Source organism: Phragmites australis, chromosome 2, assembly GCF_958298935.1.
Source record: "Phragmites australis chromosome 2, lpPhrAust1.1, whole genome shotgun sequence".
NCBI lineage: Eukaryota > Viridiplantae > Streptophyta > Magnoliopsida > Poales > Poaceae > Phragmites > Phragmites australis.
The window spans coordinates 43972917-44079374 of record NC_084922.1 but is presented as its reverse complement, the minus strand read 5'-3'; the positions used below and the strand labels follow the sequence as shown (position 1 = coordinate 44079374).

The 106458-nt window shown below is 47.5% G+C and overlaps 12 protein-coding genes, 1 long non-coding RNA gene, 1 other non-coding gene and 1 pseudogene across 19 annotated transcripts; 7 read left to right on the top strand and 8 right to left on the bottom strand.

The window, feature by feature from the left end:
- Positions 1 to 4091: 4091 nt before the first annotated feature.
- Positions 4092 to 6410, top strand: LOC133909120 (uncharacterized). The gene is made up of 2 exons (XM_062351409.1): positions 4092 to 4232; positions 4332 to 6410. Exon 2 carries the CDS (start codon positions 4573 to 4575, stop codon positions 6103 to 6105), a length of 1533 nt encoding a protein of 510 aa, XP_062207393.1. The 5' UTR covers positions 4092 to 4232; positions 4332 to 4572; the 3' UTR covers positions 6106 to 6410.
- A 919-nt stretch (positions 6411 to 7329) lies between these two features.
- Positions 7330 to 10322, bottom strand: LOC133909119 (heat shock 70 kDa protein). The gene is made up of 2 exons (XM_062351408.1): positions 9978 to 10322; positions 7330 to 9292 (listed from the first exon to the last, which is right to left on the bottom strand). Exons 1-2 carry the CDS (start codon positions 10186 to 10188, stop codon positions 7557 to 7559), a joined length of 1947 nt encoding a protein of 648 aa, XP_062207392.1. The 5' UTR covers positions 10189 to 10322; the 3' UTR covers positions 7330 to 7556.
- A 4354-nt stretch (positions 10323 to 14676) lies between these two features.
- LOC133909118 (osmotin-like protein) lies at positions 14677 to 15755 on the top strand. Its single transcript, XM_062351407.1, has one exon. It carries the CDS (start codon positions 14742 to 14744, stop codon positions 15483 to 15485), a length of 744 nt encoding a protein of 247 aa, XP_062207391.1. The 5' UTR covers positions 14677 to 14741; the 3' UTR covers positions 15486 to 15755.
- Positions 15756 to 29341: 13586 nt separating this feature from the next.
- LOC133909116 (ubiquitin-conjugating enzyme E2 7-like) lies at positions 29342 to 33259 on the top strand. The gene is made up of 5 exons (XM_062351406.1): positions 29342 to 29644; positions 29760 to 29862; positions 32044 to 32141; positions 32231 to 32331; positions 33102 to 33259. The coding sequence occupies exons 1-5, from the start codon at positions 29593 to 29595 to the stop codon at positions 33210 to 33212; spliced, it is 465 nt and encodes a 154-aa protein (XP_062207390.1). The 5' UTR covers positions 29342 to 29592; the 3' UTR covers positions 33213 to 33259.
- A 710-nt stretch (positions 33260 to 33969) lies between these two features.
- Positions 33970 to 38519, top strand: LOC133909115 (ubiquitin-conjugating enzyme E2 7). Its single transcript, XM_062351405.1, has 6 exons — positions 33970 to 34246; positions 34362 to 34464; positions 36646 to 36743; positions 36833 to 36933; positions 37704 to 37781; positions 38160 to 38519. The coding sequence occupies exons 1-6, from the start codon at positions 34195 to 34197 to the stop codon at positions 38235 to 38237; spliced, it is 510 nt and encodes a 169-aa protein (XP_062207389.1). The 5' UTR covers positions 33970 to 34194; the 3' UTR covers positions 38238 to 38519.
- A 334-nt stretch (positions 38520 to 38853) lies between these two features.
- Positions 38854 to 40929, bottom strand: LOC133909117 (uncharacterized). Of its 2 annotated transcripts, none has more exons than XR_009908301.1 (3): positions 40672 to 40929; positions 39319 to 39471; positions 38854 to 39229 (listed from the first exon to the last, which is right to left on the bottom strand). It is a non-coding gene; the product is annotated as an uncharacterized LOC133909117 (long non-coding RNA). The 2 variants fall into 2 exon arrangements; XR_009908300.1 differs by having other exon boundaries at positions 39319 to 39475; positions 40672 to 40927.
- TRNAR-CCG (transfer RNA arginine (anticodon CCG)) lies at positions 39516 to 39588 on the bottom strand. The gene has a single exon. It is a non-coding gene; the product is annotated as a tRNA-Arg (tRNA).
- Positions 40930 to 49830: 8901 nt separating the features above from the next.
- Positions 49831 to 50490, top strand: LOC133909114 (histone H2B.11). The gene has a single exon (XM_062351403.1). The coding sequence runs from the start codon at positions 49892 to 49894 to the stop codon at positions 50309 to 50311; it is 420 nt and encodes a 139-aa protein (XP_062207387.1). The 5' UTR covers positions 49831 to 49891; the 3' UTR covers positions 50312 to 50490.
- A 322-nt stretch (positions 50491 to 50812) lies between these two features.
- LOC133910156 (pentatricopeptide repeat-containing protein At5g42450, mitochondrial-like) lies at positions 50813 to 53134 on the bottom strand. Its single transcript, XM_062352672.1, has 2 exons — positions 51249 to 53134; positions 50813 to 51160 (listed from the first exon to the last, which is right to left on the bottom strand). The coding sequence occupies exon 1, from the start codon at positions 52660 to 52662 to the stop codon at positions 51283 to 51285; it is 1380 nt and encodes a 459-aa protein (XP_062208656.1). The 5' UTR covers positions 52663 to 53134; the 3' UTR covers positions 50813 to 51160; positions 51249 to 51282.
- Positions 53135 to 53240: 106 nt separating this feature from the next.
- Positions 53241 to 56195, bottom strand: LOC133909113 (uncharacterized; annotated as a pseudogene).
- Positions 56196 to 59047: 2852 nt separating this feature from the next.
- Positions 59048 to 61839, top strand: LOC133909112 (protein SOSEKI 4-like). Its single transcript, XM_062351402.1, has 4 exons — positions 59048 to 59671; positions 59789 to 59858; positions 59958 to 60737; positions 61493 to 61839. Exons 1-4 carry the CDS (start codon positions 59449 to 59451, stop codon positions 61635 to 61637), a joined length of 1218 nt encoding a protein of 405 aa, XP_062207386.1. The 5' UTR covers positions 59048 to 59448; the 3' UTR covers positions 61638 to 61839.
- A 12794-nt stretch (positions 61840 to 74633) lies between these two features.
- On the bottom strand, positions 74634 to 75553 carry LOC133910155 (zinc finger protein 1-like). Its single transcript, XM_062352671.1, has one exon. It carries the CDS (start codon positions 75424 to 75426, stop codon positions 74902 to 74904), a length of 525 nt encoding a protein of 174 aa, XP_062208655.1. The 5' UTR covers positions 75427 to 75553; the 3' UTR covers positions 74634 to 74901.
- A 4807-nt stretch (positions 75554 to 80360) lies between these two features.
- Positions 80361 to 84003, bottom strand: LOC133909110 (uncharacterized). Of its 5 annotated transcripts, none has more exons than XM_062351397.1 (4): positions 83841 to 84003; positions 81921 to 82059; positions 81506 to 81832; positions 80361 to 81297 (listed from the first exon to the last, which is right to left on the bottom strand). In XM_062351397.1, exons 2-4 carry the CDS (start codon positions 82056 to 82058, stop codon positions 80656 to 80658), a joined length of 1107 nt encoding a protein of 368 aa, XP_062207381.1. In that variant the 5' UTR covers position 82059; positions 83841 to 84003; the 3' UTR covers positions 80361 to 80655. The 5 variants fall into 5 exon arrangements, with proteins under 5 accessions (XP_062207381.1, XP_062207383.1, XP_062207384.1 ...); XM_062351399.1 differs by having other exon boundaries at positions 80361 to 81294; XM_062351400.1 differs by having other exon boundaries at positions 81927 to 82059.
- A 4772-nt stretch (positions 84004 to 88775) lies between these two features.
- Positions 88776 to 92958, top strand: LOC133909108 (protein ALP1-like). The gene is made up of 2 exons (XM_062351394.1): positions 88776 to 89481; positions 91589 to 92958. Exons 1-2 carry the CDS (start codon positions 89352 to 89354, stop codon positions 92644 to 92646), a joined length of 1188 nt encoding a protein of 395 aa, XP_062207378.1. The 5' UTR covers positions 88776 to 89351; the 3' UTR covers positions 92647 to 92958.
- A 20-nt stretch (positions 92959 to 92978) lies between these two features.
- On the bottom strand, positions 92979 to 95789 carry LOC133909109 (coatomer subunit zeta-3-like). Its single transcript, XM_062351395.1, has 6 exons — positions 95605 to 95789; positions 95216 to 95375; positions 94226 to 94373; positions 94036 to 94113; positions 93338 to 93422; positions 92979 to 93260 (listed from the first exon to the last, which is right to left on the bottom strand). Exons 1-6 carry the CDS (start codon positions 95605 to 95607, stop codon positions 93201 to 93203), a joined length of 534 nt encoding a protein of 177 aa, XP_062207379.1. The 5' UTR covers positions 95608 to 95789; the 3' UTR covers positions 92979 to 93200.
- Positions 95790 to 106458: the final 10669 nt, after the last annotated feature.

The window sequence follows — 106458 nt, the reverse complement described above, 5'->3', positions numbered from 1 at the left end:
AATGATAAAAAAATGTGCAAATGATGCATGCTTGAAGTATAATAGAATGTCGTGTTTCGAAAGCATTTGCAAATGATCGCTAAGTGATTAGGTTTTCGAAGTTGGAAACTCCGGACAAGGTAACATAAGTATACCCAACCTTAACAGGCTAACAGTCAGACTGACGTGTGGGTGACGGTTTGACCGACGACCAGCAGAGAGTTTTGGCCTCTAGCGGTCTGACCGTAGGCATGGTGGCGGTCAGACTGCCCACCAACGGTCAGATCAGCCCTAGTGGCGGTCAGACTCCTGTATCAGTTTTCAACTCGGATTCTTCGGTTCCAACTGACAGTCAAACCGGCCCTAGTGGTAGTTAGAGTGTCAGATCGCCAGACCTTGCTGGCAGCGCCTTTGCAGGATCACTGACGAGGACTCCGGTAAAACCTTTGACAACGAAGGGTACCAAAATGCTCTATAGGACTAGTGAAGTGTTCCTAAAGTGATTCGAACATCATCCACTTAGCTAAATTCAAAATACCCTATGTATTGGTTCTAGGCTAGGTTGAGCTTGAGTCTAAACCACACGAGGGTCGAATCTAGCTCGAAAAAAGAAAAATAGGAAAGCGGTAGGGGATATCTCATCTCAGCTTATGGAAGCTTTCTATTAGCTTGGAATGCTTCGAGGAGGCTCTGATTCGCGGATCGGCACCCGGAGTGGTGTGAAGCTCACAGAGGAGGAAATACCTGAGGAACGCTTTCCGGTGAGGAAAAGAGGTGGGAAACTTAGGGAAACCCTCCGAGAAGCTCATGGGAGTTCCCACCTCGAATCTCCGACCTTCAAACGCGACAAATGGACCTCTCTTTCTCTCTCTAGGGTCGAGTGAAGAGACGAAGAGTGAGAGTAAAGTGAGAGAGAGTAAAAGAAAGTGATCGATCTATTTAACCCGAGTCTTTGTGTGCTTGCGGTCAGACCGCGATAGGGTTCTTTTGTTGAAATTTTCTTAAGGCTCCCATCATCATCCTTCTTCTATTCTTTTCTTTGTCTAAAGTATTTAGAGATTTTTCAAAGTGCTCTAATCTATTCCTAAGGTATTTGAAACATGTTTAACTAGTTTTTGATAGACAAATACGTGTAAGCGCATGCGATGACAATCATGTATGCATAATTACGTAATTAGTATTTTTGAGATGTGACATTTTTTCCTTAAAAAATATGTATACTATTTCTGAACGTAGGGAGTAACAGTGAGAATGATTCTAATCGCCATCCAGGAAGGGTCCACACGAGAAAGGAACAAACAACTGCAGAGAAGATAAGGTGATATTATCTATTATCTTAATATTTAAGAGAAAAAAATGAGACATCATGTTTACTCTTAAAGCCATAAAATTACCATATTAATTTAAAAAAGAAAAAAAAATTAGATCACTCATTGTTATTAACATCTAACGGTCTAGATTTAACTAAAGAGTCTACATTAAATACGATTAGTAATTAGATAAATTCAGAACTAAAAGATATGAAAAATTATCGGTTCAATTTCTATACAGTGGAAGCAAAATATCTAAATAAAAATCCAAATAAAATAAAATTAATAATAATTGAAATTAGGATTAAAATAGAAAAAAAAAGATACATATCAAATATAATCTTAGAAAAAAGTATTATAAAAATCAAATACCTAAATAAAGAGTCTACATAAGATACAATTAATCAATAGCTAAAATTCATAATAAAATTAATAAAACAAATTCAAAATTCTTACTGAGATAATAGATAAAGCACTGTGTAACTTAAGGTCATCACATCAAACAGGCAACAGATAAGTTGATTAAATCGTACGCAAATCAAACCAATACATATATACGATCTGAATATAAGTTTAGAGTATAAATAATTTTCTCTTTCACTAACATAAATTTTATCTCTTTTTCTGATTTTATATGTTTTGTAACTAAATTACGCTAATCTCTTTAAAAAATTAAAGAGACTAATTTTTAATCTTTAATCAAATGTTATCATAATAAAATACTATAATAAAACTAATTACGTTATTAATGTGAATCACCTTGCTACTTCGCTAGAAAACCCCGAGAAGATTTCAAGTGATCTCGTCACTTTCGTACAGTTGTACTGACTTGGAAATCGAACACATCGCCATCCTAAGTGACATGCTTGAATGGGGCCATGTCCAAGTTAATCCACCATTAGTTCATTGAGATAAACAAACGGCGTTAATTGTTTTGGTGGCTTCGTCAAGGCCCACCATGCATTATTCTACCAACCACCATGATAAGAGAGGAGGAGAGAGGCGATAGGTTCCTTTAGTTTTTCTCTACTTGATAAACAAACGAGTAACTGCAACTTTCGCTAAAGTGATAAGAGGACCCTCCATGTCAAAGATGAACGCTTCTTTGGGTCATGCTATTTTCAAACTTCGGCATGAGTGTATGACCAAGAGATATTCGCCATAACCGACCAATGCATTTGTTTTTCTTCTTTGGAGATGGTTTATGTTTATAGTTGCGTGACTGTGTGGAACACGACTCCGAAAAATAGTTAGGAGCTCGAATCCATGGGCTTCGCACATAGGTTACCACAGAAACCTGGCCAGTGGCCACTGATCGCATGAAACAATGAGCTTATCATGGACTAAGTAATGGCACTTATATAGTATTACGACAAGTAGCAACGACTTGTTTGACAACAATTGTAAAGCAAACTATAGTTTGAAGGAGTTAGTATTTGGCTGGGACTTCCTTTTTTAAGCCCCGATCTACTGTTTGTAAGTGAGAAGAGAATCTGTAAGAAACTTTTTTGTTGCGAATCGGAAAACATCTTGATTTAAGTCATGTCGAAGGGATGAGCTATTTCTCTCCAATCAACAATTTTACTTCAAATTTTATCCCCTCAATGGATATGATATTCCAGGGAAAGCACGTGCCTGATGCATAAACAGTCCCAGAAGATAATTGTAGGTAGGTTCAGAGTATTTCATTGTCCATTTAAGAGAAATGTTCTTTTTTTGGGGGGTGCGAGCAGTCAAGAGAAACGCTCATAGCAAACCATACGGAAACATGCCCCAATCAATCGAGAAGGATATTTCTACTAACCCAGTTGCCAACGAGCGTAGGCAAAACGCCGAACAATCACTTGGGATCCAGAAAAAATGGTCGAGCGCCACGCTGAATCGACATGAACTTGGGTCGTCGCCACAAACAAATCGGGATCGGCCACAGCAAATACGCAGCTTGGCCACCCACGGCAATCTAGAAAGTGACAAGTCGCAACTGGAAGAGCAAAGCGATGCGAGGGGAGGGGACATGTATCGCGCGCCTGGCCCACGAAATAGAAGCTGCGGGATAGTGGCGGTGCGAGGGCCACTCGCATCGTGCCGTTCCATAAAAGGCACCGGAGCGGCGACGCAAAGCTTCGCTTCCGTGGGTCGCGGGTTCCGGCTGGCAGGCAGGCAGGCACTGCCAGGTTTGGTGAGGCCGTCCAGCTTGCTTCGGTTAAGGCTCGAAAACGCCAGAAGCAGCAGGATGATGCTACTCTTTCACGAATGGCAAAACCCAGCTCCCACTAATAATTCGTCGATGGAACAAGATGCGATTTTCCCGACCATTGATGGACGTTGAATCATTTGCCCCTCTCGCTCATGTGTTCCGCCGGAAGAATCAGTGGACAATGCGAGGCAGTTTGATATACCAGCACCATGCTTGGGAGTTGACTCCGACGAAAAGCTTGAGCTGGGATAACTATCTTGCCAAAAAAAAATGATAACTAGCTGACGAGATCAAGTCATTCGGAGTCATTGACATTGCTATGAGTTTATTAGCACTTTAGAATAATACAATATATCTAGTACTTACCGAATATAATCATGTTCGATTTGCGATTCGCTTTTTTTACGGGTGTGATTCGCTGATTTTCCACGAAGAAATTTCTTTTTGCCGAACCGGTGAGACGGCATGGCGTCGCCCTAACGCGGTGGCGAACGTGTGCCCTAACGCCGTGGCCGTGAAAAGGGACGGCGCCAGCGGTGCCGGCCGTATGCGGTGGAGGGCTCTTCCGAGCCCTAGGCCATTAAAAGCGGGCGCCCCCGACGACGATCCCTTCCCCTTTCCAAACCTCCCATCCCATCCCACCCCCACCCCTCAATGTCGTCGCCTTCCTCCCCGCGCTCGTGCTCCCGCATCTTCCCACTCCCCACGCCCTCGCACTAAATGGCGAAGGCTGTTCTCTAATGGAGGTAACAATCGGCTAACCCACCGCCCGTCGTTCCTTGTCTTCTGCGCATCTTCTAGTTTAGAAGAGTTTTGCTTCCCTTTCTTGATTCGTACCAGTGCAGCATTATCTGGGTCGTGGATTTGGTTGGGGGAGGAGGCTGGTTTAAGATTTGTGGTGAAATCTGTGGGGGAATTGATGGTGGGGGTTATGGAATGGGCGCATGATTGGTTGCTGTGGGACGCGTTCTTGGAGTGCGGAGGGATCAGGAGGCCACCGATTAGATAGCGGCTGGGGAGAGGAGGGAGGAGAGGAGGCGGAGGCCGCCATTTGCACCCACCACCCCGAGGCGCGAGTCACCAGCCATGGGGGAAGACCTCGTCACCACCCTGTCCATGGAGAACGGACCGTGCACGTTCCTCTCCATGGACCCGTCCGGCCACCTCACCGCGCCGGACGACCGCGCCGTCGGCGTCATGGTGCAGGCCCTCATCGGAGGGGGCCTCGGCGCGCGCGCCCACGCCGTGTCCCCCTGCGTTGCGCCTCCGCCCGACATCAATCAGCCGTGGCAGACGGACCTCTGCGACATGCTGGACGTCGGGCTCGAGCCGCATGTGTACAACGCCGAGGCCGTGCTGAGCTGTGCTCCCAAGGCCGGGAACCGGAAGGCCGCCAAGCGCGGGGACAGCATCTGGGGCGCCTGGTTCTTCTTCACGTTCTATTTCAAGCCCCTGCTGTCGGACAAGTGCAAGGACAAGGTCGTCCGGGACACCAACGGCTTGTCGGGGTTCGACAAGTCGGACCTCCGGCTCGACATGTTCCTGGTGCAGCACGACATGGAGAACATGTACATGTGGGTGTTCAAGGAGCGACCGGAGAATTCCCTTGGGAAGATGCAGCTGAGGAGCTACATGAATGGGCACTCACGGCCCAGTGAGCCGCAGTTCCCGTTCAGTGTCGACAGGGGATTTGTCCGGTCGCATCGGATGCAGCGTAAGCATTACCGGGGGCTCTCAAACCCACAATGTATTCATGGAATTGAGGTGGTGAGATCACCAAATCTTGCAGGGCTCACTGAGGGTGACCTGAGGAGGTGGGCAGAGCTTACAGGGAGGGAGGTCAATTTTGTAATCCCACAGGAGGCCAGTGATTTTGGGACATGGAGGACCATGCCAAACTCAGAGCTTGAGCTTGAGAGGCCACACCCTGTCATGAAGAGCAGTGGTAACCAAAACCCAAAGAAGCTGCTAAATGGATCAGGCTTGAATTTGTCATCACCGTCCAATCATTCAGGAGAAGACGGTATGGATCTCTCTCCAGTTAGTAGCAAGCGCAGGAAGGAGGGGTTCCCACACGCCATGGATGAAGAAGCCTTCTTGCCAATGAATTCTTGCACTGAGAAGACTCAAGATGTGGATATGCATTCAGTCGTGCAGCCTTCATGGCTCCACGAATTCACTGGGGTAATGAGAAAGGCTTACGGGCCAGTGACTGCTGGCAAGTCTATCTACGAGGATGACCAGGGCTACTTAATCATGGTCAGCTTGCCATTTGTTGATCAGCAGAAGGTGAAGGTTTCGTGGAGGAACAGTCTTACTCATGGCATTGTGAAGATCGTTTGTGTTAGTACTGCGAGGATGCCACACATAAGAAGACATGGTAGGGTTTTCAAGCTTGCTGATCCATTGCCGGAGCACTGCCCTCCTGGGGACTTCATCCGTGAAATACCTCTATCTACTCGTATCCCTGAAGATGCTAAGCTGGAGGCATACTTTGATGAGGCTGCTTCAGTGCTTGAGATCATGGTCCCGAAACAAGGAAATGAGCCTGAAGAACATGAAGTTAGGGTCTCACTGCGACCTCCACACTTCGGAGCTAATGATCTACTATTGACCTAACTTAAGCAAGGTCTTCACCATGCTGCTCTCGTTTGTGACCCCAGATTAATGCCGAAATGAGCTGAGAACCAACGTTTCAGTATGCTTGTTGTGTGGCTAGTCTTTTTAGTGCCTGTGCTGTACTAAAGTCTCTTCAGCAACAATGACTTGGCTGATGACTAGTTTGGTCTAGCTTTTGTTTAATGGGTGTCTTTTTAGTTTTTAACCCTCATGTTCTACATTTATGGTTGGGTTGCTGGTTCTAGATTTTGTACCAAGTTCAATTAACAAAATAAAATTCTAAAGGTATTACTTGTTTGCTTGTATCTTTGATTGTGATTTTCTGCTAACACCAGTTTCTTCCATCCAAAATTTGCAATGCTATTTACCGTAAATAAACTAAAGATTTCATTGCGTAACTTTCATTTAGCTCTTCACTCCCAAGTGAGGTAGCTGAATCCAAGTATTTTGCTGAATTCACTTCAGTTATGAAGCAGAAAACAACACAGCGAGTAAAGATTTGATAAAACATCTTAGAAACGGCACACCTCTAAAACAGAGAGAAAAGAGTCGTACATTTTGTCTTTCAACCAAGCATCCAATTTTACACGAGATGCCTGGTGAAGCATTACTTTCCATGACAGTAGACATGGGAGAAATCTGTAGCAGCTTTCCTTCATATGTAGTAGAGGAGAAAGAAATAACTGTGCTAATATTATTCTTCTAAGCGATCTCTTTTTTAATCTGTACGTAGGACTGACAGCATCTCAAACTTGGAAGCAGCCAAATGTTGTAATTCTACCTTAAGCTCATAAAGTTCATGCGATCGCCCTAAAGAAAAGAACCTATATTAATCTGTATGCAGCTAACGCTGAGCCTGCCAACTACAACTACAACCCAATAAGAAGTTTTGTGCAACAAGATGTATGCACAAAAAAGAAAGAGCATGCATTTTGTGCGACATGAATATATGCAGCATTAGCTGCCTTAAACAAGATAATATATGGAGCTAATGCTGAGCCTGCAACTACAGCCAAAGGTTCGCGCAGTCTCGTCTGTTGTTATGTTGATTCCAGAATGAAAGCATAGGAAGAAGTCAGCTGTCCTATGTGACATGCTGCCCTTGAACATTTCTCGGATCCAACAGTGGTTTGTATACTATCAGCACAAATCCTCATTCTTATACTCCAAGAGCTCGCTGCCCAGACAGAATCATATGTTGCATTGGACAGTTGAATTCAGCGCTTGTGATCTTAAGAGCAAAGGATTGCACATTCAAAAGGTAATTACACAGCTAGAGCGATTGCTCATTCAAAAGTTTCTCCACCTCATGACTTCCACAACTAGAAAGCTAAGACACGACACCGAAATCCACGATTCAGAGTTCAGAGACCCTGAACACCAAAACAACCTTCCCCAGAGTTTAGACTTCATTTCCCTCACCACCAGATTAGCCTTAGACCACCGACAGCTTAATCGACCTCCTCAATCTTGGGACCAGCACCGCTCCCACCGGCCGGCACGTCCTCATCCATGCCGTCTGCGCCGCCCATGCCCGCGCCAGCGCCCTGGTACATCTTCGCTATGATGGGGTTGCAGATACCCTCCAGCTCCTTCATCTTGTCCTCGAACTCTTCCACCTCGGCAAGCTGGTTGCTGTCCAGCCAGCTGATAGCTCCATCGACGGCGTCCTCAATCTTCTTCTTGTCCTCCGCGGGGAGCTTGGAGGCTATCTTGTCGTCCTTGATGGTGTTCCTCATGTTGTAGGCGTAGTTCTCGAGCGCGTTCTTGGCGTCCACCTTCTTCTTGACCTCCTCGTCCTCCGCCTTGTACTTCTCAGCATCCTGCACCATCTTCTCAATCTCCTCCTTGCTCAGCCGGCCCTTGTCGTTGGTGATCGTGATCTTGTTCTTCTGCCCCGTAGTCTTGTCCTCAGCAGAGACGTTGAGGATGCCGTTGGCGTCGATGTCAAAGGTGACAGTGATCTGGGGCACGCCGCGGGGAGCAGGAGGGATGCCGGAGAGCTCGAACTTGCCGAGGAGGTTGTTATCCTTGGTCCTGGCGCGCTCACCCTCGTACACCTGGATCAGCACGCCCGGCTGGTTGTCAGAGTAGGTGGAGAAGACCTGTTCCTTCTTGGTCGGGACGGTGGTGTTCCTCGGGATGAGCACAGTCATGACACCACCAGCAGTTTCGAGACCGAGGGACAACGGCGTGACGTCGAGCAAGAGCAGGTCCTGCACCTTCTCGTTGCCCTCGCCGCTGAGGATGGCGGCCTGGACCGCGGCGCCGTACGCCACGGCCTCGTCGGGGTTGATGCTCTTGCACAGCTCCTTGCCGTTGAAGAAGTCCTGCAGCAGCTGCTGCACCTTGGGAATGCGGGTCGAGCCGCCGACGAGCACCACGTCGTGCACGGTGCTCTTGTCCATCTTGGCGTCGCGCAGGCACTTCTCCACGGGCTCCATGCACTTGCGGAACAGATCCATGTTGAGCTCCTCGAAGCGAGCCCGGGTGATCGTCGAGTAGAAGTCGATGCCCTCGAAGAGAGAGTCGATCTCGATGGTGGTCTGGGCAGTCGACGACAGCGTGCGCTTGGCGCGCTCGCAGGCCGTGCGTAGCCGGCGCAGCGCACGCGGGTTGCCGCTGATGTCTTTCTTGTGCTTGCGCTTGAATTCTTGGACGAAGTGGTTCACCATGCGGTTGTCGAAGTCCTCTCCGCCAAGGTGAGTGTCACCGGCAGTGGCCTTCACCTCGAAGATGCCCTCCTCAATGGTGAGCAGCGACACATCGAACGTGCCGCCACCAAGGTCGAAGATGAGCACGTTCTTCTCGCCGGAGCTGCTAGCCTTCTTGTCAAGACCGTAGGCAATGGCGGCAGCGGTGGGCTCATTGATGATGCGCATCACATTGAGGCCGGAAATGACACCGGCGTCCTTGGTGGCCTGCCGCTGCGAGTCGTTGAAGTAGGCCGGCACTGTCACCACTGCGTTCTTGATCGTGGAGCCGAGGTAGGCTTCGGCAATCTCCTTCATCTTGATGAGCACCATGGAAGAGATCTCTTCGGCGGCGAACTGCTTCTCCTCGCCCTTGTAATTGACGACAATCATCGGCTTGTCGCCAGGGCCAGGGATGACCTTGAACGGCCACAGCTTCTTGTCACTCTGCACGGACGGGTCAGAGAAACGCCTCCCAATCAACCGCTTAGCATCTGCATTACAAGAAAGGACAAGGTCATAAGTTACACTACCCTCTAAAATTTGGGGGAGAAGACACAAGATCTCCCCCATTCGTTCAACCTATAGTATTAACAGAGAGCAGAGAAAGCAAAAATGCCATAGCAAGCATCACAATATGTTGTCATCAGTTAATCTGATTTCCACAGGCAATATCTGTACACAAGTAGAGCAACAAGATAGAGCTCAAGGAAATGCTTAATTTTGTCACAAAACAGTTCCAACTATCTATAGAACTGAACAGACCAACCAACATCCACAAGCAAACTATAAACTAGAATAGTATATGATTATAAGATGCGGAACATAGCGCTAACTTCCCAGTTTCATATGATTTTAAGAGTATATGCACGTCAAATTCCATGATCCGTTACAGATTAAATTACTACTACCGGATTACTCCACTATTAATTTTGTGCAGAGTCTTATCGTTAATTTCTGCTAGCATGTTCCTCTGTTTGTTGCTTCGAAGCACGGAAAATTAAACACAGATAATTAAAAGCAGGTACTTGAAAAAATAGTAGTATACATGTAATACAAATGCATCAACTTCACTGCTTGATCCAGATCCAAACTAACCACTCGCACATATATGACGCCCTAAGCATTCAGCGAAAGGTATTAAGTACTTGCAAAGAGGGAAAGGAGTGGAGCACGTACCGAAGACGGTGTTGGTGGGGTTCATGGCGACTTGGTTCTTGGCGGCGTCGCCGATGAGCCGCTCGGTGTCGGTGAATGCGACATACGACGGAGTGGTGCGGTTCCCCTGGTCGTTGGCGATGATCTCCACGCGGTCGTGCTGCCACACGCCGACGCACGAGTAGGTCGTGCCGAGGTCGATCCCGATCGCCGGACCCTCCCCCTTCGCCATTGCTCCCTGAATCACTTGCTCAAACGGAGGAAGGAATCGAAACTAGAAGAACTCGAGATCTAGGAAAAAATCGCCGCGAATTCGATCGCTTGCTTCGCTTTGCTTTTTGCAACAAGTGCTGGGGAAAGGAGGAGCTGGTCGTTATTTTTATGGGACGGGACGGGTTTCGAGAAAGTTCTGGCGCGGGAGAAACCGACCGTTGGATTGGGATCGGAGGGCCGTTCGAGAAGGCTCTCGATGGTGCGGTTTAGGAACTGAGCCAATAGGGACGTGACAAGTGGGCACGTCGGCATATGGCTTGGGCGGTTGGGGAGACTCCGGTCTTCGGTCGCGTGATGAATCGGCAAGTCTGGTACCTTCTACATTTCGCGACTGTGTCCTAGTCGTTTCCTAGTATTGACGTCTGTTTTATGGGAATTTTTGCTGTTTCATGGGAATTTTTGCTGTCTACCGGCTGCTCCACACACCTATTACATCTATTAAAGCATCAAGATTTTAAGCGATTCGTCAAGTTAATGTAGGTATTGTTTATATAGGTCTTATATATATTTACGTGTGTGTATATATATATATAGATTCAACGTAAGTGTTTATACATATGTGGATACATATATGTATGTATATATATACATGCACATAACTTACACGTATACAATAGCTACAGTAGGGTTTAGTTTTTTTAACAAATTTCAGAAAAATAGCGAAAAGAATAATAGTTATATTGATAAATCGGCTGAAATAATCTAAAATGCATAGAAAAGTATCTAAAACTCAAAAAAAAAAATATGAAACAAATTTAGTTAGGTCCATATTACTAGCGTCTACATATTAAAATTATGTACATGCATGAAAGTATAACTGTTTTCTCATAATTACATGAATGTATTAAATATTAATAAATTCATAAATAAATATTAAGATGCTTAAAATTAGTAAACTCAATTTTTTAGTCTTCTTTATCATGCTCTTGTAAAAAAAACAAGTATGGTATAGACACGCCAATCCACCTAATTAATCTTTTTACATAGCCAAATGCGATAGAAAGCAAGACAGAGGCAATATGGGCCAACGAAAAAGAAATCAATTTTCACGTGTAATTTTTCTTCTAGTAAATGCAATCAAGTATGTTTACACTGTATTTTCCACGGCCTTATACTCTTGTAGCATCTTTGGCATGTTCTAGCAAAGTTTTCAACAAAATTAATTCTCGCTAGTACATACAGCCTCCTCATAGCTGAGCTGAGCTGAAATATCGGTTGGGTTGGGCATACACAGGTTAAGAACACGTTGGGCCAGGGCCTCCATAGCCCAAGGAACTGAGTTTGGCTAAGCATAGCCTCTACGGCCCAGCCCATGGAGGAAAACAAGTTGCCGCCAGCCTGCCACCATCCCATAGTGCCCATGTCACTCGCGATCGCTGCGGTGCCCTCCTCTTCTCGGCCCGGCCGAATCAAGCATGCACGATGGAGCTTGCCGAGCCCGGTGCAAACGCGAAACGTCACGCCACGGCCTTCTTCGATCGAGTGGTTTGAGGGCACGCGGAGCAGCGGCAGGACGGCGTTCCTCTCGTGCGGAAATACAACTTCGCATTTCCCTACGTATGCAAGACTTATTTCGATGTCCGTTTGTTCACTCCATACTCATATATCTATAAATTCTTTCATTTATTTTATAATTTTTTATCTATTTTTCTAACATTAATTTTAATATAAATAAACAGCTGTGATAAACTAAGCCTCCTGGATCAACGGCCTTGTGAGTTGTGACCAAGGCAGCCATGCACCAGTGGCTTGTGGACGTTGGCGCAACTGAGTTGGACTCGATTCCGATGCATCCGCGACTGAATCGCTGGTGCGATTGTTCAAGCTGTCTCGAAGAGGAAGATACAGCGCACTCCATAGAGTTGTATCCTTGTATGCCATTCCCGCTGTGGGCAGACCTAATCGATCCTGTTCGCCTCTCTCAACCTTTAATTTGGCACCAACTGAAGTTCATGTAATAAATGTTAGGCACAGTCTTGGTCATGTTTGCGTGCTGATCAGTGGGGGAATCGTGGAGGACCGTGGTCCGTGGTGAGATTGTTTTGTTACTGCTGGCCCATCTTCGTTGCTTGTACATCGTCATTCCCCGCTCTTCGTCTCTTCGACATGTGGGGCGGACGGCTCCACTGCGTAGTGCGAAAACTGAAAAGTTGGAGTGAAAAGCGAACAAAGCGAAAGCATTCGCATTTCAGTCTCATGTCACGACTCATGATAGCACCCACGAAGCTACACGAGGCTCTTGGCAGGATTCGCCTGCACGCTGCAGGGAACGGCAGCGACGGCCGCCGGGGCCAGGCTTTCAGCGATCCACCGATGCTAAAGCTTAAAGCCGCTGCTGCACCAGAGGAACCGTGCGCCCTTTCCCAAGAAATTGGCACGCCTCCTCTTCCTCTTCCTCTTCTAGCCCTCCAATGCCCTGCGCCTCCTTTGTTTCGCTCGTGCTATGTCTCACTGCATGTGCTTATCCACAGGCCACAGGGTATGCAGTGCACACAGGCTTTGCACAAGGGAAAAAGGGCTGGCAAAGAGAAGACAATGACAATGGCATGGGGAACCTGGAATGCATGGCCAAGAAAGCATCGTGTGCGTCTCAAAAGAAAAAGAAAAAAAGGAAAGAAGAAAGCATCGTGTAAAAAAGCATTGTAGCCGGCCACTAGCCCAGTACCATCGGTATTCGAGAGATTACCATTTACAAACCTAGTAGCTAGCAGGATTCAGTCTAGGGAAATGACATATCAGTTCTATACATAAATCCTAAAGCGGAACTATAAAATGGTCTGTGCAACTTTGGATGCCATTTTGCTTATTTTCTAAAGCTGCTTTGAGAAAGTAGGTTCAAGGATCGGCAGCTTCAAGGTGGTGGTAACTGTTTAAACGGACATGGCGCCGTGTTTAGCCGCTCATGGTAACAAGGCCGAGAAGATAAACGCAAGGCATCGACACATATGTCCTGTATGATTGTAGATGCTATCATGACAAACTAGTGTCGTTCTAGACATTACCATAATCTTTGAAACACAACTTTGATAATCAGTCTCTAATACTCCTTTTTTCCAAAAAAAGGTCATCGGTCTCTAATGCATTGTACTTTTAAAACCTTATGAAATGCAGCGTCATAAAAATATATTTAAAACAAGTGAGCACGTATGATCTTATAGCAAATCTATACAGTGATAAAATACAACAGCATTGGCATCAAACTTAAAATAGTTCTGAATGAACCAAACGTGGTGACATCTTTTTTGAGGCGAGCTTAACAACTCACGTTGCCGCCGCCTAGCTCTTGTGACACCCTAGCCCAAGGGTTCCACCATTGCCGCCAATCGGCCCCCCTCTTTCTCCTCCTCCAGTGTCCTCAGTGGCGGCGAGAAGGAGAGGGGAGCCCTCCCCTTTAGATCATCTAGCAGCACTAGGTTTAGTCCAAAATAAATCCCTAAGTTTTGCTCTAAGTGGTGGTATGTTGAATATTAGGTCAACGCTCCAATTGACTATAGTCTTTCTCGTCGTTGTTGCCATCCTCAGTGGTCCTCCAAGCGGCGACAACCTCTGCATTAGGTGAGGCATGATCACCATTGGAGTTCATCATGGCATGGCCTCCCCGCATGTCGTGGTTTCTTGCGACGGCATTGCCATCAGATTCTTTTGGCAATCTTTAGCGAGTTATAATAAATTCTCTTTGATCTATGGGAGGTTTGACATGCTCCTCCTATTTGTGAATGGAGGAGAGCTGCTTGTCATCCATGTTGGTGGTTTTGGATTCGGGTCGTTGGCCCTACTTCTGGCGCTGCCGAATGATGTTACTGGACCTCCCAAATTGGTCGTTCCAAGGAAGGAGGTGTTGGTTCTGAGCTTCCTATGTTGTAACCGGCGAGGCAACTTCTGATGTTCCACTATGGAGTTAGATGTGCTTCGGGTCGGTTCTTGTGCGTTGCGTATCCAAAGTTTGGGGTTGGTTGACGGTTCTGATACGAGGATTGTTGTGTGATTGTGACATTCTGCATTGTCCTATCCAACAGACAGATGTTATCAGAGATGAGAAGAAAGCGTTAAGGGTCTCGAAGCTTTCAATGTAATTTATTTATTTATTAGGTTATTCATGTAATCAGGGGATGTGCTGTACTTCATCTTTAATATAATCCCTTCCTAAAAAAATGCAACTCCAGCTAGAAGCATGAGAAGAATCCGGAGAGATAATTATTTATGTGTACTGCATTTACATGGTACACCAAATATTCGTGTACGTATTATTGCAGTGAGACAAGTGCAGCGCTGATTCATTGATAGAGGATGTGGATGGAAGCTAAACTGAGCTCTGTCGTTGTTAGTACTCGGCAAAGGCAGACGATACATCGGACATGGACACAAACACCAGTTCACCAATCACCACGGCCCAAGCCAAAACCCCCCCACGACGCCCACTCGACCACCACGTCCTATAAAACCACCTTAAACCCCGGCCCTCACTCGTCACCACCACAAATCACAACCCGCTCAAGAACTCAGCCCACCACCATGGCTTCTCCCAAGATGATCCTCGTGCTCGCCACCTCCCTCCTTAGCTGCGGCCTCCTGGTCGCTGACTACGCCCCCATGACCCTGACCGTCGTGAACAACTGCCCCTTCCCCGTGTGGCCGGGCATCCAGGCCAACTCCGGCCACGACGTCCTCGAGGGTGGCGGCTTCTTCCTCCCGGCCCTCTCCCACAAGTCCTTCCCAGCGCCCACCCAAACCTGGTCCGGCCGCATCTGGGCGCGCACGGGCTGCACCGGAGCCGGCGCTCAGCTCCACTGCGCAACCGGCGACTGCGGCGGCCGGCTCCAGTGCGGCGGCCTCGGCGGCGCGGCGCCCGCCACGCTGGCGCAGGTCAACCTCCACCACGGCAACGACCAGACCTCGTACGGCGTCAGCGTGGTGGACGGCTTCAACGTGGGCCTGTCCGTGACCCCGCACGAGGGGCGCGGCAACTGCCCCGTCCTCGCCTGCCGCAAGGACCTCACCCAGACCTGCCCCAGCGAGCTGCAGCTGCGCTCGCCGGCCGGGAGCGTCCTCGCGTGCAAAAGCGGCTGCGAGGCCTTCCACACCGACGAGCTGTGCTGCCGCAACATGTACAACAGCCCGCGCACCTGCCGCGCGTCCAAGTACTCGGAGTTCTTCAAGCGCGAGTGCCCGCAGGCCTTCACCTACGCCCACGACAGCCCCTCGCTCACCCACGAGTGCGCCGCGCCGCGCGAGCTCAAGGTCATCTTCTGCCACTAGAGCGCGGATCGGAGCTCGGAGGGGTGGGCGCGAGCGCGTGCGCCGTCACCGTCAACCAGTGTCGCTAGGATTTGCGGTGTGCTTCCGTGCGTGATTAGTTTGTCGTTTGACTCGTGTTCTGTTGGTACAACCCGTCGTGGGATGGGTGCGTTCTGGCTGTAAGAATGTTGCTGCTGCTCAGTTTCCAGTCTGAAATAACTTGTTTAGATGAGTAATGAACTTTGTCGCATGTTCGGATGTAGTAACAATCATCAAGAAGTGTTAAGTGCACTTTCAGTTCTGCCTTTTCTTTTGTCGCATATCCATGGCAAATATGTTGCCCAGCGGTCAGCAGTCAGAACTGAGCGGTGAAGCCACTGTTTTTCTTTGATGGCATTGCCAGGATGCTACACTCGAGGTGGCACATTGACAGCTACTCATGCACGAGTCATGAATTGAGACTGAACTCTGCACACGGGTTAACTTGGGTGCCCCATGACCCGTGTCTCTCGCCCCTTCCCCGGTTCGGCTCGATGCGTCCAGTAGTCCAGTCTCTGCTTCTGGTAACTGGTATCGTCTTGTCACTTTCCTTCTCCATTTTCCGCAGCTTTGGCTCATGGGATTGGGTTGTTTCGCTGCATCTTGGCGCTTGCTTGCTGGGCCGTGTCTACACCGCAAACATATGTCTTAGGCTCTTACCATATGAGCAGTGAGATTAGCATCTTGTCATCTGTTTTAGGCTTGTTTACTGCTTGAACGCCGGACCATCATCAGCAGAACGTTTGGTTCTGTTCAAGAGTTTCAGCTATCTGAACATTGTTTTTCTTTGAGTAGTAGATAGACTCCAGGAAAAAGTCTTCAAACGTCTAGTGTGGTTTTAGGAGTTTTCTGTATGGAGAAGCGTGGTCACCTGATCGATCAAGCCGATGGATAAGCTTGGTCCATCACTCCATCCTCTCTGTGATTCTGTGGATGATGTCGTGATGGTATAGGCCAAACTTTAAGGGAAGCATCAAGAGGCAGCATCGGAAGCGGTGAAAGGTCGGAGTGGCGTGACAGCACGCAGAACTTGCTATAGGTAGTGCCGTAGTGCCGCTATAGGTGAAAGTGAAAGTGAGAGGTCCCTACTGAAGAAGATAAGAACTTGAGCACCACTGCACCAGTAGCAAACTAATACCGTCAATGGTGGCGAGGAGCGCCTTTACTGGGACTGTTAGGGTTAGGATCTAGGCATTTAGCTAACAAACAAGGCTAATACTACAAAGTACTGGCACCCCCTCCCCAAACTTTACATTTCCTTCGCCTCATTCTCGACTTGCACTCTTGCGGATGCAAGCAAGCGTCTATTGTTGGGTACGAGATCACCAAAAGGAGAAGTTTCAAAATACGGGGTATAAGTGGCCTGTTTTTTATTTTATGGGCCAAATGGATTGTCTATGAGTGGGCTAAACAAATTGAAGACGGTGGACTTTTAGAGTTTCGTGAACTGACGAGAAGCCCGCGTCCCCAAAGATTTTGGTATTGGACTTATTTCAACCAGGAAATAGTCTATTTTGACTCATTTAACTATCATCTATCATCTCTGTCCGATTTCCTCCATGAACTCGAAAACTAGATATGGAAGCTCATGCAAGAATTGAAACCGTTTGTCTTTACTCCCTGAGCGGTTAGGACGATGGTTTTATCCGACGTGGGTCACACGTGGTAGTGGGCCCCGTGTCATATGACATCTCATTTTTTCTTCTTCCCTCCTTTCTCTCTATCCAAAAAAACAGAGCCACCCGCTCCACTCCCATCCTCTCCCCACCGCTACCGCCATTGCCGACACGATGGCGCTGACCTTCTTCTTGTTCCTGGACGAGACGATGGAGCTAGACGCTGAAAACAACCTCTACCTGTTCCATCACCCCCTACGCCGACGACACCGTCTTCAACCCATACATCCGTACCTCGCTCCGGCGCCTACCCACCGTCCCTAGCGGCATGCCAAGGAAATACCCGTCGTTTGTATCCTCCGTCCTCTTCCCACTCCAGCCGGATGTGCCAGTGCACACCGAGGTGTTGGTCTGCGCCAGCGCACCACGAGGTGCGTACCACTCGTGCTGCGCAACAACACGTTCGTCCCCGCCGACCAGACTTGCGCCCGCATCACACCAACGGATCTGGACACCAACGGATCTGGACCCAATGTGGGCGATCAAGGAAATGCCATTGGCAAGGGTAATGGGCAACATGGTGTTGCTCCCCACCAGTGACATGCTGATCGTGAACGGCACAGCTGGGCATCGGGGTGTACGAGGCTGAGGTCGCCGCACCGCAAACACTAGGGGTGGCGCCACTAGGGTACTACCTGTGGTTCGGGATCAATGCTTGCTGGGGTTCAGCTCGCAGTGACGCGCGGTCGGCAGGGGAGGTGGTGACATGGCGCTGACGTAGCTCGATGAATGAGGGTGTAAATTGTAGATGCGGTAAGCTAGATAGAGCCTAGGAGATGGTGGAGAATAGGGGAATTGGATGGAGCCCTTACCGACCAGAAGAAATCAGGCTCAGCGGTGGCCTGATTTGGGCATCTCAGCTTCGGCCAAAATTAGGCTCGGGGAAGGGCAAAAATGAGACTGGTGAGTTACCAGGAGCATGGTGGTGTGCTCGGTTGGGGCAATGGAGCATCGGGGAGGGAATCGCAATGGTGGCTGGAGGTGGAGAAGAAGAAGCAGGGGCGGGGGTTGTGGCAGATGGCGGTGAGCTTGGCAACGACGGAGGCATCGAGTGAGCTCGCGAGGTGTGCGTCGCCTGGCTGAGGGAGGGGAAGTTGAGGCAGACAAAGGCGTACGATGAGGAGGAGGGCGGCAGAGGCGAGCTGTGAGGAGGTGGCGGTGGCTCTGTGGATCCATGCCACCTCTACCCTTTGACTGTCATTCCGATTTCAGGCCGCACTGCCGCTATCAAGTCACCCCAGAGCTTCGTCATCACCGGCTGACCGCTCCAGTGCCCTCGCTCCCTAGTTGTCGGAGCGTCACCATCATTTAAGTCCTGAGGTCGTCGCCACCCTCAATCATCAACAGCTGTTTTGCCCCCTCTCCGACCTCCCTGTTGCTCTAGGTGATATCCCCGTCTGGCCTTGATGCTCCCTTGCCACTAGTTGTCGAATTTCAAGGCCAGCGGCGTGGTCTCAGCCCAACTTCGGCAACGCCACCACTGTGCCCGAGCCCCTTCGTCATCTTAGTGGTCACCGTAGGTCGCCATCAATTCGAGCCAATAGATCAAAAACCGATGGCCAAAATTAGATATAAAACCACAACATCCAGCCTTAGCAAACTAATTAGGAGCCACCATGTGTCCTTCATAATCCTAGTTAGTTGGTTGCCTAGTCAGTAGCCACCTTGATCCCACGTGGCTACCACCTCAGCTTCAGAACCCAATCAACATTACACAGTTGTCGCCACGTAGGATGAAACCACCATCAAAACCAGTTAAAGAGGTAAATTACATCAATTTGAATAGTTGGGGGAGGTGGGATATCTAGTTTTGCGGTTCGGGGGAGGGGGAGGGGGACAAATAGACTCGAGTAATAGTTGAGGGAGGTAATATGTGTTAGGAAACCTGGAGTTTTACAACATAATGTGGGCCCGTCTTGATCTCTTAGAGTTTGGTCTTTTTGGAATAGGTCTTTATCTCTTGAAGATTGAGTCTATCTCTTAGGAGTTTTTGCACTATAAATATGAGGTAAAGTATTCATTGTTGAACACATATGAAATAAAGACAAAGTTTTTCCCTAATATTCTGTCTCCTATTTGTGTGATTGTTTATTGCTAGAATATCTGGATTACACCTGTTAGCAGCGGTTCCTCAACACGTTATCAGCACGAAGCTCTGTCGGAGACCAAGCTAGGAAATTGGATCGTCTCGTTCGCAAGGATTGAAAGGTATAATTGATTTGGTATGTTTCCTAGCTACTACTATTTTTGCCTCGGATATGTACATCTACGTGAATAGCATGAACAGTAGCAATAGTGTGAATAGCATAGCACCATAGCATGAATAATGCACAGCATAGCAGTACTAGTGGGGCCCACAGCTGCCACCACGTCGCTGGCCTAACACCGGCGTTTGTCCCCCTGCACAAGGACACGGTGACTTGAAGGCCATCGCCACAGAAAAAAGGGGGTGCTTGGCTCACCGCCGGCATGGAAGTCGAGGGGTCTTCCCACCGGTGCTTGCAGCAATCCACCACCTCCTTTGACCAAATCGGCTCTGCGCTGCCCGAAGTGGTGTTGCCGCGTGCCACCACCCGATGCTGAGCCACCGGTCCGCCACAGGTCCCACGCCGTTGATGATCGTCGTTGTGGTTGGGCTGCGCCGAACGCACACCCTACCCATGCGACCGCCAACCGTTGGCCGCGTCAAAAGCGCATCCGTGCCAGGACATCGTGTGCCAGCCCATGGACGCCACACCGCCTCCGGCTCTGGCAGTTGAGGCCCTAGACGCCCCCGTTTTATTGGAAGTGCGCGGGTCGGATGGGACGGCCCATATGTTAGCAGGTCGTCCCAATAAAAGATGAATCCGGTGGAAAATAAAGAAAAAACCTGAAATTTTACTTTTAGCCCCTGGATTTTCTTTTATTTGAGCGTAGTCCTGGTCCTCCTGCATGTAGGCCCCTAGTTGTTCTAAAAATTATCCAAAGACTCCATTTTTTTGCATAGAAATACCTCTAGAATTTGAATTTTGCATCTATTTTAGGAATTATGCAGTATTTAATTATGTTATTATTATTTTAATTGTTTAAATTGCAAGTTATGCGTTTAAATTCAGTAAAATTCATTTAATTGCATAGAAAATGTCAAAAAAATTTGCAGTATTTAGCAACATGATGCAACTTTACTAGTAGCAATACTTGCATAATTTAAATATGTAGATGGCTAGTGTAAGACCTTAATTTTCTGAGATCCTCTATACCTCTCATATCAGACCCTAGATCAAATAGCTGATACGCGTACTATAACAGTCATGGCATCACAGTCAAACTTTGTAAATAAGTATTAAGGTTCAGAGTAGAAAATGGTATAAACCATATTGTATTACAAATCTGGTCGAACAACCAACAAAAACACAGCGGAAAGCAACAAACCAAAGACACAAGCAGCTAGGATGCGAATGCAACTTCTAACTCTACTCTTCATTCTCGCATTCATCTCCAGTGAAATCAGCTTCGGTTTCCTCATCTGAATGACAGCGAGAGTGAGTACAGAAGATACTCAACAAATCCTACACTATTTCAAGGTGTTGATAGATGCATAAAGGGTAATTCAAGGATAAATCTTTATTGTTTAGTTTTAGCGTAAAATAGTGTTATGCATGTATTCAGTTGTATCCTCTACTGTTGACTTTAAAATAGTTTGAACAATAAAACCGAGAAGCAAGTATATCTAGGGGGTTTCGGTCCTGGGAGGGGCTACACCTCACTCCACAGCCCTAATCATCATATCTAGTGTACCTCTAGTACGGCACAACTTCTGATGGATTGATCCAGCAACCTCGTCATACGGATATTTAGTCCACACACTCACTCATCAAGACATAGGCACCCCTGAGTCTAATCAAGACGATTACTACTTTCGCATGTTCATTACCGTGGAGACGACTATTCGAATAGGTTTTCACTCTGCAGAGGGTGTACACTGTACTCACGCGATATGCTCAGCCTCCAACTGTTGCAAGTGGAGGAGCGAATCCTATCGAGACACTTCAAACACTTTCCTTGCAAGGGTTTTCTATGTGATGCATCAAGTGCTTTAGGTCTCGTATAGAGGGCGGACCCCAGAGATCAGCTGGGGCGGAAATTCCTTCGTAACAACCTAAAGACACTTGGCTCAACGTTGCCTCTCAAGCCTCCTAGTATGATACCTAACTCGGCCCGGTGAAAGAAAAGTCAAGTTCTGCCCATACAAGTACACATGGTTGCACGAGGGTTTCTTAGCATGACGGCATAATGACTTGGTCCTTAAACAACTAGAGTAGTCATCTTCAACATTGGCAATGAGTATCACCTCAAGTCTCCAACGTCTGAGATAGTCTCCACCTTTCTGAGGATTATCCCGCTTGCCACCGCCAAAACAGTTTTCACTCATTTCACTCATATTCCGTTATTATTTCACATGACATCAAGGATTTTACAACTATCACGGAATTCACAACCATCAAGGATTCGTGGTATATATGAGTTTAACATTGATAATAATAAATCATTATCTCCTAAGAGATATATTTTTAAAAGCGACGTCTCCGAGGAGACGTATTCAATCCTAAACATGCTAGGTATCAATGCGTCGTCCAACGTTAATATAGATAAGACAGGTAAATCCTAGGGTGATATGTATTCTGGATGAAACATTTAAGGCATGACATGTGTCAGAGGGTGAACTCCTCAAGCAGAGATCCATAGGGACCCCCTTTGAGATTAGGCCGGGGGGATGATTCTGAACCCGCCTCGTACGTGAAATAAATGGGAGTAAATGAGATGCAGGTGGAGTGGATGATCGGATGCCGGAGGAAGTAAATGCTCAGGGGATTTTTAGACAGGTTCGGATCGCACTGAGCGTAATACCCTACTACTATGTGTATGCTATAAATGCTCTGAGGATGTCTTTCTGAGGATCTGCTGTGTTACAAGAATGTTTGTCTAAGTCTAGAGCTTCGTGCTTCTTCCGTCGTCGTTGTCCGGAGTTCGTCGGATGTGCCCTGACCGATCTCCGTCTGATGTGTTCTTCAGCTCGGTGTGTTCTCTTCTCCGGGGAGCCCGCCCCTCTTTTATACCCGGCGGGGCGGGTGGTGTGCCCAGAAAGGATTGATGTAAGTTTCAAGGCGCCATAAATGGAAAGCAACCATCATGGGCTGTAACTTGAGGTGACGGGGAGAGTTGAAAAATGCGCCCCCGTCCGGTCTTCGTCGTCATCATTCCGCTTTTCAGCGGGTGCAGCGGGGAGGGCCCGCCGGGCAGCCACCGAGCAGCCCCGCGTGCCCGCCTGGTCAGAGCGAGTCTGACACAGTAGAGCGGCAGGCGTTATACCTTGAGCCCTGCGACGTTATCCCGAGGCGCGCCGGATGACGCGCGATGGAACCCGCGTATTAAATGTCCCTACGCCTCCCTGCCAGACCGTGGCAGGGACTGACAGCAAACGTGGGGGAGTGGTTGGAAGTGACAGGCCACGCGCCCTCTTAAATGCAGCATCGGGCCTCTCAGCAATTGACACCTCACCACTGAGCCCTTGTGGGGACCACCGACGAAGGATTTCTCAGACTCTCGGGGAACTATGAGTGCTCCGGGACTACTGTTTGTAGCCCTGAGCACTCCCTCTCGGATATGCCATCTCTTGGTCCTCGGGGAACTCGGGTGCTCGGGGGCCACTGTTCACGGCCCCGAGAATCCTCTCCCAGAACTTGACTGTTCGGGTTCTCAGGGAACTTGGGTGCTCGAGAACCACTGTTCATGGCCCCGAGCACCCTCTCCCGAGACTTGGCCTTCTCGGGTCATCAGGGAACTCGGGTACTCGGGGACTACTGTGCATGGCCCCGAGCACCCTCTCCAGGCACTTAGCCTTCTCGGGTCATCGGAGAACTCGGGTACTCGGGGACCACTATGCATAGCGCCGAGCACCCTCTCCCGGGACTTGATCTTCTCGGACCTCGAGGAGATAACCCCCGATGGAGGGCGCCACGTGGCATTCTGCTGTCCTGACCTCGGGACTCGGGGACCCTTGGTTCCCATGTCACCGACAACATGTGTTTGATAGGATTAACTGCCTTAAGTAGTTTGTAAAAGCGTAATACATAGCACATGTGATAATAAGTAAAGTTTTAGTTGATCATGTAGATTATCTGAAAACATGGGTTCAATACGATCAAGAAAATAGGACTTGCCTTTTCTGAAGTTTTCATCTAACCTTAGTCGTAATTAGGGTCCTTCTCACTCCGGATACTGTCGGTGTATTTAGAACCAGGGGTCCCTAAGTCCCGAGGCCAGACCGGCCGTCCACCACATATCACCACCCTGCAAGATAGGTAGAAGCAGAGTCCCGGGAGAGAGCGCTCGGGGCTGCACGTGGCAGCCCCCGAGGACTCGGTACCCCGAAGGTCCCGCTGAAGTACTCGGGAGAGAGTGCTCAGGGCTGCACGTGGCAGCCCCCGAGGACTCGGTACCCCGAAGGTCCCGCTGAAGTACTCGGGAGAGAGTGCTCGGGGCTGCACGTGGCAGCCCTCGAGGACTCGGTACCCTGGCAGGAGAACAAGACAGGGTGGGCGCACCGGGCACCTCTGAGGCTGTCCGGTGGGCCCTTTTCAGAGCACCCCGAAGCTTCCGCAGCGGCTGGTGGTCGAATGCACGCCGCCTTCCTCCACCGCCCCTGTCACTTCGCCAAAATGAAATGATTACGCCTTTCTCCGTGGCACCCGGGCATTCGCGTCCCCTCTTTCCCATTCAGGATATGTCGAGGTCGGCGCATCTATAAAAGGAAAGGATGGAGGACACAAAGAAAAAAAGGAGAGAGTCAGTCGAAGAACAAGAAAACAACAGCCCCCGATCGCAAGACGATCAAGAGACCAGCTAGCTAGAACATAAGAGCCTCCAGCTCTTTGTAAACAGCTCTCCTTTGAGAACCAGATATATCCTTGAAGGATCCCCTTCAAGGATAGATATAACACTCATACAGGAGTAGGGTGTTACGCCCCCGCGCGGCCCGAACCTGTCCAAAAACCCGGTGTACCCGCAAGCCATCGCATTTACTTCCGTTCCCGCTCGTTTCCCGTACAAGCTTTTCTAGGATCATCCCCCCGGCCGAATCTCTAAAGAGGGGTCTCTCGGGATCCCTGCGACAGGAGTTCACTCTCCGACAGATACTTCTCGCGCAACACTCACAAAACTCAACAGGGTCTGCAAACACGACTACGATCAATAATAAACTATACTACAGAAGAATTAAATAATACTAAATAGAAAATAAATGATCTCTAATGGATATCACATTATGATAGATAGATAGATCTCGAATTTAGATGAATATTGGCTAAAGAATCATCGAAATCGTAGCTAGAACGGAGAAGTTATGACTCATGGATGATTTATCGGGAAAATATGAAATTCACTATTCACATGTGGAACCCATATGAACAGTAGCCCCAGGTCAGCATGAGCGCCTGGATTGGGTCGAAATGAGCTTGGATTGGGTCCAACTTGAGCTTGGACCGCACAGTAGTGGATTACACAATACTCGGCCCACTTGATCGGGCCAGCTGGTTTTAGCGGGCTGCTGAGTTGGGTTGGCCCACTGGGGCACGACATTTAGGTGGCTAGGTCGGCCGGCTACCGAGCCGAGTCACGACCCAACTTGGCAACTAGTGCGCTAATGTATCTGGCTAATTGCATTATGTTAGACATAACGTTTGCAGTTAACCTACTTGCAGCATACAATGCAGAGCCCACTAAAAAGCATTGAAAGGGTGTGAAAGATATTCTGCATTACTTGCAAGGTAGCAAAGGTCTGGGTTTGTACTACAGAAAGAATCAGGATCTAAGTCTGGTTAGATACGTAGATACTGGATATCTATTAGACCCATATACAGCAAAATCATAGACTGGCTATGTTTTCCCATGTGGTGGAACTACAATATTCTGGAAATCATCAAAGCAAAATCTTATATCTATTTCGACGAACCACTAAAAAATAATAGCTTTATATGAAGCCGCACGAGAATACGTTTGGCTTAGAAAAGTGGTCAATCACATCCAACAGTTATGCGGTTTGAACACTACTAATACTCCACCATTATATACGAAGATAATATTATATGTACTGCATAAGTGCAATCGGGATACGTGAAAAGTAACTTAACGAAACATATGAACTCCAAGTTCTTTTATACTCATAAATTGTATAAAATGAATTAAATAAATATAATACATATCAAATCATGTGAAAATCTTGTAGATTTATTCACTAAGTTTTTTCCTATATCTAGTTTTGAAAGATGTGTCCGTGGTATTTGATGATGAGACTAAGAGAGTTGTACATTTCAGGAGAAAATTTTCGCATAATACCGATACGAAGAATTAAACCTTAGTCAAGAGGATTAAGTACCAAAGCTAATCATGAATATTATGTGAAGTATTTGAGTGGATTGTACTTTTGTTCTTAAATGAGTTTTTTTGGAGTTTCTTATGATAAGGTTTTAATGAGGCAATTTATGTGACCATATTGCGAGCTATGTACTCTTTCTTCTAATTTTTTTCACTGAATTTTTGAGTAGTTTTGATGAGACATATATATTTTGCGAGAAGTGTCTAAAAAGGAGTATTATAAAACATGAAGTTTTACAACAGAATATGAGCTCGTCTCAATCTATTAGAGTTTAGTCTTATCGGAATAGATCTTTATCTCTTGGAGATTGAGTATATCTATCAGAGGTTTTGCACTATAACAGGGTGAAATCCTCGTTGTTAAACACAGATGCAATAAAGAAATATTTTCTATTGCATCGTGTCTTATATTTATATAATTATTTATTTTTGAAATATCTAGACTATATTTGATAGGAGAGGTTTCTCAATAACATGGACTTCTTCCTTTCAACCACCTCTTGCGTAAGCTTTGGGCGGGCTTTCTTTACGTAACCCCTTGAGTGATCGGGAATCCTATACATCGAGCGGCCCTTTTCAGCTTTGGTATTTATCTTACGAATTTGCATACGTTGGAACTCAGTCAAGAACAAATGCACCTAGAATTTACTGCCAGTAATCGGAGTTATGATCTGTTGTTACTACTAGTTGATGATGGTCCACCGCCAATGTAGATTACCAGGAGCTATTCTGATTGTTACGGCTGATCGTATATTCGTGTGGACTTCTTTGCGAAGTGAGCCATCGGCATCGGTCTTGTGATTATAGCTAGGCATATAAGTTTTGTATTTTTTATTAATTTAAAACTAAAAAATAAACAAAAATTACTCCCATCTAACTAAGTTATGAAAAAAAAAGTAATGATCTAGAACATTTACTCCTATCTAACTAAATTATGGAAAAAAAACTAAGTAATGATCTAGAACTTATCAATTACATACCAACTTGCATCTCTAATTATCACCGTGTAGACGTCAAGCGTCTTTTTTTTATTGAAGACGTCCTAAATTAAATCGTTCTTTGTCCATCCTTCCCTGTTACCTGACCTGTATCCGTGCCTCAAGTAATGTATGCTACTTGCACGACTCAGAAAATCGAGCCGATGCAAGATTGTGTCAGAGGCTGCTGCTGATTAAAGAACACTGAAAGATATGACGGCTTTTACCGGACGCCCGGCTAGATTCGTGCAGCTGAACTGTGCCCTCAAGTAGCAAAGTTCACTGAAAAGAGTGGCTGGGGCAGCAGAGGATCTCTGCCTCTGCCTGTGCGGTGTTGCAGGCTCTGGTCCACCGGCGTGGTAGACCGCACCATTGCTCGTACGATCAGGCCAAATCCACAGGTTCCGATCAGGCCAAAGACACAGGTTCCGATCGTTATCTAGTATTATTTCTGTTTTCATTTACTTATTACCAATTTTTTTACTGTGTTAATTTTGATATGACGTCTTTTTCTATGAAAAAATTATAAATATCTAAAAATTTCGTATCAATAGATTTATCATGAAATATACTTTATTAGTATTATATATTTTTAAGTATATATAAATTTTTCGTAGAAAAGAATGTAAAATTAAATTGTTAAAAAAACTAGTGATAAGTAAAAAAACATATAGCCGTCCTGTCCTATCGTCTCTCGGCAGGGAAAGTGGCCGCCGAAAATGTAAGTTTTTGGTACGACCAGTGGGCAGTGGTTTTGGGGGTGCGAGAGTGGCGTCCTTTTTGCGCTAGAGTATTGTTCCCTCTGCACCTAGGTTAGATCCCGCCTAAAACGTATACCGAACACATGGTGGTAAGTGGTAACTGATTCGTTTCTTTATCTGGACGGGAGGTACTGCTTACTTGGATGACTGGAGCGCGTTTCTGCAGATATGCAGCGTGAAAAGCGAAAAGGCTCAGCATTACTACTACAACATGTGGAGAGGAGTAACGCGATGTATGTCCCTGTGAAGGGAGGCTAAGTGACTTGCTGTATCATCTCGTGTAGTACCTTCGATTTTAAATATATTTTAAAAACTATTGAAGGTAAAAAAATTTAAAATTGATCAGATTTTGATCAAATTGTCGTATATTTAAAATTGGAGGGAATATAACATCCTTCCACGTTTTGGGCGCTTGCTGATCAGCAGCGCACCGCTCGGTCGCCGAAGTATAACGGGAGCATTTCTAACCCATTCGCGGCGCATGAAAGGGCTGGGCATGGCCGCATGGTGTCGTCCTTCCGGGCGAGCAAGTTGCCGACTCCAACCCAGCCTAGTACGTTCTGTTCCCTGTACGCATCTGCCGCGAAGGGGGAACACACGGCATGGCAGTCGGCGTCTCATCATTTCGCGCGGGGGAAAGCAGCGGATGGGGAGGCGCGCGCGGCGGGCCAACGCAACGGCAACGCGACCCTTGTCGGCCCATTTGCACCAAACGTCGCGTTGCCGAGTTGCCGTCATCCAGCGCGAACGAACGAGGAGGCACCGCAAGCTCGGTGGCCCGGCCGTGCAGCCCGCCTGGCCATGATGCCCTGCGCAACGGCTGGCCGTGAACGGCAGTGTCCAGGTGAGGCTCCTCCGCCTCGTGATTTAAAAACAAGTCGTCGGTGGCCGGGGACGGCCGCAGCATACAGGTTCAATGCTCGGATACGTTAGTCGACCGGGTCCCTTTCTTCGGAATGCGTTTCCGAGACAGAAACAGCATGCGGCCATTCCGCGGAGGCGGCTGCAGGGCGGTGATTCCGAGCTTCCAATGGGTCAGCCCTTCTCCAGGAAGCATTACAATTTACGAATCCGCCTTTGTTAGACTGAAACTTTGTATTCTTGCCTGTCAAACATCGACTATTCCCCGTAGATTGCCACATCTTGTGATTGTTCCATAGTAGTGATCTGACTTGGAGATTGTTAGATGCAAATTTTGATTTAGCTTGGCCATTGCCATGTCAGTGCTGATGTGGGCAAGCATATATGTCATCATGGGCCTGTTTTGAGATTGTGACACTGCGTTGCTCTTGTTCAAAAAAGAGACCCTGCGTTGCACCGCGCAAAGAGTTCTACCAAAAGTCGTGTGCTTCGCTAGGACTCTAGTGAACCAAATGAAAATACTCGTGGCAATAAGGGCATGAACAACGCGAGCCAACAACATCAACGGTGGTTTTATAAAAAAGGTTTGCTCCACATCGGCACAAATAATTTGAAGCTACTCTTTATTCAACGCAAGAGCTCGCATTTCTTTCTCCACCTTCTGTGGTTCCGTCCTCGCCTACACTCACTTTCCTCACCTCCCGTCACTCCTTTCCTCCCCTTCACTTCACTGCCTTCCTTTCCTCTTTACTTCGGACCACACTCTCACTCCTAAGCACCTACTATATGCATAAGAACTACTGCCACCCTCCAAGCCACCATTTTAGGTCCAACATGGCATTTGAACCTAGCTAGAATATTTAGGCTACCCGCTAAGTCATTTTGTTAGGTGTGCCCTACGAAAAAAAAATATAAATAAGACGAACACTTATCTTTCGGCCTGATATCAAGAGGTCTTGTTCTCACCACCCAACCCGAATCGGAACTTAGCTAAGAAATACTTGTTTTTTCCTCTTTAGTGAAGAGCTTTTGACAACCTTTGTTTAAGCAATAGCTCACTTTAATGCTTCTCATCTTGAAAACGGAAGAATTTGTATTTAAAACAAAATATATCACGATCTAGGTCCAAATTAAATGTTCACTGGAAATAGAAATCAGTTCACACCTATTAGTAGCAGACTAGCAGCGAACAGACAGTGCAGCCACCGTACAGTCAACCACCTCTTCGTTCTCTCCCACCTCTCTCCACCTCGCCTCCCCTCCCGTGTCCCGATTCCCATCTTCTCCGAGCTCCCTCCCTCCTCACGTCTTATAAATAAGGCGCCCGCGGCGCCCATCACACCGCCTCCCGATCGCGCGAATTATTCCGCGCGCCGCGAAACCCTAGCCGCCGATCTCTCTCATGGCGGCCACCACCAGCCAGGCGAGCCTCCTCCTCCAGAAACAGCTCAAAGGTGCGGATCCCAGCGGCTCGCCTGAGTCTCTGCGTGTCATGTTGTTTCACTCGGTTTTTGCCTCCGGATTGATTGATTGATTTGGGGTTGGTTTGTGGCCTGATGATTGGCGCAGATCTCGCGAAGCACCCGGTGGATGGGTTCTCGGCTGGGCTGGTCGACGACAGCAACATGTTCGAGTGGCAGGTCACCATCATCGGTCCACCCGACACCCTATAGTGAGTCGGATTCCCTCGATTGCGCACACGCTTCCATGCCTTATCGTGATGTTTTGCTTGTTTTCTGTGTTGGTGCCATGCCAAATAACGGTGTTTAGTGTTTACCTGTGGACCTGAAGCAGTGACGGGAATCTGATTCCGGAACTCGTTGCTAGCTGATGTTGTTGTGCGGTTGAATTTTACGTTGCTTATATATTGTTGTGAGGTTGTTGTGTCTAGTTCAGCGACTGGGTTATATGGTCGATGTCCGATTTCGTCGAGTTCGATTGGTTCTGGATGGCTGGATGTGTGGGTTGCTCTGTTTAGCAGCTACTAGTTCTGGTATTTGAATTTGGTTATCGCCATATCAATATATATTACTGTGAGTTAGAGCTGCATGTGGGTTCATGGTAGTTTGGGGGTAAATTCTAGGTCGATAAGCGAAACTGTATACATTTTTGGGCGTATTGGAAAAATGGGGTAAAATTAGGCTGCACACACATGCTGCAGGGGACAGGGGTCATGGTAGTTTGGGATAGGTTCTTCAACCGCATCGTGTTGAGTAATCGAACTGTATGTTTTGCTGAGTTGGAGTTTGTACCAGATAGTAGGACTAAATTCTTCAGAAGCACTTTCTTTAGTAATACCGCAAGCAGTGCAGCTGAAGTTACAATTCAGTTCCGTTTAGTTGTTTGGTGCACGAGAAGAATTTAATAGCAGATAGAATTCTGAGTTGGAACTAGAGTAATTAGTAAAAATATATTACAAAGTTGAAAGCAAGCCACATGCTGAAATTAAGCATGCTGTTTTGCCGAGTCGTACGCTCATAAGCCCCCATTGAGTAAAACTGTCTTAACGGATACTGATAGACCTTAAGCAACACTAGTGTTGGTAAATGAGTTCATTTTATATGCACAGTTGTACACATCTATCGTGTTCAATTGCTGTGATCACATTCATATGGAGTGTTGGTAAATGAGTTCATTTTATATGCACAGTTGTACACATCTGTCGTGTTCAATTGCTGTGATCACATTCATATGGATGCAACGGGGGGAGTGCATGCAGCATACCGGAGACTCATTGGAATAGCTTGCCATTAGCTGAAGTGTGGCAAGCAGCAAAGTAACTTTCTTCTGTGGTTTCTTGGGGGGGTAGAGGTTTTGTTCTCTTCATTGCAAATGTTTGTGGCGTTACATTTCACTGCATAGCAAAAAGTAATGTGACAGTGAGTCTATTCCATCTAATGCTGTGGTATATATGTAGCTGATTTGGGTGGCAAATTTTGATCTCTCTGTTTCTTTTTTCTATTGCAAGTTTTGAAATTTGTTAGATGGAATTGGACATATTTTATGCTAGTTGAGCTGATGGTCATTAGTTTTGAAGTGGGGAATGGATTGAACCGCCTATGGGCTACATTTCATGAAGCTTAAGTTCAGGTCCTATTGACAGCAAATGAAAGCTAGTACAATTTTGCTAAATGACTTGTTGAATCTAGAAAGTGGGAAACGCTGGCCTCGCATCCAGTAAACAGGAAATATGAGAAACGGATGATTACCAGGAAGTATTGTTCTCTTGGGCAAATTCTGAGCAAGTGATACAAGGTTTGACCTACGAAGTGGATAGAGTTATAATGATGGATTAATAAGTTTGCACTGGCTTGTCTCAAATTGCAATATCTATTGTGGCATGATTCTATGATGATAAGCTAATTGACTAGCATACAATGGAACTTTTAGGTGTTCCTTGCAATGCTGAAATTTGGATTTCTACTTTCAAAGAAACATATAGTAATATAAGGAATCTTAAAATGGAACCAAGGGCTCTCTAACTCTTAAGGGGAGCCGGGATACTCGTGCTCAATATATTCATAGCTTTTAAGTAATGATTTCCTTAGTATTATGTTGACTTCACAGAAGGTTTCTTTGGTGCGCAACTCATCTATTAACCGGCGGCCCTGATTACTCCAGTCAATCATTCATGTATTCGTCTTTGAAGTGTTGCCTCAGTGTATCAATCTGAAAAACATATGATCTGAGTTCTGAATGAATTAATTCAAGTACCACGGTTTGAACTACTAACAGGCCTTAAAGACAAACACTATCGTTCATGTATTCGTCTTTGAAGTGTTGCCTCAGTGTAGCCGTGTAACAACTATTCTTTATCTTTTGTGTAATGCACTGACATGGCTTCATTTTGCAGTGATGGAGGCTACTTTAATGCAATAATGAGTTTCCCGCAAAATTATCCAAACAGTCCACCATCAGTCAGATTTACTTCTGAAATGTGGCATCCAAATGGTCAGCTTTCTTGCAAGCGTGAATTCACATTTATTTGCTTGCATGATCCATCATTCTGACATTGCGCATACTATTTGGTTGATTCCCAGTTTATCCGGATGGGCGGGTGTGCATTTCTATTCTTCATCCACCGGGTGAAGATCCCAATGGCTATGAGCTTGCGAGTGAGCGTTGGACACCAGTGCACACGGTAGGTTTTGTATGCAGTGTCTATAATACTAACAATTTTTTCCCTTTTCATTTTTGTTGTGAACTAGTTCCATTCTATCAACATAATCTTTATAGAAGCCTTTATCAGCTAAACTTACTTCCTTGCATCATCAAACAACATTCCGAAGTTCATTAGTAGATCTGTAAAAATCTAGTATCTTCGGTATGATGCTTTATGCCTTTGTGAGGTCTTGACTCTAACGTTAGGCTGTAAATTATTGGGTTATGACTAATCTTTTTGTAGTATTGATTTATGAATATAGCTAAAGGACTATATTATCTAGAAGTTTGACAGTCTTGTTTTCCCTTTTTTATATGCCTTTTCTAGAGGGATTTTCTTTCAAGCACTGATGTGTTATTCAGTGGTGAAAAACGTTTGATGTACACAAAGTCTTTCTGTACTTGACATTCCTATGTCTTTGATTTTTTTTACTTATTAATATTATTTTTTGTATGAGTAAACAGTTAAACACCATAATCATATGAAATGGGATACACTACATATGTTGGAAGTACCTGATCATACATTTTGAGATAGCATGGTTTCATGTTCCTTCGCGTTTGTGCTAAGGAATTATTCTTCTGGTTGACAGTGAGCATTTTCTATAAATTTTCTCATCTTCCACTAGATTGGACAGAATGCTCTGTTTGGTCTCACGGTGGAATTGTAATGAGCAGACTTCTTTGAGGTGTCAATATTTGTGTATTGTTTTAAGAATTGTCTTTTCAATGATCCTTCTCCATTTGCAGGTTGAGAGTATAGTTCTGAGCATTATCTCGATGCTTTCTAGTCCAAATGATGAATCGCCAGCAAATATTGAGGCAGCTGTAAGTTCACCTGATATTTACTATAAGAATTAGCATTATGCAGTTGACATTTCATGCATATTGCATCTAGATATTCACCTATTGTTCAGGTTAGTGATAAGTGCAGATATGTCGCAGCTAGCCTTTTGAAAATACTCGTGGCAATAAGGGCATGAACAACGCGAGCCAACAACATCAACGGTGGTTTTATAAAAAAGGTTTGCTCCACATCGGCACAAATAATTTGAAGCTACTCTTTATTCAACGCAAGAGCTCGCATTTCTTTCTCCACCTTCTGTGGTTCCGTCCTCGCCTACACTCACTTTCCTCACCTCCCGTCACTCCTTTCCTCCCCTTCACTTCACTGCCTTCCTTTCCTCTTTACTTCGGACCACACTCTCACTCCTAAGCACCTACTATATGCATAAGAACTACTGCCACCCTCCAAGCCACCATTTTAGGTCCAACATGGCATTTGAACCTAGCTAGAATATTTAGGCTACCCGCTAAGTCATTTTGTTAGGTGTGCCCTACGGAAAAAAAATATAAATAAGACGAACACTTATCTTTCGGCCTGATATCAAGAGGTCTTGTTCTCACCACCCAACCCGAATCGGAACTTAGCTAAGAAATACTTGTTTTTTCCTCTTTAGTGAAGAGCTTTTGACAACCTTTGTTTAAGCAATAGCTCACTTTAATGCTTCTCATCTTGAAAACGGAAGAATTTGTATTTAAAACAAAATATATCACGATCTAGGTCCAAATTAAATGTTCACTGGAAATAGAAATCAGTTCACACCTATTAGTAGCAGACTAGCAGCGAACAGACAGTGCAGCCACCGTACAGTCAACCACCTCTTCGTTCTCTCCCACCTCTCTCCACCTCGCCTCCCCTCCCGTGTCCCGATTCCCATCTTCTCCGAGCTCCCTCCCTCCTCACGTCTTATAAATAAGGCGCCCGCGGCGCCCATCACACCGCCTCCCGATCGCGCGAATTATTCCGCGCGCCGCGAAACCCTAGCCGCCGATCTCTCTCATGGCGGCCACCACCAGCCAGGCGAGCCTCCTCCTCCAGAAACAGCTCAAAGGTGCGGATCCCAGCGGCTCGCCTGAGTCTCTGCGTGTCATGTTGTTTCACTCGGTTTTTGCCTCCGGATTGATTGATTGATTTGGGGTTGGTTTGTGGCCTGATGATTGGCGCAGATCTCGCGAAGCACCCGGTGGATGGGTTCTCGGCTGGGCTGGTCGACGACAGCAACATGTTCGAGTGGCAGGTCACCATCATCGGTCCACCCGACACCCTATAGTGAGTCGGATTCCCTCGATTGCGCACACGCTTCCATGCCTTATCGTGATGTTTTGCTTGTTTTCTGTGTTGGTGCCATGCCAAATAACGGTGTTTAGTGTTTACCTGTGGACCTGAAGCAGTGACGGGAATCTGATTCCGGAACTCGTTGCTAGCTGATGTTGTTGTGCGGTTGAATTTTACGTTGCTTATATATTGTTGTGAGGTTGTTGTGTCTAGTTCAGCGACTGGGTTATATGGTCGATGTCCGATTTCGTCGAGTTCGATTGGTTCTGGATGGCTGGATGTGTGGGTTGCTCTGTTTAGCAGCTACTAGTTCTGGTATTTGAATTTGGTTATCGCCATATCAATATATATTACTGTGAGTTAGAGCTGCATGTGGGTTCATGGTAGTTTGGGGGTAAATTCTAGGTCGATAAGCGAAACTGTATACATTTTTGGGCGTATTGGAAAAATGGGGTAAAATTAGGCTGCACACACATGCTGCAGGGGACAGGGGTCATGGTAGTTTGGGATAGGTTCTTCAACCGCATCGTGTTGAGTAATCGAACTGTATGTTTTGCTGAGTTGGAGTTTGTACCAGATAGTAGGACTAAATTCTTCAGAAGCACTTTCTTTAGTAATACCGCAAGCAGTGCAGCTGAAGTTACAATTCAGTTCCGTTTAGTTGTTTGGTGCACGAGAAGAATTTAATAGCAGATAGAATTCTGAGTTGGAACTAGAGTAATTAGTAAAAATATATTACAAAGTTGAAAGCAAGCCACATGCTGAAATTAAGCATGCTGTTTTGCCGAGTCGTACGCTCATAAGCCCCCATTGAGTAAAACTGTCTTAACGGATACTGATAGACCTTAAGCAACACTAGTGTTGGTAAATGAGTTCATTTTATATGCACAGTTGTACACATCTATCGTGTTCAATTGCTGTGATCACATTCATATGGAGTGTTGGTAAATGAGTTCATTTTATATGCACAGTTGTACACATCTGTCGTGTTCAATTGCTGTGATCACATTCATATGGATGCAACGGGGGGAGTGCATGCAGCATACCGGAGACTCATTGGAATAGCTTGCCATTAGCTGAAGTGTGGCAAGCAGCAAAGTAACTTTCTTCTGTGGTTTCTTGGGGGGGTAGAGGTTTTGTTCTCTTCATTGCAAATGTTTGTGGCGTTACATTTCACTGCATAGCAAAAAGTAATGTGACAGTGAGTCTATTCCATCTAATGCTGTGGTATATATGTAGCTGATTTGGGTGGCAAATTTTGATCTCTCTGTTTCTTTTTTCTATTGCAAGTTTTGAAATTTGTTAGATGGAATTGGACATATTTTATGCTAGTTGAGCTGATGGTCATTAGTTTTGAAGTGGGGAATGGATTGAACCGCCTATGGGCTACATTTCATGAAGCTTAAGTTCAGGTCCTATTGACAGCAAATGAAAGCTAGTACAATTTTGCTAAATGACTTGTTGAATCTAGAAAGTGGGAAACGCTGGCCTCGCATCCAGTAAACAGGAAATATGAGAAACGGATGATTACCAGGAAGTATTGTTCTCTTGGGCAAATTCTGAGCAAGTGATACAAGGTTTGACCTACGAAGTGGATAGAGTTATAATGATGGATTAATAAGTTTGCACTGGCTTGTCTCAAATTGCAATATCTATTGTGGCATGATTCTATGATGATAAGCTAATTGACTAGCATACAATGGAACTTTTAGGTGTTCCTTGCAATGCTGAAATTTGGATTTCTACTTTCAAAGAAACATATAGTAATATAAGGAATCTTAAAATGGAACCAAGGGCTCTCTAACTCTTAAGGGGAGCCGGGATACTCGTGCTCAATATATTCATAGCTTTTAAGTAATGATTTCCTTAGTATTATGTTGACTTCACAGAAGGTTTCTTTGGTGCGCAACTCATCTATTAACCGGCGGCCCTGATTACTCCAGTCAATCATTCATGTATTCGTCTTTGAAGTGTTGCCTCAGTGTATCAATCTGAAAAACATATGATCTGAGTTCTGAATGAATTAATTCAAGTACCACGGTTTGAACTACTAACAGGCCTTAAAGACAAACACTATCGTTCATGTATTCGTCTTTGAAGTGTTGCCTCAGTGTAGCCGTGTAACAACTATTCTTTATCTTTTGTGTAATGCACTGACATGGCTTCATTTTGCAGTGATGGAGGCTACTTTAATGCAATAATGAGTTTCCCGCAAAATTATCCAAACAGTCCACCATCAGTCAGATTTACTTCTGAAATGTGGCATCCAAATGGTCAGCTTTCTTGCAAGCGTGAATTCACATTTATTTGCTTGCATGATCCATCATTCTGACATTGCGCATACTATTTGGTTGATTCCCAGTTTATCCGGATGGGCGGGTGTGCATTTCTATTCTTCATCCACCGGGTGAAGATCCCAATGGCTATGAGCTTGCGAGTGAGCGTTGGACACCAGTGCACACGGTAGGTTTTGTATGCAGTGTCTATAATACTAACAATTTTTTCCCTTTTCATTTTTGTTGTGAACTAGTTCCATTCTATCAACATAATCTTTATAGAAGCCTTTATCAGCTAAACTTACTTCCTTGCATCATCAAACAACATTCCGAAGTTCATTAGTAGATCTGTAAAAATCTAGTATCTTCGGTATGATGCTTTATGCCTTTGTGAGGTCTTGACTCTAACGTTAGGCTGTAAATTATTGGGTTATGACTAATCTTTTTGTAGTATTGATTTATGAATATAGCTAAAGGACTATATTATCTAGAAGTTTGACAGTCTTGTTTTCCCTTTTTTATATGCCTTTTCTAGAGGGATTTTCTTTCAAGCACTGATGTGTTATTCAGTGGTGAAAAACGTTTGATGTACACAAAGTCTTTCTGTACTTGACATTCCTATGTCTTTGATTTTTTTTACTTATTAATATTATTTTTTGTATGAGTAAACAGTTAAACACCATAATCATATGAAATGGGATACACTACATATGTTGGAAGTACCTGATCATACATTTTGAGATAGCATGGTTTCATGTTCCTTCGCGTTTGTGCTAAGGAATTATTCTTCTGGTTGACAGTGAGCATTTTCTATAAATTTTCTCATCTTCCACTAGATTGGACAGAATGCTCTGTTTGGTCTCACGGTGGAATTGTAATGAGCAGACTTCTTTGAGGTGTCAATATTTGTGTATTGTTTTAAGAATTGTCTTTTCAATGATCCTTCTCCATTTGCAGGTTGAGAGTATAGTTCTGAGCATTATCTCGATGCTTTCTAGTCCAAATGATGAATCGCCAGCAAATATTGAGGCAGCTGTAAGTTCACCTGATATTTACTATAAGAATTAGCATTATGCAGTTGACATTTCATGCATATTGCATCTAGATATTCACCTATTGTTCAGGTTAGTGATAAGTGCAGATATGTCGCAGCTAGCCTTTTGAATATCTTTCTATTAACCTTGAAAAAGCCGTAGATTTACTGTAGCACTACAATTGTTTACCGTTCATATTGTGTATTGTTTACTGTAGCCTACCCCCAACTTGTTTGAGACTAAAAGGTTGTTGTTGTTGTATTGTTCTTTGTTGTCTTGGAACATTCTCGAATGTCGCTACAATTGATGGAAGTTTATCTTTTCTCCTTTTGAACGGACCTTTCTCTCTGAAGTTTTACCTGTGATATATCTCGTGTAGAAGGAATGGAGGGAGAAGAGGGAGGACTTCAAGAAAAAGGTTAGGCGCATCGTGCGGAAATCACAGGAAATGTTCTGAAGAAAATGGAATACTGGGGAATTTAACTATGCTATGTCGGTCAGGCTGCAAGATTTTGCTGTCGATCTCCAAATGCCCATCTGACGCCAGCGTCTTCAAGTATCCCCTGTATATTTTCCATTAAGCGTCTATCAATTGGTGATAGTGGTTTTGTCCCTAGAGATGCACTGGCTCATGTCGCCTATTCTGAAGGTTCTGTTGTATCGTGTGGCTTGGGCTACCAATGACGAGAAACTTTGGAAGTGTTGTGCCACTTACCTAATTTTTGTGATGAACCTCGTATCAACTGACGTCATCCTAATACGCTAGTTGCTGAATACTGAACATATCTGTGAAGGCGCGCGATTGTAGATGTACCGGAGCAGTTTTTGGTTCCAAGCTAATAAGTTCTGCAAATTGAGCTCCTCGCAGTGCAGTCATTCCACCTGGTATGGCGGTACAAATCCAAGCAAGATTTGACAAGCTTCTTCCATTATTTACAGCAATACAAAATACACATTCGTTACGGTGAACTCCATCCTTTTAACTCATCTTCTAGAAGTCATGTCTGTTTCTTTTGTTTTAATACAGCTTCCTTGCTAAATAACTCGGATCAGGCTCAACAGAAACCACAAAGTTGTTGTAAAAATTGTTTTAATACAGCTTCCTTGTTAAATCATTCAGATCAGGCCAAAAAGAAACCACAAAATCGTTGTAAAATTTGTGCAAGTCACGTATGACTTTATTGCACAGATTATCCTGACACTGCCTGCGCAGTCTAAATTAAATTTCATGTATGAATTGCGTTGAACTGTGTTGAATATATTGCGATCTCTTCATTTTGCATGCACAAGAACAAAACATAATACGATGCCATACCAAGTATCAACAGCTGATGAAACAGACAGTAACCCCATGGCCACAAGTTTCAGATAATGATGGCCATTGTGAGCCAAGCCTTTTTGTGATGGAATGGTCCCATCTTCCATACAAAAACTAACACCATTGAGGACCTGTTACCAGCAGCCAGCAGGTTACATGAGTCAAATGAATAAGCCATGAGCTGATATTCTGATAAGTATGCAAGCCTGTATTTACTTACAACTAGAGGTTGAAACGGTCCATCAAACATGAGCACTGCCAATAATTCTGCACTCCGTGACAATTCTCACTGAAGGCAGTAGCCAGCAGGCTTATGGGACCAACTGTTCACAAGTGAACCTGAATATCTTGAGGTGGGCAATGTCAGACGTCACTGTCTGAAAAAAAAAATCAAAACAGACAAAAAGGACGATGCATTGATCATAGTGGGATTCGAACCCACGACTTTTAGATTCGGAATCTAACGCGATATCCACTTCGCTATATGACCATTCTTGTTTCCCACACATTTTAATTCTGATAAATAAAAACTTCAGCATTTATGTACTAGCTTCAAGGGGTGCAGGAGACAATAGACAAGGTTAAGGATTAGTAACATTCAAAAGCTGAAACAAAATGTTTTGGTATACTACATAGTTACTGTGAATGAAGGGTATACGGAAGAACTGATGTCACTAGGGAGAAACCACAAGAGAAAGCATACATATGCATTGGAAGTTAGCCTACGGTTCGTAATTGTGGACTAGAGTATATTAAGAACACAGGACAGAAGACTTCCCAAATCAACATGAACAAATGGAGTTGGGAGGGTCCAAAAAGACGTTAATAACTTTAACATTATACATAGGCTCTTGCATCCAGGATTCCAGGGTAGGCAAATTGACGCTATGCTATAAACGAGTGAACGTGAGTGACAATGAGGGGCATTGCAGACAGAAGAAATCAAGCTGTGTAAACGACTTTGAACGAATGGACAGGATAACACACACAAACATCTAGTTTAGTGGCACACAACTGACAACACGCACACACTAGATTCACTCAATTCTGACAGCACTCAGCCACTCATGGCAGCTGAGGAGCTCTGATTTTGGTTTTGTGCCGAGGTTGAACTAGCCAACCATCTCAGGCAGGCATGAGACAGCAACTCAGCAGCAATTGTGATTTTGGAGGTGCCAGCCACACAGGTGTAGGCCCGGGAGCTTGCCCCAAAACCTGACGTTTCGTTCATACTCCCACCATTTCATCGCTACCAAATCTCAATCCGAAGGAGACGAGCTAGGCAAGAAACCAAGCCACTAAACGTGAACCGAACGATGTCAGGTACGTTACCATCACCGCGTCTGCAGCAAAGTCAGATCTGGAGAAGGGGATCCGGTGATAGGTCGATCGATTCACCAAACCCGAGCCAGTCTGCAGCTAAAGGCAGATCAGATCACGGCAAAATCCAAAGCGATCAAAACGTTGCAGAACGAGACCCGGCGATGGGTGGGGACGTGGGGTAGTATTGCAGACCGCAGAGACGGGAGACAGAACGAGGTGATGAGAGAGAGGAAGTTGGAATGGAGCGTACCGGGGACGGGTAAGCCGGCGATGAGAAGCACGGCTACGCAGGCTGCTTGGGTACCTGGGCTCCTTTCGAAGGGGGGCGCCGGAGCCGCAGGCCTCCCGCCGTCTGGCCATGATCGCGGGGAAGGAAAGCGAACGCGGAGGCCGGCGGATGCTTCGGCGCGTTGCTGTCGGCTCGTGGGGGTGGGGCTTGGCCGTTTCGTTTGACTGCCTCGTTTGGAAATCTGGGGCTCGCGGGCTGGTTTGATTTTGTGCTCAAATTTGTCTCAATAAAATTTGACTGGCTCTAAAAGTTTGGCACTTGTTTGATTGTCGTCAAAATTTTAGCAACCCCAAAGCCTCCTTAGTCCTATGCTGTGTATTTCTTGTCAATCTTTGCCAAATTTCGGGCTATTAAAATATTTGATCGATATTTGTGCTAGCCAAATTTTGGTAGGGTATATTTGGGCGAGAACCAAACAGAGCCCCTAAATTTTGTTCTAATCTGAAGTGATTTAATTCTGTCATTACCCTTTCAAATAAGCTTCGTCGGGGCATTTGCCTTTTGCCTGTAAATGCCTCAGTTGCTTCTCGTCGCAGGTGTCAGGTAGCGGTTGTTTGGCGGCTTGGTATAGCAACGTACTATTGTACAGGAAGCATAAGATTAATAGCCACTTAAACCTTTTTTTAGAAATGGATCATATTGCATTGGTAATATTGTTCGCCCCTATTTTGTATTAAGGATCCTGGGAAAAGAAAAATAATAATCAAAACGCACACAGGTCCACAACTTCGTCTTCTTCAACTATGGTAGCCTCCACCCTGTTCGGTTCGCCGCACTGACGCTAGCGGAAGAAGAACGCAAGATCAGGGGCATTTGCCCATGCCCGAACCAACGAAAGGCTCAACTCTTGGAAATACCGCATCGGACACGTGCATATGAGCTCGGCATCGCCGCCCTCCGTGCAACTTTATGTGAACATTCTTTGACACATTCTCGCCAGTCGCACCACACCAAGGCATCAAATCTGGCATCGTCGACCTTGGATGCATAGAGGCCGGTGTAACGTTCCGGGTAATTAGATTATTTAGACTTCGTGTTTTCATTTTATTTGTCTCATCATTAATAACAAGTATGCACGATTACGTCAATGATATCACCATTTAGTCCTATCCTTACTTCACCGAATAATATTATTCCCTTATATACTTTTTAAACTGCATACTTAGAGCCTAACTGAAAGTGCATCTAGATCCCTAAGTGATTTTTAATAATAATAATAAAATAATTAAAGAATTAATAAATTTTATGAAGTATGGATAGGTATATTTTCATTTAGCAAGAATTTGACGAATGGTGTATAATCCCAAAAAGGAAAAAGGAAAACTATACATGAATCTTATAGTTTTTAAGTTCTTTATCTTTTGAAATTTATTTTAGGATGTCATACTATAAAGGGGATATAAAATTCACTTGCTTACGTAGAAACAATGCTTAAAAGTCCAAACAAAACTATGAGAGACATATAGCCCATGCTTAACACCTCAGATAGCAAAAAAAAAAAACTTTTAAAACAAGGAAATACGGAAGTTTTGCATATCTGTATGGAAGTTTCGCACTTTGGCTGTCTTGAGTTATCCTGCAGAAGTTCCGCATATTTGTGCGGAAGTTCCGCACTTTGGCTGTCTTGAGTTATCCTGCGGAAGTTCCGCACTTTCCAGAGAGTAACGGCTAGTTTTTGGCTGTGAGGTATTTATACCCCACACCCTTTCAATCCAACAGATGTCAAGCATTCATTCCAACCAGCTTTAAGACAAAAGGCTCTAGCTCCTTAAAAGCTCCTTTCTCACTCCCCTTTATGATTCTTTGTGAGATCTTTTGCTAGCATTAAGTGAGATTCAAGAGAAGAGCTTGTGAGATTCAAAAGCCATCATTTGAGCATTTGTTTCTTCGTTAAGTGGGTGGATTTCTTGTTTGTTGCTCTTAGTGGTTCGTCCACCTAAACGGATAGGCGTGTGAGCTCCCAAGCTTGTGGTGAGCCCCGTGACGTTTGTGTCACCCCGACAAAGTAAGTAAGAAACCCTAACTTGATCTTTATGGTTGTTTGGGTGAGGAAAGAGTTGAAAGAGACTCGGCTCTTTGTGAGCTCCTCAACGGAGACGTAGGCACTTCTTTGTAGGCCGAACTCCGGTAAACAAATCCTCATGTCACTCTTATCAATTTCTTATATTTGGTTACATACTCTTGTTTGAATTGTTTTTTAGGGTTTCAACCCGATTTATCTCGTTGTAAGGATTGAGTTGCAGGTACTTGGATATATAGATTGAAAGACATCTCCTAGTGCTTGGTAATTTGTGAAATTGTATCACCTTGTTCGTGCATAGGCGCCGATTCATTTCTCTCAGGAAGTACGGAACTTCCGCAGATTTCTACGGAACTTCCACATATTTATGGAAGTTCCGAAAAATTCTGCGGAACTTCCGCATATTAACTGATCCGCTGTTTTAGTTTGTTAAAAAATCAGATTACGTCTATTCATCCCCCCCCTCTAGGCGTCATTTCACTAACCCTCCTTTATATTAGATCCCACTAATTCAGATGGTACTAATCGTTATGTCGACAAACTTTTGTCCCACACGTATAGCCCTGGGAGCCCCTTCGGATACACTAATCTCATAGATTACCTACACAAGCAGACCTAACTACAAGAAGCAAGGATATAACTAACCAGGTTAATAAGCTAGGGCCGTCATCCATACCGGCACAAATGATCTTTCAATATTACAATATAATGATGACACTATACTCTTTATGGATCATTATATTCAACAAGACAAAAAATATAAAGCTTTTTCTATGTGCATTTGAGCAATTGTCCGTCTAAAAAATAATTTTCATAAGAGTGAGATATTTTGTTACAAGGATGCTAAGAATTTTGAGGAATATTATTCACAAAATTTTGGATGTGACATGGGTATATACCCATTTAGATATCTTGGAATTTGCATGCATCAAAGAAAGATAAGTAATAAGGACGGAAAAAGAATAGAGGAGAGGTTTTGGAAGAAACTTAGCTGCTGGAAAGCCAAACATCTCTCAGTGGGAGGGTGGTTACTTCTAATTAATTCGGTTCCAAGCACTCTTTTCATATTTATGTTGTCTTTCTTTGAGGTCTCCAAGGGTATTATCAAAAACTTGGATTATTATATATCTAGATTTTTCTGGCAAGGTGAAAAACATAAGAAGAAATACAAGATAATAAAATGGAGCATTTTTTGCACTCCTAAAGATCAGGATGGTTTAGGCATTCCTAACTTAGAGGTGTAGAATAAGTGTAGAGGGTTAATCCCTGGAAATATTTCTAGGGTATACCGGAGAATGGGCTCATGATCAACGTTTTCGGTGAATATGTGTGTATCGAAGGACAATCAAGAACACAAGGAATTATCTAGGTTCGGGTCTCCTGCAAATAACAGCCATATGTCATGTGTATTTTTTATGGCTTGAATAAATTTGTTACAGAATGAGTTATGTCCCTTATAAGTCTCATCCTCCTCCCTTTATATAGTAGGAGGAGAGGAGTGCATATAAATAGATCGTGCAAAACCCTAAGACCGCCCTAACATTGATGGAGCCAACTACTCCTAGCCTATGATGACGAATGGTAGGTAGGTTTGCCGTATTCTGGTCGATCAGTACGTCTTGTCTTGTCACTACCCGCCGCACGCTCGCCTGTGAGACCATCCCACTTGTCTGTCCATCCTGCAGGCCCTGACCTATCTGCCCAACGGCGCCACGCCTGTTTGTAAGGCCATCCCATAGCATTAAATACTACGGAACGAGGCATTGCACCTCTGCGCCGGCCATAATTTTGCTCGTGGAGAGGAGATGCTTTGGAAAGAAAAATACTTGAGTGGATGACATTAAATGAGATTAGACGGGCTATGTGAGTACCTACCCCACGACCAGCAAGAGTTGTTTGCGGGGTTTTCTTCTGCGATCAAGGGATTGGTCGCTTTAGCACCGCCTAGTCGTACGGTGGGGCCACAGTCTTGATAATATTAACTACCAGCTGGCATTTGCTGGTGTGGACCCCTCCTGACAGGGCACCCCTCTTATTCTTTACAATGACATGATGCATTAAATGATATTAGATAGGTTATATGAGTACATGTCCCGCAACCAGTAAGGGTTGGTCGCGAGGTTTCCTTCTGTGATCAGGGGACTGGTGGTGCGAGCTCTGCCTGGTCGTGATGATGAGGCTACGGTCTTGATAATATCAACTGTCAGCTGGTATTTGTTGGTGTTAACCTCCTGATAGGGCACCACTTATTCTTTACACAGACAGTAGCCTCCAAGCTCCTTCGTGGATGTGGGAGACTGAGTGGTTTGTCACTTAGTCATGGTCGAGCCTGGTCGCACTACTTGGGCCCCAGGGTGACATAAGTTCACCTAGGGAGTGGTTGTCAACGCGGCCCACTTTCGTAGTCGGCTCAAGAAATTGCTTCCCGAGAGGAGGTTAAACGTTTGGAGAGAGAGAACATGGGAGAGAAAAAAGGAGGATGTGGGAGAGAGAGAGACATTGATTGTCGCTAGAGCAGAGGGAATCTCAGTTCCCCATGCGTGGCCTTTTCAGATTTTGAACGGACCGGTCCTCATGGCGGTTGAGATACCGTAGCAGTCTTATAAATGGTGCGTCGATGGCTCCCCGTAGATCCTTTCATCATCTCCCTTAGCCTCCAAGCTTTTGCCCTTCATCGTCGTCTGTGCTTCCGTTGCAAAGCCTTTTCCCTCCGTCGTCGTCCGTACTTCGACGCAACCTCTGTCGCATTCCAATGGCGCTACGCACCGACAACTAGCGAGACTTCCCCAAATCCAAGTGCAATGCGGCGAAGCTGTGGCAGATGCACGAGAACCACCTGCTCCCTCGCTGCCTACCTTCAGGGTACCGCCATGAGGAGAGCATGCCTACTACTCGCCAGGGGGAGATCGTGATGTTCGTCACCTTCTTCTTGGTTGGCCTCAGGTAATCATTCTCTGAATTTTTCACCACCGTTATCTCCTTCTAGGACATCTGCCACCTCCACCTTAACCTCAACCCCAATTCCATTATCATGCTGAGCGTCTTTGCCCACATGTGCAAAAATTTCATTGGGTTCAAGTTGTGCCTCGACGTCTTCAGGTTTTTCTACACGACCAGGTTACAGACTAGGCCTACCTCGTGATGTGCCTCAAGTCGTCATGATCAGGCTGGAGGGAGGACTATTTCTACCTCGCGATAGAAGATTCCTTGGATAACATCCGCATGTCGGGTACACCAACGCATGTCAACGAGAACTGGGGGAGCGCCCCCATGACAACACCAGAGTTGTTGACCCTCGCTGCACGGGTCAAGACGCTTGCGGATGCTGGGTCACACGGTGGGGCCACGGTCTTGATAATATCAACTGCCAACTGGTATTTGCCGGTGTGGACCCCCTGACATAGCACCCCTTTATTCTTTACACGGATAATAAGTGTTTGCTTATTAAATGGCTATACAAACTAATAAATGAAGATATGGTATGTCAATAACTTCTTAAAAATAAATATTTAAAAACCAAAACAATAGCCCAAGTAGAGAATAACCTTAGTGATTCACATTTCTAATCAGACCTCATGAAGGTCAAACAAGACTTCTTAAACTTAGGTTCTTTTAACTTGCAAGATGAAACTTAGAGTAGGTTTTTGGATGATGTGTGACTCGGGCGAAGATAGGTTAAAGTACAGTACCCTATTATTTACAACATAGCTCAAAAGAAAAGTGCAACGGTTGTTGAGGTTGTAAATTTTGATCCCCTAAATGTTTCTTTTCATATAGCACTAGTGGGGAACAAGTTAATAGCTTGGCATGAGCCGATAACAAAGTTAACGAATGTCGAGCTCACTAATTAGCAAGACACCTTTATATGGTTTTTACATCAAAATGAATGGTTTTATGTCCAATCCATGTATAGACCATTGATTAATAATAATTTCATATTGCATTTGGAAGCTAAAACTCCCCCTAAAGATTAAAATGTTTATTTGGTACTTGCATAAAGGTGTTATTCTAACAAAAGATAACATGTCAAAAAAGATAACTGAAAGGTGGTTTAAAATGTTGTTTATTTATTTGTTGGGATAACTCCTAGAGCAACCGACTCATCTCCGGTGTCTACTAGCTCAGCTAACTACTTCGTGGTTAGTTCGTCTAGCTTTGCCCATATTGCGTTCAACTTTCTCTACTGGTTTTGGCTACACAATTTCTTAAAAAGATCGATCAAGTGCTTATTTTTGATTTGTTTGTAAAAGTTTGCACCCATATGCCTCATGCACCATCTGCTCTTCAAGTCGGTCCACTTCACTCTTACACACCCTCGAACACTGCTGTATTGTATATCCAGCAAAGCCTGCAATAACCCTGCATGTCTATCATGAATCAAACATACATTAGACCGGTCCAGAACAATAGCATGCTTCATCCGCTCAAAGAACCAATACCAGCTATCCTCGTTCTTGCTCTCCACAAAGGCAAACCCCAGTAGCATGATTTGGTTGTTCCCGTCTATCGTAATTGCAGATAGTATATGTCATTTATACTTTCCAGTGAGGAACGTCCCGTCTAAGCATATGATATGTCGATAGTGTCTAAATATCTTGATGGTTGTCGCAAATGCAAATAAAGCATGTTGCAATACTCGCTTTCCAGACTTCACTGGAGGGGTAATGTTTGATGTCAAAGTAACTTACAGGGTTTCTCGCACATATTATGTCTAGTTGACGTGGTAAGTTGTCATATGATGCTTTATATGACCCAAACCTTATCTTAATAACCTTCTGTTTCACCCTCCATGTCTTGGCGTAGCTTATTGTATATTGAAAACTTTCCTCAATAGTATGGATTATTGATCGTGGCTTATACTTTAGGTTGTTCACAATCTCTCCGTATATAACATTGACAACAAAAGCAGATGATAGGTTCCGGTGGAAGAACTCTATTTCCTCAATGTAACAGTTATGCTCCTTAACTATTGAGCACTCCCAGTAGTTAACCTACTTTCCCTTGAATACGTATGCCTATCATGGACAATCAAAAGACACCAAGCACTTGATGTCGTACTCCCGTTTGCTTGACTTCCCAATCTTAAACTGACTTCGAAGATACAACGACCGATATTTTATTACATCAATAACAACCTCCTTATTATGGTACATAGCACCCTGAGACACATCGTTCTCATGATATTCCCACGGTGTTCAATGACCCTTAGCAATTACTAGCTTTGAAAATGTTTGATTCCTCCACTCTGTAGGAACATGAGCACTTTCCTCTTCGTCTGCTGAATCACTATCGGCAATGGCTTCCTCGAGCTCCTAATACTCTCTCTCCATTTCTTCAATTATGCTATATATGTGCTCCCCCTCATCGGCTACACCCCTCGGCTGCATCTCCTGCACATCCCCAACGTCATGCTCGTCTCTCACAGTTGCCAGGTCTGCTTCGTCCACTACTACCTGACTTGTCCATGCTACTGCTTCATTAACGTTTATCTCTGTTGGATCCTTATGGTACGCCTCAGTTAGCAACACAAGAGGGAGACCACGTTCACATACTATATCTACATGCCGTCTCCATGTAGCTATCGCATTAATCGGGACGAGCTCCCTAAAGTACCTATGAATAGCACAACTTAGCACAACTCTTAGTTTAACCTTATGGTGCTAGGGATATAGTTAAATATGACGCATCACCCACTTGCACACGCCTACTATGATCCTCTCATTGGCTCTACTAAGTCCCTTGACGATATACTGAAATCCAAAAAGATCTATACCACTAGGATCATAACTAATCTGACATTCACCATAATATATTTGAAAACATAGCTTATCAGATATGCCTGGAAACATCCGAAAATATGTCAAACGTTAATACTAGAAAACTATACTTCTTATTATCAAAACTATGACAAAATTACTGGAATTGATGTTTATCTAACAATATGTTTAGTTCACTATAATCAATATTGCTCCTAAGCAAACTAACCAATTTAAATTAATTAAACCACTGTCTACTTAATAAAATTTCAAATTATCTATAATTATTACCTATAACACTATTTTGTAAAGTCTAAATAATCGAAACTACCGTACTCTAAATATAACGATACATCTGATGGCTATCTTATCATGTTCAAAAAGATCTTTATAATATACTATAAAATGCAGAAAAACCTCATTTTCTGATTAACATGTTAAACCCTAGGCCTCATATAATGTAACTACTGTTATGTCGCTAAACCTTAGATCTAATGATATTTTAATTACTAATAAAAACAAGTATAGAAAAATTACCGAAAACCAGGATCTAAAATATCCACAGATAAAATTAGTAGGGCTTCATCGTGCTACCTCCCTCTCCTCTTCTCCCTCTTTTTTTTTTGGATTAAAATGGATATTTTGGCTGAATTTCAGCCTTTTTATAGAGCTAACCACATCGGGAGGAAAACGGGTGGGGGGTGTGCGGTAATCACCTACTAAGAGGGCAACAGGTGGACCAATCGCTCTATAAAAGGACAGTAAGAGGCCGTAGGGGGATGTAAGCCTGAGGTGGGGTCTAACCGCACTTTGAGAGGATGCAAACGTTAACCACCTTCTCAGAAGACGGTAAGAATTCCGTATGTCAGCGTGACATATTTATCGTCATCTGAAAATACTGCAGTCATTTGAAAGAGCTATAGAAGACTATTCTAGTAAATCTTATATTTATTTAACTATTTATGTTAAAAATGTAAAAATAAAAAATTCTAAGAATGAGTGCCTTTATGGCCCGCTACAGGCCCAGCCGGCGGCGCCAAACCTGGGCCCGCGAAAATCCTCCGAAAACCAAGCCGAAGCGCCCAAAACACCCCGATTTCACTTGGCTTGGCGGCTTCCCGCTCGCATTTTCGGCGCCCAAACTCCCTCTTACAGTCTTACTGCCTAAACCAACCCGAATCCGCGGTATCACGTGTCCCCACGCAAACCTCCTCCTCAGCGCGCCGAATCCCAGCCGTCCCGTGCATCCAATGCCCCACGTCCTGCCCACCTCACCGATCCGGAGCGCCACCCCCTCCACCAATCACGTCTCGTCTCACCCGCCAATATAATCCCACCGCACCCACCCCCGAAACCCACAGCGAAAAGCCAAGAGCGCCTACCGCCCCATTCGTTCGATTTCCTGATGGCGCCCAAGGCCGAGAAGAAGCCCGCGGAGAAGAAGCCGGTGGAGGAGAAGGCCGAGAAGAAGCCCAAGGCGGAGAAGCGCGTGCCAGGCGCCGGCAAGGAGGGCGGCGACAAGAAGGGGAGGAAGAAGGCCAAGAAGAGCGTTGAGACCTACAAGATCTACATCTTCAAGGTGCTCAAGCAGGTGCACCCGGACATCGGGATCTCCTCCAAGGCCATGTCCATCATGAACTCCTTCATCAACGACATCTTCGAGAAGCTCGCGCAGGAGGCCGCCCGCCTCGCCCGCTACAACAAGAAGCCCACCATCACCTCCCGGGAGATCCAGACCTCGGTGCGCCTCGTCCTCCCCGGCGAGCTCGCCAAGCACGCCGTCTCCGAGGGCACCAAGGCTGTTACTAAGTTCACCTCGGCTTAGGTTGTCGGGTCTTTTGTTGCTGTCCTGTTTCGTTTGGTCAAGTGTTTAGCGCAGTGTTAGGTTGCTCGTGCGGAACAATGTACTATTGTTTACGTTTGCAAAATGAATTAACGATATTTGTGGAAGTTTCGAATATAATTTGCTTGAAATCTTGAGAATATCGTTTTCTATTTGGACCACCGCATGTGGACGAATTGATCTGTTTTGTCCTGTTGCTGTTTGAATTTGTGGCAGCGTCAGATTTTTTACATTTGTTTCTGCAGAGTTCCCAGGCCACGCGTTCGCTTGTAAAATGTTTTGATACGATGATTGTTAAGGTTAAATGGCATTGTTTGCAAGTATTCATTACATTTTGGGGTAATGTATTTGGTAGCTTGACAGTCATGTTTTCGGCTGCAACCTTTGATTGTGCAGTTTCATTTCTGAAATATTTAGCAGGCTTCTTTTGGAGAATACATTTCAATCTCCAGAAACTTGTGACCGAATCAGTTTGGCTTGGGGCTAGCTCTCCATATTCACCTTGACGAATTACAATTTCCTCAGGGTTTCCAATGTAATCTATCAAATTGCTAATTGCAAGATTTTAACATTTTTTTAAAAGAATGTTGAGAAGGAAAGGAAAACAAATCAGCCAGGATTGCGATGTAAAAGCTTTGTGATGATCTTCTGAGATTGCAGGATTTGCAGCACCATCCTCTGACGGTCTGACCTGAGGAGCATGATCCAGCTGCCCATCTTTGTTCTGGTCTCTGGGGTCTAGCCGTCCAGGAACTCGGCAGCTTTCCTTTGCTATTGGCGTTAAGAGGGACATTTCTTGCTGCCACCGCAACACATTAGTTAACCTGATACCTGAAACTTGATTATTCGTTACTCCGGCGTGCAGGCAGCCTGCTGTGGTCCTTAAGGAATAAGGATAAAATAGATGACAAGCAAGCACCTTTGCCAATAGTCTTTTGGATGATTTCTCATGATCATACAGCTGAGTGTTCATGTCCATCATCGTCCCTTTTATACAGACATGCTTCTAGGATCGAGTAAATTTCATCACTCCGAGGATGTCTACAGTCTCCATTGAAGAAGACATGGACCTTGTCCTGGACCTCAATCCAACTGCAGCCAGTGATCCTCTTCAGCCCCTTCTCCTTAATCTCCCTCCTGATCATGGACACGCTTTGCCAGCTTCCTGCCGCAGAGTAAACATTAGAGAGAAGAATATAGGAGGATGTGTCCTTCGGATCCAGCATATGAATGCGCTTTGCGACGCTCTCAGCCAGCTCCCTGCTCCAGTGAATCTGACAGCCTCCTATCAACGCTTTCCAGAACCCAATGCCAGGCTCAAAGGGTAGCTCCTCAAGAAACCTCTTGGCGTCGTCGAACCGCTTGGCTCGAGACAGTAGATCAACTACACAAGCATAATGCTCAGGCTTCAGTATGCCGGGCTGCTCCATCTCAGCAGCCTTGAACAATGAATGGCCCTCGTCAACCAGGCCAGCATGGTTGCAACCAAACAGCAAGCCGAGAAGAGTGACATTATCTGGCTTCAGGCCGGTTGCTCTCATTGCCTTGTAAGCATCCAAAGCCTCCTCTCCCCTCCCATTCTGCGCATACCCGCATATCAGCGCGTTCCAGGATACCACATTCTTTTGGTTGATCTTTTTGAACGCTAGGACACTGTCCTCCAAGCTGCCGCACCTGGCATAGAAGGTCACAAGAGAATTGCCCACATAAACGTCAAGCTTGCCCAAGAACTTAATGGCCGATGCATGGACGCTTCGACCAACGCCAAGTGCCCCGGCATTGGCAACAGATGTGAGCACGGAAGGGAACGTGCTTTCATTCGGCGTGATGCCTTCTCGACACATTTCCAGGAACAGATTGACAGCCTCCTCGCTGAGACCGGCTTGGCTGCATCCGCTGATCATCGCATTCCAAGAGATCACGTTCCTCTCTGGCATGCACCGGAACACCAGGGCTGCGTCCTCAAACATCCCGTTCTTCAGAAAACCCGCAATGAGCGCGGTGTAAGAGACCACGTTCGGCTCACGGGTATCCTCGAGCGCACCCTGGGCTTCCCTCATGCCGCCCATCTTGGCGTAGTGGTCGAGGAGAGCGCTGCCGACGAAGACGTTGGAGCAGAGTCCGAGCTTGGCGGCACAGGCTTGGAGCTGCGCGCCCACGCGCGGGGCGCGCAGCGCGGTGGCCGAGCGGAGGACGGTGCCGAAGGTGAACTCGTTGGGCGCGATGCCGTCGGCGAGCACTCGAGAGAACAGGGCGAGGGCGTCGCGGTGCCGGCCGCGGCGGGTGAGCGCGCCGATGGCGGCCGTGGCCGAGACGACGTCCCGGTGCGGCATTCCGTCGAGCACGTTGCCCGCGGGTTCCAGGTCGGGGCGGGCGCGTCTATGCCTCTCCACTGGATTAGCTGGGTCACGGACGGCGGGGCCCCCGAGTCCCCGACTTGAGGAGTTTGGCGTGCGGTTTCTGTGCTTTTCGGAGCGCGGAGTAGTGAACTCTTGAGGCTCGTAATCCGTAGTGAGGGTGTAGTTGGGGTTTGGGATTTTGACTAGAGACGAGATCCTCTAATGTAACTGTTTCATGACACGACTATTGATATGTGAATCAACTCTTGGAGGAATCACGTTTGAGGATGTTTGAACAATTTCCTTGTTCGGAGCTCAGAGCAGCTTTAAGCCCACGGGCAATGGAAGGCTGGGAAGTGATAAACGCCTGGCTCGGTGCCCTGGGGCACGATGCATGTAGGCATGACGCAACATCTGCCCCTTGTATCAAAGGGTGCTCCGGAATGGGGATAATTTAGAAGGCGACAATTGGATGCGGTAATGCTTCCGTGCTATGGATCTAACCTTTAATAAGAGAAATACCTATATGTGAAATGAAATAGACCGGTAATCCAAGCCATGAATCTGTCAGGTGGTTCTTGAATCAGTGATACATCATCAATAAGGAAAACAAATGCTACATCTCTAGGGCCAAAATTCCTGCGTGGACAGCCTTGCAATCTTGACTGATGAATTGCAAGCATGCATCTCATGAGGAAGCAGTAAAGCAACATAAGTTTGGATTATTCTATTGACAGTACTTTCCTGAGAAAAATCCTCCCGTATGTCGGGCAAAGCTACAGAAAATGAATACTCTTTCGAGGGACTAAACATAACATATATATTGTTTCTCATAAGCATTCTGAGTCAGCGCTCTTGCTGACTCTAGGTCCCGCCCACTGTTGGCTAGCACGAGACTTCGCCCATGGATCAAGAGCGGGCATGAGGCTTATCGTCCTGTCGTCATATCAGACCGTGTTAGACCTGCTCTGTTCAAATGGGTATGAGAGAGTACTCAGAGGCTGACCGGTGGACGCCCCTACGCCTGCTAAAGTTGGAACGCGAAGAACAATGGAACCGTCCGAGAGATATTTTTTTAACCCCTGTAACATCAACTGTAGATCAATGATGATCACTTTCCATTTATTGTTTACAGGAACTTATGCTCTCGTTCTGGGCGTTCCTTGAATGGCCTCTCCCCTCGGTAAATAAAAAGGGAGGGGTGGAGCGCATAGAGGAGCAATCCAGAGATCGATCGATAGACATCGAAAATAGAGAGAGACATCTGAAGAACATTGATAACATACAGAACACACAGGACTAGGATATTACGCCTATGTGCGGTCTGAACCTGTCTAAATCCTTGGTGCATTTATTTCTACTAGCTGACGATACATCCCATCTAAATCTCATACACTCGCATTAACCTCACGTACAAGGTAGTTCCAAGACCAACTCCTGACTGAATCTCAAAAAGGGTACCTCAATATCCCTGCTCGCGGTGTTCATCCACCGACAACAAAACTTTCAGAAACTGGTATATGACAGGTTACTGCACTAACAAACTTGGTGTCAGAAGTAACAGCATAATCGTATTGAACTATTCTTCACATTATAAACTCCAGTGACTTGTTAGGAAACCAGTAATAAATGCAGTAACAAAGTATGTCTTGCCACGAAAACTCCAAAACCTATTCCCTAAACAAATTAGTTTGCTTCCACAGCAGCTCCTCGAACTAAAGGAACAGTTAGCTTTCATTTCAACATGCAACAGATACTACCAGCTTGGGAAAAGCTATTTGATAATTCCTTGTTGAGAAATGTAGATAAAGAACACTACTCGATGTATGCCATTGGTGCAGCATCACCAACACGTATCCTGGTACGCAGTAGTCTTGTGTATCCACCAGCTCGATCTCTAGAGTACAAAAGAATGAGTCATTAGGTTCAGCTTGAAAATGATATCCTCCTCTATTTCCAAACACACGCCATTCTAGTCTTTTCATTTTGTCTGTACATACAAGCTACTATCCAATTTAGAGGTGTGTTACATCTTAACGCTTTTCCCTGCACACTCCTCAAGTTTTGGAATCTAAATTAAGTCCTGCAATGATAGTCATTCTCCTTCATGCCTTATCGCCTATGTTGGATACCAACGTTTGCCAGTGCACTAACTGAGATAATCCATGGACCATGGGTGAATCAAGAGACTACTTGTAGCAGTAAGAAAGCTCTGTGAATAGCTTATGAACAACATCGTCACCCCGAACAAAAGCGGATGCACGTCTGGCTGCATCCAGTGTACCCTGCATTTTTATATACCAAATACATCATTAATTTCTTCATCAAAAGATTTCAAGACATACAGTTCGCAAAAATCAATGCGAAATCCTTGCCAGATAACAAGGAGGATGGGGTCGCATGTAATTTTATACAAGAAATCATATATAGGAGTATAGGACTTATGTGGCATGAATACTAAAAAATAGGGCATCACACGGATGGTAGGGTTATTGGATCAGGCAATGAAAATTTAGCATTTACAAACAAAATCGTAATAAGTTCTGTGCATGCAATAAAGAGGTTGCTCCGATAAAATTTCCATCGATCAGCTCTCCAATGTGAGACCCTTCAACACTTAAATTAACCCGCTTAAAAAAGAACCAGCAAAGAAACTAATAGGCATCTCAGTGAAATTTCACTGAAGTGAGGACCCCAATCAAATATAGGCGGCATAGTTTCTACAGTGCTAGTCAGCGGCAGGCCAAGTCCAGCTTCAATTTAGGCAACTCCGCGACCATGCATACCAGTCACGTAGTGACAAATTTCCTGAATCTGAACCCTAGAGGTGAAATCTACCGGTAGATGGGAGACGATTAAACTTTGGAATAATGAAATTAAGTAATCATCCATCCTTACAAGTAAATCTAACCTATGTGAACACTAGTCAACACGACTGTCAGTTTGTCTTATACCCAATTCTCTGCATGACAGATTCATGGATGCCACAAAACACCACGATACGTCAAGTCGGAATTCACATAGCATTAGGGCGATGGTGTTCAGTTTACCTCCTTCCCCAGCTGCACCATCTGATCCGCCTTTCGCCGCACCTCCTTCGCCTGAAACCAATCACGGGCACGGGAAACGAAGGGCACTTAACAACTAACAACTCCCAGCACAAATAGACCCGCGCACCCACCACAAGGTGCGCCAGAAGAAATGCCAAGATGCGAAAGAAAGTACCTTGGCCACGGTGGTCTCGATGCGCTCGTGCTTCACCAGCTGCGACACCATCGTCCTGCCGGCGAGACAAATCCAAGGGTCAGCGACAAGGCGACATACGGTATACGGCCGTGGAGGCGAGAGAAAGCAGGACCTGAGCATCGAGACGCGGTGAGCAGCGTCGCGACCGAGCTTGCGGAACTTACCCATGGCGACGGCGGGGTGGAGCGGCCGGCGGCGGCGAGGGTCGAGGTGCTTTGTGAGCGGGCTCGGTTCGGACCTGCGCTTGCCAGGCTTGTGCTCGCCTTTCCTGCGACACATGGGCCGAATAGGCCCGGGACGGTTCACTTCTATGGCGATTCGGGCCTCAAATCTGTTAAGCAACGAAAGCGTGCGTGCGTTGGAAATTTTTTATTTGAGCAATTTTCACCTTGTATTAGTGCATTTGATGCATTGAAACCATATTTAACCGTAGTTGTTATTTTGAATCATATATTTTATATTAATTTTTTAGTTTGCACTATGTCTAAAAATTGGACGCTTGACTATGCTCACCTGGCGAGCAATTGCATCTACCTCAGCTCCACTTATTCTACTGGGAAGGTAGATTGACGTTTCAAATCCAAGCTCTCTTCTTCTCGGCTCATTTTTTATTGATGGCTTATTATTTGGTTTCAAATTGTTAGAACTGTCTCTTCATATCGAGCCTCTAGAGTTTAAGTGTCACCACTTATAGACTTCATCATCTGTTTATATTTCTTATTGATACTACCACATCAAGTTGATGCATGCACAGTGGCTCCTCTCCAGTCCTATCAATCTTTCCGTCACCTCAAATTGTTGCGAACAAGTAATCAGAGGGTCAAATTAAATATAGGATATTGACATTTTTTTATGGTTGGTGGCACCATAAACTTGATACTATTCTATATAATATAGAGAGGTGGCTCTAATAACTTGAGGCTAACGGAGAAGTATGCAACTAAGAATTAATCGAGAGGAATAAATTTTAGTTTGAAAACAACAAACCACCCTTCCAAATGAATACATAGAGCTGAGGTGGATGTAACTGCTCGTCACGTGAGCATGATCAAAGGTTGATTTCTTAAACACGGATCAAATTAAAATATTAGCAACAAATATATGTTCGAAGTGGAAGTTGTTGTTAAAGATGGTTTAAAGTGCACAAAATATACTAATACATTGTACAAAATGAAAATTACTTTTTTTATATATTTTTTAAATAAAAAATATAAATATACATGCCCGTTTTAAAAAAATACAATAGACTCTCGTCGGCCATCCCACAGGTGATATATTTAAAAATAAAAAAAATACATTCAATACTTTAAAATTCAAAACACTATCGAAATAATTATAAAAATATATGTAAAAATTAGGTGGTGTAGAGGATGTAATTATCATCTTTCAGGAAAAAAATCAAACAGGTTACAGAAGTCTAAATTTTTAATTTTTAAAACAGGTATATATATATTTACAATTTTTGATTTAAAAATATAAAAATAAAAAGTTCCGTGCGCGTGTGTGAATCGGGACAAAGCAATTGGTCTGTGAGGTAGGACAAAGAAGAAAAGTCGTTGGGTGAGCTCAGCACGGTACTCCCTTCTTGTCTACTAGAACGGCGCGCGCTGGACACCAGACCAACGGGGTACGTGAAAGGAGTACGGCAGCAAACAGCTAGCGAAACAGTGGCAAGAGTAACCTTTCCTGGTGACTTTGGCGATCTCCATTACGGTGCACGACTGCTCCGTTCCTTACCGGGCCTCGTCAATATGTGCACCTTTTAATTCCAGCGTGACCGGACAGCAGTACAGCACGTTGTATGTTCTCAACGCGTGCGCTGCTCAGTTGCAGACTTGCAGTGCAGCGACGCACTCCACGAGCTTCCAAGCCCTTAAATTTCACGTACGCGGTGCCACTAAACTAAAACCCCGATGCTTTCCGGCACTTGGAAACCTGTGCGACGGGACGGATGTGGACTTTCCCAGTCCCAGCTCTAAATCTCTAAATCCCATGCCAGGTTCCTGCGTTTCTGCTCCCGCCAAGCATCGTTCGCTCCGCCAAATCTGCACCTATCCAATGCATCCAATGCAAAAGAAAAAGGAAACCTGCGTGAACGATCGATTGCTGCTTGCCTGACAGCAAATTCAGTAATCAGTACGCTTACCGGGGCGCGGTAAAGACGAGCTGTGAAAAGGAGAAAAACTCTACACGAGGAGGGGAGGGGGGGGGGGGAGCTATGCGCGGATCTCGACGCCCGAACGGCTCGGCCGCGGTCCGCACCGCCCCTGTCCCGTCCATCTCCGTGAGTCAAACGCAGTCTCGATCCCCCGCGCTCCGCTCTCCGGTGTTGCCGCCCGCCCGTCGTGCAGTCTCGCTATCTGCACCTGCCATTGCCGTCCCGTAGTCGGTGGAGCCTCCCGCTTGTCCTCACTGCCAGCCCCCTAACAAAATACAGTACCCATTTCTGCTGAGCAGCTAGCACTAACATGGAGTAAGAGCAAACGATCACAGCGCCTTGGTGGTTTAATTTGCACTGTGATTACAGTTGCCACTGGAATCACTGACCAGTGGGGCCATGGAGCACTGGGGCCCATGCTAAACGGCTTTGATTATTTGCTAGTATTGTCTTGGGGTGGTCCCTCTCAACGTGGTTCGGATTAGTATACTTGTCTCATCTTCTCCCATGCAACGCCGGCAGCACAGAGTTGGAACTCGATCGGAGGCCCAAGTGGACAGGACAGGGATTGCAGCCTTCGCATGCACGCAAATGCTTCCAAATGTTACCAGCATCAGCGCGGCATACCCGGGCTCCAACGCCTCACATGCACAGATTATTTTGTATGCGGAGAGGCCAGACATGATACATGAAAGAGCCAGTAGTAAACAAATCATTGGAAAACTTGGAACGGTCGAGGTAGTCTTGACAATTGAGCGTGAACAGACTTAATTTCGAGTATTTTTTACAGGGGTAGTAGAATGGTCTCGGTCTGGCATTTGGACCCGCCGATTCGTCTGGTCAGCGTCGCCTCGTACGTGTGTGGGCCTTGTTAGTCAAACGCTTGCGCTTAAAAGACCTGCTTTGGCAGCGCCAAAGCAGCTGCCATTTCACCATCCTCTAGACTGCTGCAAGCCCCCTAGTCAACACCGCCAGTAATTAAGCTCTAGTTAATTACTAGTACTCCAGTACTTAACCAACAGGACAGTCTCCTCCAGTAGTTGGTTGACCTCAAGAACCAAGGAGAAATTAACAAGACCATACAGAGCTTCTCGTTTCTATTTCTACCTATCCTTCTCGGTTGTTTTTCGCACTTTCCACAGTTTCACTGCGGTGCACTAAGCCACACAAAGGCCTGCGCTTACAGCTACGCGCTGGTCCTGACAGGATTTGAATGCCTGTGCAGTGTGCACTGCGTCCCCGAATCCTTCTGCACCTTCCCTTGTGTCGCACTCGCGCCATTTAAACACTACGAGCTCGCTCGCTACCTAGCAACGACGACGACGCCAGCTGCTGCTCAATCAGTTCAGTGATATAGAGGCAGCGCTTTGCCAAGCATGGCAGTGGTGGTGGCGAGCAGCAGGGCGAGAGCGGAGCAGGCGAGGCTGCAGTGGCAGGAGCAGGAGTCGAGGAGCCCTGAGATGGCGGCGCCGCCGAGGCCGCCGCGGCCGCGGCCGGCGAGGGCGGCCGTCGTGTACTACCTGTCGAGGAACGGGCACCTCGAGCACCCGCACTTCATGGAGGTCTTGCTCTCCTGCCCCGACGGCCTCTACCTCCGAGGTACGTATCGCTTTGCTTGCACCACAGCAGCTTCTCATTGCGCGCAAGCTCGTGTGTTTTGCCTTCCGTTTAGTTGGTGTTGAGCATTCTGTGTCCTCTCTGCTGCTGTGTGCGTAGATGTGATCGACCGACTCGACGCGCTGAGGGGCAAGGGGATGGCGCGCATGTACTCGTGGGCGTCCAAGAGGTTGGGTTTTGCGCGAGTGTTTTCTCTCATTTTGGTCATGCCGCAAGTGTGGTGCACCACGCCGTGACATGCGTTCCTTGCGATTTTGCTGCAATGCAGGAGCTACCGGAATGGGTTCGTGTGGCACGACCTGGCGGACGATGATCTCATCCACCCGGTGGTCGGACGGGAGTACGTGCTCAAGGGCACCGAACGCCTGCACCCGGTGCCGCTCCCGCTGCTCGACGCGGCCGTCGAGTCCTCGTCGACGTCCTGCGGCTTGCAGGAAACGGCCACCTCGTCATCCTCTGCCAGCTGGGGGCACGGCAGGCCGTCGCACCGGAAAAAGAGCGCCAGCGCGTGCGGCCCAGCGGAGATTGTCGAGTACATTGTGTACAAGGGCGAGGAGCGCGCCGCGGACGCCGCGACGCAGACTGAGGACAGCGGCCGCGGCCGCAGGCACCAAAGGAGCGCCCAGGCCGCGGTTGTGCATGACGAGCTCAGCAGGGCGGAGACGTCGCCGCCGACGGCGTCCACCAGCCCCGAGACGCTCGAGGCGCTGATCAAGGCGGACGGCCGCGTCGTGGCGGCCGTCAGCGGCAGCGGCAGGGCCAGGGCGTCCTCCGTGCTCATGCAGCTGGTTTCGTGCGGGTCCGTGTCTGTGAAGGGCGCGCACGCCTCTCCGGTGATGCCGCGAGCGCATCACCGAGCGCGGCCACCCCGCCCGACAGCGTCCTCGGCCGTCGCGGCCGCGGAGGTACCTGCCTACCGCGCGAAGATCGTAGAGGACAAGGAGTACTTCAGCGGGAGCATCGTGGAGATGCCAAGGCGCTCGCCGGCCGACGACGCGTCCCAGGACCTGGCCGTTCTCCGGCGGTCTTCGTCGTACAACGCCGACAGGTAAAGCCCAGACCTAGTCCCTCCTGCAATCGTTGATGCGACGCAAGCAAGCACCCAAATCACTAACCAGTCCCTTCGTCGAGACGACTCTAATGGCAATCAGGATGAGCTGCCACTGTTGCATTGAATCATCCTGGCGTAATCGGCAGTTATGATTCTGGCTCGTCGCAGCTGAACCCATCGCCTTTGCCGTACGCGCAAGATACGCTCGATTAGTGGTTGCCTCCATAAATAGAAGTAGGTCTCGCGGAGCTGTCGCGCACCAGGCATCACGGCACTGATCAAGCGAACGGGTAGAGAATTTCGTCAGGATTCAGGAACAGGGCTTTGAATTCTTGGTCTGAACCTGCCCTGTTCCGTGCGAGCCAGGGGCGCCCAGGAGGCTCGGGGCCCGGGAGCAGCAAATCTTGGAGCTGCTTTTGGCTTGTGAGTTGAGTTTTGACACGCGCGTACGTTCTACTGTGCAGAAGAATTAATCTGGGTCTACTCGTAAATTGGAACTGTTAAAGTTTGAGAGTCATGCGTAAATGATTAGTATCATCATGAAGGACTAATCTGATGTGAACTTGCAACAACAGCCTTAATTCCTCAGCAATTTCAAACGTTGCTTTTTATGCAGTGGTCCAGAACCCTGATCAATCTTGCACAACCTGCATTTACTTACAGAGAAATCATGTGGTCTACTGCCATGTGATGTACGAGAAATTGTGATCATGAGATGGTGATATGATTATCTTAGCCGTGCTGAATGGCAGGGTGATAAAGCTGGAGTTGGCAAAGGAGGCCGGGGACCTGCATGACAGGTGCATCCCTCGCAAGCCCAAGAGCAAGAAAGACGGCTACATGTTTATCTCCGGCAAGGGAATAATAAAGGCTGACAACAATTTCGTTGGCAGATGAGCGTCACCCTGAACTCTTGTCATGTGGAAGATGCGGCAAGCTGACGAGTGGCGCCTACGTTATGTATCTTCTTTGTGTAGGGAACAGTGAATAAGTCCGGTTTCATGTCGTCAGCTTGTGAGATGCTGCCTGTTTGTTTGATGTGAGCCCTGTTAATCTGTGTTATGTCTCGTTGTCTGAACGTTTAATGGTATTTTGGTAATCTGATTCTGTTCTGCTAATCTGTTCTTGTTCGTCACGCTAACACACCATAGGTGTGTGAATTCAAGCCATGCTATTGCGCTGCTGCTTCTATGCTGTTCCTATTTATTTCCTTCAGAATATAATGCAGAGATTTGTGTGATCGATGGTGGCACGGTGCCAGTACGTTATGTTATTATCACTTGTCGTCCCTGGATTCCTCCTAGCATTGAGATGCTATGTAAATTTGGGGGTGCTTCGGAAAAATAGGAGCCTGATGACGATTAGACAATTTTGCCCATATTATTTCTTCATATTACCATTTGTCTACCTCCTTTTAATTGCTTTCTCCAATTACGAATAAGTGTCGTTTTAGATATTGATACGGTCTAAAATACAACTGTAACTCTATGACTACTATTTTTATTGTAATATATTGTTAAGAAGGAAGTCCATTCTAGCCCTCGAACTATTGCCAAAGTCCGGTTTTAGCCTTCGAGCTCTAAAACCATACAACTTTGTCCTTCAAACAATTAAAACTGGAATACAATCCCTTCAGATTGATTATTAAATTCAAACAAAGATTAGCACATGCACCTGCTTAAGGTATTTTCCTGAAGATCAAGAACCCCTTCTTATTTGATGTAAACCACAAGCATTTATCAGAAAACCCAATGCATATGTATATACAGACATATGCCATGCTAAATTGTTGGGCTAATCATGACTGAATTAATGCAGTATGCACACATCAGGTTCATGGTACAACTTTATCCTTGTGTTCTTGTCATGTTTCTTTCCTAAATGACATCTCCCTGTTCCTCTAGGGGTATTATAACAGCAGCAAAATTGGTACTACCATTCCTAGTAGTACTATTGCTTGTCTATCGACTACAACTACTCCAGCAGTGGTTGGCAAAAACTGAACTGATACTCTTTTATTCATGTACTCCCGCACAATCATACGCGTGAGAAAGAAAAAATGCTAGAGTTGCTGCTATCCTGCAACATCATGCGAGATTCACATCAATCCTCATCCCCATGGGAGACAGGGCCAGCTCAAAGAAGCGCTAATCAGATCGACCAAATCAATTGATAGAACACATCATACCACCCAGTCAATTGGTTATGTTAAAAAAAACTGCTAACCAGATCGACCTACCAAATTTTGCACAAAATCAATAGTAATTGCCGGATCTGCGAAGAACAAATACCAAACCACCTCCAACACCACACTATTTGAAGATAGAAGAATTTGGTTCAGTACCTTCGGTCAAAGAGGGAAGGAGGAATCATGTTAGCCTTCCCCTTATCTATGGCCCTCAGCGATCTTACCTTCCCCAAGTTGTCTTCCTCGAGCTCCTCTTCCCTGTTGTTGAGATCTGAGGAGTTACAAGACCTCACCGCGCAAGATGAAATTTGAAAGGAGGAGGAGGAGAAGGGGAGGAAGAAGATTAGACTCACCTTACCGTGTGAGATGCCATTGCCAGACTTTGGAGAAGGAACACAAGGAGGCGCAGCGCAGGCTAAGGCCGTCGTGACTCACATCATGAGCGAAGGAGGCTAAGGTGACACCGCAATGGGAAACTGTTCCTAACCTCCTGAGGTGTGGATTATTCCCACATGTAAACGAGGGGGTTTGGGTGAAATCCGTGTCACGTGAGTTTCCAAATGATGCATTCACCTAGCCCGGAGGAGCTTTCTCTGTGGGCTTCCCGCCCAGGGAAAGGGCCGAGATCACTGCGGGATTTTGGGTTCCCAAACAAAGCTTTAGCAGACTCCACCTAACCTTTTTTTCCTCCTCCCTCCCTTTCCTTTCCTCCATGTTGGCCGGCTGAGCGTTGCTAGTTGCGAGCGCGCATCGCTTGATCTCCATATGCTGATTCACTAAATGGAAGACCAGTGCAGACATCTTGATCCCCTTCTCCGCGAAATCTGGAGCCTAATCCCACAAACCGCGCTCTCCATTTTCCTTTCTCCCTTTGTCTCCAATCCACCACTAGCGTCAAGGAGGATTACAACTTGGGCAACTTCGAAGGGAGAGAGCTAACGGTGTTCGTCAGGGAGCTCACCTTGTCACTCAGGTCACACCAAGGGGCGGCATAGGAGCCCGTAGGTCCAGGGGCGGACCCAGCATAGAGCGAGCGAGGGCACAAACCTAGCTCAAATTCTTGTTTTTTAGTGGATTTCAGTGGACTTAGTCATTTTTTTCATGAAGTTGCAAAGGCCAGTCACTATTACGCCCTTGCCCCCTGTTCATTTTTTTTGGGCTGGGTCCGTCCCTGTGTAAGTCTCCATATCAGAAGCAGTAGGTGACAATGACCGATGGCGGAGGAGGAAGACAGACGTGACGACGATGATTGAAAAAGTATCAAGTTGTCCACTAAGGAGATAGATGTGATGAAAGTAGAGCTCACCACCTTGAGAAATCAGAGAAAGACGTGCCAAATAAAGAGATCAATTGCAGCAGTGCTCAACTAGACTACACGACGATGAGTTACCGATGGCCCAGTGTAGCGAAGGAGGCACACCTAGGCGTCTTTGAGCCACCACACCACGCACTCCACAACCATGGGCCTGCCCTTGATGAGCCAAGCTAGCTCCTGCATTATTGGGATTTTCACCTATTCACATACTCAATTGAATATATTAGTCCCTTAATCGCTTGTCGTCAATCATCAAAGCTCACAACGTGGGCCTACATGCACTTTTAATCTCTTATTTTTTATGATTGATAACAATACGATTAAAGCTTACCAGAGATTTTAAATAAGATATATTTGAATGCTAACATATATAGTGAGCTCCCTCTAAAATTGTGCATTGGATAATGCTTAAAATCCACAATATTTAAAAAACAAATCCACAATATTTAAAGGAATTTCCCCTATTATTTTGGAAGGAGGGAAAAATAGGAGCCTGATGATTAGACAATTTTGCCCCAATCAATTTTTTTGTTTTTAGAAACATGCCCCCTTACCCAGCCTTCATTGAAGGCCTTACGGTGGTGTACAAAACGGGAAATCAAAACCATCGATTTGGCTCCATCTTGGAGCTTTATCACCGAGCTCCTTGCTCGTTCCCTCCTTCCGATCCATTTCCTCTCACATCAATCTCATTTTATCATTTCTGACGACGAGATTGGGGCGCTAGCTGTAGTGTACCAGGCTACTACGTGAATAGCGGCAACGCTTGGGGAAGCTGTGGCATCGAGTGACAACCGTCCTCAGCGCTTGATGAAGCTGCGGTGGATGGAGGCAGCGATTAGCTTGGGAAACCGGTGGCTCAATGTTCCCAAGAAGATCCCAAGAAGCCCAAGATTAGAGCTAAACCTCTTGGCTCAACTATTCCGGGAGCAGGAGTTGGGCCGGTACAGACTTTCTGTTCAGCTCTATGTTGAGCCCAAACTTCCAAACAGAATTTTGATGTCAGAACCAAAAGAAATTCCACAAAGAACGTCAGGTCTGCAGCGTGTTAATTTTTCCGGACTGTTTGGTTTCGCGTACGAAACATTTCTTTATCTTTCTGAGGGCTGCATGGGATCGAGGATTTTCGACAACGGAACTTCTAAACAGCACTCAGCTAATTAATTTGTGTTTTCAGTCGAATTTGTACCCCTCGGATATGCTTTGAGATTCGTCTGTCGTGTCGTATGATTTGCCTGGGGCCCTGGGTTCTTGTGATCCATTAGCTCGTGGGCTCGCGGCCTATTTGTCTTTATTGTGCTAACGTGGACTCTCTCTCTCTGTCTCTCTGTGCGCGTGTCGTCGGCTCGTCGGAAATGAGACGGAGAGGACAATTTGCCGCCCCTCGACGCCCTCCGCACCGGATCCCGATTCCCGTGCTTGGCGCCCGTCCGCCGCTACTGGTTCCCTTCCGCTCGACGCCCCTTCGCTGCCGCTCGAGGCCATCCGCCGGTAGCCGTCCAGCCCCGATCGCAAATACCGCCGGAGCTCCGCTGGGTTCACCACCACCAGACATCTCCTGCGAACGCGACTCGTCCCAGGTTCGCCGCCGTATATCTCCAACAAACGCAGCTCGGTACCCTGCCCCTGCTTCTCCGGCGGGGTGGCGTTGGCCGCAGTACACCACGACACAGGGGGCGGTCGTCATTTCATTTACTGTCCAGGGTGGTCGGTATTTCAATTACCGTCCATCCACGGGGTATCTGGAAGCGTCCGATCTACATCTCACGGTCCCGATTTAGCAGGCGTCACCCAATACAAACGCAAGGCCGTGGCCGGAAGCGCCCAAACGGAGAAGTTGATTCGAGAATGATTCCTCAGGTCTGGCAGAAAACCGGTGCGCGCAGTGGCGCTCCAGTCCCCATCGTCCCGGCCACCCCGAGCAGTCACATCACCTGGTCGCAGTTGCTCGCGTTGGGCTCCCCGTCACCCTCCACGGTCTCCTCGCCGCGCCTCGGTCTCGTCACCTCCTTATTCGCGCCACGCCACACCAACGCCAAAGCGCCGCGTCCACCTCCCGCTTCCAACGCGACATGGCGATCAACACCTCCGCACCCGCGTCACCATCCCCGTCCCCGGGCACCACGCTCTCTGTCGCCTTCGCCGAGGACCGCCGCCGGGAGTCCCGCCGCCATGCAGGGGGCCTCGGACAGGGCTGCCTCCTCCCACTCCTCATCCCGGCGTGCGGGCGCCCGGTCGGGGGGCGGCGGGGAGGTCGTCGCCGCGCTCCCAGCTCATGATCAAACTCTACCGCTGGGGCGCCGCCATCCTGCCCAAGAGCAGCGTCGCGGTCGCGCGCGACCTCGAGGCCCAGCGCCGCGCGTCAAGCCCGCCACCACGGCCTAGAGGAGTGTCGCCCGCGGCCCAGGCGGTGCCAACACGCCGGGAGGCTCCGTCGTGAGTGTAAGTGTCCCCGAGAGGATGCCTTTAAGTACCTCTCTGTGCCTCCACTGCTCACAACTGATGATTGCTCTACGATGTGTACTTAATTTTGCTAATTATTGTTGTGTTTTGGACTAGATCTAGAGGGCATCTGTGCTTCTTTTTTTTTGCTTGCTGCAGCTTAATAATTGATACACCAGTTGTGAACCGAACATTCATTTTTCCATTAATAGTTGGAGATGGTTGCAAGTTGATTCGTATAGTGAAATTGATGCAGGGAGGTGTGAATTTTGGTGGATGCACCTTGTACATGTTATTGAAAGCATAATTTAAAGTCTTATCTATCTCGCATGTAGACATGAGGACAGCCTGATTTTTGGTGGGTGGTCTTTGAGGAGTTGGGTTGATCAGTTTTTGTACACTCTTTTTGGCTGTTCCAGGTGCAAATTAAATTATTAATCATCATGTGTTGAGTTTCAATATTATGGGCCGGCTAGCCACTACTACTATGGATGTTAGCTGCCCAATGGTCACCTGCTTCCTCAATGTTGTTAATTGTTCCAGTGTAACCTTGTGATATGTTTACAGTACCATGATTTGAACTACACATGCACCTGAGTGATACTTTTGGCTCATTGGTTTTGTTCACTTGCCATAACTATCCTCGCGTAATGAATAATTTATATGTTCAAAAATATTGTTTCAAGAAAAAGTTTTATAAATGATAAAAGAGTATAGACCTATCTCTTTATCAATTCTCAAATAGTGTTAATTAATTTAGCACTTTGTTATACAATAAGGTCTTTCTTAACAAGAGATTTATTTTTCGTATGAAATCAGAAGCCAGCCTGAAGTAGCTTTGAACCTTTCTTCCTGGTTAGTAATTTCGTAGAGCAAATTATGCTTTTCATTGTAACCTGAGATCAACAGTAGAGCAAAGATCTATTATGCATCTTTTTTTCTTTCTTTCTGTTTTCCACTCTCTAGCTTGCCTAACATGTTTATTAAGGAAGATGATTTCCATTTTATCTTGATAATTGATTTCTTATCGCGGCGACTCAGCGCTGAGAAACTGGGTTGTGCAATTCTGTAGTGCATTTTTGCTACAAGGTGTCAGTGGCACATTTTCCTATATTGATGTTTCATTGTCTGAGACTTTGAGAAATGTGTAATTTGATTTTTCTTTTACCTTGTGCGTGTTATCATCTGGTGAAACATTGGAACATGTTATCATTCATTCTAGACTAAAGAGGAAGCTATCTGGTGTAAAAACTAAAAATTCAGAAGATAAAGCGCTTCATTAACAAGCTTTCTCAATTGCAAAAAGAGAAAAAGAAAAAAAGAATTCTGTCTGGCTGGTTTTCTGGTTCAGGTACATCCGCATGCTCGTGCCATGTTTGCTCTGGCCACTGTTATATTGGTGATGGAAACAACACAAAATTCTGGGTTGATAGATGGCTGCATGGTCGTTCTATTGCTGATGTGGCTCCTCACCTCTTTTCTCTAATTCCTTGACGGTCCATTATCCAACGGTCAGTGAGCCAGGCTTTGGTAAACCATTTGTGGGTTTCTAACATCAAGGGCGCACTTTCGATGTTGGCAATTGGGGAATATCTTTAGTTATGGGATTTGTTGGAGGGAATTGATCTTCATCCTGGGAGTCAGGATCAACACACTTGGAGATTTTCAGGTTCTGGGATCTATTCTAGTAAATTGGCCCACAATGCTTTCTTTGTTGGCTCGATTAGGTTTACGCCTTGGAAGCAAGTGTGGAAGTCTAGGCATCTCTTCGATGTAGGTTCTTCATTTGGCTCGCTATCCTTAATCGTTGCTGGACGATGAACAATTTGGCTAAGAGAGAGTTGCCACACCTGACATCTTGTCCCTTGTGTGATCAAGCTGATGAATCAATTCAATACATGTTGGTTTCATGTGTGTTTGCTAGACAAGTGTGGTTTGTTGTCCATCAAAAGATTGGGTTGCAAAGAGTGATTCCGCAACCAGGTGTTTCCGGTTTCTCTTGTTGGTGGGGTTGCGTCATCAAGGTGGATAAGCAACATAGGAAGGGTCTCAGCTCCCTCATAATTCTTGTTGCTTAGGAAATTTGGAAGACCAAAATGGTTGTGTTTTCAAATGTTCTTTCAGTCCTGAGGATTGTTGTTGATAAGGCCACGCTTTGGTGTGTCGCCGGAGCTATTGAACTCTGGAATATGCTTCTAGGGTAGTCTGTGTTGGTGTTGTGTTTGGGTTTTTGGGCTCTCTTTTAGTGCATGTGTAGTGGTGGTTGTTTATTGGAGGGGTAGAGGAGGGGAATGACGACAACGAAGGTCGCCAACGGCTATGGTGGATGGTGGCTAGGGTTTTGGGCGCAAGGAGTCGTCAGTGTGTGAGAGAGAGAGCGAGGGTCGGCTAGGCGCCAAGCGCCGGGCCGGTAAGAAGAGTTTTTCTATTAATTTTTTCTTATCTCTTTATTGATGATTTGTCTCTCTTTATATAGAGAGACTAACTTGTCTCTTAAGTAATCTAATATAATTTGGAAAGTTCTAAAAAAGCCCTAATCTGCTTAATGACAAAGAAATAGCATGGACCCGGCTGCCGCTACAATACACACAATACTATACACGAGCGTGAATAGTATTCACGAGTAGACTTTTGGGTCGATCGGTCTTATTAGTCCATGGTCTAGGTCTTGACCCATGACATCTCTCCCCTCATCCACTTGCAACTCATCCTCGAGCTTCTAATTGGGGAAAGCTCTGCATGCTATAAGGTGGGGGTCATGGTTGAAGCCCGAGGAAGCCCCATGTTGAAGAAAGAGTTATGCTCCCATGCGGCTCCTTGACGTGACGAGGCAAGGCCAGAGATGGTTGATGAAGAACTCCATTTGCCTTATGTTGATGATGACATCGGTGGCCTAGAGTCGAAGGAGCACGTAGATGATTGCATTGCTATTGATGTAGGTGAAGAAGGTAGACTTGGCGATGAGCGTGATGAAGACGTGGATCATGATGACGTTGTGTTTTGTGCTGGAGATATTGTTGAAATCCATGTACATCGTTGTTGTGTCTGTTATTGAATTCCTGCAAAACAGAGTTAATGTGTATCTTATGGATGTTATATTTGTCACACATTGGTAGTACGTCAAATGTTGGATAGAGGAATTGGAGATCCTACACGCAACACACGATCTTCTTGGTTCCCATGGGAACGAGGCAAGGAGGTAGGCGATGAGGACCATCCCAAGAGCATAGAATGACTGGCAGGTGAAGGTTAGTGCATTGCGTAACATCCGGATGATGGAGATTTGTGGCACAATGGTTGTAGGCAGGGCTGTCGGTGGAACAACGATCTCTAAATCATGTTGTGTGACGATGTTGACGACCTTATTGGAGATGGTGTGGATGGGAAGGGTGTACGTGCGTTTCTCCTAAACATTGATTGCTGCTGGATGCAATGGAGGTCAATCAACCGTGGTCGCCAGATTGGTCGTGGTGGAGATGGAGGAGCTGGTGATAGCCACATCATTCGATCCACCAGGATCAATTGGCCATGCAATGGTGTGGCCATTGGTGTACGCAGGAATGCGGTAGGTGATAACGGAGTAATCCTTGCAACTTGAAGTGGATGTTGGAATAGCGATGCCCGGTTTGGTGTTGAGAAAGTCGTGGTTGCTGGAAGAATTGGTAGCTCCCATCGTCATAACATTATAGACTATTGCAGCTGGACCTTGGAACATCATACCATGGAGCAGGGCATCATTAGCCTTGCCTGCAGCAACATCACGACCTGATGCTGGTGGTGGTGCCATGCAGTGTGGATCATCATTGATTAATTCACGACCAACCACGATGAAGAATAGGTGTTTGCAATTATCATTGTCGCTAAACTTCCTGTCGCACTGAGGGCAAAGGTTGAGACACCACGTCTCCATAATCTCCTTTCTAGTGAGACGCTTTGTCGGTGTATTAGGAATCAGGGGTCCCTAAGTCCCAAGACCGAGCCGACCATCCGCCACGCGTCACCATCCCGCGAGGTCCGCCCTGCGAGATAAAAAGAAGCTAAGTTCCGGGAGAAGGTGCTCGGGACCGCCGCCTCTGGTTCCCGAGCACCCCGTTTTCCCGATGATCCACGGAGTCCAAGTACCAGGCAGGGAGTGCTCGGGAGAGAGTGCTCGGGGCTGCACGTGGCAGCCCCCGAGGACTCGGTTCCCCAAAGGCCTCACCAGAGTGCTCGGGAGAGAGTGCTCGGGGCTGCACGTGGCAGCCCCGGAGGACTCGGTCCCCCGAAGGTCTCACCAGAGTGCTCGGGGCTGCACGAGGCAACCCCCGAGGACTCGGTTCCCCAAAGGTCTCACCAGAGTGCTCGGGAGAGAGTGCTCGGGGCTGCACGTGGCAGCCCCCGAGGACTCGGTTTCCCGAAGGCCTCACCAGAGTGCTCGGGAGAGAGTGCTCGGGGCTGCACGTGGCAGCCCCCGAGGACTCGGTCCCCCGAAGGTCTCACCAGAGTGCTCGGGAGAGAGTGCTCAGGGCTGCACGAGGCAGCCCCCGAGGACTCGGTTCCCCGAAGGTTCGCGCAAGATCGTTCGACGACCCAAAGGGTCCCCTCGCCGGGGTGTCAGCCGGTCAAAGACGCGAATGCCGCATTTAATAGGCACGCGCGGCCTGACATCCTGACATTCTCAGCTGCCCACGCCCCAGTGTCAGACCCTGCCATGCTCTGACCGGGGGGCGTTGATCCATTTAATGCACGGGTCCCGTCCCGTTTCACCCGGGTGCCTCGGGATAACGTTGCCAGAATCGAAGCGCTCCGCCTGCCACCCAGCCCCGGCAGAAGAACAAGACAGGGTGGGTGCACCAGGCACCTCTGCGGCTGCCCGGCGGGCCCCCTGAGTGGCGCCGGAGGACCTCCACAGTGGCGGGTGGTCGGATACACGCTGTTATTTTTCACCGCCCCTGTCACTTCGCCGAAGCGGAATGATGACGCCTTTCTCCGTGGCACGTTGGCACGTGCGCCCCCTCTTTCCCATTCAGGATAAGTCGAGGTCGGCGCTCCTATAAAAGGAAAGGATGGAGAATACGTGAAGGAGAGACTCAGACGTTCACAGAAAAAAGCCCGACAACGCACACGCTCGAACCAGCTCAAGCCAAGCTCGAACACGAGAGCCTCAAGCTCTCTGTAAACAGCTATCCCCTGTAACCAGATACATCCTTGAAGAATTTCCTTCAAGGAAAGGTATAGCACTCACACAGGAGTAGGGTGTTACGCCTCCGTGCGGCCCGAACCTGTCTAAACCCCGGTGCACCCATCTTTCTTGCACTAGGACGATCATCACCCATCCATCTCCCACCACCGGCCGCTGTTCCGCTCCCATTTTATTTCCCAGACAAGCTCGTTCAGGATCATCCCCCCGGCCGAATCTCTAAAAAGGGGTCTCTCGGGATCCCTACGACAGGAGTTCATCCTCCGACACGCTTGATTGGCAGTAGTCATATGGGGTCGGTGTTTGGAGATGCCCTAGAGCCTCCTGCCCTAGGTATGATCTCCAAGTCGGTCGCAAGTGGCAAACGAGAGTCTGCAACTGCTGAAGTGCCATAAGCTTTGGTGAGGGACACCATGACCACGGACACCACAGAATCTTGTGTAGCATCCGTGTGTTCCTCCTGAACACTAGGGGTTGCCATAATAACAGGTTCTTCGTTATGCACGATCTGAACATCTAGGGAGACATGGGCAGCATCGTCTGGCGTTGAGATAGGGTGGAAGATCGACGTAGAGGGAACACTGATGTTCGACGTGTAGGCAATGTTGCAGGAGTGTTCATCTGCCGATGGTCGTCGAGAAGTGTTGGTCATGACCTCCGATGAAGCTGCTGATGATGGGACGATGGCATCTTGCAGGATAACGGTTGTCGGCTGTGAAGCAGCTTGCTGCAGATCATCCTTATTGTAACATGCATATGAGGCTTATGGTTGTTGTGGTAGGGGGCATGAAATCCCAAGCGTCTCCTTTGAATTATGTGGAGTGGCGAAGACGGCGAACAACTCATCGACACATTGTTGGCATTCACGGTGAAATTTCTCAAGTTGTCTGCAAATATCCGTCCACGAGGGCACATGATCGGACCTGAGTGGAGCATAAAGATTGGAGGAAATCAGAGCGCCATGGGAACTGTTCACAGGCAAAACAGCGGCAAGGGTATTGTTCACGCATTGACTAGTACCACAGGCACTGTTCATGTGAGGACCGAACATGCGGTTGTCGTTGTCGAGGTCGATTCAGTCCGTCCTGATTGCATATAATATGTAGATCTTGAGTTGACTGCAGGATCGATCCCTCCAACAAAATCCATTACGTCAGAGTGGTCTCTAATACCAGATGTAGTAGTGGTTGTTTATTAGAGGGAGGAGAGAAGGGGAATGGTGACAACGGAGGTCGCCGGTGGATATGGTGGGTGGTGGCTAGGGTTTTGGGCGCAAGGAGTCGACGATGTTAGAGAGAGTGAGGGTTGGCCAGGTGCCAAGCGCTCGGACGACAAGAAGAAAGATTTCCCTTTTAATTCTTGCTTATCTCTTTATTAATAATTTGTCTCTCTTTATATAGAGAGCTAACTTGGCCCCTAAACAATCTACTTAACGGCCAAGAAACGTTGTGGACCCAGCTACCGCTATAGTACACATGGTACTGTTCACGTGCAGCGAACAGTATCCACGAGTGGGCTTTTGGGTCGGTCGGTCTTATTGGGTCTTGGGCTGGATCTTGACCCATGATAGCTTGTTTTGTTTGTGTTGTGTTGAGGTTTTTGTTGTTCAGTCTGTTACTTTCTTCTTTAATGAAATAATATGCAGTTCTCCTACGAGTCTAAGAAAAAAAAAGAAAAATGAAACTTTATTCCATTGTAGCTCTAATTTTTCATCCGGATTAGTTCTTGTAGCTCTGATTCAAATCAGTTTTTTTTAAAGATAAATGATGTTTTTTAGACAAGGAAACTGTTCAGTAGTTGATCTGTCGAGTGTATGTCTATGTGTTATGTATGTTAATGTGAGAAGCAAACTTTACGGTATATTCTTGTGCAAATGACATAACCAAAATATGTTCTTCGAAATCTAGTTATGTCAAATTGTTCTTGTGCAATGAAATTAGGCAGGTCACTACAAGAAAATAGTGGCTTGGTTGCAATTAGTTTATATGATATTTACTGTTAGTAATATGTGAAAATACTTTTGCCATAATTGGTCAGTATTACATTTTTCATCATATAGCTATTCATTTTTATCACACTAATTTTACCTTGAAACTTGTTGATTTTTAATGTTCTAGTGCTTTTTATTTCTAGGAACATGATGTTTGATAAAATAATTCTCACATCTCGATAGCTTCGATGCCATTGTGATGATGTGCATTGACATAACGTTCTTTGCTTCATTTGCTGTATGGGCCCTGCAAGAAATTAGAGTTATAGTTATCCAAACACAAGTTATAGTTCTTTTTGTATTGTATTTGTATGGATTTCCTTGTGTAACGACGTGTTTGTTCCTGTTATTTTTGCTGATTATGTGCAGTCAATTGCATAATTAGTGTGGAATACCTCTTTAGAGCATGTTTTTTGTGTGAAAACTGAAAACTAATGAATATGCCATAGACGGTACACTGATTTGTACCATTGTCTTGTAGTGTGCAGTCACTTCTAGCTCCTTGCATAGGTTTGTTGATTCCTTTGTTGATTTTCCTAGTTCTGCAACTTTTCCCGTTCAAAATTGAGTGCATATTTCATTTTGGTGTACAATAACTGAATGCACTTAGTTATTGTTAGATCAGTTTGTTAAAGAATAGCAATAACAATATGAAATTAGTTAAAAGCAAACAAATTTGGTTGTCTTTTTGTGTTGGTTCATCAATAGCAAAAAAATGACTGGAATGAAACAAAATTCCAGTCGATTTCTTCTTTGCTTAGTCCGATAAAAAAACTGACTGGAACACAAAACAGAAGGCAGTAACTTTTCCATTGATACGGATTACATATCAGATTCTGATTGTTGTAAAAACTGACTGCAATCCAAAAGAAAGAACAAATAAATTGCAATCGACCAATAGCTTTACAAAGGGAAAACCAACTGAATCCAGGAACAGAATCTATGGACCTACAGTTAACGAAGAATTACATGCATGTCATGTTCAGGTTCAAAAAATTTAGTCACCATGCATGAACAACGCCGAATCACCACGTATATGTACACACGCTACACAAGCAGGTTGAGCAGCCGAGGCTCCGAGCTGTTATCAGCCGATTGTTCTTGACCTTGGCCATCGCTGCCGCCGTCATCCTCCAACGGCGGGAAGTTGAGGTCCGGCATGGCCTGGTCCGGCTGCGCGGCTCCGTCGGCCGCGTCTGGCGGCGCCTCGCTCCTGTGCCGTCGCATGTGGCCTCCAAGCGCCTGGCCCATGGAGAACTCGAGCCCGCAGACGGCGCACTCGTGCACCCGCGCCCTGTCCCTCTCGGCCGCGGCGCCGGCCGGGTCGCCGAGCATCCGCGCCTGCAGCCGCGTGTGGCTGGTGCGGTGCCCGCCGAGCGCCTGGAACGATGTGAACCGCTTGCTGCACGTCTTGCACTCGAACACGCCCTCGGCCGCCATCGCCCTCCTGCTCGCAGCCGGCGAAGTCGTAGATGGCTTGGCGCTGCCCGACAGCGAGAGCAGCGCGTCGGCGTGCACCCGCAGGCTGTCCATCTCCTTGCTCTCCTCCGCTTCTTGTCTCGTCAGCGTCATCACGAAGGACCGGGCAACGAACTAAAATTCCGCCAACGCACGCGCATCGCGCAGTTGATATATATAAACCGAGCCAAGCCGTGCGTGCGTACGAGCTGTGAGTTGTGACTGGACCTGGACAGGAGCATGGGGCTACCGGTGGAAGATGTGATGGGAGAGTCGTTCACGCCAGGGTTGGTGTGCGCGTGCGAACTGGCCAAGCCACCACTTGGATCAGGCTTGGACACGAAGAAACGTGACGCGGTCGCACTCGTACGTATCACATTTGCTGGTCAGTCACCCGTTGGCGCCTCGGGTCGGAACACATGGTTTGGTACGTAAACGCTTGCTTGCTTTGCTGCGCGCCTCCAGAAGCTTTTCGAGATTTCAGACGGATAATCCCGGCGTCACCGATCGCAGGAACTCGGTCCTACGTATGTGACCGCGTCTGGACCTCAGTTTTTCTGTAGACTTCCCACCGGTCCAGCACTTCAGCAGCCAGGTGCTGAACGAAGGAGAGCGTGGCTTCATAGCAAAGGGAACACATAATATCACTTAACCTGTTCAAGGATAGCTTGGCACGTGCTAGACCTAGACGTCACCTGGCAATTTCGTTTGGAGAACGTAATATCACTCTCCGTGAGCGCGTGGATCAGTTAGTTAGAGACTTAGAGCACTTGTTATATATTCATCCACTTGTGTATGAATATTCGTATTTGGCTTGTGTACATGCTTATCTTGACTATTTAGTCGGTGACTGTACGTACGTATCTTGACGAATCAAAAGTGCAATGGCCATTTCTTCACGGCAGAAGACGGCGGCTCTATGCTACCTTTCCCGGCCGAACCGCAAGGCGATCGAGCGGCCTAATCCGTCGGCGTTTACCAGGAAGAAACACATAGTTTAGTGCGCGGCGGGCGATCGGACCACGTCGGTCGCGGCGAGCCCACACGGCGGCGGACGTAAGGTGTGACGCATGGGTGCGCGAAAGCCAAGCGACGGGAAGGGTGTAAGAGGAGCCGACGAACCGTCACTTCGCCCGTGCGGCAGCCGACAGAAATATAAAAATCCAACGCGGAATTTCTCCCGGTTCGGGTTTCATGACGTTTCCTTGCATTTTGTTATGCACTTTTCTTGGGCTGAAAGCAAAGTACAAGTCCCCGAAGCGAGTTGTTTGCAGAGTTCCTCTGGAGGATCCACTGGTACAAGTCAACTTGGAGCACTGCCCAGTCGCTTGATGTGGATGTACAGGTCGTCATGCTGATGCGAGCCTTGCTCTAGACAGGCCTGGCGCAAAGCTGGTACTCCTAGAAGTAAAATACTTGGCGAGTAGTAGCTAGCTGATAGAGTTGTTGGCTGCCCTCTTCGCCGCCGTGGCGATCGGAGGGTTGCTGGAACAAGCATGCCGTCACATCGAGAAGCAGGTTGTAAGTTGTAACGGCTTGCAATTACAAGGGAAAAAATGCACAAACCCCCCATAAGTCACTCTATTTTTTAAATTTCCCCCATAAGCTATTTTGTTGCAAAAATCTCCCCAACAGTAATTTAGATTTGCAAAACTCCCCAGCAATTATTTAATCCAGAAAATAGGTTTTCTTTAATATAAAAAATATGTAAATTCTTTAATAATTTAGATAAAGGTTTTAAAAATGATTCCTTTGGTGAAATAAATGAAATGAAATGTTTTTAATTCTATTAATCTTATATATATATATGTTTTTCAATGATAAAATAAATGTTTTAATTATGAGAAAAATTTAGAAAATCTAGAATAATGTTTTAATAGGTTTTCTATATTTTTAATTATGGAAAAATGGTAAATAATTAGAAAATAAAGGGAATTTTTAATTTTTCTAGGTTTTCTATGTTTTTGATTTTAGATAACACATAAGGCAAACTTATAAGTTGCAATGGTATAAAGAGAATCTTCTCTAATTTGTCCGGCCGGCCTACCCATTGGCATGGCACTTGGCCATATTCCAGCGCTCGGCCTCTCTTCCGTAGATGCAGAGAGTTCGGTAAGATTTAGCATCAGTCTCCATTGATTTGTCGTTATTTGTGAACACAAATAATAAATAAAATTATATCCTTATTCCTCTAAGGGACATAATTAAAATATTTATTTTATCATTGAAAAACATATATATAAGATTAATAGAATTAAAAACATTTCATTTTATTTATTTCACCAAAAGAATCATTTTTAAAACCTTTATCTAAATTATTAAAGAATTTACATATTTTTTATATTAAAGAAAACCTATTTTCTGGATTAAACAATTGCTGGGGGGTTTTTGCAACAAAATGGCTTATGGGGGGATCTCAAAAATGGAGTGACTTATGGGGGGGTTTGTGCATTTTTCCCAATTACAAGAGGGGGAATAATCAAGAAGGAAAAGAAACAGGCCAACATTTTGACATGTGAGCATATTTGACTTTTGAGTTTCCAAGGGTTCTTTTTACTTGTGTGGTCCTTGCGTGTTCCAAAAGGCAGAGGGAAGGTAGAGGATGAGAGTGGAAAAGGCACAGGGGTTGTAAACTGGAAATTTCACCGGGTTTCCGGCTTTCTGCACATGTTAGGAGTGAATGGTTCTCATGTCCTGCTTTGACGATACCACCATGTGATCATCAATGCATTCAACGTTCTGCATGGATGAAATGAAATTTGGATTGGAATTCAAAATACTAGCAAGAAGAACGTGGATCTTGCCATTTTTCTATTTTGTATCACTTTCTTGAACGCCACCTTTTCTTGAGAGGACTATGTTGACCATCTAGTTTCGGATCACAGAGATGGACGAACTAGGCCGGCTGGAAGAAGACGCGTTTGTGACGGGGCCGTATATTTCAAGGCCCACAAGTCAATTCGTTTGCTCGGCCCTCTGGGACATCGACCTGGATCTTGCATTATTGCGTCTAGGCCTACCCCTTACTGTAGCAAACTAGTGGAATGTGACATGGCGATGTCGCCAGTATCCAGTCAGAAGGCAAGTTGATTATAATTGAGTTCTATGTCAGGTTGATTTGCCATCTGATGGAGCAGAAATGTGCACGACTCGGGACGAAAGATGGTCGTATCCATCTACTTCTAGTCCAGCCGGCGCACGGGGAGAGGAACAAGACCGGCGGGATTGAGAAACTTGGATTTTGACCGGAATCGTGAGCCATCTCGCCTATTTCCATGTCACCATTGGCTCCGGTCCGTTCACACGTGGCTGGTCCAGCGCTCCGGCAGTTCGGCTTCTCGTTGGTACTTAGGCTCTGTTTATCAGACCTCTTTGATTTATTTTTTTTATAGAGAGTAATTTTTTAGAAAATTGATTCTCTAAAATAAATTATATACAGAAAGTGATTCTACGCGGGAAGTGAATTAGTGAAAATTATTATTTTTAGCTTCGCAGCTTCTAGTTAATTTTAGAGAATCACTCACATATATTCCACTTAGAGAGCTAAAAACTGATGTTTTCACTTAGAGAGTTAAAAGCTACTGTTTGGCAAAACTCTCTCTAATTCTAACCGGAAAACTGTTATGAAAGCTCTGCTAAATATACCCTTTTCTAATAGAGGCTACATTGTTTGTCACTATAAGTTGTTAATTTTGGAAGGGCGGTAGAATCATAGTTCTTTTTTTTTAAAAAAGGTGGGATTTATATTAAATTATAACCACATTACATTTCATTTTACATCTAGGCCCCTGAGAAGAACATCAAATACAAAGAAATAAATCGAGGGCCTCCTCGTCATCTTCTTCCACCACCACCGACGTCGACCATCGCCGCCCCGCATGAGTGCACAACACAGACCACCGACGTCGAAGCACAGTCATCCAACCGACCTTAATGGCAAGCCCCAAATCATGGAAACGCCATAAGAACCATCGTCTTGGACCACAGCCGAAACACCTTTGACCTACTCAATGAACATCAAAGGCCACATCACCGGATCCATTGGCGCCACCACCCTCGGCCACAAGTAGGATGGAGACCCAGACCAACAGGCTACCATCGCCGGCTTGAACACCAACAACGTAGCAACACAAGACCACATTCAACTAAAACAAAAGGAGGATCAAAGATATCCCCCCCCCCCACACCATTTGCAACACGCACACACGAACATACCTCACACAGCTCTCCCTAGAGATCTCGCCGGAGATGATGTCATCATTGAAGAGAGTTCAGATAAACAAAAGCCACCATGGAGTCATCACCGACAGCTTGACAAAAAAAAAATTAACCTATAAAAACTACAAGCTACGCGAGTGGTCAATCGCCCCACCTCCCCCGAGCCAGAGAGGCTGTCGGAGGAGGGGCGGCAAGATCAGCGCTGATACGCAAGACACTCCTTTTTTTCTTCGCCTGTCTGTACTGTAGATGGGGGAACGGGAGGCTAAATGAGGATCTCACTCTCCTAATCATAGTTCTGTCCTGAATGTCATTCTTTTGCTTGTGGCCTTCTTAAGTTTAATGTACCAGTACCGAAAAGCAAGTGATCAGGGATTCCTCTTATTTTTGAACCATGGATCAAAGGTTCCATTTTACTTCCTATGGCATTGGCATATGGTATCTTGAACTAATGACAGACACAAGAGAAAAAGGCAGCATACTTTCTCGCATACTCAGGCATTAGAGGAGGTACTAAATTATTCCATGGCCAATTCAGAGAAGCACCGCATTTCATGGTTCCAGCATTTGATGACACTGATTGCAGATAGCTTCAACTGATCAAATGATAGCAGACGATTTAGTTTTCCTTCCATTTTTGAAGAACATGTAATAGCTTCAAGCGATATTACAGGAGTGAGAAATAGCACCACAGATTAACCAAGAGTCAAACAGACTGGGTATCATCTCACTTATTGTATCAAGGTAGATCTTTCATTCAGCAAAACCAAACCAGAAATGCATTTGGCAGCACACAAGGAAACAGGCAAGCCGACACAAAGCTCCCAAAATAGCTCGCAAAATGGTTCATCCAAAGTTGCACACAATATGTTTTTTCTTTTAAAGCAGACACAATATGATTGTTAAATAGCAATACAGCAGCATCAAATTACAGATGCATGAACTGAAGACCATAACAACATAACGACCGGTGGTACTGGAACTGTGGCACCTCTTATTACACTTGACTCGCCCAACAGACAGCTCAGTTTCAGGGACAAGCAAGGCAATTACATGACACTATAAGATAAAGTACTTCTGGCATAATCTCATCAGCGATTTGCCTGAATTTCATGCAAAACATGATCAGAAGCACATACCAGGGGTAGGCGCAGGAGAACTCCTAGTAGCTAAGCCCCCCATTTTTGTCGCTAGGGGATCCCATGCCTTGCCCTCAGTGTCGCTGCAATGCCCATTCATGTTTGGATACATAACACCATTTGTTGTAGAATCACCAGCACCCTTTGCAGCCAGAGCCCTCAGACGGATGCGCTCGGCCCTCGACCCGATAGTCTGACCAACGATGGAGGCTGCTATGGTGAATGCCATTGCAGTCCTGGGCATCACAACAGACTTCCTCAGCATTGCAATGAACGGAACAGCGGCATGGACAGCTGCAAACCACTGAGGGGAAAATTTCTTGGTATGTTCCCGCCACACCCCAAGAGGGATGTTTGCTGCCATTCCCAGCAGAGCAATGGCTACCATCTTGGCAGGCAGGGGCTGGGGTCGGAGAGACTTCACAAGGGCAGTTCGTGCAAGGGCTGCCCGGGCAGCAACCACAGCAGGTGGGCACTTGATCTTCATACCAGCTGGTGGCTGTAAAGCCTTGGCAACAAGGGGCAGAACACCACTCATTGCCCGGTAAGACCGGGCAAGTGGGCACTGGCCATTTTCCAGCCATTCGTTGCTCAACGCCTCGTGCGATGATGGATTGGTTCCTTTCTGCTGTAAAGAATACATGGAAGAGCGTGAGGAAACTGATCGAATAGATTAAAGCAAGCAGAACGCGATGCACTATGGTTTTCTGATCAACAACACTAGGCCATAGATATCGCCATGTAATGTTTGGATGGCAAGAAGTAGCATTTTATAAACATAGAATCAGATGCAAATGAAATGACAGAAATAATGAAAGGAAAGTGTCAGAACATACTTTCATGGAAGACTGATCTGGAGTCTTGGGCTTCTTGTGGGACTGATCTAGATTGTTGGGCTTCTTGTTCTGCCTTTTGCCCTTGCCATTGAAGAAATTAAAACCAAATGGTCCAAATGCTGATAGACTTATTGTTGCAGCTCTAGCAGCCAATGGATTAAACGGCAGAGCAGGTTCAGGCGTGGCATCAATGCTCTCATTGTGGTTCTCATCAGGCACATATGATCGTCCTGAAAGGGGAACTATTCCATCTCGTCCGTGAAAAAGCTTGAATGCTGACTCAAAGCCTGGCCCATCCTCAAAAATCGGACCCTTGCCTCCTCGGGCCTGCATAATAGCATATATTGTCAAGGAACAGATGAACCACTGACCTTGATCACTGCCGTCAACAAAGGCCATAAGAAGCAGATCTTACAACTACCGGCAAAGCAGAAGAAAATGACAAGGTTGTAGCTCCATTGATGTTTCTTAGGAATGGGCATCTCTCAACATCTGGATGACCAAAAACGTTCAGTGATGATTCACCGAGAAAGCTGCTGAAAAACATTTCCATCCTGAGAAAAGCCAAATCAAATGAGAATTAACCACGGAGCCTGGATGTATTTGATCCAGGATGAGGATTGGGAAAACTAATATTATGCATCAGTGATGCTAAAAGTAGTTTGAATGCCATCCAGAAGAGTAACTGAGGTCTAGGAAATTAACATACATAATTAAACATACTACGGCAGAAGCATGCCGAAAAACATATTATCACCTGATAATGAAAGAACTCAGACCAAGTTCCCAACACACAAACACGTGAAAGAGGGATGACTGGAGTAAGAATTAACATCTAATAATGTCTTGCAGATGTACATGCAAGCAACATACAGTAGTTTTACTCTATTGGCAACAGAAAATGAAATATTGATCCCTTGCTTATCATTAACCGTGATTTTGTAGTATCTTATAAGAAATATAACGAAAAATAAATGGTCATAACAACATTTGGTGGTACTGTCCATACAAGGAGAGCAATGTCCTAGAAACACTTATTCAAAGTCATGCTAGATTAATGCATGTATGTGTACTAAATATGGCACTAATAACTTCTTACTTCGTACATAACTAGATTTAAAGGCTACTAGGTTAGAGATGAGCAGAAGGCACATATAAGCTTTTTTATGCATATAAAGCAAACTGTTAAGATAGATAGGCATCCTAGTGCAGTGTGATTTAAACATTGCAATGCTATTATATAGACATGCATGATATTATCTACTGATGAATGCAGCAGCACCAACAAGAGATCTGGAGTTGTTACTGTGAAGCGAATACAGGCTGACACTTGGTTGCGGAGCGACAAAGACTATGGTCCTGGACTAATGTTTTTTATGAAGGGCCAAGCGCTACCATAAAAGAAGATTTGATGTGTGCTTTAAGAATGATCAGCGCCAAAGAGTAACCATGGACTGATTAGCTATTTTAGTTTCTTACATAAGCTGGTCGCTCCTAAATGGGAGTTCCTTTTTTCAAGAACACGTGAAAGACACGGACGCTCCTGCACAGGAGTTGGATACGAATTATATGCCAAAGCATTAGCCATATTGTGATTCTTCAACGGGCATACTAAACTCCTCTTCACCTCTCCTACATAATTCCTGTCTTTGCCGCCTCATCTCTAATCCGAGAGACCCTCATCAACTTGCAGCAAGATAAGTCTTGGATGACCATTACCCCAAGGTTACCACGGTTATCCTGGCAAATCACGAGCTAGAACCCACAGGCTAATCATGACAACCACACAACAGGCAGGCCTGCGTATGGCATGCGCCAATCGACGTGTTACCTTTAGCCCTTGTAAGGGGCACAAGGCTTGCCCTCGTCCACCATCGATTGGGCAACTACGCAAATCGCATAGCATGGCATCCGAATTAACCCCATTCCACACGCCCCTCTGGACGACCGACCGGCTCCCAACAGGCAAGCGAAGCAGATCCCTAAATTGCCTACACCTCACGAACCAGCAAGCCCCCAACGGATTCGATTCACGGGCACAAGAGAAATCAATCAGATCCGCCCGTGCCAAATCGAATCGATCGCGCCCTATTCACCCACCGCGTAAATCCTTCCGACCCCAGTTGGACCCCGATTAGTTCAAGCCTATGCCTACGAAGATCCCCACAGATCAATCAATCAACGAAAGCAGCTGCGAGTAACAGCAACCAGCACCCACCAACAAGACCTCCTTCCTCCTCGTCGTGGAAAATTGCGGGGGGAGTCCGATTAACAGCGACGAGAGGAGCGGAGGTGGGAGAAGACGGGGAAAGGGAGGCGTGTGGAGAGCAGTTACCTCGCCGAGTTCCTGGAGAGACTTTGCAGACCAGCTGAGGGAGATGAGCGCGGAAGAGACGAGAGGGGAATAGATGGATCGGTGGCGTCGTGTGGACAGCACGGCACGAACGAGGCGGGTGGAAACTGGAAGCGCGGCGGGCACACCACTCCGCTTTCCCTTCACCCACCACACGCCGTGACGACGACGCGTCAACGCCGCCCCCACCTACCGCGTACGGGTGCAAATTAATTAGGATTAGTATCACCAAAGTCAGAGTATAAATAGTATATATTAGTATCGTAGCTGTTATATCCAGAACGGACGTATCATGTTATGTACTACAGTATCTTTATAAATAGTAGAATTGCTATAGTATTTTACTACAGTAAATTGTGGTAAGGTATTTATCGGTGAGTAAACACCGCGAGCGGAGATCCTGAGGGACCTCTTTGAGATTCGGTCAGGAGACTGATTCTGGATCCACCTCGTACGTGGATTTAATGTGAATATGTGAGATGTAGGCGGGACGGATGATCGTCTGTTAGTGAGAGTAAATGATCAAGGGATTTTAGACAGTTTTGGATCGCACGGAGCGTAATACACTACTCCTGTGAGTATGCTATTAATGCTTTTGGAATAGCTCTCTCTGGATTTCTTATGTTACAAGGTTTTCAGTCTAAGTCTAGAGCTTTCAGTCTTGCTTCGAGCTTGGTGAACCTTTGCTCAGCTTCTCAGACTTCTAAGACCTGTTGCCGTATGCTCTTGCTTGTTCTCGCCTGTTAGGCTTGTTGCTGTCTATCTCCTTCTCCGGAGTGCACCCTCTTTTATCCTGTTGGGAAGGCTCGGTGTGCTCAGAAACGGGGGCACGAGTTCCCATGAGTCATAAATGGAAAGTAACCATCATGGGGCTGCAGTTTGATGTTATAGGGGGTTGAAAATGCGCCTTCGACTGGTCCTGTCGCTCATTACGCCAACTTTAGCAGGTGCAGGGGGCCCACCGGGCAGCTGCCGAACAACCCCGCATGCCCGCTCGGTCAGAGCGGGTCTGACACAACAGGGGGGCAGGTGATATGCCTCAAGCCCAGCGACGATATCTCTAAGTCGTTTCCTTTATTGGCCCCGCAGCATAACGCGCGATGGGATCCGTCGCATTAAATGTCTCCACGCCTTCCTGCTAGGCGGTGGCAGGGACTGACGTATTCAGTACGACAGGCATGGAGGAGTGGTTGGAAGTGACAGGCTATGCTCCCCTCTTAAATGCAACATCGGACCTCTCACCAATTAACACCTCACCGTTTAGCCCTTGTGGGGTCCACCGGCAAAGGGCTTCTCAGGTCCTCGGGGAACTCCGGGTGCTCGGAGACTACTGTTCATAGCCCCGAGCGTCCTCTCCCGGATATGTCTCTTTTCGAGTCCTCAGGGAACTCCGGGTACTCGGAGGCCACTGTTCATGGCCCCGAGCACCCCTCCAGGAACTGGCTCTACTCGGGTTCTCGGAGAACTCTAGGTACTCGGGAACAACTGTTTATGACCCCGAGCACCCCTCCCGGAACTGTGTCTTCTCGGGTCCTCGGAGAATTACGGGTACTCGAGGACCACTGTTCATGGCCCCGAGCACTCCTCCTGGAACTGGGTCTTCTCAGGTCTCAGGGAGATGGTCCCCGAGAGAAGGCGTCACGTGACATTCTGCTATCCTGACTCGGGACTCGGGGACCCCTGGTTCCCATGTCATCGACAGCAGGGGGGCAAGTGATATGCCTCGAGCCCAGCGACGATATCTCCAAGTAGTTTCCTTTATGGGCCCCGCAGCGTGACGCGCGATGGGACCCGTCGCATTAAATGTCCCCACGCCTTCCTGCCAGGCGGTGGCAGGGACTGACGTACTCAGTACGATAGGAGTGGGGGGAGTGGTTGGAAGTGACAGGCCACGCTCTCTCTAAAATGCAACATCGGGCCTCTCACCAATTGACACCTCACCGTTGAGCCCTTGTGGGGTCCACCGGCAAGGGGCTTTTTAGGTCCTCGGGGAACTCCGGGTGCTCGGGGACTACTGGTCATAGCCCCGAGTGCCCTCTCTCGGATATGTCTCTTTTCGAGTCCTCGGGGAACTCCGGGTACTCGGAAGCCATTGTTCATGGCCCCGAACACCCCTCCCAGAATTGGCTCTACTCAGGTCCTCGGGGAACTTTAGTACTTGGGGACAACTGTTCATGACCCTGAGTATCTGTCGGTGTATTCAGAACCAGGGGTCCCTAAGTCCCGAGGCCAGGCCGGCCATCCACCACATGTCACCACCCTGCAAGGTAAGAAAAAGCTAAGTCCCGGGAGAAGGTGCTCGGGGCCGCCGCCTCTGGTTCCCGAGCACCCTAGTTCCCCGATGATCTGCAGGGCCCAAATACTAAGAACGAAGTGCTCGGGATAGAGTGCTCGGGGCTGCACGTGGCAGCCCCCGAGGACACGGTGCCCCGAAGGTCCCACCGAAGTGCTCGGGAGAGAGTGCTCGGGGCTGCACGTGGCAGCCCCCGAGGACTCGTGCCCCGAAGGTCCCACCGAAGTGCTCGGGAGAGGGTGCTCGAGGCTGCACGTGGCAGCCCCCGAGGACTCGGTTCCCCGAAGGTCTCACTCGAGTGCTCGGGAGAGAGTGCTCGGGGCTGCACGTGGCAGCCCCCGAGGACTCGGTTCCCCGAAGGTCTCACTCGAGTGCTCGGGAGAGAGTGCTCGGGGCTGCACGTGGTAGCCCCCGAGGACTCGGTTCCCCGAAGGTTCGCACAAGATCATTCAACAACCCGAAGGGTCCCGTCGTCAGGGTGTCATCCAGTCAAAGGCCCAATGCCGCATTTAATAGGCACGCGCGGTCTGACATCCAGACATCCTGACATTCTCAGCTGCCCACGCCCCAGTGTCAGACCCTGCCATGCACTGGCAGGGGGGCGTGGGTCCATTAAATGCACGGGTCCCGTCCCGTTTCATCCAGGTGCCTCGGGATAACGTTGCCAGAATCGAAGCGCTCGGCCTGCCACCCTGCCCTGGCAGAAGAACAAGACAGGGTGGGCGCACCGGGCACCTCTGAGGCTGCCCGGTGGGCCCCTTTCATGGCGCCCAGAGGCTTCCGCAGCGGCTGGTGGTCGAATGCGCGCCGCATTTCTCCACCGCCCCTGTCACTTCGCCAAGATGAAATGATTACGCCTTTCTCCGTGGCACCTTGGCATTCGCGTCCCCTCTTTCCCATTCAGGATATGTTGAGGTCGGCGCGCCTATAAAAGGAAAGGATGGAGAACACTAAAAGGGAGAGGAACAGCCCCCGACCACAAGACAACCAAGAGACCAGATAACCAACAATCTCCGGCGAGCCAGGCCAAAGATAGATCAACAGACACTCGAACCAGCTCAAGTTAAGCTGGAACATAAGAGCCTCAAGCTCTTTGTAAACAGTTCTCCCCTTAGAACCAGATACCTCCTTGAAGAATCCCCTTCAAGGATAAATATAGCGCTCATACAGGAGTAGGGTGTTACGCCTCCGTGCGGCCCGAACCTGTCTAAAACCCGGCGTACCCACTAGCCATCGCATTTATTTCCGTTCCCGCTTGTTTTCCACACAAGCTTTTCCAGGATCATCCCCCCGACCGAATCTCTAAAAAGGGGTCTCTCGGGATCCCTGCGACAGGAGTTCACTCTCCGACAGTATCCCTCCCGGAACTGTGTCTTCTCGGATCCTCGGGGAACTATGGATACTCGAGGATCACTGTTCATGGCCCTGAGCACCCCCTCCCGGAACTGGGTCTTCTTGGGCCTCGGAGAGATGGTCCCCGAGGGAAGACGCCACGTGACATTCTGCTATCCTGGCCTCGGGACTCAGGGACCTCTGTTTCCCATGTCACCGACAGTACTATTCATATAGACTCATATTACTGTGTATTTTGGTGATTTTGTGAAATAAAATCAGAAGATGCGCATCCAATTAATTAGTACTCGCCAATCCTTTTTATTCCACTAATAACACTACTTTTTTTAAAATTAAATAATTTAAAAATAGTATTATTTATTAAATTAAAGGGTCGGTGGATAACTAAAATTAATTAATTTACACGCTGCTGACACGTGATGCCACGTGGCGAGCAGGCTCAGCTCGCTACCAGGCCGGGCCTGCAAGCCTCACCACTGGATTTTTTTGTTGTGACCCTCACCAAATCAAGGTTCACGGAGAGCAGAGACTTTTTTTTTTAGGATACAGAGACGTTCTTTTTTACAGAACGGATTTACATATTTATACTATGGGATTAAATGAATTGAGCAGACACCATAAAAATGAATCAGTATCATGCAGAACAATGAACAGTGCTTTTATGTGTACACCGATCGAGTCAAAGGGTTACTACAAGCAACAGTATTCTCTTCGAGCAAATCCAAATCCCGACCAAACTAAAATCGTGAAAATTTGCCTGATTTTACCACATCGAATCCCGAATCATTTTGTGCATGAGTTCACGTCTTGGATTGAGCGTTGGGTCACTACAAGTCCAAATTAACTGTTTTTAAGCAAGAAGTCCAAATCACCTTGAAAAGCATTGCTCATAATTTAACCATCATGTACCCTACGAGAAATACCAAACCCGTCATCAACAACCATAAAAGCCCAACAGGACATCGATCAGTTCCATGTAACATGTATGACTTTTGCCCCCTTATTTTAATACATGACATGCAGTTCTGTGCGTATTCTAAAAAAAAATCCATTCCTTCATGTGGGAGGCAACTCACCAAAAAATCTTTTCAATAGAACACTTTGTTTTGCGCCTGTTGTTTTTCCGAAGTTGCAAAGAGCACAATAATTTTCTCTCTTCTCACAACACCTACACATGATCAAATTTTAGGTGGTGCTCACAAATAAAACTAACAATTAGTAGCTATTTCATAGAAGTTGAAAGCCGTGATATGGTGGTATGTAAGGGCATTGGCAGACGTAGGATAAACTGTTAAAGGGGCTTATCTTCTTCTCGCTCTTCTAGTTATCTCCTCTTCTTCCTCGTTCTCTTCTTCTCCATCTCATCTCTCATTCCTCTCCATGAAGCAACAGAGCATAAGGGGGACTCCCGAAGATCCGCCCATGTGTAAGGGTGTCGCACCCTGCTACGTAGCTGTTGAACCCGCCCCTAATAAAAGTAGACCATATATATGAATACAATACCACTCCATTTGATTTGACCCAACCAAACAAGCCTCATCTCCAAGCCAATCTTGCCAAGATCCTCCTTGCATTGCATGCCATCTCCCATTTCCCACATACACAAGAAGTTACACAGAAAATCGAAGCTGAAGCAGAAACAGGGGCTGTTTACATGGCACATGAGAATGGCCGTGCTTAACAGGCAATAGGAGCCACTGCATAACAACAGGCAACGGCAGTACTACTTCTACCACTCCTCTGTTTAGGAGCCAAACACCTTTCAAGGCTAAAGTCGTTTGAGGAGGGGTTGCTGCTTTGGTTGCCTCCTTTCTTGCTTTCTTGATCTCTCCGGAGTTCAGCTCGTCATGGCACCGTTGAGGGGGGCCAAGCGGAGGAAGCGCCAGCCCGAGAGGGCCTCGCCGGCCCAGGCGCCGCCGATGCCGCCGCCCATCGCCGGCGATTGGTGGGGCGCTTTCTCCCCCAGGCTTGCAGCAGGTATACATCCTCCTTTCTGTCTTCCACCTCCCCGTCTCTGACCACTGTGCGCTTTTGTTCCTAAGAATCCTAACCGTGCCCGTTTCTTGGTTCTTGGGCCGCTGCAACCTCGCAGCCGCGTGCGCGTAATCTTGCAGCGGCCCCCGGTAATGTGTGCTGACCTCTCGCGTTTAGGATTGTTCGTGCAACGGATTCCGCGGTGCTAGATCAGGAGAGCCGTCGCTGAATTTGCACTGCTTGTATGGCGTGTGCGTCCGGCGCGTTGCTTAATCTGCTCTCACGGTGCCCCTTAATCCGGATGGTTAGCGTAATGAATCTGCTGTTTGCTCGCGGTTATTGGAGCTGGTGGGCATCAGGCTTGTGCGGTCTACAGAGGCAAGAACCGCCGGGCGGCGTATTCTAGACTCAGGCCACGGGTATTGACGTGGCATATTGCTTTGAGGGCCTGAACACCAACAGCTTGTGAATGCCACAAGTCTGATGATATCAATGCAGCAGTTTGTTTGGGAGCACAATTGGTTTTGCCATTTGAGGGTCGGTTGTCTCGTCGTGTCCATTCCAGATCTGTGGAACTTGGGTGCAGTGGTGTTTAGGCGTGTTAATGCTACAGATGGTGTTGATTTTGCACATTTTGCCAACTTAATCCAAAATCTGTTGCTTGACTGTTGATGTCAATGTATCGTGAGAACTAATTCTTTTCTGGCTTGAAACATATGAACTGAGTTCCTCCCAATAAGGAACAAAATGAAAAAAAAAAATCCTGAAGAAACACTAATACTTCTTCAGGACTGCGATGGATGGTGAAGCTTGTTGAGTCAACAATAGTTAGCTGTTAATTTTTTTAGTGAATACTGATATTTCTGTTCATGGATAGTTTTCCCCAATTCCATAGTCTATTTTTATTTGGGCGTAGTGCATTGAAGGTTACCTAGCGATTTAATTAATTACATCCACAATTTGGGTATAGCTGCTGTATTTTAGGTAACGGTAATTGGCTGCTAATTTGGAAGATGATTCATGTGCCTCTTACGACATAATTACATGATTTGAGTGATGCACTACTAGTTCAATGAGCTTAAAAAACTTGTTGGAGGAACTCCAGAAACCATTGCACTTGATGCTAAAAAGAAAAGAAAGAAACTGTTTCAATCTGGAATTTACTATCATCAGGAAACAGATAATTACATTGCTTGGTCTCATTTGTACAGTTGACCATAAATTTGATGTGATGGATCATCCTAGCAATATTTACCATTCATTAGACAATCTGATATAATATGGCGCATGAGTATAAACTGCAGATATCAGGGGGTGTAGCCTCCCAAAAGATGGTTGCCTAAACGCATACTGTAGATGACTATAGTAATCAACAAACTGTAGCATTCTCTTTTGGTCAGACCTATGGCAAGCCCTAAGAAAATGGATTTTAGACTTTCTCTAGTGCCAGAAGTGTTTTCTCTGCAATCCCCTTACTGTTAAAAATGAATTGAATCATTGGGAAGCCTTTGTGCTGACAGAAAGCATATCAATTCCCGTTATGAATGGTGATATTATCAGAGTTTCAAGTCACTGCTAAAAAGATACAGTTGAGTTACCAGTTCAAACTCTGATGCAGACCGAGGCATCAAGTATGATTTAATCAGATGGTCACATGAAGTGTCAAAGCATGATGACTTTGCTACCTATTATAACTGTGCAGTGTGTTTTCAATTGACGATTTTCTCCTAAACCTTGAATAAAGTATCTTGTGCAGTCACACATACAATTTTGTCCTGCAAAAATAGCTTAGCCTCTTCTGATAATGATGGCAAGAGCATTCATACATTATAATACCTTATATTTATCTATGATCTGCTAGATTGTTTTGCATGTCCCACTATTGCAATGCACTGCTTTATCTTGACATTTCCTGGCCATCTTCTAAAACATTTATATTCTATGTTTTAACTCACTGTAAAGTCTTACACATGTTCTTTGCCCAAAACTATGGAAAGCATAAACTTAAATCATTCAGATTTTAACCCTTTCTTGTTTTTCACTTGTTGTCTTTTGCTGTGATATTAGATTATGATGTCTTTATCTATGATTCAATCTGATCCCTTGACAGGACAATTTTCCAAAGAGTGCCAAAACTTTGAGTCAGTCTTTAAGATGTCGAGGAAGACTTTCGACTACCTTTGCTCTCTGATTAAAGGGGACTTTACAAGAAAGACACAAAGCTTCAGAAACTTCAGGTTTGGGGACAAGGTGATTCTAGGTGTGGAGGATCAAGTCGCTGTTGCTCTTCTAAGACTGACCACCGGCGAGTCACTTTTGAGCATAGGAACACGTTTCGGGATGAACCACTCAGCCATCTCAAACATCACTTGGAAGTTCATTGAGTGCTTGGAGGAGCGAGCCACCGGTCATCTGAAGTGGCCTGACCCCGAGGAGATGGCAACCATCAAAGCAAAGTTTGAAAAGATCCAGGCCCTCCCCAACTGCTGTGGCGCCATAGACACAACGCACATCCTCATGTGCTCTTCAGCTCAACCTAACAGCAATGTCTGGCTGGATGGTGAGAATAGGAACAGCATGGTCCTGCAGGCTGTTGTCGACCCTGACATGCGGTTCAGAGACATCGTCAGTGGCTGGCCTGGGAGCTTGGATGACTCTTGCATCCTGCGTACTTCAGGCTTCTACAGGCTCTGCCAGAAAGGCGCAAGGCTGGACGGGCAAATGGAGCTTCCTGGTGGATCAGCAGGGTCAATGGTCAGAGAGTACATCGTTGGGGATGCAAGCTATCCTCTCCTTCCCTGGCTGATGACTCCATACCAAGAACATGATTTATCTCCAGAGAAAGCGGACTTCAACAAGCGGCACGCTGCGACAAGAATGGTGGTGCAAGGTGCCCTGGCCAATCTGAAGGAAAGGTGGCAGGTTCTCAAGGGAGAGCTATGGAGGCCGGACAAGCACCGGCTGCCGAGGATCATCTACGCCTGCTGCTTGCTCACCAACATAATGATCGACCTTGAAGATGCCGTGAGGGATGGGATGCCGGCATCGCACAACCACGATGACGGCTACAGGCAGCAGGTCAGCAATGTGGCGGACAACAGCGCGGTCACGCAGAGAGACCTGCTGTGCCAGTACGTTAGCAGTCCCGGCAGCAAATTGCCGGAGTGATTCCGACCCTTCAGTTTCTTACTGTGTTTTTCCCCCTTTCTCCGACATGATACAAAAGGTACCAATAGGCGATACAAATGTAATGCGGATTTCGTTTTTTTTTTTAGATAATGGATTTCGGTTATTTAGGATATGAACATTTTTGGTCATTGTAGACTGAAATAGTGAAATTAGCAGACATGAACGTCTTTAAGCTTGTAAAATCCGGCTTTAATATCTTAGCATTGACATGTCTATTGGAGAAAATTGCGGATCGCAAGCAGCGTAGCAGAGCTGCTCGATTGCGCTACATCCAAGGGCTGTGAAGTGAAACGACAAGAACAACTTCACCGTGCATAACCTTCTTAACGAAGACTTTGATCACCAGTCAAGCTCCACCAAAAAACTGGTAACAATATGTCGACAACCACAGCAAAGGATCACCAACTCACATACAATGATTCAAGAAATCTAGTTCCTTCCTCACAAACTATGTAGTGCTCATCTACAGCAGGAAACATGAGAGTTCGAGTCTAGTTCATCGTCAACAACTCAACCCCAAGGATGCCACGCCATTACTTGAGGAGAGACCTCGCAAAGTGTTCCCTTGCTGTTGCTAGGGCCTGGCTTATCGTCTGCACGTAGAAAATAAAATAGGTCACCTGGAACTACAGAATTATCAGATTAACTAAACAACAGTGCTGTAACATACCTGCTCAGTGAACGATCCAGCTCCTTCTAATCCATGGCCTGACACCTTCTCAGCAATCACACCTGGATCTGTTTCCAGAACAATCCTGCACAGCCGTTTGACTATAATCAACAAAATATTTACAAGATCAAAATTCACCAAATAATTAACAGTCTAAACATAAACATTCTGCATTATAGCACTTCTGCATCAACTGGGGTTGCTCTGTTCATGTCCACAACAGCTCAAGACATGCATTCCACAAAGTTATTTACCTCCATAAATAGGTAATCACTGCACTGCCCATATGAGGGCACCATTTGTAAGCACGTTAACAAAGTACTGCACTAGGCGCAAATCAGATGAGGAAGTTTCTTGACAACAACAACAGCAACAATATAATCATTATCTGTAACCCTCCGATGAAGCATCACCAACATCAGTCCTTCCTCTATTCTCGCCTTCAACATAAACTCCACATATGTGATAATTGTCAAATTAACAATGCTACTTGAATTCCTATATAATGATACCAACACTAGAAAATTGCAAACAACATTTTGCAAGTTTCACAATGCTACTTGAATTCCTATATGATGATAGCAACACTAGAAAAAACAGTACTTGCAAGTTTCATTTTGCAATGTTAGGAGAAAAAGAAAATCGCAAACAATAAAATAAAAATAACAGAATCTTAACATCTGCGAGGCAGGAATTACCCTCCATCAACAACTTCGTCAAGGCATAAAAAGATAAGATCCAGGTTTTCAAGTGCGGTCCTTTTGTCCACATTGTTTCTGGAACCGAAAAACAGAGACCAACTTTGATTAGTTTAACAAGAGCAAACATTCTAACAGAATCGAACAGAATAAAAGACAAGGTGCAACAAAAAAAAAAGTTAGCAAAAACCTGAGAAGGCGGCCAACAGCATCAGAAAACCCCTGAAGAACAGATGCTAAAATGAGCTCATTCTCCTCCTCTCCTCCAGTTACAAAAAGATGTAGATCTCCGATGAACTTGTACACAACGATATGACCATCAAACATTACTATCTCAGCTGCACACAGGAAACAGAAAAGAATTCTGGATGAATATAGATGGCTGACTTGAAATAAACAATCTAGCATGTAAATTACTTTGCTTTCTCATGAAACGGAATAGGAGTTTATGGAATTACAAAAAAAAGAATTGATGTTTAACGGAGAGAAGCAATGCATTTAAAATTGGCACCAGACATCACTTGAGAACAGCATATTTAGTGAGAAAGTGCATTATTTCACCACAATTTTGTATACTTGGTGAATGTCAAGAAAAATAACAAAATCCTTGAGTACAACAGAGCATAATATTCTTCTGCAAAATCAATGGGAAACTCAAACATTATAGATAATATTTAAACGTAATTGGCAAGAATACATAAAAATCGCAATTTGCAAAATACATTGACCGCAAGGCAACATACTGCGGATCAGAAGATCTGAAATGCGAATGGATGACTCATAGGATTCCTTTATATTGTTTTGCTTTCTTTTGGTTTGGCATTTCTTTTTATTCACGTACAACTTGCTCAAACTAGGTGGCTTCCTTAAAGTCGGGTAATAACTAATAATATATCAAGATTTCCTGTGGTTTAAAATGAATGAATTGACTTCCTCGTCGAAATTAGCAATGCGCCTCATGAATACACCACCAGAACTTGACAAGCTAATTTAACCAACAGTAGTGTAAGAGATCCAGGTACATCCGCTCTATCGTGATAGCTAATCAACCTTACCAGGACGAAGGTGGCCATTCTTCACATGACATAAATTTTTCAGATAAAACACAATATTGCTTTTGCTAGGAAGCACACAATTAGAACAAAAGTACACTGTGCTCAAAGGTTTTATGGCAAATCACCTTCTGTTCTCGCACCCGTTTTCTGGGTTTTTGTGAAGACTGCCTTCTCGAAAGCCAGCTTGGAGGACAGAGAGGGCCAGTCATCGCTGTAATACTTCACGGCCACGCGCTTCCCTTCCGAATCCAGCACAAGAATGTTCTTCACCGAAGGGCAAGACCCCTGCACGAGCAGTGAACGAAACCCAACAGCTTGAGCAGTCAATTCAAGTACGCAAAAAATCTGGAAAAGCGAATTACAGAAAGGTCAATTCCGCGAAAAAAGATAGGGAAGAAGCAAAAAAGCCTGGATTTCTTTCATATGTTCCTGCTCATAAACCCTAACAAAATCGAGGAAACAGAGACGCGAGGGGTAAAATTTTGCCAGAAAGGAGGATGGAGGCAGGGATTACCATCTTGAGGGAGCAGATTTGCGAGGGCAGGCAGAGAGATGGGTCGTTGATCGTGTCGCCAATTCCTGCGCAGGTCGAGAGGAGAGCTGGAGTGGGCGACCGAGACGAAGACGAAGGGGAAAGGAAGCGTCTGAAGCCGGGCCCCAGTTTCTCTCTCTCTCTTTCAGTACTCGGATCATTCAAGACAGCATGTGAATGTCTCGTAAGAGATCACGTCAATCAAACGAGTGACAAGTGGGGCGGTTTTCGATAGTATTAAGGATTTCATACGAAGTAAGTTGTTAGAAAAGTTCGAGTACCCTAAAAGATACCATACGATCATAATAAAGCATCAGACTATAGTCATAAAAGGTAGAATTTTTAAGAATTTTAAGAGTAAATTGTACAGAGATTATCACTTGAACTGTTGAATGCCAGACTAGGATGATTATCTGACGGTGAAAGATTTTTGGAATGATTTCGTGAAGTACAAGGATTCAGAGGAAGAAAAAAATAAGTGAAGCAAACAATACCAACTTCAAAAAGAACTTATACCCCTACAATACCGGCTTGCACAGGTATGTTACGAAAATTGACGAGTGGAAGAAGATAGAAGAAGACGTAACTAAAAACGGTGTCACACTTGTAACGACTGAGTGGATTTCCCGAGCTAAGAACTATTTGTATGGGAGATGGGTTACTTTTACGATTGATGGAAGCTTATGCATCAAAAGCGAACGAGAACTGGAAGTCACGCAGAAGATTAGAGATATCCACGTCCAGTGTTCCTAGGGCTCCTTCCAAGCAGATAGGGAGAACAACGAGCTAACCTTGGTACTGAGAAATAAGGAAAATACTGTTCGCACACGAGGTAAGGGTTTGAAGCCTTGGAAGGTCAGATTCGAACAAAACACTGACACTGACAAGAAACAAAGAAAAGAAAATATTGATGAAATGATGGGCATTCTAAAAGAAGAACTGCAAGATGAGAGATAGATGATAGACGCAAAAATAGCAGCAGCTATGCAGCAAGCCAGGGAGCAAGTCAGGCAAGAGCAATTAGTCAGCACAAATAATGATTTGTTCACGAGCCCTGGTGGTCCCTTGAGAAGCTACATGTCAATGGAGCTTCTAGGAGAAACCTTAATCCGTCATCCCGTGGATGACATCACAGAAAGCATACCATTCAAGCTTGGCATGCCTACTTTGGGTGTTCCCACCATGGTGGCTAGGGGTCTGGCTGAGCAATGGGTGGAAGGGACTCTCTTTTTGACAGTCATTTGATATCACAGGGATACGCTAGGTTATACGTGAAGATGCGGGCGAAACAAGGCTCTCAAAAAATGTAGGCAATTACGTCATGTGGCGTAAGCACGATATATATATTTTTGATGAAAACACAGACGAGTATGGGTCTAGTTCAGAGTCATCGAACCCACCTAGAAGATCTCCGCCTCCTCCGTTATCGCCTCCACAACCACCCAAAAGATCTCCATCTCCTCCGTCATTGCCTCCACAGCCACCTAGAAGATCTGCACCTCCTCCAACGCCTCTATAGCCACCAAGAAGATCTACAACACCTTTACCACCACCGTCTATCCCTGTCGGTGTATTCAGAACCAGGGGTCCCTAAGTCCCGAGACCCGGCCGGCCATCCGCCACATGTCACCACCCTGCAAGGTAGGAAGACGCTAAGTCCCGGGAGAAGGTGTTTGGGGCCGCCGCCTCTGGTTCCCGAGCACCCTAGTTCCCCGATGATCCGCAGATGCTCGGGAGAGAGTGCTCGGGGCTGCACGTGGCAGCCCCCGAGGACTCAGTTCCCCGAAGGTCCCACCGAAGTGCTCGGGAGAGAGTGCTCGGGGCTGCACGTGGCAGCCCCCGAGGACTCGGTTCCCCGAAGGTCCCACCGAAGTGCTCGGGAGAGAGTGCTCGGGGCTGCACGTGGCAGCCCCCGAGGACTCGGTTCCCCGAAGATCCCACCGAAGTGCTCGGGAGAGAGTGCTCGGGGCTGCACGTGGCAGCCCCCGAGGACTCGGTTCCCCGAAGGTCCCACCGAAGTGCTCGGGAGAGAGTGCTCGGGGCTGCACGTGGCAGCCCCCGAGGACTCGGTTCCCCGAAGGTCCCACCGAAGTGCTCGGGAGAGAGTGCTCGGGGCTGCACGTGGCAGCCCCCGAGGACTCGGTTCCCCGAAGGTCCCACCGAAGTGCTCGGGAGAGAGTGCTCGGGGCTGCACGTGGCGGCCCCCGAGGACTCGGTGCCCCGAAGGTTCGCGCAAGATCATTCGACGACCCGAAGGGTCCCGTCGTCAGGGTGTCATCCAGTCAAGGGCCCAATGCCGCATTTAATAGGCACGCGCGGCCTGACATCCTGACATCCTGACATTCTCAGCTGCCCACGCCCCAGTGTCAGACCCTGCCATGTACTGGCAGGGGGGGGGGAGGCGTGGGTCCATTAAATGCACGGGTCCCGTCCCGTTTCATCCGGGTGCCTCGGGATAACGTTGCCAGGATCAAAGCGCTCCGTCGGCCACCCTGCCCTGTCAGAAGGACAAGACGGGGAGGGCGCACCGGGCACCTCTGAGGCTGCCCGGTGGGCCCCTTTTATGGCGCCCAGAGGCTTCCGCAGCGGCTGGTGGTCGAATGCGCGCCGCATTTCTCCACCGCCCCTGTCACTTCGCCAAGATGAAATGATTACGCCTTTCTCCGTGGCACCTTGGCATTCGCGTCCCCTCTTTCCCATTCAGGATATGTTGAGGTCGGCGCGCCTATAAAAGAAAAGGATGGAGAACACTAAAAGAAGGAGAGCGACAGCCCCCGACCACAAGACGACCAAGAGACCAGACAACCAACAATCTCTGGCGAACCAGGCCAAAGATAGATCGACAGACACTCGAACCAGCTCAAGTTAAGCTAGAACATAAGAGCCTCAAGCTCTTTGTAAACAGTGCTCCCCTTAGAACCAGATACCTCCTTGAAGAATCCCCTTCAAGGATAAATATAGCGCTCATACAGGAGTAGGGTGTTACGCCTCCGTGCGGCCCGAACCTGTCTAAAAACCCGGCGTACCCACTTTTCCTTGCATTAGGGTGATCGTCTCCCACTAGCCATCGCATTTATTTCCGTTCCCGCTTATTTCCCACACAAGCTTTTCCAGGATCATCCCCCTGGCCGAATCTCTAAAAAGGGGTCTCTCGGGATCCCTGCGACAGGAGTTCACTCTCCGACAGCTGGCGCGCCAGGTAGGGGGGAATATCCCTGGATTGTTTGTTTCACTTTTTTCTCCACAGGAAAAGATGGCCGGTGGGCGTCGTCTCCAGCGTTCCGGCTCCACTTCCAGTATCGGAGCGCTGCCCCACGACCGAGAAAGCCCCGTCGCTGCTGCGTGCTCGCGGCAGCCGCCATCCACGCGCGCGGTTTTTCCCGCCCAAGGGGATCAAGGCGCTGGGCCCATCAGCGCCGCTGCCGCTGCCGACGTACTTTCCGACCCCCAGCAGGTGGTCGGGACCCCGGCCGCCAGGTCCGCCTCTGGACCACGTCGGGTGCCGCCTCGGCGCAGGCTCGCTTTCAGTGAGGCCAGCCCAGGGAGCGCGTTGCTTGCAGCACATGCTCTCCTCAGACACCCGCCCGTTCAGGCCACGCCAAACACTCCGGAAGGCCGGTGGATGCAAGATGTCGTCGCTTTGGTCGGCACTGCTCGTCGCCAGGTGCAGGCCGGGAGTCCTCGCACCGCTTCTCAGCACGGTGCCGCCAGAGCCGGCTCCTCAGCGGGCAACACCCGCACGGGCCGAGGGGTCTCCAGGCGGAGCGCCGTCCCCCTGGCCATGTCCGAAGCCCGGGACCTTCGTTTGCACCTTGACGAGCGGAGGGGCCACGAAGATGCCCGAGTCACTCTCGAGCGTTAGCGGGAGACCCGGCAGGGGGTTGGGGCAGAGGACCAGGCTTCCTCTCTCCCGGCCCACGACCACCGGGGATCCCCGGCTCGCCGCTTCTCGCCACCGAGAACCCCCGCTCGTGCTGCGGGGTACGGCACCGGTTGCCGTGCCTTCACCACCGAGCTCCGCCGGGTGAGGTGGCCTTCCAAGTTCCGCCCCGAGCTGCCGGAGAAGTACGACGGGTCCATCGACCCCGTCGAGTTCCTCCAGATCTACACGACGGCCGTCCAAGCGGCCGGAGGCAGCGAAAAGGTGATGGTAAACTATTTTCATGTTGCCTTGAGGGGTTCCGCCCGCTCTTGGCTTATGAACTTACCCCCAGGATCTATCGGCACCGGGGATGACATGTGCTACCAATTCGTGGCCAACTTTCAGGGCACGTTCGCACGTCCCGGTTTGGAGTGCAACCTCCACGCCGTCCAACAGCAGGAAGGGGAGACGCTACGGCGGTTTATACAGCGTTTCAGCCAGGTTCGCAACACTATTCCGCGAGTGGCCCCCCATGCTGTTATTGTTGCTTTCCGGCAGGGCGTCCGTGATGAGCGGATGCTCGAGAAGCTAGGTACGCACGAGATCGAGACCCCTGCGGAACTTTTCGCACTGGCCGATAAGTGCGCCAAGGCTGCGGAGGCCAGGGCGTGGCATGCTCCTCGCCCCGCTTCCGATCAGCCAAGTTCTTCCCGCTCTGATAAGCGGGAAAAGAAAAAGAGAAGGAAGCGCGAGGCCGCTCCCGTTGAGCTAGCCCAAGTCCCCGCTCACAGAGAGCCGCAAGAGCCCGATCACCGGCAAGAGCGACGGCCGGGTGTCGATCGGCGTCCCGTCAGGTCCCCTGCTCGGGCTCCTCCTCGGGCCTCTGTGCCCGCGAGGGCCCCGGCACCGGCTAGGGCGCCAGCTCCAGCAAGAGCCCCGGCCCCTGGCCGAGCTCCTGCTCCAGCGAGGGCCCCCGCTCCCGCGGGGCCCGAGCCAGGTAAATGGTGTCCCATACACCTGACCAGATGGCACGACCTCACGGAGTGTCGTACGGTCAAAGGACTCGTAGAGCAGCGCCAGAGGGAGCGCGACGAGTCCCGCGGAGGAGGCGATGCCGAGGTCGTCCCCAACAACGCCGAGCTCGGCTTCCAGGAGCCCGAGCATACCGTCGCCTTCATCAACGGGGGCGCTTACACACCCTGCTCGCGCCGTGGCATCAAGGTCATGCGACGCGAAGTATGCTCGGCAACCCCGAGCGAGGAGGCCGCAAGACCCCTAAGGTGGTCGGATGCTCTGATCACATTCAGCATGGCTGATCACCCCTCCAGTACTGCAGCCGTGGGACGGCTACCTTTGGTAGTATCCCCCACTGTCTGCAATGTCAAGGTCGGCAGAGTGCTGATCGACGGTGGCGCCGGCCTCAACCTCCTTTCCAAAGAGGTTTTTGAGAAGCTGCAAGTATCCTCCCGACGCCTAAAGCCGTCACTCCCCTTCTGTGGAGTAACCCCCGGGCACTCCCTGCCCCTCGGGCAGGTTGAGTTGCCTGTCACGTTCGGGAGCCGGGACAACTTTCGCACGGAGTGCGTCCTCTTCGATGTCGCGGAGCTCCCTCTCCCCTACAACGCCATCCTCGGGCGTCCGGCGCTCGCCAAGTTTATGATGGCCGTGCATTATGCATACCTTACGGTTAAGATGCCCGGCCCCGCAGGCTCTATCTACGTGATCGCTGACTCCGGCGGCGCTGTCTCCTGCGCCGAACAATCATACATGGCTCTGGTCTCAGCGCAGGCCGAGGTTGATGGCTCTTCAGGGGGCCCGGGACCCTCTTCATCCAGACCCCGACTCGCCGTCGACACCTCTGTTCCAACGAAGGAGGTCGAGGTGGGCGAAGACGCTACCCAGGTTGTTCGTATCGGCAGCGACCTGGGCAGCAAATAGGAAAGCGCGCTCGTCGCCTTCCTCCGGGCTAACGTGGACGTGTTTGCCTGGCAACCGTCCGACATGCCCGGGATCCCTAGGGAGGTGATCGAGCATCACTTGGCTGTGCGTCCGGACGCCCGCCCAGTGAAGCAGAAGGTCCGGCGGCAGGCGCCAGAGCGCCAGGAGTTTATCCGCGAGCAGGTCCGCAAGCTCCTCGACGCCGGATTCATCCGAGAAGTCCTCCACCCCGACTGGCTAGCAAACCCAGTCATCGTCCCGAAGGCCAACGGCAAGCTTCGCATGTGCGTGGACTACACCGACCTTAACAAGGCTTGTCCTAAAGATCCCTTCCCCTTACCTCGCATTGATCAAATCGTAGATTCAACTGCGGGATGTGATCTTTTGTGCTTCCTAGATGCAAACTCTGGGTATCACCAGATTCGCATGGCCGTAGGGGACGAGGAAAAAACTGCTTTTACTACCCCGGTGGGGACTTATTGCTACATGTCAATGCCTTTCGGCCTGCGCAACGCTGGATCATCCTTCCAGCGCGCCATTCGTATCACTCTTAACTCGCAGGTTGGCCGCAACGTCGAGGCTTACATCGACGATCTCGTGGTCAAAACCCGAAACCGCGCCACCCTGCTCGAGGACCTTGCCGAGACTTTCAACAGTCTCCGCTCTACCCGCCTCAAGCTCAACCCGGAGAAATGTGTCTTCGGGGTGCCGGCGGCAAGCTCCTTGGTTTCTTGGTCTCTGGCCGAGGAATCGAGGTCAATCCGGAGAAGATCCGGGCCATCGAGCAGATGCGACCCCCGGTTCGACTCAAGGAGGTCCAGCGCCTCGCCGGCTGCATGGCAGCCCTCGGGCGCTTCATCTCCAAGCTCGGGGAGCGAGGGCTCCCCCTCTTCAAGCTTTTGAAGAAATCCGGTCGTTTTGACTGGACGTCGGAAGCCGAGCAGGCCTACCGCGACTTAAAGAAGTACCTTACCTCGCCACCCGTTTTGGTGGCTCCCTCCCAAGGTGAGCCCCTACTACTTTATGTTTCGGCCACTCCATAGGTCGTGAGAATAGTGCTGGTGGTGGAGCGCGACGAATGTTTGGGGCCGGGTGCTGGGTCCCAGCTCCCAGAGGCCCCCGACCGTTCACTTATCCTCGCGGCTCCCCCTGGGCAAGGGGTCGAGCCCGAACACACTGCTCTTCCCAACCAAGGAATCGAGCCCGAGTGCCCGGCCAGCCCCGACAAGGTATCCCGCCGGGTACAGCGACCGGTGTACTTCGTCAGCGAGGTCCTCCGGGAGGCCAAGACAAGATATCCCCAGGCGCAGAAGCTACTCTATGCCGTGCTCGTCGCCTCCCGAAAGCTGCGCCACTACTTCCAGGCGCACAAGATCTCGGTGGTTACCACTTATCCACTGGGACCCATTCTCCGGAACCGGGAGGGCACCGGGCGCGTTGTCAAATGGGCGGTTGAGTTGGCGGAGTTCGACCTACACTTCGTCTGTCGCCAGGCAATCAAAAGCCAGGCACTCTCCGACTTCTTGGCAGAATGGACGCCCGTCCCCTGCGTCATCCCAGAAGAGATCTCTGCCTATCCTGGGCACGACGCGCCCGGGTACTGGGTTATGCACTTCGATGGCTCCCTCTCGCTGAAAGGCGCAGGGGCCGGAGTGGTTCTCACCTCCCCAACGGGTGAAGAGCTCCGGTACGTCGTACAGTTGCAGTTCCGCGCATCCAACAACATGGCGGAGTATGAAGGTCTCATCGCCGGCCTCCGGGCTGCGGTGGGGCTCGGGATTCGTCGCCTCCTGGTCAAAGGGGACTCCCAGCTGGTCGTCAACCAGGTTTCCAAGGAGTACCAGTGCACGGATCCTCAAATGGCAGCGTACGTGGATGCAGTCAGAAAGCTCGAGAGACGCTTCGACGGCCTCGAATTACGGCATATCCCTCGCCGCGACAATGCTCCGGCCGACGAGCTCTCTCGCCTGGCCTCCTCACGTGCGCGCGCCCCTGCCGGAGTCTTTGAAGAAAGACTCGCACGGCTTTCCGTCCTGCCTGCCGAACAGGATGAAGGGGAAACCTCGAACTCAATTCAGGGGATCCCGGCGGTACCCTCAGTGGGAAGCCCCGTCAGGGCGCCGCCGTCCGGCGAGTGCGCTGTGCTCGCCGAATGTTCTCAAGATGCCTCGTGGATGTCTGACATCCGAGGGTACTTGAAAGAAAAGTTCCTACCTGGGGATGAGGCGTCTGCCGAAAGGGTTGCTCGGCAGTCCAAACGCTATGCCATAGTAGACGGGGATCTCTACCGGCGTAGCGCAGGAGGTGTCCTCCTGAAATGCATCTCTCGGGCAGAAGGCGGCGATCTTCTCGCTGAGGTCCACGAGGGCGAGTGCGGTGGCCATTCATCGTTCCGCACGCTGGTCGGGAAAGCCTTCCGGCAAGGCTTCTACTGGCCTACAGCTCTCCAGGATGCTTCCGAGCTGGTTCGGCGCTGCAGGGCGTGCCAGTTCCATGCAAAGCAGATTCACCAGCCAGCTCAGGCTCTCCATACCATTCCCCTGTCATGGCCTTTCGCGGTCTGGGGTTTGGACATTCTGGGTCCATTCCTCCGAGCAGTCGGGTTCTATGCATACCTATATGTCGCTATCGATAAATTCACTAAGTGGCCGGAGGCGGTCCCAGTCATCAAGGTGACCAAAAACACGGCGCTCCAGTTTATCCGCGGCATCACTAGCCGCTTTGGTGTCCCCAATCGGATCATCACCGACAACGGCACCCAGTTCACTAGTGCCTTATTCGGGGACTATTGCGAAGATCTCGGCATTAAGCTTTGCTTCACTTCCGTCGCTCATCCTCGGAGTAACGGGCAGGTCGAGCGCGCCAACGCGGAAATTCTGAAGGGCCTCAAAACCCGGACCTATAATGTGCTCGCTAAGCACGGGAAGGGATGGGTAGACGAACTGCCAGCCGTGCTGTGGGCCAATCGGACTACGCCAAGCCGCGCCACCGGGGAGACTCCTTTCTTCCTCGTCTACGGCGCCGAAGCAGTCCTCCCCTCCGAGCTCACTCTGGGCTCCCCTCGAGTGCATGCATACTCTGAGGGTGAGCAGGAGCATCAAAGGCGCGACGACGTGGACTACCTGGAAGAGCGCCGGCGGCGTGCTGCTGTCCGGGCGGCTCGGTACCAGCAGAGTCTGCGGCGTTATCATCTGCGCCATGTCCGGGCCCGGTCTCTCGAGGTGGGGGACCTAGTTCTCCGACGCATCCAGTCGCGCGAAGGAATGAATAAGTTGTCCCCTGTGTGGGAAGGTCCCTTCATCGTGATCGCGGTCCCCCGGGCAGGTTCTTTCAGGTTGGCGACGGAGGAAGGACAGCCACTCCCGAATCCGTGGAACATCGAGCATCTTCGACGCTTCTACCCATAGATGGTCGTGCTCGCGGTTCAGGTTAGCAAGGCTGGGGGCTTCTCCCCGCCCGAGCAGTCTGAAGGCTTCGCCCCGTGGGGTAAGTCGCTGTCGCCCAACCTTGTAAATATTGCACATTAAGTTTTTCAATAAGCAATCGCTATGTCAAAATACTTTTTCTGGATTCCGTATGTTTAATCTGTCTGGTGAGGAGCTCGGTTGTGCGAGAAAAAGTTCGCTCTCTCTTTTTCCCCGCTGACAAAAGAATCCCGATCGGTATGCATGCGAGCAGTCGCCGCTGACTTACGTCCGCCATGGTAGGCTGTGGTGTTCGGTGTCGTGACAGGCTCCCGGGCACTACCGAGTTTCGGGGTGCTCCGGGTAATCCCATCGCTCGAGCTGCTCGAGTAGTCCGGAGCTCGGGCCCCCGGGGCGGGCTGTCGGTGCTCGGTCTGGTCTGTCATACCCGGGCGCCACCAAACCATAGGACCTCTGGGTTATGCCTCTGCCCGCTCTTGTCAGCCGATTTGGGTGTTCGAGAGGTCTCGGGTCGAAAGCAAGAGTAGTCTATAACAAGTACCGCACTGGCAGAGCGCACCAGACAAAGAAATCCTATTTTTTCTCTTAAGTCACAGGCTGGCGATCGCGAGCAGCTCGGCCGCGAGGGCTTCAATGCCCCGGTCTCTGGTCGGCTCCAAGGGTCCTCGGGTGGTCCTACCACTTAGGCATGGGTGGTCGAGATCACCCGACCCTAGGAGCCTCGTATGCCTCTGGGCGCTCGGGCGCTCCGTTGAAAGAATCGAGTCCCCGGGCACCCGAGCTCGGAAGCACATCCCTCCTGGATCGATGAGCCGGAAGGCCGACAGCTGTCCGGTGAGTGGTTATATTCAGACAAGTCTGCTTTAAGTAAATTTATGTCCTCGAGTCACTCTCGGGGGCTCTCGCGGTTTAATCTGTTCGGCGAGGTAGCCTCCTCGCACGCAAAACCCTGCCGCGTGACTACTTTTTCCCAGAACGACAGAACGGTTTGCAGAAAAGAGTAGCGTGCTTGCGATAACGTCTGACCGAAGCCCTTCGTGGTGGTCGTGGTGTTCGGTCCGCTTTTAAGGACCCCGAGCACTACCGAGTCCTCGGGTGCCCTGGGTAATCCTATCGCTCGAGCTACTCGGGTAGTCCGGAGCTCAGGTCTCGGGGGCGGGCTGTTAGTGCTCGGCCTGGCCCGTTTTAAGCCCGGGCACCACCGGACCGCGAGGACTCTTGGTCACATTCTCGCCCGCACGCGTCTCCCTTCTACTAACTGAGTGGTCGCAAAGTGAAAAAGTGTTCATCAGACACGACGTGTTCCGAGCGGGATCGATCCATCTCCCGGGCAAGGAAGTCTGTGTCTTTGTTCTTAACTTAGGCGATGCGGATTCGCGAGAGCTTGAAGGCCGACTGTGCCAGCAACAGCGATCAAGACAACTTCATCCTCGGGGACGGGAAGGTCGGGAACGGCCCGACTGAGTACTCCCCGGGACTTCGAAGTAAAACATCGGAAGAAGCGTCGAACACATAGAGAAACTGGAGTTGCGAGCCCAGGGAAAAACAGCCATTTAATATTCACAGGATATTTCCAAGGTATTTTCTAAGGGTTCACTCCTACATCTATAA

Coding starts and splice junctions, on each gene's coding strand:
- LOC133909112 (XM_062351402.1), top strand. CDS start 59,449: ATGGCAGTGGTGGTGGCGAGCAGCAGGGCGAGAGCGGAGCAGGCGAGG. Junction 59,672..59,788: donor CGACGGCCTCTACCTCCGAG/GTACGTATCGCT, acceptor CTGTGTGCGTAG/ATGTGATCGACCGACTCGAC. Junction 60,738..61,492: donor TCGTCGTACAACGCCGACAG/GTAAAGCCCAGA, acceptor GCTGAATGGCAG/GGTGATAAAGCTGGAGTTGG.
- LOC133909118 (XM_062351407.1), top strand. CDS start 14,742: ATGGCTTCTCCCAAGATGATCCTCGTGCTCGCCACCTCCCTCCTTAGC.
- LOC133909108 (XM_062351394.1), top strand. CDS start 89,352: ATGGCACCGTTGAGGGGGGCCAAGCGGAGGAAGCGCCAGCCCGAGAGG. Junction 89,482..91,588: donor CTCCCCCAGGCTTGCAGCAG/GTATACATCCTC, acceptor ATCCCTTGACAG/GACAATTTTCCAAAGAGTGC.
- LOC133910156 (XM_062352672.1), bottom strand. CDS start 52,662: ATGCCGCACCGGGACGTCGTCTCGGCCACGGCCGCCATCGGCGCGCTC.
- LOC133909119 (XM_062351408.1), bottom strand. CDS start 10,188: ATGGCGAAGGGGGAGGGTCCGGCGATCGGGATCGACCTCGGCACGACC. Junction 9,293..9,977: donor CCCCACCAACACCGTCTTCG/GTACGTGCTCCA, acceptor CTTGTAATGCAG/ATGCTAAGCGGTTGATTGGG.
- LOC133909110 (XM_062351397.1), bottom strand. CDS start 82,058: ATGGAAATGTTTTTCAGCAGCTTTCTCGGTGAATCATCACTGAACGTT. Junction 81,833..81,920: donor CTTCTGCTTTGCCGGTAGTT/GTAAGATCTGCT, acceptor GCTATTATGCAG/GCCCGAGGAGGCAAGGGTCC. Junction 81,298..81,505: donor CAGATCAGTCTTCCATGAAA/GTATGTTCTGAC, acceptor TATTCTTTACAG/CAGAAAGGAACCAATCCATC.
- LOC133909120 (XM_062351409.1), top strand. CDS start 4,573: ATGGGGGAAGACCTCGTCACCACCCTGTCCATGGAGAACGGACCGTGC.
- LOC133910155 (XM_062352671.1), bottom strand. CDS start 75,426: ATGACGCTGACGAGACAAGAAGCGGAGGAGAGCAAGGAGATGGACAGC.
- LOC133909114 (XM_062351403.1), top strand. CDS start 49,892: ATGGCGCCCAAGGCCGAGAAGAAGCCCGCGGAGAAGAAGCCGGTGGAG.
- LOC133909116 (XM_062351406.1), top strand. CDS start 29,593: ATGGCGGCCACCACCAGCCAGGCGAGCCTCCTCCTCCAGAAACAGCTC. Junction 32,142..32,230: donor TGAAATGTGGCATCCAAATG/GTCAGCTTTCTT, acceptor GTTGATTCCCAG/TTTATCCGGATGGGCGGGTG. Junction 32,332..33,101: donor GTTGGACACCAGTGCACACG/GTAGGTTTTGTA, acceptor CTCCATTTGCAG/GTTGAGAGTATAGTTCTGAG.
- LOC133909115 (XM_062351405.1), top strand. CDS start 34,195: ATGGCGGCCACCACCAGCCAGGCGAGCCTCCTCCTCCAGAAACAGCTC. Junction 36,744..36,832: donor TGAAATGTGGCATCCAAATG/GTCAGCTTTCTT, acceptor GTTGATTCCCAG/TTTATCCGGATGGGCGGGTG. Junction 36,934..37,703: donor GTTGGACACCAGTGCACACG/GTAGGTTTTGTA, acceptor CTCCATTTGCAG/GTTGAGAGTATAGTTCTGAG.
- LOC133909109 (XM_062351395.1), bottom strand. Junction 93,423..94,035: donor GACGAAGTTGTTGATGGAGG/GTAATTCCTGCC, acceptor ACGGCTGTGCAG/GATTGTTCTGGAAACAGATC. Junction 93,261..93,337: donor CTGGATCGTTCACTGAGCAG/GTATGTTACAGC, acceptor TTCTACGTGCAG/ACGATAAGCCAGGCCCTAGC.